Source organism: Hemicordylus capensis, chromosome 3, assembly GCF_027244095.1.
Source record: "Hemicordylus capensis ecotype Gifberg chromosome 3, rHemCap1.1.pri, whole genome shotgun sequence".
NCBI classification, from domain to species: domain Eukaryota; kingdom Metazoa; phylum Chordata; class Lepidosauria; order Squamata; family Cordylidae; genus Hemicordylus; species Hemicordylus capensis.
In genome coordinates, this window is record NC_069659.1 from 287,406,695 (window position 1) to 287,520,392 (window position 113,698).

At 46.1% G+C, this 113,698-nt stretch overlaps 6 protein-coding genes across 12 annotated transcripts; 4 read left to right on the top strand and 2 right to left on the bottom strand.

Annotated features, from left to right (window-relative positions):
* Positions 1 to 1,292: 1,292 nt before the first annotated feature.
* Positions 1,293 to 14,471, top strand: ANKRD2 (ankyrin repeat domain 2). 2 transcript variants are annotated; one of them, XM_053312484.1, is made up of 9 exons: positions 1,295 to 1,546; positions 2,698 to 2,811; positions 4,727 to 4,870; positions 6,032 to 6,139; positions 8,465 to 8,563; positions 9,909 to 10,007; positions 10,603 to 10,701; positions 12,523 to 12,621; positions 14,258 to 14,471. In XM_053312484.1, exons 1-9 carry the CDS (start codon positions 1,475 to 1,477, stop codon positions 14,357 to 14,359), a joined length of 936 nt encoding a protein of 311 aa, XP_053168459.1. In that variant the 5' UTR covers positions 1,295 to 1,474; the 3' UTR covers positions 14,360 to 14,471. The 2 variants fall into 2 exon arrangements, with proteins under 2 accessions (XP_053168460.1, XP_053168459.1); XM_053312485.1 differs by lacking the exon at positions 8,465 to 8,563 and having other exon boundaries at positions 1,293 to 1,546.
* Positions 14,472 to 20,141: 5,670 nt separating this feature from the next.
* HOGA1 (4-hydroxy-2-oxoglutarate aldolase 1) lies at positions 20,142 to 44,086 on the top strand. Its single transcript, XM_053312483.1, has 7 exons — positions 20,142 to 20,530; positions 28,745 to 28,873; positions 31,763 to 31,890; positions 34,284 to 34,418; positions 36,194 to 36,290; positions 37,403 to 37,536; positions 43,735 to 44,086. Exons 1-7 carry the CDS (start codon positions 20,296 to 20,298, stop codon positions 43,882 to 43,884), a joined length of 1,008 nt encoding a protein of 335 aa, XP_053168458.1. The 5' UTR covers positions 20,142 to 20,295; the 3' UTR covers positions 43,885 to 44,086.
* A 2,448-nt stretch (positions 44,087 to 46,534) lies between these two features.
* Positions 46,535 to 58,887, bottom strand: MORN4 (MORN repeat containing 4). Of its 5 annotated transcripts, XM_053312493.1 has the most exons (6): positions 58,359 to 58,574; positions 54,475 to 54,630; positions 51,449 to 51,546; positions 50,577 to 50,691; positions 49,999 to 50,108; positions 46,535 to 49,642 (listed from the first exon to the last, which is right to left on the bottom strand). In XM_053312493.1, the coding sequence occupies exons 2-6, from the start codon at positions 54,477 to 54,479 to the stop codon at positions 49,494 to 49,496; spliced, it is 477 nt and encodes a 158-aa protein (XP_053168468.1). In that variant the 5' UTR covers positions 54,480 to 54,630; positions 58,359 to 58,574; the 3' UTR covers positions 46,535 to 49,493. The 5 variants fall into 5 exon arrangements, 3 of the variants coding, with proteins under 3 accessions (XP_053168468.1, XP_053168469.1, XP_053168470.1); XM_053312494.1 differs by lacking the exons at positions 54,475 to 54,630; positions 58,359 to 58,574 and adding an exon at positions 58,701 to 58,887; XM_053312495.1 differs by lacking the exon at positions 54,475 to 54,630.
* A 4,344-nt stretch (positions 58,888 to 63,231) lies between these two features.
* PI4K2A (phosphatidylinositol 4-kinase type 2 alpha) lies at positions 63,232 to 88,487 on the top strand. Its single transcript, XM_053312480.1, has 9 exons — positions 63,232 to 63,814; positions 81,838 to 82,038; positions 83,522 to 83,653; positions 83,881 to 84,034; positions 84,387 to 84,448; positions 85,739 to 85,838; positions 86,300 to 86,433; positions 86,601 to 86,660; positions 86,792 to 88,487. Exons 1-9 carry the CDS (start codon positions 63,377 to 63,379, stop codon positions 86,951 to 86,953), a joined length of 1,443 nt encoding a protein of 480 aa, XP_053168455.1. The 5' UTR covers positions 63,232 to 63,376; the 3' UTR covers positions 86,954 to 88,487.
* A 2,022-nt stretch (positions 88,488 to 90,509) lies between these two features.
* AVPI1 (arginine vasopressin induced 1) lies at positions 90,510 to 94,197 on the bottom strand. Of its 2 annotated transcripts, none has more exons than XM_053304504.1 (3): positions 93,974 to 94,197; positions 91,869 to 92,226; positions 90,510 to 90,959 (listed from the first exon to the last, which is right to left on the bottom strand). In XM_053304504.1, exons 2-3 carry the CDS (start codon positions 92,186 to 92,188, stop codon positions 90,797 to 90,799), a joined length of 483 nt encoding a protein of 160 aa, XP_053160479.1. In that variant the 5' UTR covers positions 92,189 to 92,226; positions 93,974 to 94,197; the 3' UTR covers positions 90,510 to 90,796. The 2 variants fall into 2 exon arrangements, with proteins under 2 accessions (XP_053160479.1, XP_053160478.1); XM_053304503.1 differs by having other exon boundaries at positions 93,978 to 94,196.
* Positions 94,198 to 97,061: 2,864 nt separating this feature from the next.
* On the top strand, positions 97,062 to 101,636 carry MARVELD1 (MARVEL domain containing 1). The gene is made up of 2 exons (XM_053305252.1): positions 97,062 to 100,183; positions 100,722 to 101,636. Exon 1 carries the CDS (start codon positions 97,184 to 97,186, stop codon positions 97,706 to 97,708), a length of 525 nt encoding a protein of 174 aa, XP_053161227.1. The 5' UTR covers positions 97,062 to 97,183; the 3' UTR covers positions 97,709 to 100,183; positions 100,722 to 101,636.
* The last annotated feature ends 12,062 nt before the right edge of the window (positions 101,637 to 113,698 follow it).

The following is a 113,698-nucleotide window of genomic DNA, read 5'->3' on the forward strand; positions in this document are numbered from 1 at the left end:
TAAGGGTTCCAGGTGGCCCATAGATAAAGGGGTTGTCCTTAATGACAGAGCTTCACCAGGGCTATTCCAGACATGATGTTGTATTTGCACACAGGTGTCTGTGCCCGTGTACATGGTTCTGTGTGAATGGCAGTACATGTGTTCATTTTAGAAGTGAAACTGGGTACAGGCCCTCTCAAATTCAAGGTATAGATTTGTAAGAGACACAGATTGTACCTGTGTTGAACACAATGTGTGAACAGAGCTATTGCGTTTACTGCCTGGATGTGTATGGAACACGATGGACAACATGTAATAAAAAAATATATATCCAGACTAAGTTATGATTAAGTTCCATTGGAATTAATGGAACTTAAATTAGCCTTGGCTAACTCGTCTGGTTGATTTCAATGGTGCTTCCCCATAACTAACAAGTCTGAATGTTGCCCAGTCTGTACATGCATGCAGATCAACAGTCTGTATATATTGCATATAGATACACAATGTATGACCAGCCACACAGTCTTCACATGATGGATGTCCCTAATATTTGGACCTGAAGAAAACAAAATGGACTTACAGTTGTCCCTCTCTCACTGTGAGGGTTCCGTTCACCCTCACAGTTGGTGAATTTGTGGTTGGTGAGGAATAGGATTACACTGTAAGGCGAGGGACAACTGTATTGATTTCAGATGCTCCAGCTCCATACTGTGACGAGAGGGCTCTAGCTCAGTGGTGGAGCACCGGTTTTGCATGTAGAAGGTCCCAGGTTAAATCCTTGGCATCTCCAGGTAGGGCTGGACTCCTGCCCGAAACCTTGGAGAGCTGCTGCCAGTCAGTGCAAACAATACTGAGCTAGATGGATCAGTGGTCTGACTCAGTATAAGGCAGCTTCCTATGTTCCACCACTATGTTCCATGACTGCCCTTTTCTTTTGAAATTATGATCTGGCAACTTTGAAATTATGGCCTGAAAGGCTTTGTGTGCTTGCTGGGTTTCTCAGATGCATGTATGTATAATGGGCAAATCGACCAGGAATGCTAATGACTCATAAGACAAATTTTGTCCACGGCAGCTAGGCAGGGAGCCACAATCCCTGTGCCCAGGCTGACCAGGGGAAGGGCATCAGCCTATATGGGATTAACAGGGTCCTAAGCAGCATCCCATTTCGTTCCAACCCCTTGGGAATGGCCAGGGAGTTCTGTGTGCACTTCTCTACTGAGAGGGAGGGTGTCTGACGAATGGATCACCTTAGGAAGATGACCTGTGGGCAGCCGGACAAGGAGAGAATGCGGCAGGCTGAGCTCATGACACAGGCGTCTGGGGGAGTGGAATCATGTTGTCACTTGGAGCAGGACGTACTTGCCAGGTTTGATAGCAGTGGTTGTAAGGGGACAGGGGCAAGCCCCGTGAGAGCCACATAAAGATTTGGTGGGGGGAAAGCTGAACCAGGGTTTGGGAGCAGTCGGGAGAACTTCGGGAGAAGGCAGAGAAGATGACAACAGACCAGGGGGTGAAATGGGCAACAGAACTGATTGAACAGAAGCTGGCACTGGAGGAGGAGCAGGTGAGTTTCTAGGGAGCAAAGGGGGCTGCTTTCGTGGGGCCCAGGTGAGGGACCAGGCTCTACTGGATGGGACCTGGATCATGATTACTGGAACTACAGGGGAGGGAGAACTGGATTGATAGAAAATGGTATTGTGCGTGGTGTAGTGGTTAGAGTGCTGGACTAGGACCGTGGAGACCCGAGTTCAAATCCCCATTCAGCCATGAGACTTGCTGGGTGACTCTGGGCCAGTCACTTCTCTCTCAGCCTAACCTACTTCACAGGGTTGTTGTGAGGAGAAACTCAAGTATGTAGTACACCGCTCTGGGCTCCTTGGAGGAAGAGCGGGATATAAATGTAAAAATAAAAATAATAATAATTTTGTTGCAGTTCAATCCCACCCATCCTCTTCTAAGGCTGGGATGCCTAAACCTGCCTAGTCTCCCTAGATAATTTTATAAAATAAACAGGAGAGGGGAGAGGAGGGGCATTTTCAATTTTCACTTCAAGTGCAGAATGTTTAGGAGTAGTTTTATTGTACAACTTGTATTGTACAATACAATACCCCCCCCCCACTGGATATTGTGTGTGGATAAGAGAGAAGCCGATCGGGAACACTGGGATAATCCCAAAGGTAATTAGCATCGAAAGAGACCTCAACCTAGCTACAAGAAACTGGCATGGACGATTAATATGCATATGAAAATGACAAATATTTATATACTGCTTTTCAACAAAAGTTCCCAAAGCAGTTTACATAGATATAAATAAATAAGTAAAATGGCTCCCTGTCCCCAAAGGGCTCACAATGGAAAGAAAGAAACATAAGACAGAGACCAGCAACAGCCACTGGAGGGATGCTGTGCTGGGGATGGATAGGGCCAGTTGCTCTCCCCCTGATAAATAAAGAGAAACACTACTTTATAAAGGTGCCTTTTTGTTCAGTTGAATGGTTCCAGGACAGCCCATCTGGAGCAGATAAGCACCTGCAGTTAGAGGGGAAATGTTACTCAAGAAGCGATCTCCTGTTCAAAGTGTGTCTAGTCTATATCTGGTTTTGAAGATGTGTGCAAAGAAAAGTCACAGTTGCGTTCCCCCACAGCCAAGGGGAGAAAAGAGGCAGAGGGTGGGTGCTCATGTCATCAGAATATTCCCTTATTTGTTTTACCCAGAAACTCCACTCCTGCCCCCCTGCAATGCTGCCAGAAGTGTCACGGGTCGATACCCCACATCTGGAGGATGAGAAGAAGCACGGACCAATCAACAAAGGCATCGAAGGGCTAAAGGTGAGAAGGGCTGGGCACTTTACAGTGGCTCTAAAGTGGAACCTACAGTCATCTTATCTCCATCTTATATCCAGCACCCTGCTGGACCACTAGAAGTAACATCCAAACTCTGCTCCACAGGACACAAGCACCCAGTCGACGTGCTCTGAGTTTTCCATTATAAATCCTTTCATGCTCCTGTTTTAATAGTCCCCTCTACTACTATGGCCCCATCAGACAGTGCCAAGAACAACAGCTTCTAGTTGCCAAATTCCGGGCTGACTTCTACGCTCCATCTCTTGTTTGTTTGTGCATGCACATGTTTGATGTTCCAAATTCATTGCCAAGGGTCTTTTTCTGCCCTCTGGTGGTCAAAATTCTAAACAGCCCATTGACACTGGCATGATAAGAGAGAGTGCCTCACTTGTGCTCACCTGGGACTCTTATACACAGCAGGTTTTACCGTGAGTATACGGGGAGGCTTTACCGTGAACTTGAAGTTGTCTCCAAAAACCGACACAAATAGTGGATTTTTTTAAACCCCAGATATAAATCAGGTTACACTCTAATGCACAGTGAAAAACCTGATTTGTGTGTGAACTGCTCCTTGATAACTTGCAGGGACTTGGGGGGAAATCTGGCTGATATGTGACTGCACCCCCTACCTTTTGGAGGAGAGGCGAGTTAAAGGGCTTTAAAAGCTCTTTGCCTAAAACTTCCTGGGAACCAAAAGTCCTGCAAAACAGGACTTGCAATGTAATGACAGGAGCTGGGACTCAAGCTTGTCAGGAATCCCTGCCCCCATCACCAAAGGGTAGGGGGAGGCTACTATGACTATTCAATGGCAAGAGAAACACACTCTACACATGCTCGGAAGTATTCCCTTCTTTAGTTCGCCACATAGTCCAGGCTGGACTTGAAAACAAATTGTAGGGATGAACTCGTAAATCTATTATATTAATTCTCCTGGGTGTGCCTTGGAATGTGCGTCCCAGAGCCCAGCTGATTGGCTGGCCAGTGGATGTGCCTGATTGGCTGAAGCACACCCAGGAGTATTGGTTGTCACAACAGTGGCCTGGCCGTGGAGGCCAGAGGTGGTGGGCCCGGCCCGGCTGAGGAGGCAAGGCCCAGGAGGGGGGAAAGAAAGAGGGGGCAGCAGTGGCAATGGGGAGTAGAGGTGATTGGGCCCAGAAGCAGAGACTGGTGCAGAAGGCGGTGGGGGGGAGAGGTAACCGCCGGCCCCAAAGAGTGCACAGATGCTCTGTGCAGGGTCGGCTAGTTCCTAATTATTTCCATTACATTTGTATAATGCTCTTGCTCCAGTTTTCTCTCTCCTCCCATTTTATCCTCACAACAACCTTGTAAGGCAGGTTAGGTTGAGAATAGTCGACTGGCCCAAGGCCAGCCCGTGAGCTTCATGGCTGAATGGAGATTTGAACCTGGGTATCCCCCCCCCCCCGCCACAGGCCTAGTTTGACACTCCCCACTACACCACACTGGCTCTCCAGATTGCTCATAAACTCCAAACCAGATTATGCCCCACTCCTCCTACTCCGCTCCATTTCCCCTCAAGCTAGGAACATATTCCCTTTAGGATTTACAAGAGTCTGCCCTGCCCCTCTCTCAGGAGGAACTTCCAAACAGGTATGCAGATAAAACTGCTCTCTTGGTAGGTGAAAGAAGAGAAGCCAGAGACTGAGTCAGCAGATTCTGTCTTGCTTATCACAGTGCCAACTTTAATAGGGCACAATGAGGGGAGTAAACAAAGACAAAAACAAGCCCTTTGATCAGCAAGACCTTGGTCACAACTGGAGGTGGGTTTTTTTAAGGGTTTGCTATTAAGGGGGTGGAGATGGGGAGGAGGAAGGCTATAAAAAAGGGCTGTATTCAGTGATAAAAAGGAATTTCCTCATAGATTTCCCCCTTCCTTCTACAGGGCCAGGAGAGGGTGCGGAAGACCTCTGTGGACCTAAGGCGGGAGATCATAGAAGTTGGTGGCACCCAGTACCTCTTTGAGCTTCGCAAAAAACCCAAAAAGAAGAAGGAGGAGAAGGCACCAGAACCGGAGCCAGAGGAAATTGTAGGCGACGGTCCATTGGGGGTGGGGGTGGAATTCGGGAGCAGTAGCAGGCTGAACCTAGGATTCATCCAGAAATAGATGTGGGGAAGCAGGAGCAGGAGGGCATGGAACTAGGACCTTCCCAGAGGTTGGAGACCTCTCTAGAGATGTACCCCATCCCTACACATGGCAGCAGTACCTGCCTGTAGATGCTAGGGACTAGGCAGGTTCACACGACTGTTAAAATCGGGATAGGAGGTGGCTACCCAGATTTGCACAATTGTCAGAATAACAATAGCAATAGCACTTACATTTATATACCGCTCTATAGCCGGAGCTCTCTAAGCGGTTTACAATGATTCAGCATTTTGCCCCCAACATTCTGGGTACTCATTTTACCGACCTCGGAAGGATGGAAGGCTGAGTCAACCTTGAGCCCCTGGTCAGGATCGAACTTGTAACCTTCTGGTTACAGGGTGGCAGTTTTACCACTGCGCCACCAGGGAACTCACCCATTCCCCTCCGGGCCAGGTTGATTGTGGCAGGGCTACTCAGCTTCTGTACTCAGCTTCTTACTGAGGGTGGATGAGAGCAGAATCCTCCGACTCCAGTTGTCTGGTTGTGAGAACTCATGCATCACCCCTACCTGGGCTATTGACACTTGGCATGCTCTCACCTACACAACAAGCACAGAGAGCTGTGCCTACAGTGGCCACTGTCCTTGAACACGCTAGCCTCCGAGGCACACTCTATGATCCTGAAGCTGGAGCAGCTTCAACAGGGCTGCATCCACCTCCTGCTCCTCTGTGGCCAATGGGAGATCAGCCTCAAATGGTCATGAAGCTTTTCCAGTCTTGCTGGCAGGGAAGGGTATCCTGGGAATGCATCCTGGCCCTTGGAGGACCTTTCACTGGGGGTGGGGGCGGAACGTAAAGCTGCCAATTTCAGCAGCTAACCTGCCACCAGTTGCGTTCATGTGCTGGCTGGGCCCAGCAGAGATGTTGGCCGTGTGCTGCATACTGCATCATTTGGGCTCCTACTTTCCTCACAATGGTTGTGTGAACAAGCTTTTTGTGTGACAGATCAGAAATGGCCGAACCTTTCCTTTAACATGACCAAATACCCTTGCTACACTTCCCAAGTCTTTGCAACACCCCTTGAAACATTTATCCTCCCTTGTAGACAGGCCCTGTAGCAGAAGAGGACTTCCTAAAAGCTGCTGTGCAGGGCAAGGTGCGTGTGGTGGAGAAGTTCCTGACAGATGGCAACTCCCCAGACACCTGCGATGAGGTATCACAAAACTCAGAGAATAACCTTCTCCGTGGCTTTTCATGGCTTGTGTTCTTCACCCCTTTTTGTGAAGTTGTGAACTAGAATGTGGGACCATTGTGCAGGGTGGTGGCCATCTCCACACCTGGAAACAGTGCCTACAACAGAAAACAGTGTAGAATGTAGGCAGAAAGGGGGAACAGAACATATTCCAAGTGCTAAGGACAAAGTCTGAGTGGCCAATATTGCCTCTGTAAGTGCGAGGACAATCTGTTATGCAAATCTCTTTTCAAAAGGGTGTTGTACGCTCAGTTTTAAAATATGATATTGTTTGTTTTGTTATGTTCTCCCCACAAATGTCACCCTCAAAACAGCTCCTGTGGAGTAGCTTTGGCACTAGCTTTTTGTGACTGAGTAAACTTAATCTAAACAAACTTCAATAAGAAATAAGCCTTCTATTTAGGGGCACTGAAGATTACGATAGGTTGCCCCAAAGCTGGGAAATCTGCACTTTTTCTTTCTGTAAAAGAAAAGCAAAAAAGAAAGGGATAATGTGTCAAGTTCCGGGTACGTATTTTAAGAAGGGCAACAGATAAACTAACAGGTTCAGACTAGGCACCAAGGATGGTGAGAGGTCTGAAATCCATGTCCTAGGAGGATCGATGAAAAGAGTTGAATATATTCAGACTTGAAAAGAGAAAAGGAAGGGAAGATATGATAGCTGCCTTGTTCTCTGTTGCTTCTAAGGGCAGTACTAGAATCAAAGGGTTCAAATTATAAGGAAGCTGATTCAGGCTAGACATTAGGAGAATAATGTCTAGACTATATATATGAGCTGTTTGACAGTGGAACAGTCTGCCTCATGTTGTGGTGGAGGGTTCCTCCCTCACTCAAGGCTTTCAGACAGAGACTGGATGGCCATTTGTCAAGGATGCTGCAGCAAATTCTTGCATCAAGCAGCGGGGTGGACTAGAAGACCTCAAAGTACCCTTCCAACTCTAAAAGTCTATGGATACAGATAAGAGAACCAGGGCACTTTCCACACAGCAGGCTTTATCATGGATTTTCTGCGAGGCTTTACTGTGAGTACAAAGTTGCCCCCCCCCCCAATGACACAAAAAGTGGATTTTTAAAGTCTGGATATAAATCGGGCTACACTACCACTACACACCACTACCAGCCAGCATGGTGTAGTGGTTAAAGTGCTGGACTAGGACTGGGGAGACTTGAGTTCAAATCCCCATTCAGCCATGATACCTGCTGGGTGTCTCTGGGCCAGTCACTTCTCTCTCAGCCTAACCTACTTCACAGGGTTGTTGTGAGGAGAAACATAAGTATGTAGTATACCAATCTGGGTTCCTTGGAGGAAGAGAGGGATATAAAATGTAAAAACAACAAACCCAATGAAAAACCCAAATTGTGTGTGAAGTGCTCCCCGATAGCTCCCAGGGACTTCGGGGTAAATTTGGCTGATATGTGAACATACACCCTCCATTCCGGAGGAGATGTGGCCTAAAAGGTGAAAAACACCCTGGGGGATGGCTTCTTGGAATACCTCTGGACTTAAAGCTGTGAATTCACATATACCCAGTCATAACATTCGGTAAGATGAGGATAACTGGGCAACAGTTTGTGGCTCCAGGGCACAATCCTGTGCAGTCTGCAGAAAATATATATGGTGGAAATCAAATAAGTTTCACTGCTTTGCTTTAGAACAGTGTAAAGTTGTGCCGTTGAATTGTTGTTGACTCCTGGCAACCACAGAGCCCTGTGGTTGACTTTGGTAGAATACAGAAGGGGTTTACCGTTGCCTCCTTCCGCGCAGTATGAGATGATGCCTTTCAGCATCTTCCTATATTGCTGCTGCCCGATATAGGGGTTTCCCATAGTCTGGGGAACACACTAGTGGAGATTCGAACTGGCAACCTCTTGGTCCCTAGGCAAGTTATTTCCCCGCTGTGCCAGTGAACTGGTCTGGTGGAAGTTTGGGGTTACCAAAGATTTGAAGAAAGAAGAGGGGAGCCCATGTCCATTGGGGAGTCAGTCAGGTCAAACTACATGTTACTTTAATATGTGTCATTTGACCCTGAACAGACTATCTCCCTTTTTTGTCAATGGCTTGTTTGGGGGCAGGCAAACTGAATACGAACCGTAGTGAAGAAGCATGGTGGGAGGAGGGCTTTGCCCCTGCCATGGCCCTGATCCAGACCACACATTCTGCAGGAGGAGAATGGATGGAAAACTTCCATTAGGCAGCAGCCCCTTGCATGGGTGTGTGTGTGTGTTTTTCTTCCTCCTTTCCCCACCAATGCTTTGCTGAAGACAATCGTCCTGTGCCTCTCTTAGTTCCGCAGGACAGCTTTGCACCGTGCCTCACTTGAGGGGTACACAGAGATTGCGGAGAAACTTCTGGCCCGAGGTGCCACTGTGGACTTCAGAGATCGAGTAAGACACGTTCTAATGGCATCTGTTCACATCTGTGCCCACCCTTGTACCTCTCTTTCTGCAGCAGCAGCAGCAATGCCCCTTATCTGTGCCTTCTGTCCCACTGCGATCCATTTCCCATCTATGTCTCAGAAGAAGTCAGGGCCAGTTCTAGAATTGTTGGGGCCTATTGCAAAATTACAAAATTAAATGTTTGTAAAAATTTTGCAAAATTAAAGTTTGGGGTCCCTCCCTCATGTACAGCTAATTTCCTTTGGGCTCAAGAGTGGGGAGGTTTTCAGCACCTTGACCCCTCAGCTGGTCCTCTGCCTGAGTGAAGTTGGCAACAATCTAGAACAAAAGAAAGAGAGCTAACAGCAGCCTCCAAGCAACTTCTCCTCTTCTCATTGTTATTTGCCTCATTTTCATTGCAGGGGGTCACCTAATGAAGAAGCTGGCTGGCAGGAGATTTAGGATGGAGAAAAGGAAAAACTTCTCCACACCGTGCAGGGGCGTAGCTAGGGGAGAGGGGGCTTGTGTTCATCCCTCTCTCCAGTGGCCCCTTGGAGTGAGGGAGATAATGAAGAAGATTGGGAGGGGTGGAGCTGGGAGGCCCTCAAGAGCTTGGGGGCCCAGGTTCTTTGAACCATCTGCTCAATTCTAGCTACACCCCTGACATTGTGTATCATTAATCTAAGGAATTCATTGTGCAGAACATACGCTTTGCTTTCAGAAGGTCCTAAGTTCCATTTCTAGCTGCATGTTTCTTGGGTAACATAGCTGGGGAAGAAGATTTGAGAGCTGCTACCAGTCAGGGTGGACAGTACTGGGCTAGGCGGACCAAAGTCCTGACTCAGCGCAAGGCAGGCAGCTTCCTATGTCCCAGTGAAAACTATGGGATAGAACTCCTGCTTTGTACACAGAAAGTATCAAGTCCTTCAGCTCTCCATGGTTGGCATCATCCTTGGCTGCCCCGTGACTCCTGCCCCTCCTCCTCCTCCCAGTATCTGGCAGCTGAGGACCAGCCTGTTTGAAATCCCATTTAGCAAGGATACGGCTTCTGAGACCCTCTCCCCCTCCTCCTTGCTGTTCTCCTGCACAGACCCCAACCCAGCATGAGCCCCCCCCAACCCAATGCTGTGGACGGCTACAGTTGCAGTAGTTGCAGTATGCTTAAACCGGCCCTGGAAGAACTATTTCCTGGGGCACTCCAGGCACAAAACTGGGTTTGGACTTTTCTGTTTGTTCATGTGAGCCTCAGAGATGCAGTTACATGGAGCTGAAAAAGGATGGATGGGGGGTGCATTCAGGTGTGGCGGGCGGGATGGTTCTCCTCCACTGACGGATGTTTGCTGCTTGCTGACAGCTGGACTCCACTGCCATGCACTGGGCCTGCCGTGGAGGACACCTTGATGTGGTGAAGCTGCTGCAGGAGAAAGGAGCCAATCTCAATGTCAAAGACAAGGTGAGCTGAAGAGCAGGCATCCCAGGCTGCGCTTCATGATCATCACGGTGGGAGAAGAACGTTCTGGGAGACATTGGGACAGACAGGCTGCCAGTGAACAAAACTGCTAATGCTAACTGAACAAAAGGGGCACCTTTTAAAAGTGGTGATTCTCTTTATTGAGCAGGGGGAGAGCAACTGGCCCTATCCATCCCTAGCACAGCATCCTTCCAGTGGCTGTTGCTGGTGGCTGTCTTACTTTTTTTTTTTTTTTTGATAGTGAGCCCTTTGGGGACAGGATTTATTTAAACCTATGTAAACTGCTTTGGGAACTTTTGTCGAAAAGCGGTATATAAATATTCATCGTAGTGAAAGGGGAAGGTAGATGATCTGGGAATATTTGGGTAGGAGATAAACTGTAGGGGACTATGAAATGTTGTGGATGTGTGAGATGTTCTGGCAAAGTTGGGGCAACTGGAAAAGAGGGTGTACTGCTCAAGAGTCACGGCCAATAATAAGAGGCCAAGCATCAGCATCTGATGTGGGGTAGGGTGGAACTAATGTCAAATCATGTCTCTCCTGTATTTCTCCCCTCCTCGCACCTGCTCAACCTCAGCTTCTCAGCACCCCTCTGCATGTGGCCACCCGTACTGGCATGGCTGAGATTGTGGAGCATCTGATAAACAATGGAGTGGATGTCAATTCCTGTGACCGGGTAAGAAACCCCTTTGGTGGCTGGGTGTCTGTTCATTGCACTCTGTAGCTCACCTCACTTCAATGATTTAAGATGGGTAACAGCTATTGTAGCCACCTAATGGAGCAGCAGGGTAATAACCTGCCTAGCGAGCAAGAAGTTGCCTGTTCGTATCCCTGCTGGTATGTTTCCCAGACTATGGGAAACACCTATATCGGGCAGCAGTGATATAGGAAGATGCTGAAAGGCATCATTTCATACTGTGTGGGAGACAGCAATGGTCAACCCCTCCTGTATTCTACCAAAGAAAACCACAGGGCTCTGTGGGCGCCAGGAGTTGAAATCAACTTGATGGCACAACTTTACTTTAACAGCTATTGTACACAGGCAAGTGAGACCCTGTCCATAGAGGCACACACAAGTGAAAGGAAAAGAGGCCAAAAGAAGGGAAAGACACCTTTGAAAATGGCAGGATAGTGATTCAGAATGAAGAGAGCCTTGTCACCCTTTGCTAACTTCCGTTCCTGAGTTCCAGGACTAGGACACTTCACCTCTTTTTCTTTTCCGTGAGGGGCTCAGCTGTCCCATCCCATATCCCAACTCTTTTCATAAGTCCCTAGTAATTTCCAGCCAGAGGTGCACATACAGCGAAATCTCCCGCCCCACCTTGGTTGTCTAGCCCTGCAGCTAGCACTTTTCATCCACAAGGAGGGGGAAATGGCAGCCCTCCCTGTCATAGGAACATAAGTAAGCTGCCTTATACTGAGTCTGACCATTGCTCCAGCTAGCTCAGTTCTGTCTACACTGACTGGCAGTGGCTCTCAGGGTTTTAGGCAGGAGTCTCTCCCAGCCCTATCTAGAGGTACCAGGGCACAAACCTGGGACTATTGCATGCAAAGCAGATGGCCCCATCCCCTAAGGGGAATATCATACAGCACTCAGATGTAGTCAGTCATCTTTATTCGGTCAATTGACCAGCAATTCAAATAAATAAAACAGCAGCACAATCAAGAAATACATTCAGACAATCCCACCAGTGTCCCACCACGCACCAGAGTGATCCGAATTCTACCAGCAATGTAGCAGAATTTCGCCACTGAATAAGAGACACTAGAGTCTTTATTTTCAAGTAAGAAGTTCACTACCAGATGGTTAAGGATACAAAAACGCCCAGGACCATCAGAAAACTGAGACAGCAAGGGCACAATTAAATGCTTCCTGACATCTTGATAAAATTCACAGTAAAGTAACATGTGGGCAACTGTCTCAGATCTCATTAGCATTGCAGGGACATAATCGCGCCTCTATCGGCCACTGATGAAATCTACCATAAAGTAAAGCAGATGGCAAGGCATTAAAACGAGCTCTAGAAAAGGCCCAGCGAAACTTAAGAAAAGGTGATAGTGGACAAGTATGGGGTAGTAGAGAATCCTGCCCATGATTTTAAAGGCCTATATAGGACTGGAAGGAGAGCTGTCTCATTCTGTAGCTTGATGTCAGAAAGACGTTGGGATACCAGAGCCTTTGCTCTCCAAAATCCCAGCTCCAAGACTTGTTCAGGGTCTTACCCTATCGAAAGCAATTATTGAATTATCCCCAGCACTCACAGGTAATCACCCATCCAAATGCAGACCAGGGCAGACCCTGCTTAACAAAAGGAACAATGAACCCTCGTTACCACCAGACCAGCTTTCCTCCCCAAGACCAGCTCTCCTTCCCTCAATGACAAGCAGAAAGATCCTGTTCTGTTGGGCAGTGGCCTCTCTACCCACAAAGCTTTGTCAGTTCTGCTGACTGCCCGCCCTTGCCTTCCACAATGTGGCACTGCTATGTGTGTTGCAGGAGGGAGACACTGCCCTGCATGATGCCGTGCGCCTCAATCGCTACAAGATCATCAAGATGCTGATTCTGCATGGGGCAGACATGATGGCCAAAAACCTGGTGAGTGTTGCCCCCTTCTGGCCCAGCTATGAAATAACTATTGGAATATTTTCGCTAGTTAGTGGGGATTTACATAAGAATAGTCCTGCTGGATCAGGTCCACGCTGCCCATCTAGTCCGGTATCCTCTTTCCCACAGTGACCCACCAGATGCCGCTGGGAAGCCTACAGACAGGAGCTGAGGGCATGCCCTCTCTCCTGCTGTTGCTCCCCTGCAAGTGGTATTCAGAGGCATCTTGCCTCCGAGGCTGGTGGTGGCCTATAGCCCTCTGACTTGTTGCCGTTGATAGATCTCTCCTCCATGAAGTTATCTTCCATGGGACAGAAGCATAGTTTCTCTGTGTTGTTGGCATTTCAGAAGTCAGCTAGCACACGCGCACGTTCTGTGAGGGTGGCGGTCCCTGTTGTCATGTATTGTGGTTTGTTGTTATAGTTGCATGACACAAGGATGCTGATTATTCTGACCTCAGTTCAGGGACTTGGAGATGGGACTTCCAGTGCATCGACCTTTTGCACCAACTATCCTAATGACCACTAGGGATACTGGGAGAAGAGGTAGTGAGAAGGGGTCTCCCTAACTGTTCTACCTGTCTCTACTCTTTGACCCCTGATATTGCTCTTCAGGTACATAGAAACATAGGAAGCTGCCATATACTGAGTCAGACCATTGGTCTATCTAGCTCAGTATTGTCTTCACAGACTGGCAGCGGCTTCTCCAAGGTTGCAGGCAGGAATCTCTCTCAGCCCTATCTTGGAGAAGCCATGGAAGGAACTTGGAACCTTCTGCTCTTCCCAGAGTGGCTCCGTCCCCTGAGGGGAATATCTTTAGAGAATATAGAGAAGTGCTCACACTTCTAGTCTCCCATTCATATACAACCAGGGCAGACCCTGCTTAGCTAAGGGGACAAGTCATGCTTGTTACCACAAGACCAGCTCTCCTTCCGAGGTAGTTTCTGTTGAGAGTCAGAATCCCTTCCTTTCCTCTTAAGAGAGCAGATGGAAACATCTCTCTCTCCGCCCCCCCATCCATTATGTAGTTCTTTAGATTAGGGTTAGGTCTTTCCTATCCAAAAGTGTACTTCACCAATAAATGCTTAGTATTTAGTTCTACAAGAATCTCCATGTGTCATCTTATAATTAGCTGCAACAACTAAACTCTGCAACTACTCTGTAACTGGAGTGGATAGCTTCTTTAGTGCTCTGCTAATTAACTGGGGGATAAAAGTTACAACCCCCGTTATGGGCCCAGCAGCCTACAGCAGAGTTTATTTTCCTTTTAAAGTGCAGCTGAGTTAGAAACTACTCAATGAAATTGCTCAGAACCCCAAATCTCATCCACAGACTCTTCTAGAAAAGAAGGGCAGCAATGGGAGAGAGCTCCTAGCCCAGAGCTGCTCGACTTCAGCCATCCTACAGATGTTGGCCTACAACTCCCATAATCCCTGGCTATTAGCCACTGGGGATTATGGGAGTTGTAGTCCAAAAGCAGCTGGGATATATCAGATACTTTTAAAAACATATGCAATTATTCTTGGGGTGGGGTAGGGTATGTGAGTTTAATTATCAAAAGGGGGGCTGTGGACCCAGGCCCAGGGTCTTTTAAGTGCCTAGCAATGCATCTGCCTTTCTTGCCACAGGCTGGGAAGACTCCTACAGACCTGGTGCAGCTATGGCAGGCAGACACACGAGAAGTGCTGGAGAAGCAAGAAGAGCCAAAAATGACAGAAATGCCTGCGTGAGGCACATTTTGATAGACAGTACAGGCAGGTGGAACTCCAGGCAACAGCAATACTGGACTCAGAGAGCCTGTGTAACTAAAACCCAATAAAGAAACAAGCAGAGTAAAAACTACTGGAAGCCCATCAAACCACATGTTTCCTCTTTGAGTTGCCTTAAAAGCACATGTGCCTTTAACAGTCGTATGATTTGTCGATATGCACCAGGTGGTACTTTCTCCATAATCTTATTTCCATAAGCGGCACATGAGAAATTTCTGTCTATGGCACAGCTGCTAAAGGCACAGGAGTCTTGCCAGGTAAACAGGTGTCAATCTGATATTCACTGGGTCAAGCTGAGTTGAGCCTTGTTTCCCAGCTGCATGGAATTAACGTAGCTACATGATAGCGAAATAGCTAATGAGAACCAAACTGGCTGCACCACACTGGGCTGGTGCTCGTGGGAGCAGGATTCATGAGAACATAAGCACAGCCCTGCTGGATCAGGCCCAAAGCCTATCTAGTCCAGCATCCTGTTTCACACAGTGGCCCATGAGATACCCTCAGGAAGCCCACAGGCAAAAGATCAAGGCATACCCTCTCTTCTGTTCTTGCTCCCTTACAACTGGTGTTCAAAGGCATCTTGCCTCTGAGCCTGGAGGTAGCCTATAGCCATCAATACTAATAATCATTAGTAGAACTATCCTCCATGAATTTGTCTAAGCCCCTTTTAAAGCCATCCAAGCTGGCAGCCATCACCACATCCTGTGGCAGAGAGTTCCACAGGTTAATTGTGCACTTTATGGGGAAAGTACTTTCTTTTGCCAGTCCTAAATTTCCTGACAACCAATTTCATGGGATGACCCCTGGTTCTGGGGTTATAAGAGAGGGAGAAAAATGTATCTCTCTATACTTTCTCCACACCTTGCATAATTTAAGAGACCTCTATCATGTCTCCCCTTAGTCACCTTTTCTCTAAACTAAGAAAAGTCCAGATGTTGTAGCCTTGCTTCATAAGAAAGGTGCTCTAGGCCCCTGATAATCTGGACTGTGCAGCTTTCCCAGTTCTACAATGTTGCTTTTGAGATCTGGGACCAGAACTGTATACAACAGTACTCTAAATGTGGCTCTTAATTATATTAGATATCACTCATAAGACCTCCCAGAGATTCGGAAGGAACAGGGTACCTTAGCTCTGTGCCACCACATAAGAACTAGAGTGGAAGGCTCCCAAACTGAGGAAATACAAGACTATGACCTCCGAGTAGGGGGCAGACTAAGCTGTGCACCACAGAAGTGATGAGATCAGCAGGGCAGTGATCCTATGAGAATTCTGTCTGTACAGCAAAAGTCATTCCAGGAAGGAAGGGTAGCGGAACCAGCTGCAAAATGGGAGGCTTATCTAAAGAAGGGCTCGATGCAGATCTTTGCAGGACCCTTGGCTGAGTTTCACCCAGAACCAACCCCTGGTGTACCACTCTCTGACTAGGTAGCAATCATTAATCTGTCAGCAGCAGTGTAGCAAGGTTGCAGTAAGCTCTGGGACAAAAGTGAAGATCCCTCCCATTCACCACCAAGCCTTTGCTGCAGAAGAACAAACATTCTCAGCATACCCATCCGCTCACTCCTATGCAAATAATATCACGCACTCCCCACATACAGTCTTTCACACACACTTGCATGTGTGCATTCCACTGGCTCAGATATGTTTATTTTTTAAAAATAAACATATATATCCTCTACCTACCTATACTGACTGTATATACTTCCTAGGGCATTTTCAGATAGCAGGCTTTATTTATTTATTTATTTATTTATTTATTTATTTATTTATTTATTTATTTATTTAACACATTTATAAATAAACAAACAAATAAAATAAAGCCTGCTATCTGAAAATGCCCTAGGAAGTATATACAGTCAGTATAGTTAGGTAGAGGGTATATATGTTTTTTAAACTGCGAATGTGAATGTACTGCGAGGCTTTACTGAGAGTTTGAAGTTGCTAAAAAAAACTGCCAAAAAAGTGGATTTAAAAAAACCCCCCGAATATAAATCAGGCTACACTCTAATGTGTAATGAAAATCCTGAATTGTGTGTGTGAAGTGCTACCCGATAGCTCAGGGACTTTGGGGCAAAGCTGGCTGATATGTGAACTCACACCTCCCGCAGGAGATGTAAGCTAAAAGCCCTGTGTGAAAAACACCCTGGAAAGGGCTTGTCTTTCTTGAAGGTGAGGTGAGTCCTCAGATCAGGAGCCCACACATGCTGGTGGTGGGAGGGGGAGAATGAAGAATGAGCTGCCGTCCAGCTACTGCTCCCCCTCAGGGGCCTAGGGACATCCTACCCCCAATGCTTCAATTATAGACATGCCCTGGATGCTAGGTTAGCCCTTCTGCCTAGGCTGCATACGGCGCATTCACCACCAGTTTCTGTTGGAGCATTTTGGTGAATAGGCAGCCCATGCCAAAGTGACTCAGCAAATGGAGAGATGAGATGTCTTTGCTATCATTTATTTAGCACATTTATGTACTGCTAAAGATGAGCAGCTCTTGCCGAGTTACAATGGGTTAAAACTATAGCAATAAATCCAGAATTAACAACAAATGATCAAAATTAAAATCACATTTAGAATCACATTTAGAATTCAGCTAAAAGCCTGACTGAACAGGTAAGTCTTCAGTGCTCTCATATGGAACATTTTGTATGGGCATTCTGGTGCCTAATCAGAACAGCACACTCTCCCTTCGTTGCAAGGGATATGATGACTAAAAGGCTTACGCAAGGGCTAATATGTCCTGTGCTTATAAATAACTGATGCATTTCCTGTGCTTATTAATAAGTGATGCCACCACAAACTCTGCGTGAATTTGAAATGTCACACAAAAATGTTCAAAATGCTAGATCAAGCATTAACCACAATACATGATTAACTTACAAGACCTCCCAAGCTTTTTCACCAAGGGGCGGGGGAGAAAGCAACTTGGCAGGGGAGATTTTGAGCAAACGGCTGGCAAGGAAAGGCTCCAGCAGTAACCCTGCCAGCTCTCCCATCAAGACTTCAAACTCCTACAGGTGTTTTTCTAAAAGTAATAAGCCCATAGTGGAAGGTGGGGTGGGGTAAGGATCATGCCGCTGCTACAGGCAATGTGGCCCTGGGAAGAAGAGAACCAATGTAAAGCAAGTTGGGCCACTACAGTTTACAGCACAAAACTATCCACTTCTCAAACGGACAATAAAAAGTGGAAAAACTAACTGGCCTGGTTCTAACATTACTTTTAGCTGGAAGCAACACTGTACACCTGCTTGCACCAAAGCAAGCTAGTCACAGAATCACAAAATTTTAGAGTTGGAAGGGACCTTGGGAGTCTTCTAATCCACCTAATCCCTCCAGCAAAGAAGAGCCCATCATAGCACAAGGCAGATTGTACTACTTTCATACAGCATCAACAGTTAGCAAATGCTACCTAATGTCTAGCCTGAATCTGCTTCCTTGTAAGTTGAACCTGCCCGGCCCACAGAGCAGCTCCTTCTTCTATGGAATAATAGTCCTGTAGATATTTGAAGCTAGCTATCACATCCCCCTTCCCAATGCCTAGTCTTCTCTCCTCCAGGCTAAACCTACTCAGCTCCTTCGACCATTCCTCATAAGACTTGGTTTCCAGACCCCTCACCATCTTTGTTGCCGCCTTCTGTACTTGTTCCAGTGTATGAATGTCCTTCTTAAAATGTGGTGCCCAGAACTGGACACAGTATTCCAGATGAGATCTGACCTGCACAGAATACCATGGAGCAATCGCTTCTCATTATCTGGACACTATGCTTGTTGCCCGCTTATACACCTAGATGCTTTTCACATGTCCTGATGCCAATCCAGGTCTCCTCCATCCTATACTTGTGCAGTTGTCCCCCACCCCCCACCCAAATGCAGGACTTTACATTTGTCTCTGTTGAACTCCATCTTGTTGGTTTTGACCCAATATTCCAATGTACATCAGCCTGAATCTTGATTCTGTCTTCTAAGATGTTAGCTATCTACCCCACAACTTTGTGGCACTCCACTCGATATCGCCTCCCACAATGACGTGGAGCCATTAGTACTCAGAGAGGAGGTCTGTCTGGCATGAGTTGTCCTTGATAAAAACCCACTGTAGGCTCCTACTAATCCTTTTCAAGGTGCTCACAGACAGACTGCTTCATAAACTTCCAAAGATCTTGCCAGTGTCAAGCTAACAGGTCTGTAGCTTCTCGGCTCCTCCTCTTCCTCCTTTCTGAAGGCAGGGACAACCTTAGCTCATCTTCAGTCTTTTGGCCCTGAAGTTTTCTCCAAGGTTATAGACAGTGGTTCTGAGAGTGCAGCTGTAAATCCCTTCAGCACTCGGGGATGTAATTCATCTTGTCCTTAAACTCATTTAAGATAGCTAGATGCTCTTTTACCATCTTCTCCAAACAACAGACCTGCCACTTTCCTGACCATCCTCTTTTTTTGGACACATCCATAAAACTTATCCAGAACCCCCATTTTTTGTTTTTGGCATCCCTCACAAGCCTCAGCTCATGTTGAGCCTTAGCTTTCTTGACAACACCCCTGCAGATTCAGGCCAATCTTTTATACACTTCCTTGGTTATATGCTCCTCCTCCTGTTTCCTGCATGTTTTGTTTTTAGTATTCTTTGCATCCACAGTCATATCCTGCGATGCTCCTATTTTTCCTTTCCATGGGAATTGTTGGTTATTGTTGGTCTCTGGTTTTCAGCATTTCCACCCCACTCTTTTTTTCCTTTTGGATTTCTAGTTATGGGATCTGTCTTAATTGTTCTCTGAGCTCATTACTTGATAATGGATTTCCTATCAAATAACTTGTCAGTTGCTATTATCTTGATGAAAAATCCATTTGCTCTGACCGGGGGGGGAGTAGGTGGGCTCATAGGCTATTTTTGGGCCCCCTCCCCCAGTTTTCTTTGAGAAGCTCTCTTCAATCTTCCTCCACCATCCCCACCACATTGCAGGGCACAGCGAGGCCATGGCATCTTCTTCCCCAGCTTGAATGAATGAATGAATGAATGTATTTATTTTAGCTTAGAAGAAGAAACACTTCAAGGCCTTGGGCTACTAATGAGATGGGAAATCACCGCTCCAAGAAGAAAGCCCTATATTCCTCCATATATGAACACAGGAAGCTGCCTTGTACTGAGTCAGACCACTGGTCAGTCTAGCTCAGTACACAGACTGGCAGCGGCTTCTCCAAGGTTGCAGGCAGGGATCTCCCTCAGCCCTGTCTTGGAGATACCAAGGAGGGAGCTTGGAACCTTCTGCCTGCAAATGTTCTTCCCTGAGTGGCCCCATCCCCTGAATATCTTGCAGTGCTCACCCATGTCTCCCATTCAAATGCAAACCAAAGCAGGCTCTGCTTAGCAAAGGGGACAATTCATGCTTGCTACCACAAGACCAATGGAACAGAATAAGCTGGAATGGGCCCTTTCTAAATACAACGAAGACAGTATTTTAGACCTGAACCCACTTTCAATATTATACTTCTATTGCTAGATGGCCAAATGGTTTGATTTGGTATACTATAAAGGCAGATTTCCATGTTTTTTTACGGGGTGATGGTGAGGGCATAGATGGCTCGGTGGTAGAGCACCTGCTTTACATGCAGATCATGCCAGGTCTACTTCCTCCTCCCCACCTGAAGCCCGTGGCTGGTGTGGACAACTACGGAGATAGATGGAGCAAACGCCCGCGCCTGACTGGGTATAAAGCGGCTCTCTAGTAGAGTCCCTTTAAAATCGGAAGAGGAATTTGATGAGGCCGCTGGGCTGAACAGAGTGTTTTCACCTCCTCCCACTGTCGAGGAGGGCGGTCTTAATACATTTCTGCCCGCCCTCATCACCCACCTGCTAGTGGCCCCCAGACTGCGCAGCATTAGACCGACCGAGAAGAAGTTCTCTCACGTGGCCATGGCAGCAGTCCCGCGCTTCCTGCCTCTCTTGGGGCTAAGAAGCCTTTGCTGGCGCCCCGGTGGACTTGGAAAGGGGAGCGTGCCTAGAAAGTTCAGCGCAGCGGCACCTCCGCGGCGGCTGGAGCTGCGGGGCATCTACCCACCCCTGGCCACTCCCTTCACCTCGCAAGGCGAAGTGGATTACATCCGGTTGGAAGAGAACGTGCGCCTTTACGCCGGGCTTCCCTTCCGAGGTAGGGGCAGGAGCAGAAGGGACGCGGCAGCAGTGGGCTCCATCTAGGGTTGGTGGAGGAGCAGGCAGGGGATGGAAGCGTGGAGCTGGGAACCTTGCGATGTCGCTCAGGCGCCTTTGCTGCCGCGTACCTGCTGAATAGTTGTCCTCTGGTTTATACTGTAAGGTGTCCCAAGCACTGTACGCGCGGTCCAAGCGGTTAACCACCCTGCCTGGTGCCGTCCTGGAAATGTAGGTGCACTTTAGGATGGGGGGGCACCCCACGCCGCCCCCCACCCCGCCCCCCCACGCAGAACAATAACTCTGTGCCTTTAAGAGCTATCCAATATTTTCCAGACGTTCATCAGGCAGCTTGTCTCCCCTGACCTTTTGAGTTTTTGCCTGTCGTATAGCTCTTTTAAAGGCGGCACAGAACCTCTGGCAGGGAAAAGTGAGGAGCAAAAGATCTTCACTGAAAGGATTCAGTGAGCGAGCAAAAGATTTCACCTCGGGCAAAGGGATCGCCAGTCAGCGAGATGGGGGTGGGTGGGATTGATTCACCTGACTGTCGTGGTTCCTTGAACATTCTTCCCAGTTAGCAGTGCTAACTTAGCACTGGATCGTCTCCAGCGGGTGGGGGTGGGGGCTTAATAAAGGAGGCAAAACTCATTTGTTGGCTCTTCCAGCTGGATCCTGTCCAATAAAGAGAGGGGCTGTGCAGCTCAGCTGTCTTCAAGGACATACATGGTTGCCTGCCTGGACTTTGGCTGCTCTCTGCAGTTCTTGCAGGAGATGTAGTGGGGTTGAGGAGGAAGAAATTATGTTGGCAATGGCAACTTCTCACTGTAGGAGAAAATCATATGAGGGCAGAATAATCTTTGGGGAGGGCACTGCCTCTGTTTGTCCCCCTGTCACTAAGCCCCTGCCCCAAATAATGCCTCTTAGCCTTAACTTATAAACAATTTCCACATTGAATCTCTATCCGTAACTGGTTCCCCTACTTATTGGATCCCATATTATTTCCTAGTTTCTTAATCCCCTCCTATCCAAACACGGTTACTGCTTTTCCTGGCAGGGTTCCTGTACCTTTAACAATATTATTATTATTATTATTATTATTATTATTAGTTGTAGTAGTAGTAGTATTTCATTTATATCCCGCTCTTCCTCCAAGGAGCCCAGAGCGGTGTACTACATACTTAAGTTTCTCTTTCACAACAACCCTATGAAGTAGGTTAGGCTGAGAGAGAAGTGACTGGCCCAGAGTCACCCAGCTAGTTTTATGGCTGAATGGGGATTTGAACTCGGGTCTCCCCGGTCCTAGTCCAGCACTCTAACCACTACACCACGCTGGCTCTCTATAGCAGGCATGTCAAGCAGAGAGTCAACAGATAAGATTTCCCTGCCATGTTTTTCAAGCTTGGAAAAACCTTGCCTGCTGGACTTGTGGCCTCCTCCATGCAATTGCTAAAGGCATAACTGCTTTGCTAGGAAAAAATAAGGCAATTCTGTCCAGCTTCGTCCACATGTGGCACTTCCACTCTAGGGCAGCCAGGGGGGCAATGGTTCCATAGCTAAACAGAAGATATAGCTCTGGGGCAGGATTTTGCCAGTGGCTGGCTTCTTCCCACTTCTTTACAATTTAGCCTTGTAGGGGGCAGGTTCCCCCCACCATATCTATTGCCATATGGCAAGTCCTCAAGTCATGACCAGTAGCTAGGGTCTTGCTCCACTGACCAAAGGACCAGGAAACCCTGTAGGAAACCTATCCCAAGTACTAAATGGGGATCGCAGAAGGACGTATTCTTATAACAAGGAAATTCCCATGGTGAATGAAACTTGCTGAAGCTAATGCTGTAAACATTATATATTGGTATGACGTTGCTTTAATATATATACTCTTTGCTCTGAAATATATCATAGTGTATTGTATGCTGAAGCGAGCTTGTGGTGCATTTGAAATTAAGATGCTGTTTTGTAAGGCCATGTTTGTTAAAGGGAGTAGGGAGATAGTAGGGAGTAGGGAGACTGTACAGAGTGGATAATGGAAGGAAAACATACTTTGAACATTCGAATGTAGCAAACCTTTGGCCACCTAATGGCGCAGCAGGGAAGCAACCTCCCTAGAGAGTAGGAGGCTGTTGGTTCAAATCCCCGCTGGTGTGTTTCCCAGAATATGGGAAATTCCTGTATTGGGCAGCAGTGATATAGGGAGGTGTTGAAAGGCATACTGCGTGGGAGATGGCAATGCTAAACCCCTCATTTATTCTACCAAAAACAACCACAGGGCTCTGTGGTCATCGGGATTTGACACTGACTCAACGGCACAATCTTTGCCTTTAAACTTTTGGATAAAAATAACTTCTGAACTTGAAAGCATGTTTTGGACCAATTAGAAGAGCACACCAATATGTCATATGGACAATTTAGGATATAAAAAAGGGAGTTATCAAAGTCCAAGGTTTGAGGAGGGGAAGATATCTCCTCTCCTCAAGATGTCCATGCTGCTTGAATAAAGAAAGAAACCTGACCCTCCGACAAGTAAAAGACCCTAATTTCCATTCAGTGCCTGGCCAGCACTGTTGTAGGAGGCAGAGAGACATTGTTAATTGGCTATGTTAACTGGTAATTTAAGGCAACCTAAGGAATCAGGCCAAGTTGAAGACAGATCATCATCCTGGAGAGATTCTATCTATGTGGTCGCTAAGAGTCGACACTGACTTGACGGCACTTCAATCAGTCATTCAATCAATCAATCAATCAATCAATCAAGGAAACAGAGCTGTGTGGTAACTAGATGTTGGAACTCTAACTTACAATCTGGATTGATTTGTGTACATCAAGGGAGAAAGGAACCTTCCCCACACACACATTGTTCTTTTGTGTTTAAGCTCTTGAGCTGTTGTGAGCAAATAAACCAACCACCAACCAACCAACCAATCATATTTCTATACTGCCAGATATGCACACTGCCTAGGACAGGGGTTTCTAACCTGTGGTACTGCAGATCAGGGGTGTAGCCACCATTGGGTGACTGGGTTCAAAGAACCCGGGCCGCTGCCCCTCAGGGGCCACGCATCGCGACCCCGACACCCCCCCACATCTGAAGTCAGACGCGGGGAGTGTGTGTGTGCTGGTTTAGCGCCTGAGCGGGGCTGCATGGCCCTGTTTGGGAGTTAAATGGCCGGCACTGCATTCGCAGCGTGGCCAGGAGCGGCTCTTCCCTGCCTTAATGGCAGGGAGAGCTGCATCCGGCCGTGCTGCGAATGCAGCGCTGGCCCCGATCTAGCTCCCGAATGGGGGCGCACGGGACCCTTTAAGGCAGGGAAGAGCCGCTCCTGGGTCTAACTCCCGAACAGGGCCACACGGCCCTGTCTGGGAGCCAGACCATGCCCCCCACATCTGATGTCAGATGCGGGGCGTGGCTAACCCCCACGTCTGACGTCAGACTAGGGGGCAGGGCAAGCGGGGCTGCCGCAGCGGCTGGACACAGGCCACCCGCGGTTTGGCTCCACTAGTGCTCCAGATGTTTCTGAATTACAACTTCCATCATCTAGTACACCATTGTGGATGGGGATGATGGAAGTTGCAGTTCAGCAACATCTGGAGAAGCACATGTTGGAGAAGTACACGTTGGCTCCCTGCCCTAGGCAGTGTGCATAATTTAAAATACAACAAATGTAAAAACAGAATAAAAACAACTGAAACAATTTTACTGAGTAAAAATCAGGGTGGATTTGATTTAAATCAAACTGATTTAATTCACGATTTAAATAACGATTTAAATCACTAGTCAGTAAGGCTTGATTTAAATCATAGCTTTCTACATAAAGACTAATTCTTGCTGGTATAACTTTAATATGCACGTAGATGAAGATTTTTAGAATAACAACTTTTCATATTAGTTTTTTTATCCCCAGTTTAATAGGTTAATCATTCATATTTGGACAACTTTTCTGTTGTACTTAGGAAGGAGAAAAATAATCATTACCTTAATAATAACAATTTAAATAGATTTATTCAACTGAAACAATAACATTACAGCATATGTTATTTGCTTAAACAAACATCCATGTTTGTTAACTAATTTGGCTAAACAATATATATATATATATTTTAAGAAACTTAGACTGTCAGCCCAGCCTACACATGAAAAACTTAAATACTGTCCTCTGTAGCTCACTCGTCATCTTCATCTTCTTCTTTGTTCATAATCTAGAAAAGAAAAACAAGCTTTCCTGCTTTATCGGGTCCCAAACGATTTCTCAATTTAGAATGAATGAGTCCAAAGGAAGAGAATATTCTTTCAACGCCTGCAGAAGAAGCTACTGCTGTTAAAAGTGAAATCATTACTTGAACAGTCTCTAAATCCAAGTGCTTAAGTGACTTCCACCAGTTCACTGGTGTGACTTTCTTTAAAATATCTTCAGCAAACATATATTTCTTGAATGGTTCCCCCTTAGCTTTGAAGTTTATTATAGTTGGCATTACAGATGGATGATTGCTGGATACCCATGTCATAGCTAACTCCTCTTCCTCAGCACTTAAGTTTTGACCCTGGTACTGGATATTGACAATATTTGCCAAAAAATGAGCTGGAGACAGTACTTGTCCCATTCATTTTTTTAATGCTTGTAATTTAATTCTGTCCATGTGTACTTCTGTTTTTAAGTGTTCACTCAGTTCCTTCCAAATTTCAACAGCATCAGCAATAAAACAGCTATTTTTCTGTATTTTGTTTAAAGATTCAGAGATGGGTTTCAGGATGCTCAGCATATGTTCAACATTTCTCTTAAGCCCAATGTTGAGGATTTTGGCCGTGACAGTGCCATCTATTTTATCTCGATTTTGTTCACAAACTGTCATCAGAATAGGCCAGTTCTTGATATACTGCTCAAAACAGTCCACCACAGAGTTCCATCTAACATCTTGTGGGAGCGTTAGCTTGGTTCCACCCATCCTTTTCAGAGCTGCTGCAGTAAAGTGATTGTTACGGAAGTATTTAGCAATTTCAACAACATTAGTCTTTATTTCTGGAACACTTAAGTCTTTGGCTAAGAGGTGCAGCAAATGAGCACTGCAACCATATGTTATTAGCTTTGTATTCCCTTCCTGCTCTTCTAAATTTCTTCTCATCTTGGATACATTTGCAGCATTGTCTGTGACCAAACTGCGTACTAGACATTTGAATTTTTGTTCACATGTTGTTATAGCTTTTACTGCCACTTCTTGTAAGTATTCTGCTGTGTGTGCATTTCCTGACGTATCAATTGTTTGTGCAAGGAAGACTTTCCCTTCTTCTGTTGTTATACAAGCACATACAATAGGATCATTGTGGACATTACTCCACCCATCAATACTTAGGTTAACAATTCTACCCTCCAGAGCTGTTGCACATTGCTCCATTTCTCTGTCATACACTTTATCCAGCAGTTTCCCTGCAACATCTGCTCTGCTGGGTGGACTGTATCCTGGTCTCAGTGACTGAACCATATTAATGAAATGTGGGTTCTCAGTCAGACGGAAAGAAGAGTTCGTTGCATAAACAAACTGGGCAATTTTTTTCATCAATTAACTCTTTTTCTAATCTGCTAGTTTTTATCACAAACTTATCTATGGTGGTTCCAGGAGGGAAGGATTTTTTCTTTCTTTTAGGTGATAGTGATATGTGGCTGTGGGTGTCTGATGATGATGCTAATGAAGCACTATCCTGGATGGATAACTCTGAAACTGTAGAACAGGAGGATGGTGATCTTGAAGGTGGATAGTTTCCAGAATCCATGAATTCCCCTAAACAAAAAAGTCAATGCTGTTATTTTATTGTTTATACAATTTCTGCTTATTGTACTCAGCACTGCCCCAAAAGGAATATTTGCTTTTCTTCATAACTGTACCAAATGACAGTAACATGCAGTAATAATAAGAAATATAATTTTGCTCAAACATGACAGTTCAAGGCAGTCTTTAGAAATATTATATGATTCAATAAAAATGTTTACCAACCTGAAGATCCTGCCTGTTCAAATGTGTTTCTTTGGTCATCTTCATCACAGCACTTCTCATGATGTTGGCTCATTCGGGCCACCAGGCCTTGCATTTCTTTGTTGCAGTGTTTGCATTTTGCACGCATGCCTGCCTTACCGATAGGTAAAGGAACTTCATTAAAATATTGCCAAACTGGGTCTCTTTTATGGCCTGCTGCCATTATGTGGAATGAGGGGAAAATGCCTTTTCTGAAAGCTGCTTTGTAATCACTTTGTTCTCATGGAATGGGAAAGTGTCTTTGCACTGGTCAAGAAATGGTTAATAGAGTCTGCAAGTTGCCTTGCCAAATTGCGAGCTGTAAAGCCATAAATTTGCTGACAAGCTAGAGGGGGAAGAGCCCCCCTCTCCTTGTATCTCTTGAAAAAGCAAAGGCCTGTAAAACACTTCAAGGCCATCTGAGGAAGACAGTTTCGCTTATCAATATGCAGTAGAAATGTTTCTTTGTACTAGGGAATGCTTGTCTAACTAGCAATGATTATAATATTTGTAATATGACGGACAATGATGTTAACCAATGAACTAATTGGTTCTTTGGGGCTGAATGTTGATGCCCAGCTATGTAGTTATGCCAAAGTATAAAAACTTGTGACCCAGGCAGCTGCGCGCGATTCTCTAGTAGGCTGCGAGGCACGGAGAATTGGCCACCAGCGCTGGTAAACTAAATAAATGGTGATTATTGCTTCCTTCAATCATCCTTGTTTGTCTGGTTTGTGGTAACTGGGGGCCTCCCAGGTAACAATTATAGGTTTTTTTCCTCCAAGGAAAGAATGTGATAAACCTCAGGTCATACACACAAAAAGATCCAAAGACTTGTCTGTCTGTGGCTATGCAGTATTGTGCTCAGAAAGTTTCACTTTCATTTTGTACTGCTTGTCTGCTTGCCCCTCCCTCCTCACACTTAGTTTCACTTTCTTCTTGTGCAGATCTATTCCACTCCAAACAATCAGAAAAATATTGTTTCTATTCTATTTCACTGAACTTCTTGAAACTTAGCACTGAAGGGGTTGATTCTGTATTCATAGGTTTGTAGAACAATAGGATTAAGGTCTTTTTCTCAACTCTGTTCATTTTTGCTGTGAAGAAGAGGCATGTGATCTCTGCTGAGTCAAATTCAGTTTTGAGAACTGCAAAAGTAAACCAAGCATCTGTGATAATATCTTGTAGGCAGAGAAACTGCCCAATAATCTTACAAAAACCTCTGGAAGAGCATGACATTGTGAATGGATTAATGGAATTTATTTACCAAAAAAATTAAACATATACAGCCTTATTCTACATAATTAAAAAACTAATCTTTAATTCATGATGGAATAACCTTTGGATGGTAATATATTTTCCTCAAAAAGCATTTTATTTTAAAAAATCCAATTTAAATTTTAAAAATCCAATTTAAATTAAAAAAATTTTTTTTTGATTTTTTTAAAAAAATCATTGATTTTTATCCACCCTGGTAAAAACCTTAAACAGTTCTAAATTAAATAGCAATAGCAATAGCACTTACATTTATATACCGCTCTATAGCCGGAGCTCTCTAAGCGGTTTACAATGATTTAGCATATTGCCCCCAACATTCTGGGTACTCATTTTACCGACCTCGGAAGGATGGAAGGCTGAGTCAACCTTGAGCCCCTGGTCAGGATCGAACTTGTAACCTTCTGGTTACAGGGCAGCAGTTTTACCACTGCACCACCAGGGGCTCCTAATTAAAGAACCACATCGCCTGTGGTTCTCCATCTTAAGTTAAAGATCTGTCAGAGTTTCCTGGAAAGATGCTGTTTGGCGTTTCCTGGAAACGTCCAGACTAGTCCCTGCGTATGGGATTACTGGGTGACTTTAAACTTCCCTTTCCCCTTGCCCTTAAACTTGATGGTAACATATGTTCCTTCACACATTTGCCGCATGTGCTTACATGTGCTACACCTGGAAATGGTGCTGCTGCCATAATACTGCTTCGCCTTATGTGCATTTAATGAGGACATTCACACAGTCAAAGACTCTGTTCTACCCAGGTTTGGGAGCTGTGTGTGCTCCCAATTTTCATTTGTGGCTCTTTATTATTGCACATTGCTTTGAGACATTGGGTAGAAAAGCAATGTATAAGAGTTGAAATAAATGGATTTGATACATTCTGGCAGTGAAGCAGAATGATGGAAACACACATACACACCCAATGTCGTCTGTTTTTGTGCAGGTGTTGTGGTGCAGGGTTCCAATGGGGAAGCTCCCTACTTGACACAGCAGGAACGCCTGGAAGTGGTAAGACGGGTGCGCCAAGCTATGCCCAAGGAAAAGTTGCTGCTTGCTGGGTCCGGATGTGAATGTAAGTGATGTGGAGGGTGAGGCAGAGGACATCATCTTCCAGCCTCACAGTTCTCAGCAGGAGAATTCTGGTACTGAGACCTCACCCTGTGAAGAATTTATTCCTTAAACCTGGTGTTCTCATCCATGGATCCCCAGATGTTGTTGGACTACAACTCCCATCATCCCCAACCACAATGGCAGAAGTCCATTGTGACCGAAGATGATGGGAGTTTTAGTTCAATGAGTGGGGACTCAAGGTTAAGAACTCCTGCCTTAAGCCCTAATTAGAACCTCTAACTTCTGAAAATCACAGGGTCTATCATTTGACGTGGAATTTATACCCTATTTTTCAAGGGACCCTAAGTGGCCTGAATACAATAAAACAAGAAAAACAGCATTTCCATAACTGATTTAAGAGCAGTAGAGGGTAAAACAAATCAAAACATTTTGCAAGCCACACTTTAAAAAACTCTGAGAAGGTCTGTTGGAAAGGAAATGTCTCTTAACTGATAGCTGGAGAAGGCAGGAAATGAAGGGAGACTCTGGGTTTCAGACGAAATGGGGTTCTAGAGGGCAGGGACCACCATGCAGAAAGTCATTTCACATTACCACCAGCCAAACTTCAGATGGCCTTGGGATGTGCAGGAGAACTTCTCTGAAATATTTTATGAGCCAGGCAGACTCCTATGGGGAATTTCACAGGTGGACTTTCAGCTACCTAGATTCTAATGTAAACTGTTTAGAGCAGTTTAGAGAGCAATGAGAAGCTCTTTGAATCACACCGAGAACCACATTGATAGCCAATGCAGCTGGCACAATAGTAGGGTGATATGTTCTGAGTATCTAGCACTCTGCTAACTGGGCAAAGAGGTGCCTTTTTAAAGTGGCGGTTCTCTTTATTTAGCAGGGGGAGAACAACTGGCCCTATCCATATCCATATAGATATAAATGAATAAATAAAATGGCTCCCTGTGCCCAAAGGGCTCACAATCTAGGAAAGAAACCACTTTGGGAACTTGTTGAAAAGCAGTATATAAATCTTTGTATCAGCACCCTTGCTACTTCATTCTGCACCAGCTGTAGTTTCTGAAGCGTTTTCAAGGGAAGGGCAGCCTCATACAGAGTGCATTGCAGTAGTCTAAGCACAAGGTGATAAGGGCATGGTATGGTAGCAAGGTCCACATGTTCCAGGTATGGGTGCAGCTGGCATACCAGCTGAAGCTGAGCAAAAGTCCCACTGCCCACAGCTGCTGCCTGAGCATCTTGAGTTGCCTGGGTCTCGGAGTATTTCCAGACTGTTGTAGATCTGTCCTTCGCTGCTATGATCCTTGACACAAAGTAGGCCCAATGCTGAGCTCTAATCTGACTTCCTTCAGACCTGGCTTGAGTTTTTCCATTGGTGCTGTTGTATTCCAGAACCCTGTGGGCAGAGTTGGGAGAGAGCAATCCCAATCCTGAGATACGATCCTCCCCATCTCTGACAATTTTAAAAAAGCATTAGAAAACCCATCTCTTCACCCAAGCTTATTCAGTTCTTTAAAATTTTAAGGTTTTAATCTGTGGATGATTTTTAAATTGTTAAATTGTTTTAAGTTTTTGTATATGTTTTAACTTGTTTTGTGCTGTTGTTAACTGCCCAGAGATGAAAGTTTGGAGCGGTGTACAAATTTGACTAATAAATTTGACTAATAATAAATAATCCCTTCCACTTCATTCAGGCAGATTTCAGTTATATATGCCATATCTGTCCACCCATGTGGGATCAAATCCGGAATGACCAGATGTTGACTGTTGACCACTCTGGCATTCAACAGCAGCACCTTCAGCAGTCTTCTAGGGGTTCCCAGTGTGGAAACCATGATCCATCTGGCTGGAAAGTGGAGCAACTGAAGGGATCACCAAAAGCTGGAGGGGTGGTAGTCTTGTGGTAGCGAGCATGAATTGTCCCCTTTGCTAAGTAAGGTCCATCTTCTTGGTTTGCATTTGGATGGGTGACTACATGGGAGTGCTGTAAGATATTCCCCTTAGGGGGTGGGGCCAAAGCTCAGTGGAAGAACATCTGCAGGTCCCAGGTTCAAACTCTGGCATCTCCAGTTAGGGCTGAGAGAGACTCCTGCTTGAAACCTCAGAGAGCCATTGACAGTCAGTGTAGACAGTACTGAATTAGATGGACCCATGTTCTCACTCAGTATAAGGCAGGCAGCTTCCTATGTATCTGGCTGGCAAGGCCCCTGGAACAATACCTAGTCAAATTCCCACCACTATATTTCCCTCTGCTCATTACCCTAGTTATATGTTCCCAGCTAACTGAGCAAAGAGGCACCTTTTACAAGTGATGATTCTCTTTATTTAGCAGAGGGAGAGCAATTGGCCCCATCCATCCCCAGCACAGCATCCCTCCGATGGCTGTTGCTGGTGTCTATCTTACATTTCTTTTTTAGATTGTGAGCCCTTTGGGGACAGGGAGCCATTTTGTATGTTTGTTTATTAATATACAAACAATATATATTTATATTTATGTAAACCACTTGGGGAACTTTTGTTGAAAAGCAGTATATAAATATTCATCATATATGTATAATGGAGGCCCCATTATTCCCGCCCTCAATAGACACATCCCCTGAGCAAAGCAAAATTCAATGCCTTTAACAGTCCACCTTTCAAATGCATCCCCCTCTTTACCATTACAGTATTTATTTACTTATTCACTCACTCACTCACTCACTCACTCATTCATTCTATAAAGAACTTTTGAAAAACAGTATATAAATATTCATCGTAGTAGTAGTAGTAGTAGTAGTAGTAAAATAACACTAATACGGCAGGTAAGTAGAGCTCCCACCAAATCCAAGGGAAAGATCCTAACCCTACTGGGCCCCTTGTCATGTGTCACTTCCTCTTCCCCCAGCAACTCAGGGCACCATTGAGATGACGGTGCAAGTGGCAGATAAGGGGGCTGATGCGGCTCTTGTGGTGACTCCTTGCTACTTCCGGGGAAGCATGACCAGTGCTGCCTTGATCCATCATTACACACAGGTGAAGAATGGGGTCAGGGTGCCTCCCTGCTCAGAATCACAGAGCACGGGAACCATTTTTGTGGGGAAGGGTAGGAGGATGCCAAGAAGAGTCTGAGGGAAGTTATGTAGGAAAACAAGGAAGTGGAAATGGGAAAGCGTGCATTCAATCTCTAGTTACTTTGCATTTTAGATTGAAATATAGTTGGAAGTGGTCTTTCTGCTAATTTCCCCATCTGCTAATTCATGTCAGTTGTGATCCTTCTGTAGGGTTCAGCATCATACTAAATGTGTTCGCGTTCTCCTGTGTAGCCCCAGTTCCTGGGGTAGGGCAAATAATAAATCAACAGGAATAAATAAATGAAATGCTTCTCCCAAGTCATAGCTGAGCTGTTCCTCCCTTGAGGGAATTCAGGTATCACTTCTTTAAGATGTGTGGATCATTTGTGAGCATTGAAAAATCTCCCAAAATTCACAAACGCACAGGGCACCCTAGGAGCCATTGATTGCCCATGTTACGATTGCAGTTTCTAATGCACTTTACCCTTTTGGGGAATGAATGTTCTACAGTCCAGCAAGAAATTTGTGATGCTTTATTGTCCAACCTTCTGTTGAAGAGGAAATGCACAGAAATTCCCAAAGCAGGCCTGTCCTGTCCCATTCAAAATTATTTATTTATTTATTGGATTGGATTGGTTTGGATTTGATTTGATTTGATTTGTATACCGCCCTTCCAAAATGGCTCAGGGCGGTTTACAATTAAAACAAACCACTAAAACAGTAAAGAGCTAAAACAAATTAAAAAACAATATAACAATTAACAATTTAAAAACATTTTAAAACAACAATTAAACAATTACAGTGATTAAAATCCCAAAATTGGGTTTTAAATTTTAAAATAAACCAGATATTAAAAAACCCCAAATTTAGGAAGCTGAGAAAGCTTAGGTGAAAAGATGGGTTTTCGGGTGTTTTTTGAAAATTGCCAGAGATGGGGAGGATCGTATCTCAGCAGGGAGTGCATTCCACAATCTCGGGGCAGCAGCCGAGAAGGCCTGTCTCTGTGTAGCTACCAAACGAGGTGGCGGTAACTGGAGACGGACCTCCTCAGATGACCTCAATGGGCGGTGGGGCTCATAATGAAGAAGACGCTCCCTTAGATACCCAGGGCCTAAGCCGTTTAGGGCTTTGTAAGTTATAACTAGCACTTTGTATTTTGTCCGGGAACCTATTGGCAGCCAGTGTAACTCCATCAGTAAAGGAGTAACGTGGTCTCTCCAAGATGACCCAGAGACCAACCTGGCTATCGCGTTCTGAACCAACTGAAGTTTCCGGACTACGTACAAAGGCAACCCCACATAGAGCACATTACAAAAGTCAAGTCTGGAGGTCACCAACAGATGTACCACTGTTTTGAAGTCACTGATCTCGAGAAACAGGCGCAGCTGGCGTATCAGCCGAAGCTGATAGAAGGCACTCCTGGCCACCGCCTCAATCTGAGAAACCAGGGAGAGGTGTGAATCCAGAAGTACTCCCAGACTGCAAACCTGTTCCTTTTGAGGAACTGTGACCCCATCTAGAACAGGCAGATCAAAATCGTCTTTAGAGTTCTGACCCCGCACAATAAGTACCTCCGTCTTATCTGGATTCAGCTTCAGTTTATTCTCCCTCATCCAGCCCATTACTGCTTCCAGACAGGCATTTAGTGAGGATATGCCAGCTCCTGAAGAAGTTGACATGGAGACGTAGATCTGGGTGTCATCAGCATACTGGTAACACCCAGCTCCAAATCCCCTGATGATCTCTCCAAGCGGTTTCATGTAGATGTTAAAAAACATTGGAGAAAGTACAGAACCTTGAGGAACACTATACTTAGATTTTGAAGAGCAACAGTCTCCAATTAACACCATCTGGAATCTATCCGAGAGGTAGAAGCGGAACCACTGTAAAACAATGCCTCCCACCCCCAACCCCCTCAGACGTTCCAGAAGGATACTATGGTCATTAGTATCGGAAGCTGCCGAGAGGACCAACAGTTGCTGATGAAATTACTCTGTAAGTCCAACAACTTGTTTGGACCAAACTGCATATTATGTTAAGCTGCTTCCCCCCTTCATGTAAATAGCATGTATATGGCCCCTAATCCTCATTGGGACTATGGTTCTGTTCTAGATGGGGTCACACTTTCCCAAAAGGAACAGGTTCGCAGTTTGGGAGTACTTCTAGATTCACACATCTCTCTGGTATCTCAGGTTGAGGCGGTGGCCAGAGGGGCTTTCTATCAGCTTTTTTCCTTTTCCTTTTGGATGAGGCTTTCTGAAGAGTGAGTTGTTGGGGGCTTCTCACTGTGTTTCAGAGTGTGAGTTATTATCCCATGTGCCCATATGCCAGCATTTCCTGCTTTGTATCCCCCAGGTGGCTGAAGCTTCTCCGGTCCCCGTGATACTCTACAGCGTCCCAGCCAACACGGCTTTAGAGCTGCCCAGTGATGTGGTGCTCACCCTAGCGCAGCACCCCAACATTGTGGGGATCAAGGACAGTGGTGGCAATGTGAGTGAAAAGGGGAGGGGAACCAGATCCTGAGCCAAGGCGATGCTGCCAGGGGCTGGTTGTTGCATTTTGCAGTGGTTACAAGGATCTGAACCGAAGGACTTTTTAGTATTTGAGAGGCAGAAACAGGTGCACACACTCCTCTAAGTAAGCATGCCAACTTTCCCCTTCACTTGCTGAGTTAAAATATTAACTTTAAAGCAACAGTTTCCTGCAGCCCAGAGATGATACTTTAAAAAAAGAAAGAAAAGAAATTAAAGCACAGCCAGATGGCATCTTCCCACACTCCTAGCTTAGGGTTCATGTGCTAATTTGCAAGTATGACAAGGGAGACAAAAGCAGTTACCTGATACAGCTCAGTCTGAGAGCCACTGTGGAAGCAAACAGGGTGTTGGACTAGAGAGACTAAGTGTTCTTCTTGGGCCAGTTGCAGTCTCTCAGCCGAACATACCTTGCAGGTAAGAATACCATGAGATAATCTCCATGTTGGAGCTCCTTAGAGAAAGAGGAGGGGATACAAATGCAACAAATAAATGAAAAGCCCATTTATGTTTGTGAGCTCAAAGCACAACTACTGCCCTGAAGAGTGCAATCAGTGATTATCATCCCCATGGCAGGGGTTGTGCCAGCCACTCTTGCCCATGGCAGGATTGGATGAGAGCTGGTATCGTGTACAACTTGGGAACTCCCTGGTTCAAAATGTCTGCTCTGCCATGAACTCTAGGTTGCCTTAGGCAAGGCACTTCCTCTCAACCCCAATTGCAATATGGGGATAATGATACCTCAAAGAGTTGTCGTAAGGATTACAAAAAGTTGTTCGAGTAAGAACTAATCTGCCGACTTAGGGAGGAACAGGAGGGGAGGAGGGCTGGAGAGTGTGGGGCTGAAGGGAAGGGGAAGAGAGGAGAGACCGGGGCAGGAGGAAGAGGGAGGGGGAAACAGCCGGCCCCAAAGCGCCACACAGATGCTCTGTGTGGGGTCGGCTAGTATATGTTTAGTGCTTTGAACACTTGAAAGCATTATACAAATACAACGCATTTTATGGGCAGACAATTCTGAATGTTCCTTTGGTGCACATTTATCCCCTTCCCATGGGATTCACTCTTCAATAACCACACACACTCACTCACTCACTCTCTCTCTCTCTCTCTCTCTCTTCATCATTCAAACTCGGGTACTGATTAATACCACAAGTCGTGCTAGAACTTGAGTAAAGTAGGTAGAATTACCTTTCCTGTAAGTCACTGTCCTGACTTCATTCCTGGAAGCTCAATGCCCTTACATGGGGCTCCCAGTCAGTTCCCTCTAATGATTCATCAGGTTAAACATTAACAATGTGTGTCATTAACAAAGGGCATCAGGTCCTTAAACCATCCCCTGTGTAGAACTGTAGGCCATATATCCCACCATTTCTTCTTTATTGCTATTGATATCACCCATTATAGGCAGAAGGTTAAGTCAGCGAAGCAAAAGGAGTCCTAGAGAACCCATCCTAGGGACTCGCATGCTTCCTTCACAGGTCAGGACCTGCTTGGTGGAGTTCAGAGAAAAACTGCAGACTGAACAAAGTAAGCTCTATGCAGAATGGGGCAATATTGGGCCAATGTTTCTAAAATACCAGTCCCTTGACTATTAATGCATTGGCACATGGCTATTTATTGCCCTGTATTCAGGAATGCCCTGTCCAAGCTCTCCTATATTCTTTGGCAATGGCAGATTCTGGCACTCTTAAGACTGGTGTCCGGTGTTGTCTCAAAACTTTTGCCTCTTACTAGATCACGCGCATAGGGCTGCTTGTCCACAAGACCCAGCAGGAGGACTTCCAAGTGCTGGCGGGATCAGCTGGTTTTCTGCTGGCCAGTTACATTGTCGGTAGGTGATGGTGGAAAGCCGCCTCTGTTTCCAGAGAGTGCTGTTTGGCAGTACAGTGGTCCCTCGACTTACGAAGTTAATCCGTTCCGAATGCACATTCGTAGGTCGAAAAGTTCGTAAGTCGAAAAGCGGTTTCCCATAGGAATGCATTGGAAATGGATTAATTCGTTCCGGAGCCTAGGAAAAAGACCCAGACACCCAGTTTTATGTGCAAAACTCTTTATCAAGTGCACTTTAAAGGCATGCAAAATGCAAACTCTGCAAACTCTGCAAACTCCTGCGGAGCATTGCTCACCATGGGGCAACGACCACATTATCAAAATTCGTAAGTCGAGGAAACCGCATCTAAAATTCGTAAGTCGAGGAAACCGCATCTAAAACCACCAACGGTTTTCCGTTCGGATGTCGAAAAATTCGTAAGCGTGCGGCCACTTTTTCCTTTCGTAAGTCGAAAAATTTGGATGTCGAGTAGTTCGTAAGTCGAGGGACCACTGTATGTGCATGGGGAAAGGATACAAAGTAGGTGGGGGGAAAGGATACCAAATGATAAGCTGTATAAGGCGATGACAGGATATTTCTAAACTTGATTACCATAATGTCCTTTGAACACAGAAGCTAGTGAGATGGGAGGAGAGCTGGCCTTGAGGTATTAAGCATGAACTGTCTCCTCTGCTAAGGAGGGACTTCCCTGGTTTGCATTTGAATGTGAGACTACATGTGAGCACTGCAAAGATATTCCCCTTATGGGGCTGCTCTGGGAAGAGCATCTGCATAAGGTCCCAAGTTCCCTTCCTGGTATCTCCAGACAGGGCTGAGAGGGACTCCTGCCTGCAACCTTGGAGAAGCCGCTGCCAGTCTGTGTAGACAATACTAAGCTAGATGGTCAATTTTGCAGGGGTGGGGTGGGGTGGGTGGGTGTCAGTATATGGCAACTTCCTATGTTCCTATGAGATGCCAGTAGTGGGGGCTACAATGTTTGGTCTACTCCAGATGTTGAAAGTGTTTATATGAAGATGTTTGAGAGGGAATACTGGGGCTAGTGATGGAACGCTTGTGGGGTAAGGGCGCATGTTTCACTGGTCGGGAGAACTCTGCTTTGCTTACTGTTCCAGGTGCCACTGGAGGGGTCTGTGCCCTTGCCAATGTGCTTGGTGCTCCTCTCTGTCAGCTTGAGCAACTGTGCCATGCTGGAAGCTGGGACGAGGCCAGGAAATTGCAGCATCGACTCATTGAGCCAAATCTTGCGGTAAGAGCCAGAGATGGCGGGCGGAGTGGGGGTGGGGGAGTAGATTGACTGAAGCTGGAATAGTTCTTTCCAGGCCTGACTGGGAAATAGACATTCACCGATATGATGTGGCACAGCATTGTGGAGATGTCATGCTGCATTCTTGGGCTGCTGCAGACTTGGAATGCCTCCCCGATGCTTTTAAGAACTGACAGTTGCCCTGGTAGTGCTTCTGCAGTTTCCCCCGTTGTTGTGAATGGGGAAAACTGCAGAAGCACCAGTTCTTAAGAACATCGGGGCTGCCTTGTTTCTAAAGTGCTCCTCCTGGCTGCACATTCTGTGACTGCACAGGGTCTGCAGCAAGGGCTGAGGGCCCAGTCCTGTCCTCCTCCATCTGCCCTGAACCAGAGGTTGCATGCATTCTGGTATCACATCAGCAGCACAGCCAAGCAATTGTAGCTATTGCTCAGAGGTGCACTTAGTAATTTTGGAGCCTGGAGCTAAAGGACTTTGGAGCCCCCCTTCCCCCCCGACACCACTGGAGGCCCCCCCCCCCGCTGCAAGTTAAGCATCATCCCCCTGTGCATGTGCGCGTGCACACACACACACACACACACACTGACAAACACAGTATTTTTAACACATGGGTTCTTGAGGGCACAAACAGCAACTGATCTCACAAGAATGTAAGAATATAAAACAGGTATATTGATGCAAATATGCATTAGCAGAAACATTTCAAGACACAACGTAACCTATCCCCATCCCACATATTTCTTTTCCCACTCCTCCCTCTGTCCCTAAATCACCCGGTACAGATCATAATTGCACTTGGCTGCCCAGCACAGTTCGGGCCAGCAGCTACCTCAGTCAGACTAAGGAGGACTTGGGGGCCCCCAGGGCGTGTGCCTGGACTTGGGCCCGGAAGTCCAGGGGTAAGAGCGCCACTGCTATTGCCTAGAGGTGAATGGGTGACCCACCTCCTTCAGCAGCTCTGAACACTGCCCCTTCCTGTTTTGTGTATGAGCTTTACTATCCTGCACAATTTACATTTTCCGTTTTGGTTTTTTGAGACTCAAAATACAATTTTTGGACCTTAGGCCATGATATCCTGGGTGTCCCTTCATGCCCTGTGGTTTGTTCACATTGCAGTTTCCTAGAGGTTGCAAAACTGCAACAAAAACAACCAACCACCAGCCCTCCTAACCAATACTCTTTTTGTCATCAGTGGGAAGAGATTAATGTAAGCTCTATTTAATATGCACAGAAAAATACCTAGGGCTTAGAATTCCAGTGCGGCAAATTCCCGTTGCCTTGTGCTTTTCCCATTACAGCCAAGGGACTGCAGCTCTGTGAAAGAGCTTATCCTCTTATGCAGAGATGCTGTTACCCCTGGACTTTGGGGCTGAAGTCCAGGGCCTCCACACCCCCTGGGGCCCCCAAATCCTCCTTATCTGTCCTGGGTCGTGTGGTCATCGCTGGCCCACACTGGGCTGGGCGGTCGAGTACGATTATGATCTGTGCCAGGTGCTTTAGGGACAGAGGGGGCAGTGGGGAAAGAAATACATGGGATGGGGATATGTTACGTTGTGTCTTGAAATGTTTCTGCTAATGCATATTTGCATAAATGTACCTGTTTTATATTCTTACATTCTGGTGAGTTCAGTTGCTATTTGTGTCCTCAAGAACCCACATGTTAAAAAGTGTGTGTGTGTGTGTGTGTGTGTGTGTGTGTGTGTGTGTGTCCCCACACACACATGATGCTTAACATGCAGTGGGCGGGGGGCTCCAGCAAGAGAGGGTGCTTGCAAAGGCCTTGAGTTTCAGGCTCCAAAATTACGTAGGTGCACCATTGCTCTTATGTTCAACCTGGTACCTCCAGTTAAAGGAGCTTGGGCATCGGCCCTGGGAAAGACATCTGACCAAGACCCAGGACACCAGCAGTGGGTCAAAGCCTAGCTCAAGTCACATAGATTTAGGATAAGGCAGCTGCTTTTATCATTGTAGAAGCAGTAGTGCTTAGCTTCTAACCTCTAGACATTACAGCCCTATTCATATGTCCAGCACTCAAACGAGTGTACAGTACACATAGATACAGATCTGTACTGCTATTTACAAGTTATGTTGAAAATAGGCACAGCAGTACATTTCCTATCTGTACCATGCCTTTGGGGGGCCCTCTATCCCAGCTCACTTTTAAAATGAATGCAGTTACAGTCATTCACACAAAAACATGTACAGACATCTATACACTCATACAACATAAAGAGCTGGGTCTCATGATCCGTGAGACCCGGTTTGGTGGGGTTTGCGGGGAGGGAGCCCTGGGCGGCCGGATCGGCTGCCCACACGATTGCCGGCTCTGAGCCGGAGCCGGTGGGGGCTGGGGAGCTCGGGGGCTGCGCGGCTCCTGGAAGCCCCAGTATGCCCTGCGCAAGCATGCAGGGCATACTGGGGAGACGCCCGGAGTAAGAAGGCAGCTTTTTGCCGCCCCTCTGGGGGTCTACTCGTGAGTAGGCGTGGTGCAAAGCCATGCTGTGGCTACTCACAATTAAACCTGGTTTTGGGGCAAAGGTTCTTGAGCGGGTTACCTGCTCTAGAACCACCGGGCTTGTAGCCGAGCCCAGTGGTTCTGATGACCTGCAAAAATCGGGCTAGGCTCTCCGAGACCGATTTTTGCACATCGTCAGAATAGCCCCAAAGTCTGAATAGGGCTCATGTCATCTGGGAAAGGATCAGCCACTTGTGCCAAGCCACTTTGCTTGGGACCATAACTCAGTGGTAGAGCATCTGCTTTACATGCTGGTGGTCCCAGCTTCAATCCCTGGAAACTCCACGTAGGGATGGGCTCCTGCTTGAAACCTTTAAGAAGCCACGATCAGTCACTGTAGATCAGGCCTGATCAACTTAGGCCCCCCAGCTGTTTTTGAACGACAACTCCCATAATCCCCAGCCACAGTGGCCAATAACCTGGGATTATGGGAATTGTAGGCCAACATCTGCAGGAGGGCCGAAGTTGAGCAGCCCTGCTGTAGATGATACTGAGCAAGATGCACCAATGGTCTGTTTCAGTATAAGGCAGCTTCCTATGTTCTGTTTGCTTATCTTATTGATATAATGTAGTAGTTCCCAATCTGGGGGCCTCCAGATGTTGCTGAACTACTACAGCTCCCATCAGCTCCAACTACAATTTATTATGGCTGGGGATGATGGGAGTTCAGCAACATCTGGAGGCCTCAAGGTTGGGAACCACTGATTAATGCTCAAATATCCCTGTCAAAGTATCTAATATTGAATGTGAGTACTTAAGGTTGGGGACCAGGGATGGATTGGGACTTCTGTTGGTGTACCGATCACCCCACTGCCCAAAAGAGCCCCTAATTGAGCGGATGGACTTGGTCCTGGAATTGACGTTAGAGTCTCCCAGGCTTGCGGGGGTGGGGGGAGGATCTCAATGTTCATTTCAGGACCAATCTGTCCGGGGGCAGCTCAGGAGTTCATAGAGGCCATGGCAGCTACGGGCTTATCCCAAGTAGTCTTGGGACTGATGCATGTTGCTGGTCACATGCTGGATCTGGTCTTTTAGTTTGATCAGGGTGGTCTTCCATGGATGGGGACTCCTTTAATGTCTTCATTGTCATGGACGGACCACCATCTGGTTAAGGTTGGACTCACAATCACGCCCCTCCTCTGCAGGGGTGAGGGGCCTATTAGGATGGTCTACCCAAGAAGATTATTGGATCCAATAGGATTCCAAGAAGCCTTGGAAGGATTTAGTCTTGGCTCTGCTGGTAATTCTGTTAATGCCTTGGTGGAGAACTGAAACAGCAGTCTCACCAGGGCAGTAGACATGATCGCTCCTAAGCGTCCTCTCTGACCCTCTTCAAAACTGGCCCCTTGGTATACACAGAAGAACTTCGGGAGCCGAAGCAGCAAGGTAGACAACTGGAACACAAGTGGAGTAAGACGACTCAAATCCGACAGATTTCAACATAGTGTGCATTGAAGACCTATGCTCAGGCAATACATGTGGCAAAGAAGTGATTTTCCCCCTGCTGTATTGTAAGCTAACGTCCAGCCGAGTTGTGAGAAGGGTAGTATGTGCCTCTCCTCCCTTGAATCAGAATTTGGAACTGTCAATTATCCGCTGTGAATTTTTAATGACGTTTTTGTGGATAAAATCTCTCATATTTGGGCCAACTTAGATTTAGACTCACTCCACAATTTTTGGAGATTCTCATGCAGAGGTGTTCAGCAACTCCTCTTATGTGGTTGGGCTGGATCAGTTTCATTTTGTGACTCTTGATGATGTGGACAACCTGCTTGTAATGATACCACCTGTTCTCCTGAGCCTTGTCCGATATGGCTTACACTGTCTGGCAGGGGGGTCATTGTAGAAGGCCTGGTAGAGATGATAAATGCTTCTCTGAGGGCAGGGCAGGGTGCCTTTCAGTCTTAAGGATGCAATTATTAGACCTCCTCTGAAGAAGCATACATTGGATCCCTCAGAGTTAAGCAACTATAGTCCAGTCTCTAACCTGCCATGTTTGGACAAGGTAAATGAGAAGGTAGTGGCCTCCCAGCTCCAGACAGTCGTGGAGGAAACAGATTATCTAGACCAATTTCAGATTTCTTTTTGGACAGGCTATGGGGTGGAGACCGCCTTGGTTGGCCAGATGGATGATCTCCAACAGGGAATTGATGGAAGGACTGTGACTGTTGGTCCTTTTGGATTTCTCAGCAGCTTTCAATACTATTGACCATAGTATCCTTCTAGACCATCTGAGAGGGTTGGGAGTGGAAGGCACTGCTTTGCAGTGGTTCTACTCCTACCTCTTGGGCAGATTCCAGATGGTGTCGCTTGGAGACTGCTGTTCTTCAAAACATGAACTTTTATATGGCGTCCCCCAGGGGTCGATATTGTCTCCAATACTTTTTAATATCTACATAAAACTGCTGGGAGAGATCATGAGGAGATTTGGTACAGGGTGTTATCAGTATGTTGATGACAACCAAACTTATTTCTCCATGTCAGCATCATCAGGAGAAGGCATAACCTCTCTAAATGCCTGTTTGGAGGAACATTGGAAGCTGCCATATACTGAGTCAGACCATTAGTCTATCTAGCTCAGTATTGTCTATACAGACTGGCAGTGGCTTCTCCAAGGTTTCAGGCAGGAATCTCTCTCAGCCCTGTCTTGGAGAAGCCAGGGAGGGAACTTGGAACCTAGATGCTCTTCCCAGAGTGGCTCCATCATGAGGGGAATATCTTACAGTGCTCATGAGGTCTCCTATTCAAATGAAACCAGGGCTGACCCTGCTTAGCTAATGGGACAAGTCATGCTTGCTATCACAAAACCAGCTCTCCTCTCCATACGGGAGGCAGTGATGGGCTGGATGAGAGATAACAGACTGAATCCTGGTAAGACGGAGATGCTTATTGTGTGGGGTCAGAACTCAGGAGACAATTTTGATCTGCCAGTTCTGGATGGGGTTATACTTCCCCAGAACAAACAGGTATGCAGCCTGGGAGTCTTCTGAATCCAAACCTCTCCCTGGTGTCTCAGGTTGAGGCAGTGGCCCTAAACAGCTTAAGTCCAGGGTATTTAAGATAACATATTTTTCATTATGAGCCCCTTCACCCATTGAGATAATCTGGAGAGGTTTATCTGCAGTTGCCACCAGCTCGTCTGGTGGCTACACAGGGACAGGTCTCCTTTGTTGCCACCCCGAGACTCTGGAATGCACTCCTTGCTTGAAATAAGAGCTTCCCCATCTCTGACAACTTTTAAGACTTCTCTAAAGACACTTTTCACCTAAGCTTTTTTAACTAGACTTGTTGTTTTACATTGTTTTAAGGCTTTCATTTCCGTTTTCATTTGTTTTATGTTATTGTAAACCACCCAGAGATGGAAATTTGGGGCGGGGTACAAAATGATAGATAATAAATATAAGAAACAATGACATCCTTACCCAAGTTTAGCAGGGTCAAATAGGAGCAACTGGGTTCTAGTATATATCCCCTTCTGTGGCATATTCTGTAGTATATATCCCCTTCTGTTTCCTAGAAAGCACAGGCCTTAGTGAATTATTCAGTTACTTCCAAAGTGTGACCCTAGAAAGAAGTGGTATTTGTATGAAATGGCTTCATACACACCTGTTCTGCACTGTTGGCTATAGAGCAGTTAATGGACTCTCACACTGTTTCTGTTCCCACAGGTGACGAGCAAGTTTGGGGTCCCAGGGCTCAAGCAGGCAATGGAGTGGTTTGGTTACCATGGAGGCCTCTGTCGTGCTCCCTTACTCTCGTTAAGCGAAGCACAAGTGATGGAGCTGCGCCAGGATTTCAGCTCCAATGGATGGTTGTGAAGGACAAAGCCGTTCCAAGCAATGGCTGGAACCTTGAGATAGCCAGTAGGCCTGTTTAGTTAGGCATCCATTTTCAGAGTACTTGCAGCTTAGTAAAATACAGCTCATTTAACCTACATTTTATTAATTGGCATGTTTGAAAATCTGAGCATGGAACTAACAGTGAAATGGATGAATAAAGAACCTAGAATTGAACTCCAAATAGGCAAGTGCAATTTCCCACGGCAGGTTAGAAGCCCAGCACTCCCTTCCTGATATTGGCTTTGTCCCTTGAAATCCCCTGTGATTTCCTTAGCCAGCGCTTCTATGGTATCTTTTGCACATATACTATGGTGTTGATTGCATCCTGCTCTCTGGCCCGGTTCACACAATTGTGTGAATCTAGGTTTAATGTGGGTCACCAACATTAGTGTGATTGTGTGACCCCACACCAAAGTGGTTTATGGCCTGAGAGGAATCTGAGATTTCTGCCTTGGCGTGGATTCATAAAGTCACTCTAATGTCAGTAACTCACATTAAACCTAGATTCTAACAATTGTGTGGACCAGGCTTCAGATCTTCCTCCTCCCCCTGGCTCAATCTAGCCCAGAAATTTTAGTTTGGCTGGAGAGGTCACTTCCAGCATTCAAAGATCTATGTAAGCTCCAAAAGGCTGTAGGGTTGCAATTCAGTTATCCCCAGCCATGTGCCTGGACCAAAATTACCACTTGCATAATCATCTCCTTTGCACTGAATCCTTCACAATAGAGTAAGGTCAAGAAGACAGGAGGGTCATTCACATGGCCCACGAGCTGGGCCTGTGGAGGACTGGGGGGGGGGGGCAGGAAGGCAGAGCCCCCTGCCCCCCCTCACACGATTGGAGTTACTGAAGCGCCGCATGACCAGTGCATGACCAGTGCATGAGTGATCCACATGACCAGTGCATGAGTGATCTTGGAGCAGTGAGGGTGAGGGGAAAAAAGCAGGCTGGGTTCTCCTGCATCCCACAATGCTCCTGCATCGCCATGTGAGGAGCACTGTGCATTGGGGGATTTCCCCACTGTTGAATGCTCCTCCTTCCTGGTTCTATGGAAACTCAGGCTGCCGGCAGCCTGAGCTTCCACACAACCAGGTGGTGAGGGAGGAGGGCAGGTGTGTGCCCTCCTCCCTCACTTTTAGCCAGGATTTAAAACCTGGGCTACCCATCTGAGGAGTGCTGAGATCAGGACCAATCCCAGTGCTTCTCAAGGTCAGCTCTACCCAAGCAGGGCTTCGTTAGCTCAGGTAGAGCTGGTCGTGAGAATGACCATGAGCTTGCTGCCCAACTGACAGCCTGCTTCCATGACCCTATAGCTGACACAAAACTGCAAATTCATTATGTGTATAGGAGCACAAGAGAGGGAATGCTGGCTTGATCCCTAAGCTGATGGAAGCCAGAGCACTGACTGGTAAGCATATTTAGCGGGGAAGAAGCTGTATTTCACACCAAATTCTGCTTCATGGAGCTGGCCATCTCTTGCCCCAATGGTAGAGGCAGCCATGAGTCTTTAGTAAAATCTGTTCTCCAAGTAAAAATGCCTTTGTTACTGTGCCCATTCCACATGTTCAATGATGGCGCAATCTGTTTGGAAGGGGAAAAAACAATTATTTGTTAGCTTATGCTCATCTTACAATGCCAGGGCAGTCCTGAATAGGAACATTACCTACTGCTGGATGTGCCACTTGTTATACTCTTGGCATCAAGATGATGACTGGAGAAAGTATGACTTAGCACACAGTCCTAGCAACATGAAGTATATTTATGGTTTGTAGTCCCTTGCAGCAAAGCACCAGTTTCTGATATCAGCATCTACTGAATGGATGCACAATGCTTATGAAGGCAGAAGCCAGAGTCCAACAATCCTTTAAGCATTTATGATTACTGAGAATGCATGGGAAGTCATTTCTTTGATTTGAAATTCTAGGAAATGCCATATAAATACTAGGTTTGTTCACACAGTCATCTAAATTTAGATTTAATGTGGGTTACCAACGTTAGTGTGATTGTGTGAACCCATAGCAAGATGGGAATCTTGGCCCATAAACCACCTTGGCATGGGTTCACAGTCTTGGTAATGTTGGTAACCCTCATTAAACCTAGATTCAAATGATTGTGGGAACAATAAGGATGTGCAGAACGTTCTCACGTGAAATGGGCCACTGTGAGTGTTCTGTTCTGAAACAGAACACCCTTCAAATGAAGGGCTCATTCCACTGGAACAACTGGTTGTTCCAACCAAATGCACCCTTCCTTTGAAAGATGTTCCATTTCAGAACAGAACACTCTAAGTGGCCCATTTCGAGTGAGACGTTCTGAGCTTGGAATGTTCTGCACATCCCTACTGAACAAGCCTAGTAAGTAATATTATTTAGAAAAATAAGGGCAAGGAGGTTTCCCTTTTAATAAAAAGCACAATATGCATTGTAGGTAGACCAGGGCATCTAATGGGGAGGAGGTATTTTAAAGTGGCATATATAATATTACTTATACATCTGAAGCATTTGCTGTTTATTTTTTAAGCGGCAGCAGTTTGTGTGTGCAGTATTTACATTCAGGCAGAGCTCATCCTCCCCTATGTGCTCTGCTACCTCTTTTCTGTGTCTGTGTGTGTGAGGAAAAGACACGAAGGGAGAGATTCAACAACTCTTTATTTGGCCAAGGCCCTTACATGGGCAGAGACACAAAGGCACGAGGGCGGCATTGACACGCAGACATTCAATGCGGAGGTGGGCTGGTCACGCAGGCTCCAGCATGGCACTTAGGGATACACACCATGCTTGACTAAGAACACCCCCACCCCCAGTCTCAAAACAATTCCATGTTTGATTTTAATGCACAGAAACACACAGTGGCTGGACAGAACAGAGTCGCTCTTCAATGACCATCAATCTCAATTCAACTCACCCCAACCATAGACTTTTAAGGCTAAACTACAAATTTATGATAAACGTGTCTCTTAATGCAATTAACACCAGAAATGTCTCCTCTTTAACAAAAAGCAGCTATGGAGAGCCTGATCCCAATTGGACTGTGGCATGGAGGAGGAAGATTAACCCTTTCCCCTTGTCCCGTTTTCCTGCCTAAAACCGCCTCCCAAAATTATTGGCCCCTGAAATGGCTATTTGTTGAAAGCAGCTACTTCAGGAGCATGTAGCTTGCAGAAGGTGACTTTCTAGTGGGGAAACAGTACTGGGGAAAGGCTAAACCACCCCCCTGCCACATTAATTGGGACTTCTTGTTGAAAAAGAGACATTTCTGGTCTTAACCACACCTCTTAACACAATTAACATAATGTGCAGTTTGACCCTCAGTCTTACTTGCTATCTATCCACAATTAGCTTCCCACTTCTGCTTTCCCAGCCTCACATTTCCTTTCAGTCTGCATCTCTCGCAAGAATCCTGCTACCAGAAGCCTGTTCTTCTTTCCACATCAGTGCCCCAGCTTATCTTGTACAATTACTTAGGGATGCCTTGCAATCTCCATTCTATAAGTTATTTCAAGCTATCGTACTAGGCTCTAGTAGTCACCCATCTGAACCATTAATATGCTTTTAAAGTCATTACCGTATCTGGGAGCAACCATCTCCTTGGACCTAAAGACTGAAATAGAGATAGACACCACTTATTTTGGATATGTACAGGGCTCTGTGTATGCTAGGATTCTGCAACTATGGGTAGGTCCCGATCACATGTAAGTAATTACCAAGTAGGTATGAGATGAACTGGAGATTGTGAGGAGCACATGCTCCTGGTGGTATCAATGTCTGAATTTGCCTAAGTCTGTTCCCAAGATTCTCCACCGGACATTCTCCTGAAATTCTCCACCCAACTTCCACATCTTGGGGACACAAGTTGGGAGAATGTCAGTGGAGAATTTCAGCAGTCAAACTTGGGTGGGTTCAGACACACTCCTCACAATCCTCTTGTACTACTACAATGAATATTTATATACCACTTTCCAACAAAAGTTTCCAAAGCAGTTTACATAGAGTAATCATACATACATACGATGGATTCCTGTCCCCAAAGGGCTCACAATCTAAAAAGAAACACAAGATAGACACCAGCAACAATCACTGGAGGAGTACTGTGCTGGAGATGGATAGGGCGAGTTGCTCTCCCTCTGCTAAATAAAGAGAATCACCACTTTTAAAAGGCACCTCTTTGCTCTGTTAGCAGGGGCAACCTACTTGGTAAGTACTTACATTACAGGTGGTCGTTGGAACCTGCCCTATATCAAATAAGAGCAAAATTCCATATTAGGTGCTGATGTCTACATCAAGAGAACCTTGGCTTATCTTCTTTTTTAAAAGCAAATTTTTAGTTAGTTGTTAAAACTGCAAAGGTAGGCTTGAAAATATTTAAACAACGTCTGGAGTAAGGTCTCAGAAGCCAAAGTGAGGATGGGTAGGAGGCTGCACAGGATTTCCAGTGCTTAGGGGATACTATTTCAGTGTTCTGCAAATGTATTCTTTTCCTCCAGGACTATCAAAAATAACTAATGCAAAACAGGCAACCATATGCAAGTTTACATAACTTTTTGATACAGAATTATTTTTTGAGTGTAGGATACACACAGCCCTGCCTATGTGGCACTATGGTGCATGGATGCCATGCAACAGTCCTGGAGGCAAAATGGATCCCTCCTTCCTAGACCTTCCAGGTCAAAGAGTGTAGATTTTACATACTAGAGAACAGCTGTGAAATGCTGACCTCCAGCTACGAAGCAACCCAAATATACACAGTGAAAATGGCCCAAGTGAACTGGATAAAGCACAAGAATGCTGGAACAAAGAGTGGGAAGAAGTCCCAGATATAATCCAAAGTTAAAGTGTAGACAAAATAATGGCAGATAATGCAGCTCAGGCCTCCTTCCCTGTGCTGATCTGCAAGGTTGGGAAAAGGCACATTCAGCAGGTCAAGAATTCTACTCTGTAAATCAGTTGTCCATGTTTGCATTCTTTCTCTTTTCTTACACAGAAATAAATTATGAAACAGGCAGGAGACAGGGAGAGAGAGGCTTAGGGCCATGGAGAAGGACTGGAAGCTGTGCTAAATGCACATTTGAACTCCACCTTCTATCCCGGAAGCCCAACCTAACTAGTCTCATAAGTCCCCTGTTGCTTGGTCCCAAAGTGAGAAAAGATGCCAGACCATCCTGCTGGATTTCCATTGTGTGCACAAATGAGCCACTCTTTGCCCTCCACACCCCTTAAGCTGGAGAAGAAGGTGCAATGCTCCCAGTGGGCCCATTACAGCTGTGGGGCTACAGCACTAGCAGATGCTCCCATGGAGAATGCTCCCAGCAAAGAGAATGCCACTGCCTCAGGAGTGACTACCTCTCTGCCTAAGAGGACACTGTAATTCCATAACTGAGGTTTGGCACCAGTTCACACTATGGGGGCCAAGCTGTTTTAAGGATATGATCCAGGCAGGCTATCCAGTTGCTCAGGGTTGGGTTGGGATTGCCTGTCTCCTAGTGATCGTGCTTATTTCTGTGACTCCTGCACTCCACATTCCTGCCAATCTGCGGCTTAGGCTGCAGTTTCATGGAGAGTCCTGGGGTAGGGTGCTTTAGAGCTTGCACCCATCATGCTGAGAGGTCGTGCGCCAGTTTGGAGGCACTCTGTGCACGCTGGATCACTGACTGGCACTTCTCCCGCCGCAACAGTTTGTTGTTCTCAAATAAACCTTCATTACGGGGGATCCCATGGGAACCATCAGGGAAAGTCAGAAGCCCTGTGGGAGAAAGTAAGACACAGTTGTTAAGCATAGCTAAAGGGTTCAGACACCCAGCATAGTGAGGGAGCAGCCCACAAGGGTCCAGCTGGAAAACAACATGCAGCTATGCAGAGCTCATAATATGCAGAGTTGAGACAGAGGGGCATTGGTGGAAATGTAGCACTAGAGCAGAAGGAACCTGTAGGCCTGAGAAAAATATGAAGGCAACACACTGTGCTGTGGAAGATGATGTCTGTCCAGTCCTGTCTTGTGCTCATCACAAACAGCAGTAGTCCTCCTGAACCAGATGTCATCCTGGAAGGTTGGCATTGCTGCTTGGCTGCACCCACAAATGAGGAATTCTCAGCACTCACCAAAGCCATCAACACGTCCACCCTTGAATTCTCCCTCGAAGATCATGTTATCATATCGCGTGAAGACTCCGACACCATTGAACTTTCCCTGTACAAACTCCCCTTCATACCTGCATCAATAATAAGAATGTATCAAGATGGCACACTTGCTACTTCCACTCTATGATGCACAATCAAAAACTGTAAAGCTTTTAAGACCACCAGGATGAGCACACTGGATGGGAGACAAAGGACCAAAGAGGCATCACTGGAGGGTCATTAACCATGGCTTTGCAGTAATCCCAGTGGCTATAGAGGACTTTTGGCGAGGGATAACATAGCAAACACCAAGAAGTGCTTGCTTATGGCTCTGAGTGGGAGGTCACACAGGCATGCTCACCAACCATTAAAAAGGTTTTCATGCTGCAGGCAGCAATGCACAGACATTATCTAGACTCCGTTACACAGCAGAGGCAGCCTGCACTATAGAGTATCATCTACTCTCATCTTCCTGGGACTGCTTAGGCCATGCACATGCACTCTCACATGCTCTGCACTAGCCTGGAGTGCTGACAGTGTGCCCACAGCCCTGTACCCACCTGGAGCCATCTGCAAAAGAGAGCACCCCACAGCCATTGAAGAGACCATTCTCAAAGTGTCCCAGGTAAACGCTGCCATCAGCAAATGTCAACTGCCCAACACCATGCCGGCGCCCTAGTCAGAGAGAACAAGCAGTGTTGCTTGTGTGTCAGTTGTCAAAAAGCGGGGTGAGTCCTAGTCCCCAGCCAGCCTCAGGTCAACAAGATCTCTAGTGACACTTTCAAGAAAGCTGCAAAAGGTTTCTCAGAGGAACAGGAGAAGCACTGTGGTGCAGAGGCCATGTTGGCTGGTCTGGCTCGCAGATCAAGACTGAGACAGGCCCCTGCCCTTGCTTCATTCCTCCTGCCATTCATTCCCTGACAAAGCATGCTAGGGTCATTATACAGTCACACAGAGACTCACAGTGCAGGTACAGCACCCTTTTTAAAGGACTTCATGGGCCCCAAGGAGAAGCATTAGATTGCTAGGTTTGATTGTGCAGCCAGGGAAGGATCCCTAACACCCCAATGTACCACATGCATGCATCCCCAATGCACAGGTATTTTCTTTTAATAAAACACACCTGCCAATGGGACTCAGGGGTCAGAAAGAGAATTCTTTAGCCTCTCAATCACACAGGACAGGACTTACAGCAAACCTTGAAGCAGGAGTTTTTACCTCTTTCCAAAAGGTTCTGCAAGCCCTTTGGCTTGCTAATTTGGGTGTATGCTGATGTCTTGTGGCAGACATCACTACTGGTTACTACACTGTTCTTCTTACCCCATAGGGCTCTTTAGAGACAGCAGGTTACATGTACTCCAGCAATATCGGACATGGTACCTCATAGCAAGGCTGAGAGAGGGGCCCCTTCAACCTGCCTAGCCCCACTCACCTTCCTTCCACTCCCCACGATATTCCTCCCCACTGGAGTAGGTGAAGGAGCCCTTGGTCAGGGTCATTGTGCCAGCTTTCGGGAAGGCAGGACAGCAGCTGCAAGGAAGGGTGCAGGGATATGAGAGCAGTGTAAGACAGGTGGAGGGAGGAAGAGCACTTGGGAGATATGGGGTGACAGAACTGAGGGGTGGGGGTGGCAGGAGCAGCAGGAGAGCCACATTTACAAGATTTGGTTCCATGCGGCATGACCAACTTGCACATGGAATTGTAGTGACCCACACACCATCCCTGATCTTCAGATATGTGATCTAGTGCACAGTGAATCTATGAGATCATGCTCAGAGTCACAGACATGCATGTGTGACAGCAATGGACATCCCATTAATATGATTCTGAAATCACTAAACTAGTAATAAATTAGAATACCAAGAATATCTCATTTGCCTAAGAATATAGGATACAGACCACAGAGCAAAATGGGCTAAGCACCAAATCATGGAAGCAAAGAAGGAGCTGTAGGTAACAGAGGATCCACCCACGCATACCAAAGCTGATTACCAAATAGCTGAGGAATAATCAATTTCCTTCCTTTGAGGCTATTACTGTCCATGTCAGAAGTCCATTTTGTAGAACCACGGTTGAAGGCACAACTTCAGAAGAATAGTTGTGGTCCTACTGAACCCGTTGAAGGTTCTCGTGAACGGCCAGGGGCAGCACATGCCAGATAGATGGATGTTTGGCATGAGCCAGCAGAGCTCTTGTAATAAACAAAACTAGAGCAGTACAGAAACATAAAGTTGAGGAATGGGTTCACAGTTGATGTAACAAAGATGGACATCATCAAGGAAGGCTCCAACATTTCTGAGCCACTTTGGAAGGGTGGTATAGAAATTGAATAAATAAAATAATAATAATAATAAGAAGAAGATATAAAAATATTATGGGACTTCCGACTACAAACTGACAAACATCTGCCACACAATACACCAGATATAACTGTAGTCGAGAAGAAAGAAAAACAAGTTAAAATAATCGACATAGCAATACCAGGGGATAGCAGAATAGAAGAAAAAGAAATAGAAAAAATCAGCAATACAAAGATCTACAAATTGAAATTGAAAGGCTGTGGCAGAAAAAGACCAAAATAATCCCAGTGGTCATTGGCGCCCTGGGTGCAGTTCCAAAAGACCTTGAAGAGCACCTCAACACCATAGGGGCCACAGAAATCACCATCAGCCAATTACAAAAAGCAGCTTTACTGGGAACAGCCTATATTCTGCGACGATATCTATAACAACTGACAATAAAATCCAGCCATCCCAGGTCTTTGGGAAGGATTCGATGTCTGGATAAAACAAACCAGTCAATAACACCTGTCTGACTGTGTAAACAAGAAATAATAATAATAATAATAATAATAATAATAATAAACATTACTGACATCATCTCTTTTCCTCGAACACCATTCAGTCTGCAATATGTTGCTTCTGTTGGCCTCCTTGACCCCAGTATCCCTGCTACAATTCATGTTCCTCAATATGGGGCTTGCCAAGTTCTGACCACCTTCTTAACCATTAATAAACAGAAGAGGCATGCTACACAGGCATGCTACATGGCTTTCTGTTATAGGGAATTGGCTCTCAAAGTGCGTCATCGCAGGTTACCTAGGGACTTCCCAAAAAGCAGCAGTGGTCTGCAAGACAGAATAAGTGGTCACTAGGCTGAGCTCTGAGCTTTGTGCATATTGCCAGTACAGCTGTCTTGCCAGTACTGAGCAGTTTTCACTGCCTGGGAGCAGTGGAAAGCCTCCTCTCACCTGCAATGTGATGAGTATAGACGCAAAGCCCTCAAAATGCAGGATGGGCATTGCTTTCTCCCCTATGGAATTCTCCCTCAGCAGATACAGATGCACAGGACTGCAGCCAGATCTGCTCACCTCTGTGTCTCTCAGGACTGACCTAGTATTTAGATGTGTTGTGGATGTTTGTTCTATTTTCTCATGCCAGCAATACACAGCAATTTCCTGCCTCCACCAGACAAGTATATCCATTCCTACCTCAGGAAATTGAAGCTTCATGGCTCAGGTTGCTAGTCCTTGTTAGTTATATATCATCAAGCTAGGCTCAAATGCAGCTCGAGTACAAAAGTTCCATGAAATATTCAGACACAGCACCCACTTGAACTAGTTGCAGGCAAAACCAATGCTTTCCATGCCAGGGGCTTAATTTGAGCATGTCATGGCATTGAAGTCTAGTGTCTATGAGGGATTACTAGAGTTAATATTATCATTTAGTATATCCATGTGCTATTTTTCAACAAAAGTTCTCAAAGCAATGTACAGAGCAAAAGAAAAAGCAGATGAGCCCGCAAAGGTCTCACAATCTAAAAATAAGTGCAAAGCAAGCATCATAACTACCACTGGGAGGAATGCTGTGCTAGATGCGAGTTCCAAAATGCCCAGGTCCCTGAATACCTAGAAAGACAGTACCCGAACACCTAGAACCACAAACTCTAGGGCTACCCTCAGAAAGGGGCCTGCATCCCTGGAGCTCCAACACAGCCAGCAAAAGCCCACAAGCAATCATTCTGCTAAGGAGATGCCAGGCCGGACTAGGAAAGCATTGCCATTCCATTCTCTGTAGGCCAGCTGGTTGCTCAACAGAAAGGTTCAAGTCCTGTTGTGGTATCAAGGACTATACACAGATAGCATTTAGAACAATACACACAACAATTGTTGGCATATATGTGAACAAAACATACATGCAAGAGGAAAGGGAGCCCCTGGGGCAAGTAAGAATACATACAACTACAAATGTTCACAGTAAGCAATGCCAAAAATGACCTGGCAGTTCTGTGGGGAGCATGAAGGCAATGGGACAGAACAGGCATTCAGCAACTCTAGATGGAAAAGGGAGAAGCAACAGGACTAGAACCTAGGCCTTTCAGTCTAGAGAGTAACATCCTACCCATATGCCCACAGGAGCAGAGACTTGTTAGGGGCCTTGTAGTATTCAAGGGGGCTACCTCATAACATACTTCCATCACTCCAATTCTCCCCTCAGCTCTATGCTTGTCACTCAAGGATACGAGCCATGCAAACCAGTTCTGAAGGGGCCTTATGTAGAATAGCACAGGTTTAGCATACAAGAGGTCCCAGGTTTGATCCCTTGCTACGGGCACCTGGGGAACAGGAAAGAGACAGAATTATTGGTATACGAGTCAAAAGCCTCATATCTCTTTATGTTTTCAGGCTTTTAGTTAAATGTTTTAAATGCTATTTGTTTTAATTGTTTTTTAAAAATTTGATTGATTTTTTTGAAAACCACTTGGAGACATTTTGAATCAGGTAACCTTAATAAGAACAGAGACATCATTAAAATAGTCATAGCTTTTATTGAACAGCATTAGTTGCAGAGTGAAGTCCAATGACATCAAAGAGGAACAGGGTTGGTAACCTTTTGTTCCTGTATCACAAGAAAAACTGCACAACAGTCAGCAGAGTAACAGATGCGGCTGTTCCCATCATTGCATTCCCATGCTGGGTACTGTTGCATCTGTTACATTCCTGCGCGTCGTGCATTTCTCAAACGCACAGGAGTCCACTGAGCAATCTGACATGGGTACAGTTGATTTGCCACTGATTGCTGCTGCTGCTGTAGGAATTGCTTGTAGTCTGCATGGCATACTCATGGCTCTGTGACTGCTGAATGGCTGCTTAGTTGCTGGTGGAGAGGCAAGAGACATATGGAAACAGTAATGAGTACTGGCTAGTAACTGCAACAGACAAGAAGTGCAGCTGGGTGTTTATTTGGGACCAGCAAATGCACATTTGAGAAACTGTGCATGCTGCCGCCTAGGTGCTCTTCCATTCTGCATGCTTCAGTCCCACTCTGTGCTGGTAGTCTCCTGATGTCAGTGTCTGGAGATTCATCTGTTGGGGGAGATAATGCTGTCACTGAAACAATACTCACTGATCCAATGTAAATAGTTGCATTTATATGCTGCCTGCCGTTTGTTTGTTTCCCCCTTTGTGACCTTGGTCTGCTCATGCAAGGAAGAATGAGTGTTTTGCTAGCAGTACCTGAAAGTGGATTAGGATGCTCAGCACTCACTGGTGCTGAGCATACCCATGGTGGCTATGTTCCTCAGAGCTTCCCAACAGGCATGGCAGAAGGCTACCTCACTCAGGAGCTTTAAAGCCAACAGCATCGTTAGCCTGCGTAGCAGGCACTGTTGCAGTCTATTGGAGAAATATAGGCTGTACATACTGGCAGGTTGTACACAGTTTCCCTATATTGTGTGTGGGCAGGGGGTAGGGACTATCTGTGGCTAGGGCTATTTGAATGCTCTGCATGCCTTGAAGTACTTTGGGGAAGAGGAATTGAGAACATTTATGGAGCTATATTTTGAAGTGTTGCCTCCCCCTTCCCGGTGAGTCCTCCCCCACTTGCTTACCTGTGCCTTGTCCTTACAGCCCCAACTGCACAAGTAGCGTTGAAATTCCTTGTGGATGTTTGTGTCGGTAGTCCTGTTGCAAATTATCTGTATGGATTCTGAGAGAAAAGTGTTATTCATCTCTCTCTTCTACTTTGCCAGTGGCCTTGGCTGTTGGTTCCAAATGCTTACTTTGTGTAGAATGACTTTTCACCAAAGCCTGCATTGTCATGGTTTGGGGGGCAGAGTGAGGCAGTCATGGGGGCAGAGTGAGGCAGCCATTTCTTGACCTGTGTTTCCCTCCTGGAACTTATATATCTCTGCTGTTATAATTTACTCCCGAGTTAGTGGGAATTCTATCTTCCAATATAGCTGTGGGAATAGAAGGGAAGGAGTAGAACTGAAGATGCCGATAGAAGTATTTTTACTTTTATCACATCTATTGCTGGTATAAACTTATGCTGTCATTGGGGGTGGAACAAACCTCTGAGTGAGCATAGAATTTCAACTAACCCCCATTCTTCCCTCACAATGCTGATGATTCCTGCAGATTTTCTGTTTGTGCTAGCAGTGTCCAGCTGATGAAGAAGTTATGCCGGGGTAAACAATCCAATGCTGGCATGAATTCACTACAATGGCACAGCAGAATTTAGAAATGATTATCTTGCCCAACTGGTATAAGCCAGGGATAGAACTGCATCGTTAGGCCTTGGATATTTTCAAGAGCAATACATTTGCTGGTGCAGAAAAGGACAACCAAAATGGTCAAAGGACTGGAGCAGATCCTCAATAAGAAAAGTCTAAAGTATTTCGGGCTTTTTAGTTTAGAAAAGAGATTACCAAAGAGGGACAAGAAAGGTTTCTAAATTATACACGGTGTTGAGAAAGTAGATAAGGAGAGCTGTTTTCCCCTCTTCTGTAACACTAAAACTCAGGGTCACCCAATGAAATTGATTTGCAATGTACTCAGGATAGACAAAAGAAAAACTTTCTACACAAAAACACACACATGGATTTTATTGCCACAGGATCCAGTGATGGCTACTGGCTTATCAGGTTTATCAACAGCCATTAGCCACAACAGCTAAACAGAATGTCCAGGTTCAGATTCTCAGGCATATGCTTGGGGAGGGGGGAAAGCTGCTGAATCCAAGCACTGCTTGTTGGATTCCCAGAAGCTTCTGCCACTGGGGGAAAAACAGGATGCCACTCCATTAAATGGACTCCTGGGCTGATATAGAAGGGTGGTTATGTTTTTATTTTAAGAGCATTCACTGTGGTTACTTTCTGTACGTAATAAATATAGCAATGTTATTAACATAAATTTTAAAAGTTACCCCTTTAAAAAGCAAATATTTGTGTTTTGGGCATGCAATGGTCATCTAAACAATTTAGAACAACGGTCACTCATGTAAAACCAATGCACTGGCTAGAGATACAGGAGCTCCTGAAGAAATAATCACATGCAGTCCCCTTCCCTTCCCAAATAACCCTGATTTTGTTTAAACTTTCCCCTGGTTCATTAGGGCTCAGTTTGGGAAGAATGCCTAGCTAGCAAGACTATTTTCAAAGGCTATAATACAGCATATGATGAAAAATGGGAGTGTTTCCCTATCAAATTTTTATCAACAGAAATCAGAGGAAATTTAACACCATAGTGACCATGATCAGGACCACAATTTGAGGCTAGCCTGAGGCTCACGCCATGCAATAGTTTATGTAACCCACTACAGGTCCATGAGACAGGTGATGTTATAAAAGGTACAAAGAGCATTAAGCATCAAGATGAAATATCAACTCTTTTCACCACAAATGCTCAAGAGACCTCCGATCAGAATCACATTAGGAAAGTGTCATTGTCAAAAATGTAGGAACACAGTATTTTCTATGCACAGAACAAGGCAGAAGTGAAGGTCTCTTGGTTAATTATCAGTGCTGAATGGAAGATTGCATAGGAAGCGAGAGTGTTTAAGAGATTAGGCTTCCCTACCCACTGAAGGATCATACAATGACTGTTGCTTCCCTGGAAACAAATGACAACCGACTACTGGAGCAAAGCAACGGCAGCTGCTGAACAGCAGCAAGCCAAGCCCGGAACAGTTTCTCAAGCTGCGAGGCGATTCCCACCCACTGTGCCACCAGCAGGATCTGGCACAACCATCAGGTCACCTTTTGAGGGAGGGGGGACCTGGCACGACTCGTCTCATCATCAGCACCACACACAAAGGCAGCTACAAAGAGAGTGCAAGCCCCCCTGTTTGGCTTCACTGTCCGTATAAGGGCACCTTCAAGGAGGTGCCTAGTGTGTGCCCCCCTCAAATGGGGCGATATATAGCCCCCTTATGTCGGGGGTTCGGCTCCTCGGGCTTTCAGGCAGCTCCGGCGGCTGCAGCCTCCACACTCGTGGTGGCCACCAGCCCACCCCGAACTGCATTGCTCACAGCGCTCCTCCAACCCCCACAACTCCTCCTCACCTCGACGCCTCGCCTCTCCTCTCCCACCGCTTCGTAACTGAGTCCAGGACCCTCCAGCATCCTGAAGTCACGCCATACAGCCCGAAACCACGCCCACCTGATAGATCCCCGCTACGGCGGCGGCGGCTGTTGCTGCCGCCCACACTGCGCCCCACAACTACCAATCTCTTCCAGGCAGCAATGCTGCGCTTCCCCCCCCCCGCAAAGACTCCGTGGCTGGCTCCCCCGCTACCCCACCCTGCAGGCTGCAGCAGCTTCAACTCGGCCAGCGCGCATCCCGAGCATCGCCGCTACGTTTTCACTCAGCCCCTCATGGCGCCTTTAACGGGTCGCGCCCCTCACCTGAGCTCCGAGTTTCTCAGCAGCTGCCACCAGCCGCACGCCCCTTGGCTCTCCCCCCATCAGCCACCGCCTCCCTCCTCTCCTTCACTCAGCTATGCCGGGCTTCCCCTACACCCACCACCCCGGGCAGCCGCCCACCAGGATCCATCTTCTCACGCAGTTGGCTGTTACCCTGGCAACCGGCAGTAACGCGACTCTTCATTGCCTAGCCTTCCTGCTCCGTTACCCCCTCCCTTCCCTCAGCAGCCATCTTTGAAAAGGGCAAGGTGGTCTTCTGCCGTGCGGCCATATTTACAAGGGGCAAAACTGCTCCCATTCCCAACAGAGCTGAAAGGCTGCCATATTGAGAATCTCTCTTTTTCACTTAGATACATGTTATGTGCCTAGTGTATAACCTAAGAGCAATGCTGAAACAAGAAGTAGATCAGTTAGATTATACATTGGGGGTGGGAGGTGGGACAGTATTTCCGCAGGCAGGGAAGCCTTTAAAATGCAGTCAGTTTTTTTGCTTATTTTAATATATAATTACACATAAAAAAATAAAACTTTTTTTTTTGGCCATTGCAGAATTTCACCTGTTTGGATTTTGTAAGAAATCCCAATTACAAGTGATAGTTATGTCATTTCGGGTACCATAGATATACCGATTGATCGATTGATTAAGTGCCGTCAAATCAGTGTCAGCTCTTGGTGACCACACAGATAGAATGTATGGATATAACTATACATTTTATTTATTATGGAATTTGTATTCAGTAACATATTGGCTGCTTCTCTGTTATCCTTTTTTGTCCTTTCATGCCCTGATACCAAACTGTCAGGCTATTTTAGTGGGAAACTGACTACCTCTTTGCCTCTGGTGGAAACAAAAATGTCTGAAAAGTTCAGCCTCTCTTGGTCAACATAGTATCAGGAGTGTGAATTTAAGGGAGTACTCCTTTTTGTCATATTTATACCAGGAGTGATCATCCCTGCTGAAATGTCAGAGTGGACTGTAGAGAAGGAGCAATGCAAGGGAATTATTAGCAACTACTAGGTGAGGCCTGTTGTTGACTGGATATATAAAATTTTAAAAAAACTTATTTACAACTTTGCCCCGGCATATTCTGCTATAAAAAGTAGTGCATTCAGCTACTTTAAGTGGCAGGATTTTTAATGCAAAATTTGGAATCTGTAGGTAATTGGAAAGCGTGACTTTATTTTACTTATACAAATCCACAAACAAACTCTTAATATATAATAGGTACAATTTTTATATTTTATTTATTTTATTTATCACATTTATATATTGCCCCATATAAAATCTCTGGGCAGTTTATAAATTAAAACCACAACAATTACAACCTTAAATTATATAAAACACATTAGAATAATCATCAATAAAACTTTAATACAATATTAACTAAAAGCCTGATAAAATAGGTGCATTTTCAAGAGTCATTTAAAAGCAGCCTGAGATGGGAAGGTTCTGATTTCATTTGGGAGCACATTCCAGAGCCTTGGGGTAACCCTAGAGAAGGCCTGGTTTTGGGTCAATATCAAACTTGCTGGTGGTAACTGCTACCGGACCTCCCAGTCAAATGCATCATAGATATTTTGGTGCTGGAAGGAAATGCTAATGGGATGCAGTTTGAAGTACTACTAGATCCTGGTCAGCTGAAGTAAGTTCTATAGGAGCTCAGCTCTGTAAAGGTCTAAAGTAATGGTCTTCAACCTTTTCAGGCCAGGATCTACTTTTAGTGCTAATATGCAACATCGGATCCACTTTTAATTTTAAATTTGTTTGGTCTCCATCTTTTTTCTTCTATCTTTTCTGCTCTCATTATCTTATTTCCTCTCTGTCTTATGATGTAAGCCAAAGCAAAGAAGAGGAAGTAGTAGTAGTAGTAGTGCTGATGTAGCTCATATGACCACCTTAGGCTGTGGCATGACCCAGTTGTGGGTCACAGTCCACTGCTGGACCAAAGGAAACTTACTAGGGTGGCTGGTATTAGAGGAGCCTGGGATCTATTACCACTGGAAAACTGGAGGTATCTTATTACAGAGGCCAGGCAAATATCATAGTGAGAGATCAAAGTTCTATTGACCTAGAATAAGTAGTGCAAGTAGATAAACACTATCTGTCTGTATAGCACATTACAGGAACCAAGTAGTAATATAAGAATCAGCAAAGGGACCCAGACTTCTGTCCTATGCATTCATTTCATATCCAGTGTTTCGTGTGTTGAATGAGGAAGATGCTGACTTTGTATTGTGCAGATGTGGAATATAATTGGCGTTATATATATATTTTCCCTATATTTGAAGCATTTTCTGTGAGTGTGTGTCAGCTTACTGTCAGTGCAAAGACGGGTCTTTCATTTGGGAGGGGGGAGTCACTTTGTGTTGATCATGACTTCCATGAAAGAGAAAGTATTTTGGTTAGTTTTCTCTGCATTTCTTTTATCTGTTCAGCAAATGGTGGCTGCCATGTTGGCCCCAAAGGCTAGAAGATAAAAAGTATTTAAATGGATATACATCAGTCGACTAATGAATGCCTGATGAAGAGTTCAGTGAAGCTCTAAAGCTTGTATGCACATATACCAACCTAATCTTATATAACCAATGCAAGCTATATTACATAATTTTATATTATTTTAGATCTATAATGCAAGATATTTCATCTACTTTGTCTTCCTCTTTTTTCTTTAATCAATACAACCAGACAAAGAAAGCAGCATACCTGTCCATTCCCATGCTTTTCTTAGTTTATTATTTTTAAGATTTCAAAATATTTGAATGCACGGCCTCTATTTCTTTTTACATTTCCTTCACAGAACAGCTTGTGAAGCTCAATTGTTGGTGAGGGAAAGGTCCTCAGCCCAGCATTTCATGGTTGTAAGAGGAATCAGGAGACTACATAACTAAATAAAAATTTTAAAAGAGCAAAAAAAAGCTGGTTTTTCATTGGCATTCCATCTTAATGTTGCAGAATCTTTGTTATTTTTATGACACTGGGTAGAATTAAGGTTAGGATTATCTGATTCCCCCCCCCCCCATTTCCCGGTTCTCCCTTATTTCTTTACCTTATTTTGCCTTGTCAAACGATGTTTGTCATTGATTGTTCGTGTTGGAAACGCAAAGTTAGCGTTTCCATTTTTCAGTGTTACGGATAACAGAGCTACAATAATAGCTCTTAGCAGGCTTCCCCAACCTTACTGAGGTGGGAGAGTAAAGGAGGTACGTATAGCAACCCAAAGTGTTAGGATCAAGGCGATTTGGAAAGAACAGTCTATGCGTTACACTGAACTGAAACATGAAAAGAGTATTCTTTCTTTCTTTCTTTTCGGAGTGGGAATTGACAGCAAAGTTTTGGGGTGTGTGGGGGGGGGGTCAGCCTTTCCCACCTCCAGAGCTCTGCACTGGTGGATATATTATTTCTCCAAGATTTTCTGAACAACCAATGTCGTCATTGGAAGGAACGCCCCCACACAGCCATTCTCTCTCAAGCCTTAAGCATGACGTAGGGATAGGGGATTGGAGCAGATGACCTGAGAATCCCAATTACAGGTCAGGGAGAGGGCAGTTTGGGAATATTAATAGTTCCGATAAAAGCGATTCTCATATTGATTGATGGACAATTTCCAGCAATGGGGCGATGATAGATATAGTAACACCGAGAGACGGTAATCTTTAACACTATGCCCTCTATTGTACAGCCTTTTAGTTTCTCAGCAAGATACACTGTGGAAGAGAGTTTAACCAGGTCTTAGAGTTGATCGAATTTGCAACTGGTTTAAAAATAGGCTGTTCGTGTCTATGGAAGTTCCTGCCACAATACATATAAGGTGCCACAGAGACGGTTGCTTGTTCTGCTACATGTTAATATCATGCGTACAGACGGCGGTTTATACATCGTAGCTGTTAATTTAACAGGGTTTCTAAGGTCTCTGTGCGTAGTCCAGCTGGGACAAATGTGGTGACAGAAGGTCGCTCTGTAGTGACGAGCTGGATGTGGTATATGTTCTCTTTATTGAAGGGCTACATTGGCGAGAGGTTTTTAATGAGAGCGCGAGGGTTTGCAATCTAGTGTGTGCATATGTGTGTGCGTTCTCTCGAAAGTTATAGATGGTGATAACGAAGGCCCATTGCTGTATACGTGGGCGTGTTCTTACGATGGAGCAGTATGACAAGCCGCTTCTTCGACATACCCTCCCAGGGCAATGCTTAATATAAGAGCGTGGCTTTAGAATGCAGTATGCGGGGCGGGGCTCCGACAGCAGCGGCAGTATTGTGTACGGCAGTAGGGGCCTAGTGAGAAAGCACGGTTTCAGAAATACAAAGAGCGCTTAGCTCTCTCTGGCCAGCCTACATGACGGGACTAAGCAGCCAGAAACACCACCCAACACAATGATGCGGCGTGGGTGGCCATGGAAGCCACTGGGCAGGCCTTTCGGGAGCTGGGCGTGGCTAGTGCTGCGAATGGCTAGCAATCCTTGGTGGGCGTGGCTTCCGGGCATTCCGTAAATAAGGGGCGTGGCCGCACTGTGATTGGCTGACGCTGCTCTGGCGGAAACGGTGGTGGCCGCGGGGCCGGTGTCAGGTGATCCGAACTGAGCAGCGCTGAGTCGGGGAGCGCTCGGGCCCGTGTCTGTGTGCGGCAGTCCCCGGTCTGGATCCGCGCCCCGGTCCTGCCCATGGACGAGTCAAGCCCCTTGGTGTCTCCGGAGCGCGGCTCAACCCCGGGCTATGGGCTGCCTGGGAGTGCCGTGCGCTCTCCGCCTTGCCCCACTGCCCCCAGCATTCCCTCCGGACCGTGTCCGTGTCCCTCCCCACCCGGGTCTCCCTCAGGCGGCCGCGACCGCGAGCGCCAGCCCCTGCTGGATCGGGGTGGGGGCGCGGTGCGGGGGGCTGTGGGGGCGAGTGGGGCGGCCCAGATCCAGGCTCAAGCCGGGCTAGGGGCAGGATCCACTGCCGTAGCCCGCGCGGAGCGGGAGCCCCGGAACGAGTTTCCCGATGACCCAGAGTTCGGCGAGGTGGTGCGGTTGGCAGAAGTGGCGAGCGAGCGCGGCATCTATCCAGAGCGTATCTACCAAGGCTCTAGTGGCAGCTATTTCGTCAAGGACCCACAGGGGGTGAGAGACCAGGGCTTGGGGAAAGTATGCGCACCGGGGTCCCGGGACTGAGGAGGATGGAGATATATATATATATTTGTGTTTTCAAATCAACCCAACTCTTTGGAGTCCAGGGTGGCTTTCTTTATGCCATGGCTCCTTTGCTTGTCATCGTATGTTGTCTCGGCTTCAGTCCCTTTGTCCTCCCTTAGTAGCACTGCTATGGCTTGGGTGGGGTGAATTGACCATTGTGTGTTAGTCCTTTTCTTTTGGTTTGCTCCAGCCTGGTTTTTCACAGTAGATTGTTTGGTGCTGCCTGAATAGTTCTTGGTTGTGCCATACATAAATACTACAAAATCCATTAAGTACAGGTGTAAGGGGCATCCCTCCCATCCAGGAGTGATGGCTGAGTGTAGGCCTTTCCCTTAAACAGGTCATCTATTATTTATATGAGTGGCATGATGCTTGTCATGAAATAAACTGAGATTGCAGCTGCTGCATAAGGACAGAATGGTCTGCATATGGAGTTTAGATTGACTTGGTGAATACAATACCGTAGTATTAGGGAATTTTGCTCAAAATGTAAAATCATTGGTATTATTTTTTCTTGCCTGGAAAGCAGGCACAGCAGCATCTGACATACTGAAATGCTGCTAGGTGAAATGTATCTCGGAGTGTGTGGATTGGCTGTTCCAGAGTATAGCTTTTTTGTGTGTGTGTGTGTGTGTGTCTGTGTTTACAGTTTAAAGCTATGTATGGCAGTCTGGAGTCAATTGCTCTCCTGGACTGCTAGACCTGTTCAGTGGTTTGGAGCAGTGGAGAATGTCTGGGGCTTGTCACCCCACCCTGACATTTACTTTGGCCATCTGTTCCTCATAATGAGTTTGTGGTTGGCACTCTGGCTTTTTGACAATGGATAAGGAGACAGGTGGGCTTGCTGTCCTGAGCTGTTAACTGGTACAGGGTGCTCCTTAGGACGCTCCTGCAGTGCACCACGTGACTGTCATGCTGGAAAATGTTCAAGCTGGAATTAGATTGGTACACAGTATTTCCAATAATATGTGCTGTTTAGGATCTTGGGCATAGTTCCAGGATGGAGACGACCTCCTCTTGTTTGCCATTGCTTCAATTTCCTTCTCTGACTTGTTTCTACCAGTATCTTGATTACAAGCCTCTCAGGGCAGGGACCTGCCTTCTAGTGTGTGTGTGTGTGTGTGTGTGTGTGTGTGTAAATTGCTATGTACATGGCTGGTACTAGATAAACTAACTATGAATTCCTTGCCAATGCCCCTGTGTTTGGTTGGGTTTGGAGCAAAGACTCCTTGGTATTGCTTAGTTGGTGTAAGTGTGTTTTAACAAAATAACAGCACATATTGTCTCCAGCTTGTGGGCCCTCTTTTACAAGTGGTGCAGGCTACCTGGCTAGCTTTAATATCACCCCATTTGGGGTAGAACTGGGTACATTCACTCAAACATTCACCCAAGGAAGGGGTCCCTTCTAAGGGAGCATTCCCCTCTTCCTCAGACTGATGTTCTCCTTCCCTGAGACCTTCATTCTCCATGATAGCAGAGGAGATATTAGCCTGGGAGGGGTGGGATGCCTCTTATCACATCCCTGAGGGTCTTGTCCACATACCTCACTGAGCTTCTCCAGATCAGCCATCTTGGCTTCGCGGGGGAAAACCTGTTCCCTAAGAGTCAGGAACTCTTTGCACCAAGTGCACACCCACAATTTCTGCCCCTCAGGCAGATAGTCGTATATGCAACACTCTGTGCAATACACTGGGAAGCACTCCCTCCCCTGCTGACATTCTACCAACTGTATGTTTGGAAAGCAGTTTATCCTATACAAAGAGCATGGTTATTAACCCCTTAGAGCAGCTGCTAAACTTCCCTTCATGTGTGTGCTGATCTTCTTGCCTTCTTGAATAAAACTGGTTGGGTCTCTGAACCATCTGGTTTGGGGGTTCAGTCCTGCACTTGTAGTCTGTGTAGGCTGATGAAAATTTGGGATGGTGATGAGGGCTTTATTTAGAAGGCAATCTGAAAGACCCAGGCATTTCTAACTGGAAGAAAAAGCTTGAGCATGACCTAAAGTAACACTCTTCAAACTTCAGGTCACTTACTCTGCACTTTGCCCTTTGCTGTGAAGAATTGCAGACCACTATTGTAATATTTACTCAATGTGCTTTCAACATCATGGGTTCCTCTTGGTATTCCCCTTCTAACAGCAATTGAGGGCTGTTAATTTGGATTCTTAACTATTTTCCTCTTTAAAAGCCAACTTTGTGACTATGTTGGATTGTAAGCTGCTAGGGGCAGATAAATGCCATTTGTTACTCTGTAATGCTCTGTGCATATTAATGGTGTGATATTAATAAGGACAGAATAAGAGACACTGAGCTTAAATTGTGTGAGTAGGTTGGGTTATACTTCAGTTATAAGAGTACCTGGTAGGGGAAAGATTCTCCAGGAAAATGCTAAAGTTAAAGTGTGCCATCAAGTCGATTTCAACTCCTGGTGCCCACAGAACCCTGTAGTTTTCTTTGGTAGAATACAGGAGGGATTTACCATTGCCTCCTCCCACAAAGTATGAGATGCTTTTCAGCATCTTCCTATATTGCTGCTCCCCAATATGGTACCAGCGGGGTTTCAAACCGGCAACCTTCTGCTTGTTAGTCAGGCATTTCCCCGCTGCGCCACTTAAGGTGATACTGTAGCTTATTCAAAATGCATTTTAAAATATGCATCAGGAGAGGATTATTTATCATTCATATTCATGCTTATTTATGCTACAGGAGGAAATCTTTTAGATTCCTTAGTTTCTCACTTTTAAAATTGCAGTCCATATAGTCCTGTTTGCGTATAGAACACTCCTGACTTGGGTACAGTTGTTTTCTTCTCTGAATTATTGTACCTGTGCACAGGGCTTGACAAATCCTAGGTCCCAGAGAGCCATGGTACCTAGAAATCTTTCTGTGGCATCTAGAGAGAGTTATTCAACAAAATCTTTTTGTCTCAGGCAGTCCTGTTTACTTGCAAAGGGAAAAAAGAAAAGTCCCTCTAACCTCCTCCTCCATAATATGTCACTTAGTCATGCAGTTTTGTCATGTGTCATTGACTGGCACCTAGATCTAAAGAAAATTTTAAGACTTGCCTATTCATGTATCTATGAATTCTGGCCTGTGTGCCTTAATTTTGAGAGAATAAGGAAAGAGGCATTCTTGAATAACTGATCATTTTGTTAAGGAAGTGGCATGCACTGTGTTTCCGGTCATCCGCAGGGCATTCTCTACGCCTCTGTGAGGGCTGACTGTGTGTGTCACCACACGGCTCTCCTTGTGACCCATTGCAACTAACCAGATTAACTTGGCTTCCTCTTTCTGAATCTCCCATGTTGATTGCACACAATAATGCCTTGTCCACAGATCTTGTGCCGGCATTTCAGTCTCCTCTTTCTGTCTGGTTCTAGCTTTGAATTCACTTCCCACTTAGTTGGGTTTATGGGAGATGCTGCTGGAATGAGTCAGACTTGCCTTTGCGCTGCTGCCCTAGGCAGGCAAATGGATCAATGCAGCATCGCTTCTCCCAATTTTGTTTGCTCATGGTTAGAGAATAATATTTGTAGTTAGAGTTCTGTGGATTTGGTCAATGTTTCTGGAGTAAGGCCTTGCCTGAATGGAATACCAAGAATAATTTCTCTGGGCCTGGTACAAACTTAAGACAGACCCCCTTACCCCATGAAAGGCCTGATCTGCTTGGAAAATTGGGGGGTGGGGTGGACCAGTGCCTTTTAGCTTTTTTAGTCCCCTTTTGGTAATCTCTTTACACTTCTGGCTATTCAATAATTTCTAGCCAAAGAGGTATACATTTATATCACTTGTATGCAGGTGACAAATGTCCTTTAGACCCTAAAATCTAGTGTCAATTTTTCTATTTTATTTACTTGTTACCCCTTTTCAGGTGAAAACCTCACAAAAGTGTGTAGAAGCGATTTAAGAGCAAATATCAATAAAACAGCAAGCTGCAGCTTCTATGCATTTTGGAGATGCAGAGGCCTCACTCATTTGCTCACACTTCTTTGGGAATCTATAAATCCTGTTGGTAGCACTGGCTCCCATTGTCCTGGGACCTGTGTCTCAAATTATGGTGTGTGTCTCTCCCTCTTGTTGGTTGGTGTATGCCACACCCTTCTTGCTCTTCCTGCAGTGAGAGCTCTCGGAGATTTGTAGTTTGAGAGCACATGTCACCAGTGTTCCCTCTGACAGGGATTCCCAGATGTTGACTACAACTCCCAGCATCCCCAGCTGCAATAGCCAACAACATCTGGAAATCCCTGTTAGAGGGAACACTGCATGTAACATAGGGAGGCACACTTCTGTCTCCAAGTCCTAGATCTTCCTGAAGAAATGTATGGACCCTCTTCCTGTTCTAGCAGAGGGTTTGAAATGGAAGTTCCCTGTTCAGAATGCTGCTTGTTTGGTTCTGGAACAAGATCTGGATATAAGTAACAGGGAAACTAATTTGCATTAACATCCTCAAGCATGACACTCAATTTAGCAGCAGATTTTTCTAATGATAATGACTTGCAGTCCATGCTGGGCCTTTGGGCATGGATAAAAATATCCTCCTCTCTTCTCCCATCCTCATGCTTAGGCCCTGCCTGGATGGGTGGGTGGAGGTATTAACCGATTTCCTTGGAGATGGGCTGGGAGTGTTATTGAACCTATGCAATTGACCTTGGCCTGCTGCTAATTGATAGGACCTTTTTGATCCACACATCCCTTGCTTTTGGTTTATCCCATGCTTCATGACCAGGACAGGTTTATTGGAACATTACTAGGCAGAAAACTTGACATGATTAGCAATGCACTGCCTGCAGGGGAAGCGAGAGCAGACAGGTTGTCACAGAAATGTGCTTAGAAATCTGGCAGTGAAAGTAGAAAGCTTCTGATCCTGGTACATTGTCAGAGTTTCCCCATCTAGGTATATGGAGACATATTGAGAGGCATCTTCTTCCAGAACCAAAGTTGGACCCAGTTCTTAGTGAGGTCTGTATTTATGGTACCTGATGCGTCCATCATTTTTAATTCCTGGCTCCCATTGCTTTTTCTTGTGCTTTGCTATGACCTTTGATGGTAGTTGGTGGACATAGAAGTTTGTGTTTAAAAACTCATATTATATTCAAGACCTTGATTCCTGGAATAGTAGAAGGAGCAATAAATATGGGGAGGCTGCAGGGAGGGTGTATATAGGTAGGATGAAGGATCGGGACTTCTGTTGACTGAAGATACCTCAGCCTCTTGCATTCATCATAGAATTTTGGACTTGGAAGGGACCAGCATTCTCTCTAATTCTTCATCTATGTGTGGAACGAGTTCTGTTCTGGGTGGCAGTATCAAAGCAGTGTGTGCACATGCATTCAGAGTGAGATCTAAACCTGAGCAGGATCTAAAATTAACTGAGCGGACATCAGAAAATGTGGGAGTATGTGCACATCTTAGAGGGAACAGTGGAAGAGACCTTAGAGGTTTAGTCTAACCCCCTAGGTCAGTGTAGGAAACTGCCACAGCATCCCTGACAGCTGTCCAGTCTGTTTGAAGCAAAGGAGAGCCCATCACTGTATGAGGCAGACTGTTCCATTGTCCAAGTGCCTGTACAGTTAGGAAAGTTGGAATGCCTAGCTTGCATCTTCTGCTTTGTGTCTTAAACCCAATGGTTCTAGTTCTGCCTTCAGGACCAACAGAACAAGTGTGCTCCTTCTGTGTGACAGCCCTTCAGATATTTGGAGATGGTGATCATAGTCTCTTCTCCATACCTATCTCCTTCAACTCTTTTTGGGGTTGGTTTCCAGTCCCCTCTCTCCAGCTTTTTGCCCTCCTCTGAACTTCTTCCAGTTTATCAGTCTTCTTCCTAAAATGCAGGGCCCAGAAGTGGACACACTATTCCTGGTAAGTTCTGACCAGTGCAGAATGGAATTATTTCTACTTGCAATCTGGACACTATGCCTCTCTGAATGCAGCCCAAGATTGTGGGGTTTTTTAGCAGCTGCTTCATGTTCAATTTGTAGTTCACTGACATCTACAGTAGATCCTCTTCACAGGCACTGCTTCCAGGCCAGGTCTTCTTCATTCCGTTCTTGTACACCTTTTCTTATCTAAATGCTATGGTTTACATTTGACTCTGAATGTCAGCTTGTTGGTTTTGGCCCAGTATTAAAACTGTCAAGATAATTTCGAGTCTTGATTCTGTCTTCTAAGGCAAGGATTCCCAATGGAGGCACTTGAAGGGCTCCCAGGGGGTGCTCAGAGCTTTCCTACCTCCCCACACTGCAACTGCATTATTTGCTCCCCATCAATGGATTGCCAGCTTTAAGCCAACACGTCTTTAGCCATGTGTCCATTGCAGAAGTGGAGGAAAGAAGATGAAGACCCTCTTCCTCTGCTCTTGATTGACTGGCTTTGTACTGAAACTCTGCATACCCCTTCCCTCAGCCAGACTGACAGATTTCAGAAAATTAGCACAAAGTATTCCCATTGAAGTAAATTTGTCCTCTTAATTTCAGTGGCAGTACTCATGAGTAATTTGGTCTGGATGTAAGTCAGTGACTGAAATCTCACAACAGTAACATTTACATTTGAGTCTCTCTCTCTCTCTCTCTCTCTCTCTCTCTCTCTCTCTCTCTCTCTCTCTCTCTCTCTAGAATCTATAGGTTATGTGAGCTGAAAGTTTGTGACGGAAGGGGTGCGCTTGTTAAAAGATCTGTCCTGTCTATTAATGGGTTGGTATATAAATATGATAAATAAGGCTGGGAACTCCTATACTAAAGTGTTCACTTCCTCTTCTCACCCACCAATTTATCTTATCTGCAGATTTGATAAGCATCTCCTCTTCTCCCTCATCTAAGACACTTATAAAGGTGCTGAACATCAGAGTCCCCTGGCATGGCACTTGATTCCTCCAGGTTGACATGAAACCATGAACAAGTACTTCTTGGGTATGGTTGTTCAACCAACTGTGAATCCACAGTAGTAGTATCATTTTAGCTCATCCTTTACCATTTTGTCAACAAGGATATCATGGGAGACTTTTTCAAATGCTTTGCTGAAATCAAGGTCATTATGTTTGTGGCATTCCCATGACCTACTAAACTAGAAATTCATTATAAAAACAAAGAGCTAAGACTAGTCTGGTATGACTTGTTCTTGACAAGGCTCCTGTTAATCCATTCTTTTCTAAGTGCACACAGACATTCTGCTAAATAATTTGTTCTGGGATCTTGCCAGGTATTGGTGTCAAGCTGACCAGTCTGCCATTTCCTGTCTCCTCCTTTTTCCCCTTCTTGAAGGGAACGGACATTTGCCTATCTCTGATCTTCTGCTACCTAGGAATAAATCATCTGGCTCTAGAGACTTGAAATGAATTTAAATAGCTAGATGTTCTCGTATCTCTCTATGTAGCTTAAAGGCCATATTCTCCTTTCTTAGTTGGTGAAACTGTTGCCTGGTCGGGCTACATTTCTCTTGTTTGAAAAGACAGATGCAAAATGAGTTAAGCAGCTCTGCCTTCTTGCCATCTCTCATTATCATTTTACCTTCTTCTCTGAACAGACTTGCCGCTTTCTAGTGTACTCTGGTTTCCAAGTCTTTTTAACATAACTTAACTATGCATTTTCAGGGGCTTCATTGGTCGTCATGAGGTCTAGAATATTCAGGATTCTGCAGAAAATACCAGATTTCACCATAGATGTCATATGTATGTTTTATTATTTATTTATTGCATTTTATATCCCGCTCTTCCTCTAGGGAGCCCAGAGCAGTGTGCATGGTTATATACAACAACCCTGTGCGGTAGGTCGGGCTGAGAGACACATGACTGGCCCAGAGTCACCCAGTGAGTTTCATGGCTGAATAGGGATTTGAACTCAGGTCGTCCCAGTCCTAGTCCAACACTCTAACCACTACACCACACTGGCTCCCATGTTGCCTTTGTTGCAGTCTCAGCTGTGAAGAATTGTTGACCTGCTGATAGTGTGCCCTTGGAACGAGCCAGCCTATAGTGTAGGCAGCAAACGGCATGATGCTTTTAGGTAAGTGGGGATGAGATCAGCTAATGCTGCATCCAGTATTTCTCTCTCTCTCTCCCACCCCCTTCTTTCATTCAGATCAATGCCTGGAAGCTGCTCCAGAGTGTTTGATATATGAACCTTAACTAAGCTTTCTTTCTTTTTGGGGAATGATGTGGCTAAGGTAGCCCTGGAGAAATCTGTGTGGAAGTATTGGACTTGGTGAGGTACTTCAGCAACAATTCTGTCTGGTTAGAGTGGGTGGGGAGAGTCTCCTGCCTATATTCCAGATCCTGTTTTTTTGTGCTCTTTCCTTTTCTGGGATTCCCCACTACTTTGGCTCATGACTGAACAGCATCCTGTTGAGTCACCCTGATGTAAGAACTTGAATGCCTCTTGATTTCTGTCTCTGCAGTATAGAATGGCAGAGGAATCTTTTTTCACAATGAAAGAATAGGACTCTAGAGGATCAGAAAGGAATTGTAAAATGTACAGCTTATTACAGGCAAAGTAGTTTTTCTGCTTGGTATCCCAACTCATTATCTTAATGCCTGGATGCCACTGGCTCTCCCCTCTTTGATGCTGGCACTGTCTTAGTGTGTCTCTCCCTGGTGATGTAGCTGAATAAGTAGCTTGTTATATGGATAGGTGATGTCATTGTCCACATAGTGAGATGAGGGGGCTACCCTTCACTTACCATCCTTGGACTTTTCATAAAGAGTTTCTTAATAGTAAGAATATGATTAAAGCCTTTCCAAGTGCAAGATGCACACTTGTATGTGGTGGTATCAACTCTTGTTTCTAATCCAAGATCAGATTAATGGAAGATGGCGAATAAGCCTACAAGAGCCTTCAGAGTACTCCCCATGTGCAGAATATATTGCAAAACTTGCCAAAGTCAGTAACTACCACACAAATACCTAAGCACTTAACACTCAAGGCCACAGTTCTCTGGATGTGTTGTAATTCTGCAGCCAAGACATTTGTATTGGGAGAAATTAAATAACTGTGGTTTCCTTGGATAACCATCCACATCTCTTCTTAAGATATCCTTTTGAAGCTTAGAGAACCATTGTCCTTCTCCATGTTGTGAGATTCTTGCATTAGAATGGCTCTGGAGTAATCTTACATGCACACATGCTATAATGTGCAAAAAGGCGTTCAGAGTGTTCCCCTCAGCCAACATATTCTTATATTGCCATGGAACAGTCAAAATATAGTAGGAATGATTGTAGCAGGCTTAAATCTGCTGGGTTTGCACATGGCATAGTACCTGCATACTGTTGCATTTATGCAAGGAATAGCCTGGCAGGAAATTCTTGGAATGGTAGAGAACATCAGATGTCTATCTCCAGACAGAATTCCCTCTGTCCCTTCATCTAAGCTATTGATTAAAATGTTGAAGAGTACCAGGCTCAGGACAAAGCCCTGTGGCTTCCCACTCAAAACCTCTTTCCAGTTTTATGATGAGCCACTGATGGACATGCTTTGAAATGGTTTTCCAACCAATTGTGAATCTACCCAACAGTGGTATCATCTAGCCCACATGTGACCAATTTGCTAACCAAAATATCATAATGAACTTTGTCAGAAACTTTGCTGAAATCAAGATAAATTACATTTGCAGCATTCCCATAATCCACTAAGCTAGTAACCTGATTTAACAAAAATAGTCTTGAATTTCTGCTAATCACATCATTATTAGCAGGATGCTTGCAGACTGTTCTAGTATTTTCCCTGTATCTAAGTTGGACTGACTAGTCTGTAGTTTCCCTGATCTTTTTCCTTTTTTTGAAGATCAGGAGGACATCAGCCTGTCACCAGTCTTGTGACACCTTGCCAGTTCTCCAGGATGTCTTGAAGATGATAGACAAAGGTTGTGAGAGTATAACAGCAAGTTTTTAGGTGCAGTTCATCTTGTTTAGAAGGCTTGAATTAATTTGAAACAGGCAGATGGTTCCTGACTAAATTCTTATCTATCTCAAACTGCAACCCTGACACATCCTCACTACTTACGCTGGTGTTTTTTAAAGTGTACATAGTTCCCCTCTTAGGAGAAGGTAAAAATAGGAGTTGACCAGCTGTTCATATTTTACCAAAATGTTTTCTGAGCAGTGGGCCTACAGTTTCCTTTCTCCTACTTTAAAAATACCTGGATGACCCTTTTTGTTGCTCTCAGTTAGTTCTGAGCTGTAGTTCTCCTGACACTGGGTGGCAACCAGACTAGTTAATCATGAACATAAGAACAGCCCTGCTGGATCAGGCCCATCTAGTCCAGCATCCTGTTTCACACTGTGGCCCACCAGATGCCTCTGCGGAGCCCACAGGCCCTCTCTCCTGCTGTTGTTCCCCTGCAACTGGGATTGAGGCATCTTGCCTCTGAGGCTGGAGATAGCACACAACCGCCAGACTAGTAGCTATTGATAGACTGTCTGCCATGAATTTCCTTAACATTTGGACAAGGAGGACACCAGGGTGGCAGGGAGGTGTGCTGCCGCCCCAACGGGAACTTATTCAATGGAGCACTGGTGGGGGAAACGTGGCGGGAGGGGTAAGGGCACCCACCCCACTCTTAAAGGTATGGCCCCCGCCTTCAAACGGGCAGAACCGCTGGTTGATCAAACTGGTTCGGAGGCCCATAAAGGGCCTCCAAACCGATTCCATGCACATCCCTAGCTGGAGGTGGCTTATAGCCACCAGACTAGGAGCCATTGATAGACCTGTCCTCCATGAATTTGCCTAAGCCACTTTTAAAGCCATGCAAGCTAGAGTCCATCACCACATGCTGAAGCAGAGAATTCCATAGGTTAATAATGCACTGTGTTGGGGAAAGTACTTCCTTTTGTCGGTCCTGAAATTCTCCTCCTCCTTTTTCACGTGATGACCCCTGGTTCTAGTGTTGTGAGAGAGGGAGACAAAACTCTCTCTGTCCACTCCCTCTACTCCGTACATAACTTTATGCACCTCTATCATGTCTTTCCCTTAGTCACCTTTTTTCCCAAACTAAAAAGCCCCAGATGCTGTAGCCTTGCCTCATAAGGAAGGTGCTCCAGGCACCTGATAATCTGTGATCTTCCATTTTCTTTCCAGATCCTCTTAGTCAGATGTGAGATGTTGGTGGTCGTGCTTAGAGGGATAATGATCAGCTGTGCAAAAAAAGCTTTTCTAAGTTGTGTCACCTCCTAGATCTCTGCACCAGGAGGGGGCACATCTGGTCAACAGGTCCAATTGAGGACTGCCTCCATGTTTCATTGGTAGGGAGTTACCAATTGGCACCATTCTTCACTTATTCTTCTTTCCATTGAGTCACCTCTGTCCTTGGAGAATAGCCTGCTGTAGCTGTCTTCCATTGGGATACTCGGTTAGTCTTGTTGGAAAGATACTGAAAGCAGTTAAATTCCAGTGGTTTAAAATGCCTTCTGATTCCTGTGCTCCTGACAGTCTCTTCATAGAGTTCTTTGCTCAGGCTATTTTCCTTGTTGGCAGTGTCCTTATGTCCTGTCCAAGAACACCTCAACTTTTCTGAGGCAAAGAGAGTATAAACTTGCTCCCCCAGCCTGGGATAATATGCAGACAGGCAAGCTTCTACCCATCAGGTCTGTGTGGTGTTTGTGTAATCCACCATCAGCCAGCAGGTAAAAACTTCTCTTTCTTCCTGTTGTAATGCTGTGGATGAAACTTGGACTGGGAATCACTGCTTTGAAGTTGGGCCCCAGCCCCTGGATGCAGGGGGCAAAATACTTGCATGGGGAGTATTTGGGAGGGGGGAGGATTCAACAGCAACCAGAGCCAAAGTCACTTCCTTTTAGCTGCAGGGGTTTAGCATGATATCCACCCAAGTTGCTATGCTAAACATAGGAGCTGTAGAAAACTAGGGGGCATGTGGAAGCTTCTCGCTAGATAAGCTCCTTCCCTTGTTTGGTTTAAGAAGGAAATCTGTGTTTCTCTATTCTAGGCCTCTTTTGCCACACTGGTCAGTATTTCACTACACCCAGCGATGAGCAGTTGTGTGTGAGGATTCTCTGTGCTCACTTTCTGAAGAGATGCCTGTTAGTGGGCAGAAGTGTTCAGGAACCAGGGTACATAGGAAGCTGCCATATACTGAGTCAGACCATTGGTCCCTCTCGCTCAGTATTGTCTACACAAACTGGCAGCAGCTTCTCCAAGGCTGCAGGCAGGAATCTCTCTCAGCCCTATCTTGGAGAAGCCAGGGAGGGAAATTGGAACCTAGATGCTCTTCCCAGAGCGGCTCCATCCCCTAAGGGGAATATCTCAGAGTGCTCACAGTATTCTCCCATTCAAATACAACCAGGGTGGAGGCTGCTTAGCATACTAATCAAGTTCCCAATTTACAAATGCTAACCTGCACATACAAACAATTCATTTCTCTTGGGGATGATATGCATACAAACAAATTTTTGGAACACAACAAGTTTGTAAGTTGAGGACTTCCTGTATTACCATTGTGTATAAGGTAACACAAAGCTGTTGTTTCCAAGAGGGGGGAGATTGTCTCTCTGCTGCAGGAGACTCGTTTAACCTGCTTTGGGGGCAACCTCGCCCCCCAAACCCAGGCTAAGCAGCAGGCTCCTAAGTGGGCTTGCCACTGCACTGCCGCTGAGAGCCACACATAGGAACATAGAATGCTGCCATAGACTGAGTCAGACCCTTGGTCCATCTCGCTCAGTATTGTCTTCACAGACTGGCAGCAGCTTCTCCAAGGTTGCAGGCAGGAATCTCTCTCAGCCCTCTCTTGGAGATGCCAGGGAGGGAACTTGGAACCTTCTGTTCTTCCCAGAGCGGCTCCATCCCCATATCTTACAGTGCACACACATCTCCCATTTATATGCAACCAGGGCAGACCCTGCATAGCTATAAGGGAACAAGTCATGCTTGCTACCACAAGACCCCTTTAGAAGGGACCCAGGTTTGAGAAGGTAGAGGGCAGCCTGTGGGGGTGCCTGCCTTTCTGAGCACTCTTGTATGTCCTGCTCTTGCTCCTTTCCCCAGCAGTTTCACGCCAGTTTGAGGCTGTTGATCACACTCGGTCCTGGTGCTTCAAATCTCACCATATATAGTGTTGTTTCCTGGGACTGGTTTTTTCCTTGGCAGAAATGGAAAGTGGTGGTGTGAACATAAGAACAGCCCTACTGGATCAGGCCCAAGGCCTATCTAGTCCAGCATCCTATATCACATAGTGGCCCACCTTTGGGAAGTCCATAGGCAACACCTGAGGGCTTGCCCTCTCCCCTGCAACTGGTATTTAGAGACTTCTTGCCTCTTGGGATGGAGGTGGCCTATAGGGGCACTAGACTGGTAGCCACTGATCGATTTGTCCTCCATGAATTTATCTCCATCTCTAAAACCACCCTGAGCCATTTTTGGTATATAAATCAAATAAATAAATAAATAAAATGAGGAGTTTGGTGAAAACAAAACTGACAGGGGAAATCAAGAGAGTCACTTCACTCCCCAAAGCATGGAGTTTATTTAAAATCACAACAGAAACACAAACACAACAGAATGCATACCAAAAAGGAGGAAACCGGGGGCGGAGCCACCATTGCGTGCGGGGGTGGGGGTGGGGTGTTCAAAGAATCTGGGCCGCCACGCCCAGGGGCCGCGGCTGGTTCCCCAGCCACACCCCTGTGTCTGACATCAGATATGCAGGGGGTGCATCTGCAAAACCGTGTGGCTCTGTTTTTGAGAAGCTTCAGCCAGCGCTGGTTTCACACAGCCTGGCTGGGAATGCGTTTCCTTGCCTTTGCAGAGGCAGTGCCTTTGCCTGCTTGTTAACACAGCACTGGCTATAATTTACTTGCAAATGGGGCATGCAGCCCTGTTTGCAAATGCGACCATGCCCCCTGCGTGTCTGATGTCTGATGCAAGAGCATGGCTGGGGGAGTGGGGGCCAGCGGTGGAAGGCTGGGTGGGCCACTAGCATTCTCATTGTGCCACTGCAGGAAAGGTACGACCGTCCAGGATAATGCCAGCATGGCTAACAAAGTCAAGGAAGCTATAACAGGGAAGAAAAATCCCTTCAGAAATTGGAAGGCCGGCCCAAATGGAGATAACAGAAGCAACACAAACTCTAGCAAGAGAAATGCAAGGAGACAATAAGGGAGGCAAAAAGAGTTTGGGGTACATTTAACTAAAAGCATCAAGAGGACTAACACAAACTTCTTTAAATACATCAGAAGCAGGAAAACTGCCAGGGAGGCGGCTGGACCGTTAGATGATGAGGGAGTGAAAGGGCTTATTAAGGAGGATACTGAGAGTGCAGAAAAGCTAAATGTATTCTTTGCATCTATATTTACGGCAGAGGATACTGAGCCTGAACTGAGCTTCTTGGGGACAGAGGCTAAAGAACTGAGTCAGATAGAGGTGACAGAAGTGTTCTAAACCATCATGTGTTCTAAACTGCCAGATGGCATCCACCCAAGAGTCCTTAAAGAACTCAGATGTGAGACTGCCAACCTCCTTGCAAAAATGTGTAACTTGTCCCTGCAATCCGGCTCTTTACTGGAGGACTGGAAAGTAGCTAATGTAACACCAATTTTCAAAAGGGGATCCAGTAAATTGCAGACTGGTTAGCTTAATGTCTGTTGCAGGCAATTTGCTGGAAAGCATTCTCAAGGATAAAATTGTTAAGCATATAGAAGAACAGGCCCTGCTGAAGGAGAGCCAGCATGGCTTTTGCAAAGGTAAATCTTGCTTCACTAACTTTTTGGCGTTCTTTGAAAATGTCAACAGGTGTGTAAATAAAGGTGATCCAGTTGACACTGTATACCTGGACTTTCAAAAAGCTCTCAACAAAGGTTCCTCCTCAAAGATTCCTGAGAAAACTTAGCAGTCATGGGATAAAGAGACAGGTTCATGTGTGGATTGGTAACTGGTTGAAGGACAGGAAACAGAGGGTAGTTCTCTAAATGGAGGGAAGTGAGTGGAGTCCTCCAGGGATCTGTACTAGGACCAGTGCTCTTTAACCTGTTCATAAACTATCTAGAAGTTGGGGTAAGCGGCAAAGGGCTGAATTTGTAAAAGTAAAGTGTGCCATCGAGTTGGTGTCGACTCCTGGTGACCACAGAGCCCTGTGGTTTTATTTGGTAGACTACAGGAGAGGTTTACCATTGTCATCTCTCGCACAGTATGAGATGATGCCTTTCAGCATCTTCCTTTATCGCTGCTGCCAATATAGGTGTTTCCCATAGTCCGGGAAACATACCAGTGGGGATTCAAACCGGCAACCTCTGGCTTGCTAGTCAAGTCATTTTCCAGCTGCGCCATTAGGTGGCTACCGTATTTGTAGATGACACTAAACTATTTAGAGTAGTGAAATCCAAAAGAGATTGTGAGGAGCTCCAAAAGGATATTTCCAAACTGGGTGAGTGAGCAACAAAATGGCAAATGCATTTCAGTGTTAGCAAGTGTAAAGTGATGCATATTGGGACAAAGAACCTCAACTTATACAGTGATGAGGTCTGAGCTGTAAGTGACTGACGAGAGGGATCTTGGGGCCGTGGTGGACAGCTTGTTGAAAGAGCTGACTCAATGTGTGGCAGCTGTGAAAAAGGCCAGTTCTATGCTTGGAATCTTAAGGGGTTTGAAAATACTTATGTATTATAAAACTGCTAATATTATAATACTCTTATGCTAAGATGTGGTGTGGCCACATTTGGAGTACTACGTACAGTTCTGTTTACCATATATTAAGAAAGACATTGTAGAACTGGAAAAGGTGCGTAAGACGGTATGGGTGTGCATGGAACCGGCTGGTTCAAGTCTGAACTGGAACCGGACTGGGTCGGGTCGGTCCGGCACCCCCTTGAAATCTCCCCATTCAGTTTGGCCCGGGGGTGGGGTTTCACAAGCTTTTTTATTTAACACCCCCCCGCACACACACACAAACCTACCCCTTCCAGGGGCACAAACCTACCCCTTCCAGGGGAGTTGTCCGAGGCAACAGCGAAGGGGTGGGTGTCCATGGAGGTTTCCCCTCCCCTCGCAGGCCTCTCTTAGTAAAAAAAAATCATGGATCATGCCAGGCCACGCAAAGGCCCATTGCGCAGGTGCGATGACCTCCAAAATGGCTGCCATGCCGGGGGGAAAGCCCAAAAACTGACCGAAGAACGACTGAATGGTCTATTTTTTTAAAAAAATTATTTACTAAAAGAGGCCAGCAGGGGAGGGGGAACCTCTGTAGACCCCCCCCCCCTTTGACCCAAGTGAAGTTGGGTCGGCTTGAGAAAAATAATAATTTAAAAATTGTGAACTGGCCAGGTGGGTTTGATCCAGGGTTGGACTGGTGGTTCGGTTTGACGCCGAACAGTTGAACCGAACCGGTTCAACACCAAACTTGTCTGCACATCCCTAGAAGACAGCAACCAAGATGGTCAGGGGCCTAGAGCACCTTTCTCATGAGGCAAGGCTCCAACACCTGAGGCTTTTTAGTTTAGAAAATAGGTAACTGAGGGGAGACATGACAGAGGTCTATAAAATCATGCATAGTCTGGAGAAAGTTGATAGACAGTTCTTCTCCCTCTCACATAACACTAGAAGCAGGGGTCATCCCATGAAAATGATTGCCAAGGAACCTGGGACTGACAAAAGGATGTACTTTTTCACACAATGCACAATCAACCTATGGAATTCTCTGCCACAAGATGTGGTGACAGCCAACAGCCTGGATGGCTTTAAAAAGGGTTTAGATAAATTCATGGAGGACAAGTCTATTGATGGCTACAAGTCTGAGGGCTATAGACCACCCCCAGCCTCAGAAGCAAGATGCCTCTATATACCAGTAACAGTGGGAGAGAGGGCATGCCTTCAGCTCTTGCCTGTGGACTTCCCAGAGGCATCAGGTGGGCCAATGTGTAAAACAGGATGCTGCACTAGATAGGTCTTTGGCCTGATCCAGCAGGGCTGTTCTTATGACTTCAATATGCTATCTGGCAGCCTAAATTTGGCTTCCAGGAACTCCCAGCTACATTTCCCAACACTGGTGGTGCCAATGTGCACCATGACAGCTGATTCCTGCCCAGTACTGCCTAACAGCTTATATAGACACTGTGTGACATCTGCAGCCTTCGCACCAGGCAGTCAAATCACCATGTGGTCTACATGCAGGTCACAGACCCATCTCTTTATGTCCCAATGATTGAATAGCCCACTACTAGAATGTCCCCCTCCCCATGAGGACTGTCCCCTGTGTGAGAGGATATAGGCTCCTCATCCACTGACGCGATCCCTTCTAAGGGAGTGTCTCTCTCTTCCTCGGAATGCTGTCCTCCTTCCCCGGGACCTCCCTTCTCCCTGACAGCAGAGGAGTGAGCAGCCTGGGAGTGGGATGCCTCTATCACATCCTTGAAGGTCTCATCTATGTACCTGACTCTCTGAGCTTCTCCAGATCAGCCACAGCTTCGAGAAATGAACCTGTTCTCTGAGAGCCAGGAGCTCCTTGCATCAAACACATACCCATGATTTCTGCCCATTGAACAGATAATCATACATGCCACACTCTGTGAAAAATTTGCTACCTTCTCTGGTCTACTTCTCCTCTTGCCTGAGTAGGCTTCAAGTGGTGTGTCCCAGGAGCTGGAAGAGATCAGCCTAGTTGGCTGGTCACTTTGCACCTAAATTAATTCTCTTCTAGTGATGTCTCTGAGACCCACTGTTAGTAAGAACAGATTGTTCTGAGGAATGTATGGCTGCAGAAGTTGAAACTCTGCTTTGGCTGCCTGAATTCTTGGAGAGAAAAGAACTATATGCCAAAAGCTTGCTCTTAAGCAGTGGGGTGATAGGCCCCTTATGATGGGTGCATCTGTAAGAAGAAGTGTTCCTGCAAACATGTAGCCTCCTTCCTCCACAATATTAATCTTATCTGTCAGGAGCCTGGTGCTTTGCCAGATTTGTGTGTTGGATTTGTGTGCTTGCTTTGCTTGCTTTTTATTCCTCAATCTCTTTCATTTGTGTCTCTCAGAAAATCATAGGTGTGTTCAAACCTAAGAATGAGGAACCCTACGGGCATCTGAATCCCAAGTGGACAAAATGGCTGCAGAAACTTTGCTGTCCTTGCTGTTTTGGGAGGGACTGCCTTGTCCTCAACCAGGGATATCTGTCTGAGGCAGGTGCTAGCCTTGTTGACCAGAAGCTGGAACTGAACATTGTTCCTCGCACAAAGGTGAGCTTGTAATAGGGGAGGAAATCTAGGATTTAATGGGGTGGGAGGCCTGCTTAGGGACTCCTTTCCTGGTTCCAGCTTTTCCAAACTACTTTTGTTTTCCAGTAAAATGCCCCATCCTGTTTCTCATTCCACTTGTGCTCCTGTAAAGGTCTACTGGATAATACTCATTCCTAATACAGGAAGACATTGTGGCTTTGAGTTCAGATTGAAGGTGTGTGTGTGTGTGTGTGTGTGTGTGTGTACATCAGTGGGTTTTTTTAAATAACTGCTTTCCTTCCCAGCTGGCATACAGGGAGGCTTAAAGAGGTGATGGGAGAGGCACCCAGCCACTTGTGCTACCTCTTAAAGCCTTCCCAGCTGAGAGGAGAGCTGATCTTGTGGTAGCAAGCATGACTTGTCCCCTTAGCTAAGCAGGGTCCACCCTGGTTGTATTTGGATGGGAGACTAGAAGTGTGAGCACTGTAAGATATTCCCCTCAGGGGATGGAGCCGCTCTGGGAAGAGCAGAAGGTTCCAAGTTCCCTCCCTAGTATCTCCAAGATAGGGCTGAGAGAGATTCCTGTCTGCAACCATGGAAAAGCTGCTGCCAGTCTGTGTAGACAATACTGAGCGAGATGGACCAATGGTCTGACTCAGTATATGGCAGCTTCCTACATTCCTAAGTGGGCTTGCTTTCTAGCTGTGATGTTTTAAGAGGAAGTGTGAGTGGCGGGGTTCCTTTCTCGCTGCCTCTTTAAGCCTCCCCGCTTCCTGGATGGGAAGCAGGGAGGCTTATAGAGGTGGCGGGAAGGGCATCCCACCACTCACACTGCCTCTCAAATAGCTACTCTCCCTGCTTCCCAACTGGAAGCACAAGAGGCACTCGGTCACTCACAGGGCCTCTTTAAGCCTCCCCACTTCCCAGTTGATGTTCAGAGTATTAAAGAGGCCCCACAAGTGGCTGGGACAACAGAGTTATCGTGGAGGGTAGAAAACTGTGAATAGTCAAAACTACCTCCTGCAACAACTAAATTGGCATACAGACAGGTGGCCTGTGGATATTGAATCTGCAAATATCGAGGTACACCTGTACTCTGGAGACAAAAAACCCACTGTTGGGAGTTGTGGACGTTATTATAATGTGCCAAACATGCTCAGTGTGTACCCTTGAAACTTACCTCCTTCCTTTGGATAGCAATTGCATGTGTTAGAGGTAGAATAGAAGAAAGAGTTATATGGATAGTGATGGTGAGGATGAGACAGTAGCCATAAGCACCAGCCCTGAATGTTAGACATCTTTTTTCCAAACATGAGTATTGGTTGATGGGGGCTTGATACTTCCCTCTAACCCCCTTGTGATATTTAGGACATCTGAGGAGAATTCTTTTAGGTCTGGTTATGCTTGCATCTGTGCAACCTGTTCTGTAAATAGGTGAGTGAGAACATGTTGTGAACTGCTTATAAACTCTTAAGTTTGAATAATCTCTTCTCCTTGGCCACAGGTAGTGTATTTGGCCAGTGAAACATTTAACTACAGCGCCATTGATAGAGTGAAGTCCCGGGGCAAACGCCTGGCCCTGGAGAAAGTGCCAAAAGTCGGGCAGAGGTTTAACCGAATTGGGCTTCCTCCAAAGGTAAGGGTGGTTTAAAGCAGGGATTCTCAGTGTTGGGTCCCCAGATGTTATTGGACTTCAACTCCCATAATCCCCAGCCCCAGTGGCCTTTGGTTGGGGATTATGGGAGTTGAAGTCCAATAACATCTGGGGACCCAGCATTGACAATCCTTGGTTTAAAGTATCTGGAAGTGTTGGTGTCTCTGTGCCGGGCCTGTCTCTTAACTAAGCTGCTTCTGTGCTTCCAGGTGGGCTCCTTCCAGCTCTTTGTGGAAGGCTACAAGGATGCGGATTACTGGCTGCGGCGCTTTGAGGCTGAGCCACTCCCTGAGAACACTAACCGCCAGTTGCTGCTGCAATTTGAGAGATTGGTGGTGTTGGACTATATCATTCGCAATACTGGTAAGTTCTGTACTAGCTCCCGGCCCTTGGGTTGGGGTGCTGGCTGAGAACTGGTTGGGGGAGTTCACATGTTGCCCCCTTGGCTTTTTGTGGACATAAGGGTCTCTGTAAATACTTGTGCCTAAAGTGGAGAGCTTGCAGGCCGTTGGCTCAGGAACTCTCACATGGAGCCCTACCATGCGCCCAAGTAGCTGACTGTCCCAGGCCCTCAGGCCCCTCCCAAGTAGAGGGGAAGAAGAGCTGCTGAAACACTGTAAGCCTGCAGCTTAAATACTCTAAAGCATGTGGGGCTTGCTAACTGTGGTGTGGTGCTTCTCTGCCTCTTATCGGTGCGTTGTCTGTTCCTCCACAGACAGAGGTAATGACAACTGGCTAATCAAGTATGACTGCCCCCTGGACAGCACAAGTGTGCGGGTGAGTGGGACCCATTGTTGCTTGCTGCTGTGGCAGTACCTCTTAGGACCCCTCTACACCTAATGTTTCCCACAGTAGCAGGCAGTGAGAGATTGGAAGAGGTCAGCAGGCAGCGGCCCGGGCCACAGACCTTTCCCCTGGGGCAGCAGCCATGAGAGTGTGCCACCAAACTCGACCTCACATGCCAATGTGCTTGGCGAACTATCCCCCTGCTGTACCAGAGTACAGAATTTGTCTCTTCAGATAAATGCTGTACTTGGGAAAGAGTCTCCCCATGATGTAAGGCTGGCATCCCATCATCCTGGAGAGAAGTTCTCTCATACTCTCTACTTGGGTACTGGTGGGTGGGTGTGCACATGTGCGCACTGGCCAACAAGCATGTATCTGGGAGGCTGAAGTTGCTAACAGGCTCTTGGGTACAGCTTCTACACTCTAACCCTTGTATAGGGCTTAGGGTAATGGCTCTGTCAAACTTGACAGCAGTTAGATCCATGTTAGTTAGGCATGCCTATTGCAGACTGTGCTATGACTTGCTACTTGTTGGGTGAAATGTTCTTAGTTATACCCTGTGAATCCATATGGATGATGAGCAGGAATATTGGACATTTTGGTCTTCAGGGTGAGAACCTGTATCAAGGTATGAAAGGTCGAAGGTTTGACCCATGGCAGTGAGGGTCAAGGCACAGAGAGGTGCCTGTTGGCATCTTGGCACCTGTAGACTTGCAAGGGGCAAAGTAGGGAGAAGAGAGAAAAGAGGTAGTGTCAATGTTCCTAGTTTTCCACTGCCCAGTAATAAATCTTGGGCTCCCTTTGGTCCTTGGCATAAAGAGGCAGAAGGCTTTGGAGGAGGGGTAGGCCAGAACCCCTAGTGGGATGATCCGTGTCTAATGTGTTGACCAGTGAGGGAAAATCCCAGAAGACGCTCTAACCCAGGGCTCAACTTTAGCCCTCCTGCAGATGTTGGCCGCCCACTCCCATAATCCTTAACTATTGGTCATTGTGGCTGGTTTTGTAGTCCAAAAACATCTGGAGGTCCAAAGTTGAACAGCCCTGCTCTAACCAATGCATTGGTTTATGTAGTGCTGCACAAGTCCAGCCCTCCAGCTGTTGGACTGCAACTCCCATTGTCCCTGACTGTTGGCCACCATGGCTGTGGATGATGGGAGTTGTAGTCTAACAGCTGGAGGGCCCAAGTTGTGCAGTCTTGTTCTAACCAATGCACTTAGTTGGCTTGCTAATGGATTGATGGGAGTAGTATCCTTCCCTGGCTCAATGTTCTTTTCTTTGCAGGACTCGGAATGGGTGGTGGTAAAAGAGCCAATAATTAAACTAGCAGCTATTGACAACGGTCTAGCTTTCCCCCTCAAGCATCCAGATTCCTGGAGAGCGTGTAAGTACCTGCATTCTGTAAAATCTAGTTAGGTTCATGCTGAGGATTTCTGGCTTATCTGGGTGTGCTTCAATGATAAGCACCTGGTGTGCCCCTGTAGAGCTCAGGCTGTTCAGTCCTATATTACCAGCCTGAGACATCTCCGGTTGCCCTTGAAGCACGTTGCCCTAGTGGCAAAGGTAAAGTGTGCTGTCAAGTAGATTTCAACTCCTGACATCCCACAGAGCCCTATGGTTTTCTTTGGTAGACAGGAGGGGTTTATCATTGCCTCCTCCCGCACAGCATGAGATGATGCCTTTCAACATCTTCCTATATCGCTGCTGCCTGGTATAGTACCAGTGGGAATTCGAACCGGCAACCTTCTGCTTGTTAGTCAAGCATTTCCCCACTGTGCCACTTAAGGTGACTACCCTAGTGACTAGTCAGATTTTAATATTTATTTGCCTTCTGTGTTCTCCAAGACCCTTTCTACTGGGCATGGCTGCCACAGGCCAAGGTGCCCTTCTCCCAGGAGATCAAGGACCTGATCCTGCCAAAGATTTCAGACCCCAATTTTGTCAAGGATCTGGAAGAAGATCTCTACGAACTCTTTAAGGTAAGTAGAGGCAGCAGGACAAGTATATCTGTGACCTACGTGAACAATGCACTTGCGTGTGTGCCACGGAAATGTGACTGCACACACTCTTCACTTTATGGAGAGAGCAGAGATCTGGATCCAGCACCATCCTAATGGGATTTGCCCCTCTCCTTTTTCTTTTCTAGAAGGATCCTGGTTTTGACAGGGGCCAGTTCCACAAGCAAATTGCTGTCATGCGTGGTCAGGTAAGCTACTTCCACTAAGAAAGAGCAGGCTTCCACAAGGCCCTGGGCTATCTTTGCATACCACACTAAAGCCTCTGTTCACAGCTGGAGTGATGTGGGCTCCTGACACAGCTTCTCCCTTCTGTTCCCAGATTCTGAATTTGACACAGGCCTTGAAAGATGGGAAGAGCCCGCTCCACCTGGTCCAGATGCCTCCTGTCATAGTCGAGACCGCTCGCTCGCATCAGCGTTCTGCCAGTGAGTCCTACACGCAAAGCTTCCAGAGCCGCAAGCCCTTCTTCTCCTGGTGGTAGCAGTTGCCCCTGCACTCCTTGAAGAACATGAGGCCAGAGGGGATCACTTGGCAGTGGGCAGCCAATCCTCCAGACTGAGGCTGTGGGAGATGCAAGCAGGTGCTCCAGTTGGCCTCAACTCTGCACATTCCCAGCAGGAAGGAGAGTCCTTCGTCAGACTGACTGCTGCTCCCCCTCACGGCGGGTTGGACATGCCTGCTCCCCAGCCTCCGCTTGGCAGCATCTCTGAGCAGGTGCTTGCATGCCGCACCCTTGGGTCTGAAGGCACTTCCCTCCTGTCCATCTGCATGGAGAGCAGGTCTTCCACCGGGGAAAGCTGGTGGCAAGTGGAGTCCCTGAATGGGATGGAAGTGCTACTGCTCTGTGTGCAACTACCAGCCTTTATTTCTTTCTCCCTGACGGCACCCTCTTGTTTATGCTGCTGAAGAGGGTGGGGCCCGTGTGCCCCACTGGGCTTGCTCTGCTGTCCTTGGTCCTATGGAGCTGCTCCTAGTGCTGTGTGTATTAGTAGTCTCTCGGGACCGTAAGAGTAGTCTCTTATGGCCCTGTATGGAGCCGGGCTGTAACTGGCTGCTACTGGAGGAATCCACATGGGGACAGAGGGATGAGCTTGAGCTTCTAAGTTTGTTGGTAACTGCTGCTGCCTGCTGGGAGCAGTGATAAATGCTGGAGATGTGGGTACTGCAAGAGAGCCCTAGAGAGGGAGAGTATGGTTGTACTGCCCTTACTTCATGCAGTGAGGGAGTGAAGGCCTCAAGCAGAAGATTTTAATTTGATTTTAAATCATCCACCCCCTGTGCATATACTCAGTCCCACTGCAAGTGAGGAGGTAATATTGTAGCACTGTTGCCTTGGGCTAGTCACTTATACCCCATGGTCCTTGGAGTCGTAGCTGGCTTGCCCCTCTAGAAGAGCAGCTGGGAAAAGAAGAGGCGATTGTCCGGGGCTGCTGCCTCCATCTTCCTGTGAAAGTGGAAACATCCCCTGGCCTGGGTTTGAGCATTGACAATCGGGGAAGGATTCTGTGTGGGAAGTTGGCGTGGGTGGGGCCATCCTATTTCCCCTGCAACCTGAGGTTAGGGCCACTTCCATACTGAGCCTATACCTTGTGTACAGTGGAATGGTACTATGAATGTTGCTTTCTGGAAGCTACTGTGCTAAATCCATGGCAAGAACTTACCATCTGGATATTGTCAATTAGTATCCTGGCTTCTCCTTGGGTGTTGGTAACTTGGCTGCTGCCCAGACCTGATAGGAGAGGCTTCGTGCCAAGTCAAACCCAGCTTCCCTCTTGTTCTGGCCAGGGGGCTGGTATCTTATAAATGGGGTCTGCCTTCTGATATTCCTGGGTGGAGTGTCAGTTCCCTGCTCCATGCCCGAGGTGCCAGGCTGAAGCTGCTGTACTTGGCACCAAGGGATACTTTTCCTCTTGCCAGCCTGAATTGAAATGTATTGTTCTTATGCACTGTAGAAAACGTATGTAATATATTTAAATCAATGCAAGTATCTTCATAACAGGTCTGCAGTTGCAGAACACGTCTCGTGTCTTTTTTTTAATTTTTAAGATGTCTGCTAGAATTAACGAACTGCTCTCTCCTTTCCTCCCTCCTCCTCCTGCTCCTCTCTCTGCTATTGGTTGCCACTGTGCCTCTGCCTGCCGCCGCCTTGTGCAGTCTGGATCTTCTCTTTTTAAAAAAATTATAGTCTCTTATACATAGACCAGCAGGAAGTCTCTCCCTGTTGCTTTGGGTGTTTGTTATAAAGCAGGATAGGAGGAATTGTCCTGTTAGAAGCTAAAGCTCCTCCTGTTCCTTTCACAGCTGCTATGAGGGTAAATCATACATTCCAGCCTGGTTTAGTTGCATTTAGCATTAAAAATTACACCCCCATTGCCTTGACCTGTTAATGTTTACACTTTAGTCATGCAAAGTTTTAAGGGACTTTAAAACTGTGTATAGCTGAAAGGAAAAAAGTCACCCACCATCTTTATGAAATATGTAGCTGCTTGTATTGGATGCTGCTGTTTCAGCCAGATCTTTAACAATGAAGTAAACAGTGCTAGGCATCTGCACACAGCTGTTTTGAACAATTACTGGAGCCTTGCTATTTTGTTCTGCTTTCCTCTTTCAAATTCTTGGGCTTCCATGCTATAAAAGAAGGGTTGTAGGTGTAAAGTATGCCCTGGCTAAACTTCCTACCATCCAGCATGCCAGCCTACTTACCAGCTCTAGATAGCAGCAGAAGGGAAAGTAGTACACTCCCTGGCAACTCAGTAGGAGTTGTGAAATGCATCTACATACCCTTTGCCCAATGGCTACTGGCTGCAGTTGATCTCACTGTGGCTATATAGAAGGAGAAATCATGCTGGTTGTCCTGCTAAACGTGACTATAACCTTTGTCTAAGACACTTACTGCAAATGGGGAAGAGCATTTGCAGTCTCATGTGGATATTGACACTGATATTGTTAATGTGAACTTTTGTGTAGAGTGGGTTGAGACTAGCTGCCAGCTTCAAAATGTATCTGCAAGGGAAGAGTGGATACTGAAGGGAATGTCCCTTGGTGATGGTACCATTAAATGGGCCATCCTCTGACCCCCAGATATGACTAAAATATTCATCTGTGGAAGCAAGATAATTTGCCACAGGGAGATATAACCCTGCTTCTGTCGCTGTGACCTAGCAGCAGCCAAAGTGCTAATTATGCCAGCATGATTGCCACTATCTATAGCAAGGCTACAACTTGTAAAGCTGCTGTCTTTCCATGCAAACCCAATCTCTGACTTGTACTACTCAATCTGATGCTCTTCTGCCCTCACCTCTTGATTGACAGATTCAGGACAGTCAAAACAAAGCACGTCACACAATAAAAGATTATGGAATTCACTGCCGCAGTAAATTGATGGCTGCTCCATTCAAGGTAAAGTTGTGCCGTCGAGTCGGTGTCGACTCCTGGTGACTAGAGCCCTGTGGTTTTCTTTGGTAGAGTACAGGAGGGTTTTACCATTGCCATCTCCCACGCAGTATGAGATGATGCCTTTCAGCATCTTCCTATATCGCTGCTGCCTGATATAGGTGTTTCCCATAGTCTGGAAAACATACCAGTGGGGATTTGAACCAGCAACCCCTTGCTCACTGCTCCTTCCCCGCTGCACCATTAGGTGGTGTCTGCTACTTTAGCTAGCCTTAAAGGGAAATTAACAAAGCACAGGTGCTGTCTGTTGGCTAAGCAGCTATATTGAACAGTCATGTGCAGAGGCCATACACTTCAGTGCTAGCTGAAGGAACGTAATTGAGCAGGGACATAGCTACAATTGAACAAAATGGGGAACAAAAGCCCTGGACCCTAGTGGGGTGGGGGCTGCTGGCTGGGTGACAGCTTGCCTGAAGCCCACTCCAACCTTGTTCTGCCCTTGGGAGTGAGGCATTGTCTTCACCCTCCAGTTGTGGGCTCTTCAGAAGTATTTGGTCAGCCACTGGAAAATGGGCTGCTAGACTAGATGGACTCTTGCTCAGCTCAAATGGTGCTCTTACAGTATTCACATAAATATCTTCACCCAGAGTACACACAAGCTTTTATTAAATATGACTAAGTACATTCAGTATGTTTAGTGTTTGTGCTTTGATGTAGCAAGATGTGGTCAAATCTGAGCAACCAGAACAAGTCCCACACGGTTGAAAAAGTAGTGCCAATTTCAGCCAGAACTACATTTGTGCAAAGATTTGGACAGGTGCATAATAAATAGCAGGGCTGGATGTGTGGGTGCCAGTAGGGCCCCCTCAGTCTCACTGCCCTGTATGGTGACATTTAACCACAACTATTGGCTGGAGACAGTTTCAGTTGCTTAGCGATGGAGCTGGTGCAGGTAGCCTGCAGGGCCCTTGCCCCATTTCTTCTGTCTGCAGTGGGACGACGGGTACTGGCACGTTGGACCAGCTGCCTCTCTCTTCTTGCTGCTGCTGCCCCCACCATCAGTATCAGCACAAGATGTAGCACAATCTTCAATCCTATGGGAGATCAGAGGCAGCCATTAAGAACTAGAGTTGGTTGGGGAATAAGTGGAGGCAGGGAATCAGTGCAGAGAACAGGGAGACAGTTGCCACACAAGGCAGGGACAAAGTTCATAGGACTGGTGTAACAGGAACAGTTGCTCTCCCATCTCTTTAGAACATGCTGCTAATTGAGCAGGGCTAAGTACAGACTGCTTACACAAACAAGAAAGTTACATTCTGTTCAAAGGCAGACAAAGTACTGTAACCTGTGTCAATCGTGTAAATTAAGTACATGTTTTGTTCTGTGCAAAGATCTGCTGGTCATGAGGATGGAGGGGAAGAGGCAAGGAGCTATTATAAGCTTTACCTCTCCTCTGGCTTCTGCTATTACACTTTCAAATCTCTCTGCAGCAAAAAGGGCTAGAAGCGTTTAAAAGCGAGGACTAGCAGATGCTGAATTCTGCACCCAGTAGGATATCCCATACAGCTCTAAATAATAAAGGCAGTCCCAATGTAATAATCTATGAAGATGGGCTTCAGTAGAAGGTGTTATGGTAGAGCTCCACTAAGAGACCATGAGAGTTTATTACTATTTGCGTCATAGAAACAGCATATTAAGCACTGGCAAAACCAGGTGAACTGGTACCCCAGTGCAGCAGCTGATCAACGATATTCTGACCCAACAGACTAGGTGACCCCTTAAGGGTTAGATAGGAGGAAGCCGGTTTTAGATGCAGCACTGGAGTAGGTGGAGGACAAGTATTAGAAAGGCTGGTGAAAAAGCTGGGAGCTAGTAAGCTGGACATGTAGTGTATGGCCAAAGGCTTCAGGAGTAGGGCACGAGTGGGGTACAAGAGTTGTAGAAATGGTGGACTGCCAGGTACTTGGGGAAACAATGTGACATTGTGCACATGGAATCCATACCGTAGGCCGCTGAAGTGCTGTAGCTCTAGGAGTTTGGGGCCACTGCTTTCTGAAGGGGGCCTCAAGTTAGAGTGCAGCCTCCGTCTTCTCTGCTTTCTGTGGAGCTGTTGCAAGGCTTGAGCAATGCACTGGTTCCCTGCACAGTCCCAGACCAGCTGAGCCCGCTCCTCTGCTTGTGCATCCCCGCTGCTGTGGAAGAGACGGTGCAGCTGCAGCAACCCCACCCCTTGAAAGATGTTGGCAGATGCTCTCTTACGCACGCAGGACTTGGGGGTCTGATGCAGGGGCATGTCACAGACAATGGAGGCTGGAGTGCCCATGATGCTGGGGTCTCTCCACTCCCTGGCTGGAGGTGGTTCTGCAGAAGAGACAAAAGGAAGGGAATCAGCAGAACAGTTCACTCATCCTCTCTCCCAGATTTCCCTTAGGTTGTGCCTTTCCCTCTGGGCACACGGTTCTTTTGTAACTCTGCTCTAGGGCACTTGTGCTTCCTGCACACTGGCAGAATTGAGCCACCTCATTCCAATGAGCAAGGAAACCCTATATTTCGCCTATGGCAGCTGATCCCTGTCCCAGAACCATTCCTGTAGGCAGTTGCTGAATATCTCTGTTCTGAAACACAGGGCTGAGCTTCTCCTTGACTTGGGGGCTCTGATACCAGCTGGAATTAGGCTAAAAACCACCCAAGTCCTCCAGGAATGACAGCCGTCTATTAAATCTAGTCAGTACTTGCAATACAGGTATGTTCAATAGCAGGGGGGAGGAGCTATAGGAAAGCAACTCCAGGCTGACAGTGAAGTTGAGCCAGACCTGCTGGTAATATATGTATGCAGGCATGCAAGCAAATTCCACCCAGGCTGGGATGAGTGCCAAGGGTGAGGCCATATGTGACTAGAGCCCAATATTTTTGTACTCCGCAGTGGGGCTAGGCTAATACCGGGAGTGGAGGCCTTGGTGAAGGGAGGAATATAAATGCAAATGTCATTTATTTTCTCCCACTACCAGGCTTCCATGCCCTGGCATTTGCTTGGTTGGACAAACCCCAGCAATAGCAGTTGCTTTCTGACCCAATTGCCCAAAGGGAAGGGAGGTGACAGAGTGTAAGGAGATGAAAGCTAATCTAGCAGAGTCTCCATCCTCACAGCCCTGAACTGAGTCTAGTTTGCTGAATTATTCTGATGAGCCATCAGATTCAGCCCTCGTCTAGCTGAGGAGGGCAGAAGGCAAAGCCAGTGTAGTATCTCCATAGTTAGCTCTGAAAACGGCTCTGCAAATACGCAGCATTCATTTCAGTCCCCGCTCTAGTGCAGTGCAGAGTGCTGAGACGGGATAGGTAGAGGGCTCGTATTGAACCCCGGGAAGAGCTGGTTCGAATCCTCGCTCAGCATGAAGTTCACAAGGTGACCCCGTAGGCCAGTCACTCGGCCTAATCTACCTCATCGGGTTATGAGAATAACTCCTATATATACACGCCTTCTTAAGTTCCTTTTTAAAATTAAGGACGAATAATGGTTCAAATCCATCTGAAGCTCGCTACGGCTGTGATCCTATGCAGTGATGTAGTTGCAAATTCAGACGTGCAGGCGGTCTCCATGACAGTCCCAATGGCCATGCCCACTCCAACAGCCAGAGAAGCCGAGAAGTACCGGCGTTCCGTCCCTGCGCGTCCCCGCCTCCCCCACCCCCGCCATTGCACCCCTGATTCTATGTACCTGGGGGAAAGTCCCACTGAACACCGTGGGCTTCCGAGTAAACATGCATAGGATCGCGCAGTTAGCGATTCTAGAGCAAGTCATCCTGTCAGCCCAGTCTACTACCACAGCACTGGTGTTCTGAACTTCTTAGAAGAAAAACAAGATAGGATACCAGCGGAATAGATAGCAAACGACCCAACTAAAACGAATTTCCCTCAAGGAAAAAGGGGTCTTCTGAGCGACCCAGCTTCCCTGGAGGTCACGAGATTCTGGCACCAAACCATTCCCCTCTGCCTTGCTCAGGATCATCCACATTTTACTTCCCTTCCCCCGCCCCGGAATTTTACAAACACAGATCGCGGCTGCAGCCCGGACTCAGAATGGAGTTAAGGACGGTCCTTGGGCACTTACAGACCTGGCAACCGCTGTCGATCTTGGAGACACGGGTCGCCCGAAGACTCCTGAAGATCCTCCAGGGTGGGCTCTGTTTAGGGCTTTGGCTAGCCGCCTCTTCCCAAGCCGATTTCCGTCATCCACAGGCTCGCATAGAGGAGACTGTCCATTGAGCAGAACAGACAACATGCACCTCTGCCAATCAGCTTCCCCTCCTTCTTAACTCCCGTGTTCTAAATCCGAACTCTGAATATAACCGGCTAACCAATCAGGTGAGGGAGGGGTGGGACTCCAGTGCCCCTGGTGGAAACGCGTGGCAGGCAGTATTCTTGACGTCAGTGGGAAGGGCGTTAGCCTGCAAGGAGAAAGAGGGGCGTTGCTTTGTTGTTCGGTTTCCGCCTTGGCCACGGGCATTGCAGACGTCGGTCATGCATAGCCTCCACCCAGAGACCTGCTTTGCCTCAGTAGGAGCCAGCTCCCAACACAAGCAAATTAGGGATGTAGACTTGAGCCAGTAGCGGCCAAACCCAATTTTACAACATGGACGATTTCTTGCCCTGCTTACTTTTTGCTTGCCCACCCACCCCGGGGCCGTCCGGTTCTGTGGCCGGGGTTGCTGTTTGCAGACAAAGATCTAGGTGTGCTTGGTGCCAGGGAGTGGAGATGCAATAGTGAGCGCCGAACAGCTCTTCTCTCTGTGTCAGCAGTGCACCCTAGCATGTGGGGTCTGCTGCTAGAAGGGATTGCTAGCCTGGCAGTGTATCTGGCTTTTCAGATCTTCAGCCACTTATGCCGGTCCCTCGTACGGGGCTGTTTGGTAGCGCAGGGGGCGGTGGTGTGTGTGTGCCTTCTCCGCTTTACTAAACCACCGACCACACAAAGCCCAAAGTGGAGGGAAGCCATGGGCTCCTCAGCGAGTTCCGGCGTGCTAGGAAGCCAGAGCTTCAGGCATAAATTCCTGAAGTTCTGCTTTCTGGCAAGATTAAGCAGCATAAAGGATGTCACCAGACTCGATACTTCCTTTAATGTCCAATGAGATGAAAAGTCAGGCAAAATTTGGCAACTGGTCGTCACAGTTCACAGAAAAAGTAGTTGTCCTCATGGCCTTCCCTCCGCCCCTTTAGGGTACACATATCTACTCTATGCGCAGCTCCATTGACAAAATAAAACCGGGTGTGCGTTGTCATGCCTGTGTAGAAATTGCATAGTGGTTTGTTTTGCTGCAGTTCTTTGCATTTGGGAGCTTCAACATGCAGCAACTTTCAAACCTGTTATGGCAAAATATACTCTGAAATGATCTTCACAAAGGACTGTCTATATGTTTTGTACAAGCCGCTTCTGTATGCATGGGGAGGGGGTCTTGTGTGGACTGGATGGGGTCATGTGTGGAGTCAGAGGCGCTCTTACCCCTGGACTTCCCAGCCAAAGTACAAGGCCTCCACACCCCCTGGGGGCCTCCACATCCTCCAGTCTGTCCTGGGTGGTGCGGGCCCACCACTGTGCCAGGTGGCCTTAGAGACAGAGGGGGAGTGGGGAAAGAAATCTGTGGGATGGGAATATGTTAAGTTGCGTGTTGAAATGTTTCTGCTAATGCATATTTTCATAAAAATACCTGTTCTATATTCTTACATTTTTGTGAATTCAGTTGCCATTTGTGCCCTCAAGAACCCACATGTTAAAAATACTGCATGTGTCATGGTGTGTGTGTGTGTGTGTGTGTGTGTGGAGGAGGCCCTCCAGGCGCCAAAGGCCTTTAGGTCCAGGGTCCAAAATTACCTAGATGCACCTCTTTGTGGAGTGGCTTATGAAAGCAAACATGTCACACATGTAGAACTTATTGCTTGCCAGAGCCAAGAGTTCCATTGGGTTCATAATTCAAATAACTTTGAGAATGGGCCCTTTATAGGTAAGGAGACAGCCTCATTTTGGAGATAGTCAGCCCTAATGAAGGGCAAACTAGACTGAGCCTGTTTGAGAGAGGGTAGATTGATTGACTGACTATTTATTTAGTAAATTTATATACTGCCCCATACAAAAATGTCCCTCAGAGGGAAGGGCTAATGAACTTTAGGGATAATAAGCCAGGGTAGCTGTTAAGCTGATGCTCACTGACCTGGGATACAGAATGTGATGGTGGGCTTGGGTTGACTGTGCCAGAAAGTAGCTACTGCAACCTTAGACAATGAGACCAAATGTAGTTTAGAAAGTGCTCTTGTTTTGCTGTTTGGCTTTGTTCCATGTCCCCCCCCCCCATGCCCCAGCGCCTCCTTTCCTTAATAAATGTTTTCTTTTTCCTTGCTTTACTTTGAAAGAGCACAACAGTGTGGTTATCAAGTGGAACACTGATATATGCTGGTCAGCTTTGGGTTCAGAGCTGGTGCTTCTGCAGGCAGCCCTTCAGTGATTAGAGAAGCTGATGAAAGCCTGGTAGGATCGTGCTTGTTGTTCGGAGCAGCTGGATTAGAGGGTGTTTTGGGGCATTCTAAAGAAGTGGGAGGATGGAGTTTAAATGTGAAAGCACTGAATGAGAAAACAGCATACATGTTTAAACTCTTCTGCAAGTTCTTCTTGCATGCCGGACCACCTGAACTGTGGGAAGAGGAAGCGTAGTTTATTTGCTGCGATGGCTCTCCAATCTGCTGATGCTTTGGAACATGGAAAGCTGCTCAGAACTAAGCAAACTGGAGTCTGCTTACACTGCTTTGGAGGAGGAGTAGAGCTGAGGCACCAGAGAAGTTCCTAACCATAGTGATTGCTAGATTACCACACTTGGTACCCTCTCCGTTCACAAGGGAGGGGTGGAACCTAATGCCTGCAGGGCCCATGTTCTGGGCTAACATTTTTGTGCAGGCAGATCTCAATTAGCTGGAGTGCTGGAACTGCTAGAGCAAGTGTGGCAGAGCAAAGACGGGGTGCCAAAGAAGCCAGCCTTAATAGATGTTTTGAGAGATCTCAGGCTGAGCGTGCAGGGAGGGGCGTGAAGGAGAGATGCAGCAAGTCTTTCACAGAAGGATGGCAGAAGGGAACCACCCAGAGAAGAGGAGGGGCAAGGGGGAGTAGGGAGGGGCAGAACTGGGAAGCTGAGAGGCCCCAGTGCAGGAAAGACCGTTAAGCTGCAGATGTTTGGCAGCTGCAGTCAGAGGAAGTGCCTGAGAGGGGGGTGAGACTTGCTCAGCTGCAGAAGACGCTGGACGGGACGGGAGCTGCCGGAGGCCCCAGTGTTACAGCATGCCTCTTCCACCACCCCCATCCTCACCTCCACCACCTTGCCCAGCATCCAGAGAGTCTCTGAGCCTGAACTGGCCCTTCTTGCAAAGTCTGCTGGGTGTGGTGCGCATAGCACAGCTGCTTTTGGGTGGTGTCTGCTGGGTGATTTTAGCAGCACGCAAGTATGAAGGGGCCACCTACTTTGCCATCTTTGCTGCAGTCCTGGTGTGGTTGCTCACCTTGGCACTCTTTGGGCTCAGCTTATTGGGACGCTGGGCTCTGGTGCCAGTGCTCGGGACCCGTTGGCTCATCACCAACATCGTACATGATCTGCTCCTTGGGGTCACTCTCTTCACTGCTGCTGCGTGCATCATGGGCCACAAGGCACAGAGCGTCAGCTACTGCAACCTGCGTGGCTACAGCCTGCCCTGCAACTATGGCTTCTACTTGGCTGCTGCCATCTTTGCGGGCATCACTGCCTTTTTATACCTGCTTTCAGGGCTCTACTGCCTGGCACGGCGTTCCAGGGGCCACCGTGACATCTGAGAGTGAGGCAAGATGGACAGGAATGGACAAACCCTTCCTCGATTGGACAAGCCTCAAACACATTATTCCTAGACAGACTGTTCCTTGCTCCAGACACATCAAGTTGCTTTCCTGATGGAGAGACAAGACATCCTTGGGAGAGAGGAAAACATCCCCTTTGTCTCCTGAGTACTGATGCTTGCTCTTCTCCATGGACCATCTGACCTCTTCATCAACAGATGGACATGTGCCTTCATGATGGTGAAACTGGAATATCCTTAAAATGAAGCCTTAAACCAGACTGTGAGCCCTCCCTGACTCTCTTCTTCACTTGGCAGGTGGGTCTTTGTGGGTCCGGGAAGGTTTGGCCAGGCCTGTAATAGCAGCATATGTGGATGCTTCTTGGGCCCTGAAAGCCTAAGGCCATTCAGTGCTATTCACAAGCCTTTCAGGAGCAGATTTAGCTTAGTTGATAGTCCATACTTATATGTGTTTATGCCATATACACAAGATCCCACATTCTCACATTGAATTAATTCATGTTAAGCAGTTTTGAATATTCACCCTTTTGGGTGATCCACTGGTTGATTATTGTTATCCCATTTTAGATCTTATCAATGTGAGTTCAGTTATAATCCCAAAAGTTTCCATTACATGATAGTTATATAGGATGGTTTTCTTTGTAACTTTTATATTTTGGATAGGACCCTGATGTGGACATTACAGCATTTAAAGTATAGCAATACTCCAGTATCAAGTCCTTAATTACCAAAAATGAAGGTATTAAGCCTCAAACCTGCTGAGAACTTACACCCTTAAACCTGGTAGTCCTGTCTTTTAATCCCTAGTGTGAGGCATGGACTGTACCTAATCCAATAATAAGGAAATGCATAGAGCTAACAAAAACAGGGTCCAGAGCTCTCCTGACACACACATATATAGTTTCTAGAATTTAGTCCAAGTGTTTCAGTTCTGAGTTCCATGAGTAAATGCTAGCTCATGTTCAGCCCTGTCTATGACCTTTGACCATAAATATTGGTCTCACTGCTTCCTGAAATTCATTCATCCTTAATTTCCATGAAAACTCATAGGCCATTATCTCATAGCAAGTTAACCCACAAGTCATAGATAATAGGGAACATCGGAATTCTCTGCTGGATGTCCAATGGTAGATGAGAGAGACAGACAGACAGACAGACTAGAGGCCCCTGATGAAAGTGGGGAGGAGGTGCTGGTCATCAGCCAAGATTGCAACCATCCTGGGTCATTTATGAGGACTCACTAAGTTGGCTGAGCTGGCCTGTCCCCATATGAGGTTGGGGGCCTACACCAACCTTGCCTGACTCCTAGATCGGGCTCCCAAGAAAGGAAACCCCTTTCTAGTAAGGGATGGAGCTACATTCCAAAGGACGTTTGTCACCTTTTATGGCAGTGCTCAGCATCTTCCTGCTCCCCTCATAACCCAAGCAGGCTACCCTTTTTTCTGCACGAAGCATCGAGAGAAATCCCACAGTGTGGGGAAACATGAACAGAAAAGAAAGGTCTAGGCAAAAAATATGCAAGCAGACACTGCAGTTGTGGGACAGACACTGGAGGAAATACAACTATTCCGAAAGCTGGCATTTAGCCAAAGCGGGGGGGTAGTGGTGGTGGTGAACATTCCCACCACGGCAAGAAAATGGAATCATTACATCTTATGAAAGAGGCTGAATTCCCAGGGTCTAGTAGGAAGAGAGGATCCATCTGATATATGTACATATATCTTGTGAATGGGTCTGACATTATTAGAATGGGACAATCATAACTAGTCAAACCCTGAAGCCTGGGGCCAATAGACAGTGCATAACGCCATGCTCATGGATTGACATACATTGGATTTTACTGCCTGTCCCCGAAGGAGGAAATGCTTTTGAAATACAGAAGTGCCTTGGGCAAGAAACCCCCACTTCTTCCGGACTGCTACTGTGTCTAATCTTGTCAAATTCCTCAAACAGCTACAAGACTGTTTTGTGTATTCAGGTGCCTTTTATACCAACAGTTTTCGATTGGTTGGCTGAGAAGACTCATTCTTATTGGAGTCTCTCTCCCCCACTAGCAAGGGACCCCATTCCAGCAATACCAAACAGGTTCATAAATTTAAGTACTTCAGCAGAGGTCCAGGGAGCTCCCAGGAAAGCATACCACATCTGTCCTCAAGTCACTAGATCTCAGTGTGGGCTGCAAGAATTAACCAGTGACTCAGCTTCAGCCTCGGATCATTTCTAACTTTCGTCGTCCTATTCCACGCTTTTAAAAAATGGCTTCCATACTTGTGATTGTGTGTGGCCAAAGGCATTTGAGCACCCCCATCTTGGAGCATGGAAGAACTGCTCTCTGCCAATTGCTTTGAAAGGAATCCACGAGTCTTCTTGGATCAACTCAGAATAGATCCGAAGGTCAGGACGTGAAGCTGCTGCAAAGACCTGTGCCTAGGAGAGCCTTTGATCCCACTCTAAGGTAAGAGCTCTTGGGTTTAGGATGGGAAGGCATACCTTCCAAATCATGGAGTAGAAGGCAGGTGGAAAGGAGGCCTAATTCTTGGGGGATGTGAGGAATCGGGGTATTCTTTTTCTATGTTGGCCACTTTGGGGAGCTTTTTTGGTGGGGGGGGGATGGTCTATACATAATAGTAAATGTAGTACACCCAGGGGAGTCCCTCGATTGGCACCAGGTAAGAACCAGTCACTCTTTCAATTGTTCCGGATCCAAATGGGTAACAGGAATGAAAATTCTGCCCCAAGTGTCCAGGTTCTGCCCAAGTGTCCAAGACTGGCACAGACCAACAGTGGGTGCTGGGTTTTGTGGGAGTGGGGAGAGAGAATAGGACATGATCTTCCATGGAGGGTGGACCCCAATCAGCACAGTTAAAGGGAGAGGAGACATGGTTATGCCACAGTAGTTTGGTCAAGGGTTGGGGTGGAGGGCTGCATGGTTTTGTGCCAGATTTGAGCAGCGTAAGTGATGCTAGTCTGTTTGTGGTGTCTTTTCCTTGTAGAAGCAGAGGAACCAGTTGTGTCTGGAATCCAGAGCTTTGGCCATGCTGAACCCTGGAAGCCACCTGACTCCTTATGGAAGGCTCCCTCGCCATCCACAGGCTAGACGAATCTGTCAAGAAGAATGGAGGCAGAGAGCAGCTGTGTCAGTTTACTACCAAGCCCCAACATAGGAAGCTGCTTTATACTGGGTCAGACCATGGGTCCACTTAGCTCAGTATTGTCTACACCAGGGCTGCATAACTTCAGCCCTCCAGCTGTTGTTGGACTACAACTCCCATAAACTGCAGCCATAGTGGTCAGGGATGATGGGAGTTGTAGTCCAACAACAGCTGGAGGGCCGAAGTTGTGCAGACCTGGTCTACATTGACTGGCAGTGCCTCTCCGGGGTTTCAGGCAGGAGCCTTTCCCAGCCCTACCTGCAGACGCCAAGGACTGAACCTGGGACCTTCTGCATGCAAAGCAGAGGCTCCGCCATGGAGCAAGCTATGGGCCCATCCCTTCTTGTTGGGGGGAGGGGAGGCAAGGGCTTTGCACCTCCCCTTCTTGCTGCCATTAGCATGCTTTGAGTCTCAAGCCCTGCTTTTTGCACTGTGGGGTAAATTTGGATGTGACGTCCTTTAATTTTGAGTGCCTTGCCCCTCAATGTGCTATTTTAGAACCAGAAGTCAGTGCCAAGGTTCTCTTGGCAAGAGGAGACGCACGAAGTCAGAAGAGGTTGGTCTAGCTATTTAGGGCTTTCCAGCCAGTTTTTAACTAACATTTCAAAATTGCCCATTTGATCCTAATTGCTGTGCCTCAGTTCCTGCACCAGAATCTAGTCTGGGTATGGCTCTTTTCCAGAGGTTACACTCCAGACTCCTCTCCCCATCTTGTAACAAATTCACATACTTAATAAAGATGTGTGTGGAGCATAATCTGTCATCTCTCCAAGACTTAATGGGTGTGTTTGTGTGATCATAGTAGACAATTTCTTCCAAAATTCAGGGGCAAATCTGCCTCCAGTGCCTCTGTGCCCTCTAACAGAGATCCCCAGATGTTGTTGACTACAACTCCCAGAATCCCCAGCTGCAATGGCCTTTGGGGATTATGGGAGTTGTAGTCAACAACATCTGGGAATCCCTGTTAGAGGGAACACTGCTCTATGTCATTCGAAATATCTCAAGAAGAGGGAAAAACACAGCCCCAAGGACAGGAACACAGCATCGAATGGGGGGGGGGAGAATGGGGGATAAATAGGGATTGTCATGTTAGATGAGACAAATGGCTGAACTAAGTCTGCATTCAGGTTATCAAAAGTGGTCAAACACATGCCACAAGAACATGCACAGAGCATGATTGTGATAACCACCATTTACTGTGTGGCCTCCCCTGAACCTCAGAATAGAAGGGAGTGAATTGTTTCCTCACCCTAAGCTTCCTCCTCCATCCTATTGCCAGATATTTATTTATTTATTATTTTGCAGGAACAAGGTTGGGTTGGTGCCCAAAGGTTGCAGGCATTTCTTCTAAGCCAGAGCATTTCAATTCGTCCTGGCTGATCGTGATGCTTTCAGCCTTTACATGTTACTCTTTTACACATATGCCCTTGACTTCCCAACTCCATCTCCACCTAGAAATCACAAGATGTTGAAGTAGAAATTTCATCTAAAAATGCCCCATCTTGCTCCCATAAGAGTTTCTGGGCAATTGAAGTCTCACTATACTTTAGCTCTATTCACACATTATACTTAACACACAAGGCCTCTTCCGACCATGTAATGAGAAGAGACATGGTACTCGCGTGCAGCATCTCAAAGTGGTCTGGAAGTCCCACCCACCCACCCATCAATCAATCAATCCCAGCAGTGTTCCAAACACGGAAATGGCAGCTATCACTGTTACAGTGTTTCCTTGTGCAAACGCCATTGTAACGGTGAGCAGCAAGCTGCTGGGATTGATTGATTGATGGGTGGGATTTCCAGACCTGCTAAGTTTGAGACGCTGGATGCGAGTACAGCATCTCTTCTAACAATGTCTGAAGTGGGCTTCATACAACGAGTGTACCCAAGTACAGATCTGTACACAGGTACAGTTATTCACACATGATGTTGAACACAGGGACAGCAGTACATTTTGTAACTATACCATGCATTTGAGGGGCATATACCCAGGTTCACTTTTAAAATTAATGCAGGGACAGCCATGCAGACAAAAACATGTACCTGTGTACAGACCTGTGTACATTCATACAACATGATGTCTGAATAGGGCTTCTCTCTCACCATACATGAGTGTCCCTGACTGCCACCAGCTGTTGGGTCCAGCCTCCTAACCTTTCTTCCTATATCTTAGTATTCCCCCTTTCATATGGTGTTAACACTTAGCATCAAGGCAGAGGTATTCTGTTCCTGAAATTTATTTATTTATTTTATTTTATTGTTAAATTTATATACCGCCTTTCATTAAGACAATCCCAAGGCAGTTTACACAAAAATTAAAAACAAGACTATAAAAATGACACAATTAAAATATTAAGCTAAAATATAAAACAAATCTGACTAAAAAGATTTAAAATACAAGCATAAGAAGTGTACAAAATACAAAGAAGCAGCAGTAGAGACAATCATATAAAAGCCTGGGTAAATACCTGTAGCCAAGATAGAACACGCTTTCTAAAAACTGTGATGGAGACCAAGGAGCGAATACTCACTGGGAGAGCATTCCAGAGTCTGGGGGCAGCAACAGAGAAGGTCCTGTCCTGCGTGCATGACAACTGAGCCTCCCTCATTGTTGGCACCCAGAGCAGAGCCCCTTCAGATGACCTCATCAAGCAGTATGGAAATGGTATGGAAGTTGTGTTTTTATGATTAGAAGTTACCAATAAACCTATCCTCCATGTATTCATCAAATCCTTTTTGATGCTATCACAGACACTTTATCCAGGTGGAGAAAATATACTGCTTTCAATCCATATTTGACCATGACAGGAGGCCTATTCAGACATGATGTTGTATGTATGTACAGGTGTCTGCACACATGTACATGGTTTTTGTGTAAATGATTGTACATGTGTTCATTTAAAAAGTTAATTTGTGTATAGGCCCCCTCAAATGCAGGGTACAGATAGGAAGTGTGTTACTGTATGTGTGTTGAACATAAAACTGTGAATTATGAAAATGAAGAATATTTATATGTTGCTTTTCAACAAAAGTTCCCAAAGTGGTTTACATAGATATAAATAAATTAATAAAATGGCTCCCTGTCCCCAAAGGGCTCACAGTCTGAAAAAGAAACACAAGATAGATACCAGCAACAGTCACTGAAGGGATGCTGTGTTGGGGATGGATAGGGCCAATTGTTCTTCCCCCGTGCTAAATAAAGAGAATCACCACTTTCAAAAGGTGCCTCTTTGCTCAGTTAAAGGTAAAGTGTGCCATCAAGTTGATTTCAACTCCTGGCGCCAACAGAGCCCTGTGGTTTTCTTTGGTAGAATACAGGAGGGGTTTACCATTGCCTCCTCCCATGCAGTATGAGTTGATGCCTTTCAACATCTTCCTGTATCGCTGCTGCCCCAAATAGTACCAGCGGGGATTCGAACTGGCAACCTTCTGCTTGTTAGTCAAGCATTTCCCTGCTGCACCACTTAAGGTGACTCTCTTTGCTCAGTTAGCAGGGGTTAATAACTACATGCAGACAGATCTGAACATGTGTACACTGTACACAGACTGTACCTGCAGTGAACTTGTGAGGGTTAGGGTAAATTCATTTGTAAATTCATTGTGAGGGTTAGGGTAAATAGGGTTAGGGTAAATTCATCAAGAAGGAAAGTAGGACCCAAACCAGAGTTTCATTAGCCCTATTCAGACATTATGATGTACCTGCCTTCAGATGTCTACACACATGTGCATGTTTTTGTATGAATTAATGTACATGTGCTCATTTAAAAAGAAAACCTGGGTACAGGCCTCCTCAAATGCACAGTACAGATAGGAAGTGTACTCGGTACCTGTGATCAACGCAATGTGTGAATCTGTGTGTTCCAAGCTGTATGTATATGCATACACTGTATACAGATTCTATGAATGTTGAACATAAGGTATTCCTACGTAAGGTATGAATAGGGCTAATGTCACCAGCCCACTAATGTTTACAAAACCCAGATAGGTAGGCAAACCTGGAGATGTGCCACAGTATATTTCACAACCCTCATGTTACTATTTTCTCAGAAATATTGATTTTCTTTATCTCTTTGTTGCTCAATTTTAACTGTGCCAAGCTATTCCATTGGTGCCGTGTTGCATCATTCCCTATCAAGATGATGTCTGGGACCTTTGAGTCTGATACTAACACATAAAGTATGTCACAGGCACAGTACTGCAGACACGGTCTGCCAGTCAGTCATGAACAGAAAGAGGTATTTGCACCTAAATAATTAAAACACAATATATTTTCTTGTATCTGTATCATTTGAACACTCACAACTTTCCTCTCCTGAAACGATTTTTTTTATTTTTAATTGGAACCTTAGAATTATTTTCAGGACCAGGGCTGAATGGAATCAGGACACAGCTGGTAACCTAGATAAGGATGAACAGCCTAGCAGAGCCAGAGTGGGGAACTGCTTGGAACGCTTCCTGTCCCAGGAGCGATACTGTACTGGGACAAGACACACTAGACAGACACAGAATGGAACCTGTCTCCAGAAATGCCCCAGGCAGCAGCTCGGATTGGTCCTCTCGCCTACAGGCCTTGCCGTTGCCCATCATTAATGGCAAGTGGTTGCAACGTGTGCTTTTTGGAGGGCAACTCTGTGTCACACCAACCCCTGCCGCCGCAGCACAAATCCAGGGTGCAAGACTGTTGGGTTGTCTGGCAACAAGTATGAGCTTTGAGACGGCATGTGGTGGTCTGAGTGAACCCAGGTCTCCACTGGCTGCCAGCCAGGTTGGTGAAAGGAAGGACTGGGAATTCTGGCTCTTGACTTGCAAAGCAGCAAAAACTGGGCAGTCTGTGAGCAATGTGGGTGAGGAAAGGGCAGTTGCTAAATGCCAGGGGGTCCTGACATTTCCTTAAGCTAGCAGATGATCAAGGGGCCATGTGGCATACCTTCTAGGGAAGTGGATGTTGAGAGAAGACGGGGCCTAAAGCAGGGAAGGTGCTGCATGTTATTGAATCCACTTCTTTTGGAAAAGAACCTACAAGCATTTTGGCTTCAGGGAATGCCAATCAAGCACAGGGATAAAGGGATCTTGGATAAGTCCTAACCACATTTTGAACAAAATCCTGCAAGCATTAGAAGAATGGTTTCCAGTTTGGGTGACAGCCTTATTCAAGAGATTGTGCAGTGTAATCCTATAGTCCCACTAGGTTGGCAGCTACTAACTGCGGTGGTGTTGGCAGAGTATAGTCAACACCCTATGAATTACCAGAAGCAAAGTGGAAAGCAAAACAGTACAAACAAGACAGAACATAGCACATAGCAGACTTTCCTACAGCAGCTATGGAAACACTATCATCACTACCACCCAATCATATCATTGTGCACTGTTATTCATGCATGGTAAGCACCAATCAACACATGATAACATCCAGGGAAACACCACATTCACTCCATATAAGTATCCTGCTGCTGTGGAGAGAAAGACAGCTAGACTTATATAGGAATGAACCAACAAAGCATTCTTTGTTGTGAGATGTTGTGCATACTTAGGGCAGTAGATGCTATCTCTGAAGAAGCTTTCCTTCCTGTGTGAAACAGAAGGAAGAAAACCTTCTGTGATGATGATGCCTGCCACCTAAGGTTTTTTAAGTAGTGTTATTACAAATTAACGTTTAATTTTTTCCCCTGTTTAATCATGGAGACCTTTTTAATTAATCCAGATTTTTAATTGCTAGGGTTGCTAACTCTGACTGAAGCTAAACTATTCCTGGAGACTCCGCCCCCCTCCATATTTTTTCCAATATTTTTCACAATATCAAGCCATTATAATATTCCAATGGACATCTGGAGACTGATGCTGATTCCTGGAGATCAGTCCAATCCTGGAGGGCTGAACCCTATTAATTGGTTGATCTAACCAATTAATCAGCAAAATTTTGCCCTCAATTTGTAGCATGATGTGATGCCTTTCTGGTACACAAGGTGGTCAGGAGTTCCACTGCTCCCTAAACTGGCATGTGTTCATGTTACACACTTAGCTGAGTAGCAGATTCCAGAGCTTCTTCGGAACTGAGTTGGCCCCCTCCAGCCTTTCATCTGCCCATGAAAGTGCCAACTGAATAAGCCCCAACCAGACCTATCTCTATGCTCAAACACTTTAAGATGGGTCGCTGTCCTGATCAAGCTCTGATGCTAGTCAACCAGAACACTTTCCAGAGAACAGGACTAGGTGTGCCAACCAATTGGTTTGCTTCGGATCAATAACACTTAGAACTGCCCTGTGCAGCCCGATTTTAGTTGCTGTTTTTCATTTTTAGTAGAAAGTCATCATTAATTTTGTTTATTCTTGTTTGCTTGGATTTTATTGGATTTTAAACTAACTTACAAAAGATCTTGTGGGCTTTTGCATGGGCTGAAAGGCAGGGTATAAATGACTAGATAAATAAGGATGTAAAATGAAATTATTCCCACTGTAGTGTAGTTAATACTGCGGATGTAGAACTGTTCAAAACCAGAGCTCTTAAAGAATTATAGTTCCTAGACTCCTGGCAGAAACTGAAAGTTGCCTTACACTTGTAGCACAGGGACAGTGGGACACACTGGTTAGTCTATTTTGCATCTCTAGACTACTAGTTATAATCTTTCTTTGAAGAGCCCCACGCCTTAGCTTCTGGAAATCTTATTTAGCCACGCCTCCGCGCCGTGGTTTCCGAGATTTCATCAGGGTCATTGCCACGCCGCCCACTCTTTTGCAAGCCGAAACACTCGCTTGGAAAATAAAAAAAGGAATTCTCGTCTTCAGTATGCTGTACCGGTTCAGTACCGGTTTCCTTCAGTACCGGTTTCTGCGCTTAGCGCGGGTGTGGTTACGTAATACAGATCTAGGCATGGGATGGCACTAAATCAAAAGTAGAGCCACGTTGGCGAACTAGGATTAGGGACGGATGCGTGTGTGTAACTGAATAATTGAATGTTTATATGTGTGATCTTCAGACATCCTCACCACAAAGTTGTGGATGCCGGTTGATTTTTCAGAAGCAATATACTGTATCCCATTGACGTGTGCTCAGCCTATTCCTCCGTCCATTCCCGGTGCCCTGTTTCAGGTTTTCCTGACTCGATGACAGAAATCGATTTTCTGTTCTAGACGACCACCTTGTGGTTGCCGCGTGAAACTGCAGTTTATTTACTGTGCATTAGAGAGCAGCATCGTCTTCCGTTCCTTTCGTCTCCGTTTGGCACTCCACCCAAGCATAACTTGTGAAAGGAAGGAACAATGCACACAGCGTTTTGCGTTCAGAAGCAGAAGTGCACCAAGGTAATTTTGGAGCCTGGACCTCAAAGCCTTTGGAGGCCCCCCTCATCGATCATACTCTGCCAGCTGACCACACCACCCGGGACAGACTAAAGAGGATTTGGGGCCTCCCCAAGTCCAGGGTTGGTCCAAGTCCAAGTCCATTCCAAGTCCAAGGCCTTGGAAAGGATATTTAGATGCTGTAATGTGTCTACACCTACAAAGATTAGAATTGTTCGGACAGTGGTTTTCCCCGTGACACTCTATGGATGGGAAAGCTGGACTTTGAAGAAGCAAGGTAGAAAAAGTATTGATGCTTTTGAACTTTGGTGCTGGAGAAGACTTTTGAGGATACCATGGACAGCCAGGAAAACAAACCAATGGATCCTAGAACAACTCAATGGAGAATTTTCACTCGAGGCACAAATGACCAGGCTCAAACTCTCATTCTTTGGACACATTATGCAAAGACCCAGCTCCCTTGAGAAGTCCATAATGCTGGGGAAAGTTGAAGGAAAGAGAAGAAGATGACGACCAGCAGCAAAGTGGATGGACTCAATTACGACAGCAATGAATGCACCACTGAGAGTCCATAAAGGCCAAGTTGAAGACAGATCATCCTGGAGAGAATCTATCTATGTGGTTGCTAAGAGTCAACACTGACTTGACAGCACTTAATCAATCAATCAAAGTCCAGGGGTAAGAGCACCTTTCCTCAGAAGTACACGCAATTATGACACAAAGTGCGTGAAGAAGCCCCAAGCATGTGTGTGTATGTATGTATGTATGTATGTATGTGTGTGTGTGTGTGTGTGTGTGTATGTATATATATATATATATATATATATATATATATATATATATATAAGCAAATTACGACACACAGTGTGTGAAGAAGCCCATATATATATATATATATCACATTTTTATACTGCCCAAAAAGCAATTTCTCTAGGTGGTTTACAAGACTTTACAATATATATAATGAAGAAAATCATTCTATGTGGAAGCGCCATATAAACTTTTAAAACTCCTCCTACTATTTATTCAACAAGTTTCCAAAGCAGCTTGCACAAAAGAATAATCAACCAATCACTAAGCTGTTTTCCTGTCTCCAAGGGAAAGGAAAAGAAAGTGTGGAGTCAGTGTTGACTCCTGGTGATCACAGAGCCATTTGGTTTTCTCGGTAGAATACAGGAGGGGTTTACCATTGCTTTCTCCAAGGGCTCACAGTGTAAAAAGAACATTGTGTCTACCTTGTAGACACCGGCAACAGCCACTGGAGGGATGCTGTACTGGGATTGGGTATGGCTGGTCAGTTGCTCTCCCCTTGCTCAATATAAGAGAATCATCATTTTAAAAGGTGCCTCTTTGATCAGTTAGCAGGGGTTAATTGCCTTTTCTTTAAGTTACCAAATGAGTTCTACAATGGGGGCAACAGGAGGGGCTGAGCTATTTGTCAGGGGCAGGGCATGGAACTCTGCTTTTTTGGGGGGGGGCTATTAGTTTATTTAAGATGGGCCACCTATTTTACATGATAACAGAATGGATGGGATGCACTTCCAAAATTTTTTAACAACAGTTTTATTAGGGGGTTCCATATTCAACTGGAATTATTATTTTTTGTTAAAAAAAATCAATAACAGCAGCCACAGGGATAGAGAATGTGGAACTGTGATAGTGACACTGGAGGACGAGACTTTAATGTGTCCTCTCACACTGCTTTCCTGATTTCAGCTTCCTCCAAACTGCCCTTTGCTACACAGTACCCCATATAATACTTGTTAGTTCTACTCCATGTGGGCAAATGGCAGTTGGGGGGCGGGGCAGGATTTTGATCAGGAGAATTGTTATACCCCCTTCTCCCAGTGCTGTGGTCCAGATCCAATTTGCCAACACCAACTGCTATTACATTAACCACCACCACCTGTGGGAGAAACTGAGCTCATTCATACGAACGGCCCTACCCAGGGTTTGAGCAGCCTTACGCAGGGCTGCTTGTGTGGAGCACTGGGGTCAGTCCCGATAGCAGCGCTCTTCACTGGGATAGCCTGGTTTGTTTTTTTACCCAGGCTTATGCTGAGGTCGAAGGGCATGAGTGTGGTTTGTGTTGGAAATTCTCTGTGGTGAGAGAATCCCTTTCTCATTATAGCAGAGTGCACAGAGACACAACACAGCGGATTTAGTTAGGCATGCGTGTATGCTGAGAGTAAAGTAACTTGGAGCCAATTCATGGTTTCAAATCAATATATAAGGCATTTATTAAGGAACTCCTTTCTAGATAGGAAAGTGAGGAGTTAGGATCTCTAATCTATCTATCTAGCTGGATGCAGATGGATTCTGCATCTTCTCTGCACACATGGTGCAGGGAGAGAGGCTTGCCATGTTGCAAGGTAGAAGGGCAGGTAGGGAAGAGAGAGAGAGGAAGTTAGTCCCTGAGATTAGCAATCTACATATCAAAGGGATAGCGTCAGAGCAGTGGAGAAGTGATGACCAGTGTATTGACCCTCTAGCCCTCTGACTTACTAGTCTGTCCCCCACTGTCTGAGACAAAGAGACAGAGCAAAGTCCTTTAACTTCCAACAGTTTATACTGAGGTTGAAGGGCATGAGTGTGCCTTTCTAACCCAGTCTCTGGTCGTATGAACACTCAGGCTGCCTGCAGCCCAAGAGTTCACAGAGCTGGGCGGCTAGAGTGCCCAGCAGCAGGGAAATCCCCCAATGTACTGTGCTCCTTGCCCAGCACATTGAGGGATATCTCGAGGCCGGACTTCAATCCCCCAGCCTCCATATGGCTGCACCGTTTGCTGCAGCATAGCTTGTGTGGGAGCACGAGCAGCATGGCTGAAGAAACAGCTATCATAGCGGGGTGGGGTGAGGTTGGGTAGGTGCAATCCTGCCTCCCCCCCACCTCCCCACACAGCAGTTGTGAATGGCCTCACTGAATACAGATCTCGCATGTCAGATTCTGTGGCGTAGTTTGTAGGACCTTTTAGTTGCCTTTAGCCCTTGAAAATTCCAGTGTCTGCTCACCTCTCAGTCATGAGCTGGGCTGCTACAGCTTGGTTCATGTCTCACAACTTTGATAGGAAAATCCTTGGTCTGGTCTATACATGCGGCAGAATGAGCGGATAATAAAGCTTCAAAGACCTGAGGTGATAAGAGAGTGTTCGAACCTACCATAGCATGGTTTGAGGACACGAGATATAGCCACTTCACTGATCAAGGTCTGGTCAGTGCTTGGATGAATGGGAACTTCATGTAAGTCACTTCTGAGTTCCATGATAGAAGAAAGTGGGGAGGGGGGAGGATATAAATGTAATAAATACATGGGCAATGTCATTTCAGGCTGCAACTCTGTCTCTCTGTAGGAAGGAATTTCTATGTTACTATATGACAATAAATACTTGCATATAGAAAACTAACACAGGAAGAATTTGGTTGGGATTCTCCCCGATGTGCTAAATTATTATTTGCAGTGATTATATTCATGAGAGTATATCCTCATGAGAGTATATTCATGGGGGGAACATTCAAAAATGCCCCCCCTTCACTCGTACTCCAAAGAGGTATAATCCCTCTGCTCAGAATTCCACCACCTAATTCTGCTGCATGTGTGTAGTGTCCAGGGATTCTCAACGTTGGGTTCCCAGATGTTATTGGACTTCAACTCCCATAATCCCCAGCCCCAGTAGCCTTTGGTTGGGGATTATGGGATTTGAAGTCCAATAACATCTAGGGACCCAACATTGAGAATTCCTGGTGCAGACCATTCTGATCATTCACAATACATGTAAAGCATGTGCTCTCTGCCATTAAGTTACAGCACCTTCTCTGAGCCCAGGGTTAAATTGGACCCCCAAACCCTTCTATACATGTTACGGAGTACTGAGGCCCTTCTGTGGCCCCAGTGCTCTTGGCTGTGGTTAGCTGATCGTGGAGTTCCTCTGGCACAATGGAAAAGGGGTAGCACATGGGTTCTCAAACTTGGGTCTCCAAATGTGGTTGGCTTTCAGCTCCCATAATTTCTGGCCATTGTGTTTGTGGATTATGGGAGTTGAAGTCCAACAATAACTGGGGATGCAAGTTTGAGAACTCCTGGGGTAGAGTACGGATGGATGCACACTTAACATAAGAACAGCCCTGCTGGATCAGGCCCAGCATCCTGTTTCATACAGTGGCCAACCAGATGCCTCTGAGAAGCCCAAAGGCAAGAGGTGAGGGCATGCCCTCTCTCCTGCTGTTGCTCCCCTGCAACTGGTATTGAGAGGCATCGTGCCTCTGAGGTTGGAGGTGGCTCACAGCCACCAGACTAGTAGCCATTGATAGACCTGTCCTCCATGAATTTGTCCAAGACCCTTTTAAAACCATCAATGCTAGTGGATATCACCATATCCTATGGCAGAGAATTCCATTGATTAATTATGCACTGTGTGGGAAAAGTACTTCCTTTTATGGGTCCTAAATTGCCTGGCCATCAGTTCCATAGGACGACCCCTGGTTCTAGTGTTGAGAGGGAGTACAATTTATCTCTGTCCACTCTCTCTACTCCATGCATAATTTTATAAACTTCTATCATGTCTCCCAACAGACACCTCTTTCCAAACCAAAAAGCTACAGGCTGTATTCTTGACTCATAAGGAAGATGCTCCAGGCCCCTGATCATCTTGGTTGCCTTCTTTTGCACCTTTTCCAGTTCTGCAATGTCCTCCTTAAGATATGGTGACCAGAACTGTACACAGTACTCCAAATGAGGCTGCACCATAGATTTGTATATGGGTATTATAATATGAGCATTTTTATTTTCAAACCCCTTCCCAATGATCCCTAGCATGGAATTAGCCTTTTTCACAGCTGCTGTGCACTGAGCCAATACTTTCAATGAGCTGTCCATCATGACCCCAGGATCTCTCTCCTGATCAGTCACTGACAGTTCAGACCCCATCACTGTATATATGTGAAGGTGGGTTCCCCCCCCCATATGTGTCTCTTTACATTTGCTTACATTGAGCCACATTTGCCATTTTGTTGCCCACTCCCCCAGTTTGGAGAGATCCTTTTGGAGCTCCTCACAATTGATTTTGGATTTCACTACCCTAAATAGTTCATCTGCAAATTTGGTCACTTCGCTGCTTACCCCAACTTCTAGATCATTTATGAATAAGTTAAAGAGCACTGGTCCCAACACAGATCTCTGGGGGACCCCACTTCTTACTTCCTTCCATTGTGAAAACTGTCCATTTATTCCTACCCTCTGTTTCCTGTCCTTCAACCAGTTACCAATCCACATATGATCCTGTCCCCTTATCTCATGACTGCTAAGTTTACTCAAGAGTCTTTGGTGGGGAACTTTGTCAGAAGCTTTTTGGAAGTCCAAGTATACTATGTCAACCGGCACACCTTTATCCATGTACCTGTTGACACTCTCTAAGAACTCCAAAAGGTTAGTGAGGCAAGACTTGCCCTTGCAGAAGCCATGCTAGTTCTCTTTCAGCAAGGCCTGTTCTTATATGTAGCAATTTTGTCCTTAAGTATGCTTTCCAT

Coding starts and splice junctions, on each gene's coding strand:
- ANKRD2 (XM_053312484.1), top strand. CDS start 1,475: ATGACAACAGACCAGGGGGTGAAATGGGCAACAGAACTGATTGAACAG. Junction 1,547..2,697: donor TGGCACTGGAGGAGGAGCAG/GTGAGTTTCTAG, acceptor TGTTTTACCCAG/AAACTCCACTCCTGCCCCCC. Junction 10,702..12,522: donor ATGTCAATTCCTGTGACCGG/GTAAGAAACCCC, acceptor TGTGTGTTGCAG/GAGGGAGACACTGCCCTGCA.
- HOGA1 (XM_053312483.1), top strand. CDS start 20,296: ATGGCAGCAGTCCCGCGCTTCCTGCCTCTCTTGGGGCTAAGAAGCCTT. Junction 28,874..31,762: donor TGCTGGGTCCGGATGTGAAT/GTAAGTGATGTG, acceptor CTCTTCCCCCAG/CAACTCAGGGCACCATTGAG. Junction 31,891..34,283: donor TGATCCATCATTACACACAG/GTGAAGAATGGG, acceptor TGTATCCCCCAG/GTGGCTGAAGCTTCTCCGGT.
- MORN4 (XM_053312493.1), bottom strand. Junction 50,692..51,448: donor TCGTGGGGAGTGGAAGGAAG/GTGAGTGGGGCT, acceptor CTCTCTGACTAG/GGCGCCGGCATGGTGTTGGG. Junction 50,109..50,576: donor TCTTTTGCAGATGGCTCCAG/GTGGGTACAGGG, acceptor TTATTGATGCAG/GTATGAAGGGGAGTTTGTAC.
- PI4K2A (XM_053312480.1), top strand. CDS start 63,377: ATGGACGAGTCAAGCCCCTTGGTGTCTCCGGAGCGCGGCTCAACCCCG. Junction 84,035..84,386: donor CTATATCATTCGCAATACTG/GTAAGTTCTGTA, acceptor GTTCCTCCACAG/ACAGAGGTAATGACAACTGG. Junction 86,661..86,791: donor TTGCTGTCATGCGTGGTCAG/GTAAGCTACTTC, acceptor TTCTGTTCCCAG/ATTCTGAATTTGACACAGGC.
- AVPI1 (XM_053304504.1), bottom strand. CDS start 92,188: ATGGGCACTCCAGCCTCCATTGTCTGTGACATGCCCCTGCATCAGACC. Junction 90,960..91,868: donor CAGCACTTCAGCGGCCTACG/GTATGGATTCCA, acceptor GATCTCCCATAG/GATTGAAGATTGTGCTACAT.
- MARVELD1 (XM_053305252.1), top strand. CDS start 97,184: ATGCCTCTTCCACCACCCCCATCCTCACCTCCACCACCTTGCCCAGCA.